The sequence below is a fragment of the Nelumbo lutea genome, chromosome 6 (assembly GCF_056320005.1).
Source record: "Nelumbo lutea isolate HS-2025 chromosome 6, American lotus-T2T, whole genome shotgun sequence".
Taxonomy (NCBI): domain Eukaryota; kingdom Viridiplantae; phylum Streptophyta; class Magnoliopsida; order Proteales; family Nelumbonaceae; genus Nelumbo; species Nelumbo lutea.
The window spans coordinates 9,581,170-9,699,042 of NC_142689.1; the positions used below are offsets into that span (position 1 = coordinate 9,581,170).

Here is a 117,873-nt window from a genome sequence, read left to right on the forward strand (position 1 = left end):
AGGCACAATGCGAGGCGCGTGCCTTTTTGAGGCAAGGCGCACAATTTAAAAAAAAAAAAAGCTAAAAAAATAAAAAAAAAAATGCAAACAATTCAAAAAAAATCAAAAAATTATAAAACATAATATTAATAAAAATATAAACTTAAGTTTTAAAATAAATGTTTTAAAAAACCTACTATCTAAAATTAAAGTACATAAATATAATATGTAAAGCATATTCAAATGAGAATTTGAAAATGAAATCACACATATAAAACATTTTCAAGCATATAAAACCCACAATCTCTTTTTTTTTTTCTCAATTGCATCAAGTAGCTAATGTGGACATATTACATTCCTAATTCTACAAGCCGCCTTTGTGCCATGCCCCTCGAGGCAAGCCCAAACAAGTCCATGTTAGGGTCTTAAATTCTTAATTTTCACACAAAAAATAATAATTTTATAGTTTTAATTGCTTTAAAGAAGATATTTTATTAGGATGAATGAATGGACAACACTACCAAATAGGGGATTCTCGAAGCTTCAGTGAGTGAGTGAATGAAAATTAAGAATTTAAGACCCTAACATGAACTTGTTTGGGCTGGCCTCAAGGGGCGTGGCATGGGGGTTCGAGGGCGGAGCCCCCAGTCCAGCTGCCAGACTTAAAAAAAAAGAAAAAAGCGGAAAATTTTCAAAGGGTGCATGCCTAGGCACACCAGGCATGTGCCTTTTGAATGGGCTACGCCTAGGACCTGGGTGAGGCACCAATCCTAAAATGTGCCTCGCCTGTGCGCCTCAGGCGCGCCTTTTTAAATCACTGTATGCACCTCATATAAAAAGACAAAAAAAAAAAGAAAAAAATGGATAGGATAGGATAGAAAAAGAAAAGAAAGGGAAGGGAAACAAAAAGAAAGAAAGAGAAGAAAACAAAGAGAAAAAGAAAGAAAGAGAAGAAAAGAAAAAGAAAAAGAAAGAAAAGAATAGGAAAGGGAAGGGAAGGGAAGAAAAGATAAGGGGAAAGACCCCATACCCCTCAGCCCCTTTTTCTATGCAGCCCAATTTGGTTTTTTTCTGTTGGGGGTGGGGGTGGGGGGTCTTGCTCTGCTTCAATAAGACCCCCCCCCCTTTCAACTAGTGCTCTAGTGCTATGCATCTTCATTCTTCTTAATATAAAAGTTTTTCTCATTCCACCTTCCTCTTCTTTCTCCTCTCCTTCCTCTTCATCCCCCTCCTCTTAAGGAGGCTTATGCCTCCTTGTGTTCGAGAGGCTTACGCCTCTTACGTTCTGAACTACGCATCACGCCTCTGCATTTTAAAACATTGAAGCAGAGACTATATCTGCTTCACACAACTTGCTGTTCATACCAATGTACATGAAATAGGAACCAGCATCTGTCTAAAACTCATCACCCACCGCTTCACCTTCCCTTCTTCCATCGTAGCTACTCTAGCAACAAAGAAGCACATTTTCAAAATCCAAATGCACACAGGTTCAACCCAAGAATCCAAATGCTCTAAGGATCAAAAGATTTTTTCTAACACCACATAAGGTGATTGCACAATATTTACCTTACCAGTAGACCGAAAAGCAGAGGTAGGCAGGTATATGCCGTCTTCATGGATTTCTAAGTTTATAACATAAACAACTCCAGGAAATTAGATTGTGAAGTTGCATGTAATGTTCATGGTCCCATCTCAAAAGGTTTTTCAGTCAGTATTCTATCTCCAAGATTTTATATTGCATGCTTTTAAAAGAATGAAGATCGACAACACTTAAAATTGCAGCATATGTACATCCTTCTCCAAACTGTCGCTAGTAATCCACATTAGAAGGCCAAACTAATCAGTCTGGGATCATCACAACTACATATACAGTTCATTTCTAAGCAATCCCTTAGCTCCTTTCCCTCTTAGATTCCCTTAATAAGCATTTTAAGTTTAAAATATGGCAATGAAAATTTAGGTTTGTTTGCATTGTTGTGCCATGGTGGTCTCCAGTCCTTGCTTGCTCGGAAGGAATGTGAAAGTCAAAGCTCCAAGCTCTACCACCCCAGCTGATTCCTTCCTTCCTCTAAACACCCCCCTTCCCAATATTTCTGGAAGACAATGAGGATCAAGATTGTTGAAACTCACACTAGTGCACAGAAGAGTTCTGGACCGTTCTACCACTGTTGCCACCAGAGCTGAAGAAGACATGTTTAGAGATGAAAACAGGGACTATATACCCCATAACACATTTGAATGAGACTTCTGGATGGTATTGAGAAATGAAGGATTATTTAGTGTTTCTGGATATCACTATCATTGTGGTGTACCTGGACAACATAATTATGATAAAAGCATACGAAACTTTGGATGAAATTGACGAGATTCTTACTGTATTATTTCAAGAAGGAAAATCATGCTTCACAGATCATTCATGCAATGAAACATTGGAATAAATCATCTATATATAGAAATTTTTCTATGATGAAAATCATGCTTCACATATCATTCCATGATATATTTTCCAAAATCAGTTATACGTTTATTATACTACCTTAAGCATCCTACTGCAGCACTATAGAGATGCTAAGGTACTCTTTTTTTTTTGATAAGTGACGTTAAGGTACTCAATTGGGTGTCAAGAATTTTACTAGATATATTAGACTTCCAATAATAGGGGCCATTACTTGGTGTAGTGGTAAAATCTCAGGCTGGCAAGCATGCAAATATGGGTTCAAGTCTGGGGGTAACCAATTTGTGTGAAAAAAATGCCAAAATTAGAACCATACCCAGTCTACCCTCCCAATACCCCAGTCCCCAGATAGCTGGGGCCAACATTGGGTAATGACCTTTTTTATTAGATTTCTAATGATAGAAAGACCAAATGTTCACTTAGCAATCAATTCTTGAACATGTGTAGGAAAGAGCATCATGGGTATGGATGTAAGACCAAATGCACCATTCAAGAATAGTTTCTGCAAGTTCAAGGTTTTAGAATGATAAAGGGTGTGCCAAAAGGAACCTAACTCCTAGTAACGAGGAAAATTTTATTATCCCGTTCTCTAACAAAAGATGTCATGGATAGATCAGAACTAAGTGATGGGAATTTTGTGGTCGCTTGTATGAATATAAAAATGCTAAATATTATCACTTTTTTATCATTAAGGGTCTAAAAATATCTGATCAGTTGGGCATATAAAATATAGCGATTTCCAGCAAATGAAATGTTAATCTGAAGCAAACCCAATAAATAGGTGTAATCATGATCTCTAAGACCGTTGCATTCGTTATTTCTTAAAAACAAGCAAAAAGCATTCACTTAATCGTAAATTAGAGAAAGGAAAGATGAGAGCTCAAACATAATGGTGATGGAGAGATCACATACCTTCATCATGGGCAGCTCACCCGCACGAAGAACAACAAACCCAACAACCATAATGTACATTCCTGCACCAAAAAATAATAATTAAAAGCAAAAAAATTAGCTAAATGCTCTGTTTCTGCAGAGAATAAAGAAAGAGAGAACACAAGAGAAAGGCTGTCATGGATTAGAGGACCTGTCTTCCATTCTGGGGGACGAAAATCGTTGCTGAGAGAAAGCTCGATAATGCCACTCCCATCATCTAGAACAAAACGCCCCTCCTCGGAGCCTGAGACCAAAACACCCTGCACTCGATATATGAACTAAACCCCAAGACAGAGAGGCGAAATGGAAAAATAGAAACTTGAAGGGGCATTTTGAAGAATAAAACCTGCAACCAAGCTCGTTGGAAGAGTATGCCGCCGATGGTCATGGCAGACGGCGATGAGGTCGGTTGAGCGTCCTTCAGCTGCCCACACAATAGCTTCAGTGCCGCTAGACTGTAATCCATCTCCCCGTTTCTCTGTAAACGTGCTTGTGTGTGTGGTGGGGTGGGGGGTTACAGAGAGAAAATGAACCTGCTGGTCCAGCTCAAGGGCATAACGGATCGGATCGGATCGGGTCGGATTTAGGTAGATCTAAGTTGGTTCGTTTATATTTGGGTTCGAAACTTCGAATTATTAAGGCTACATTGATTTTTTCTCAAGGCAGAGAAAAGAAAAAGGTTGTTGGTTCCTGGGTGGGAGCAACGTCGCCTTTACTCTTTCTCGCTTTGCTTTTATTTTACAAAGAAGAGTGGGGCTAAATTCAGGCCAGAGCACGTTATAATTTATTTTTATATTTTTATGTTAATAAAAATTATTCTTATTTGTCACATTTTTGTTTAATATGATTAATATAAAATATTATCATATTAGAGATGTGATCAAATGTCTTTTTTATATTTTTATTGTTATTTAATTATATCATCAAGGGTTGATATATTTTTTACCCAAAAGGTTGAATTGTTGATTCATCACTGAATAGAAAACATTCCCTTTTTTCAATTTTAAACTTGTATTTTATTTTTATGATCAACAAAAACAATTATTATTTGATATATTTAATTTTCTTTAATATGAATTAATTAATATAGGATTCAATGAAGGAATGGATGTTAATATTGTAAATATAATACTTAATAAGAATGGACTGACGAGGAAAAATGTAGTAATTCAAATGAAGAGAAGTTGCCCTAAATAAAAGGAGTTAAAACCTTTCTACCTCGCAAATAATCCTTACATGAAAAACCCGGAAAGCCAAACATAGGCTTAATCAGTCAACACAGTTTAATCAATGCAGAAGACCTCCCAAACTGGCCCTTAACTTTGGGCACAAAAACAACTAGAGCTACAACGTAATTAGATGTCCGAGACAAGAGAGAAGCTTGTAATAAATGGAAAGTAAAAAGAATTTACGAAGATCATAAGGAAGTGAATTATGAACAAAATAAAAAATAAAAGAAAGAAAAATGCTGTGACTATAAGGTGGTTTGTAGTAATAGCTTTATTTGCCCATTGCAATTAAACTATTTTTTTTTTTTCATTAGATGTATGGCCACAAGCACAAACGGTAGCTACTAGACAATATTTCTTTATCTCTTCCACACTTATAAATATACATGGTTTAGGCCTTGTTTCTTAGGCAAATTATTTGAATCCTCCTATGTATGCTTGGCACTTGAAGTTTAGGGTTCAACTATGATGCCGGAAAGAGATAATATATGAAAAAATTACAATCAGGTGGTTTTTCACCAAGATTTAGTGACATGTTGATGGGCCGGGTTTCAAGCTTGACTTACACTATGTCAAGCTCAGATTTTAGGTTGGATTTATTCACATTTTGGCAAAAATTAAGTTCGAGCCCAACTCATAAACAGGTCAATGATTCATGGGATTGTGATTGGTAAAACCATTTTAATATCATGTCTTTCTATTATCTTATATATTTCCCCTTAGCAAGGTTCAAAGTATCGATATGATACGAGTTTCGACTGTATCATATCAATACTTAGAAACGGCCAAAACTCTTTTTTTTTTCTTTAGTTTTTTTTCAAAGTTTGGTTTTTTGGAAAATTTATAACCTGTTTTTTATTATTAAAAAAAAAGTCAGGGTCCAAAACACCTGAAACACAAGCGTTTTGGACCATATCGTTTTCAAAAGATATAATACGATACGCCCTATACTCTGAACCTTGCCCTTTAGTTTATTTATCTTATTAATAATATGTAATTTTGATTATTTTGTTTTAATTTATCATTAATTTTTTAGAAAAAATCAATTTAATTTATTAATGCTATTCAATATATACTTTACAACATTTTGTATCCAATCCGATCCGAATATAAACGATTTAGATTCGGATCTACCTGCATTCAATCCGATCCGTATGCAGCCCACTTAGCCGTACCTATCACGATGAAGAATGATAAAGTACTATTACCGTATCATTACCGTTACTCCGTTAGCGTGGTTCAGGGAGCAGTGGGGAAAGCGTCCTCTTTAGGCTTCTACCGCTAGATGGTCCGAATGAGTACAGATCCAGTTACGATGAATAGTAGACGTCGTAGATTCTGTCACGGACGCTTGTCGTCATGAGGCTGTCATCTCTGTTCGAAAGGGATCGGTTCCGGGGAGGTCTACTTGGAGTCACATCGTAGGAATTGAAAGGGTGGTTGTTGGTTGGGTGATTTTTTTGCCCGTCGGCGAAGGTCTTGATTCCAGGATCCACCGGCGAAGGGTAAAGTGCAGTCAGACTCTGTTCGGATGGTTGGTCGGATTCCATGGATGAATCTCGCAAACAACAAGTACTTTCTCTCTCTCTTGGAAGATTTTTTTTTCTTTTTTTCCCCGATTTTTTTCGTCAAATTCTTCAGTTAAATTTCAAACTGATAGTTGCGCAATGTTGTAGATAGAGAAAAAGTTGTATGTGTTTCGAAATTTGTGGTTGATTATACTGTTTAATCGTTTATGCTTACTGGTTTTGGTTGTTTGCTTAGGTTTCGTTGAGGGGAGCGAGTGCCAAGGAGATCACAAGAAATGCCCTACTTGAGAAAGTCTCACATGAAAGAGAGCTCCGCAGTTATACCAGACGAGCTGCAGCTGCTGCTATCTTTATTCAGGTGCGTTTCGTAATTACAGATTCAAACTATAAATTCTGTACTTTTTTTTGGTAAAAAAAAAAGTCTGTCAAGCAGTGGATTTTCTTTTCCTAGTTTTTTTTCCCTTTTTCCTTTGATTTTAAACTGACCAACAAATTTACTGAATAAATTTTCTCTGTGAATCAAACATCTGTTGAAATGTTTTTAAAATGAGCAGTCTAAGGACTCTCCACTATCACCTTTTGTACTTAAGCTCGCTATCATTTTTTTTTGTTCATTTTAAAAATTTATTCATGGTTAATAGATGTGATTTAATACATCGTGTTTGTAGCTAGATTAATTCTCTTCATTTCACTTATTTGGTTTGAGATTCTACTGTGTTGATCTTTATATCCCTTAAAAGATGCTTTCTGGTAGTTAAACGCATGATTATAATGTAATAATAGATTATTTGCTTACAAACAATGTGGGAAAAAAATGATCTGGTCCTTCAATTTCTCAGAAAGTCTGGAGGCGCTACAATGTGACAAAGAAGGTGGCTGCAAAGCTCCAAGAAGAATGGAAAGCTTTAGTGAATCATCAGGATGTTTTGTTGAGCAGCAGATGGGTTTCCAGCAGTTTGTTAAGGCCTTTTCTTTTCTTTATTACTCATTCGGCAACTGTAAATCAGAAGCTAAGGGAAACAGATATTAAGTGCACACTGATTTGCTTCAAAATTCTATTACAAACCATAAATTCAACTGGTAATCTATATTCATCTCATTTATCTTTTTTTTTTGTTTGAATTATGTGTCATAGTCTGTTTATTTCATTTTAAAAGACATGGTCCTTGTGGTCGCTGATGGATTGCATGATATAATAATAGTGCTGCTTGATATTTGATTGCTTTTAGAACAAAGTATTTGAAGCGTAAACATTCATGGTGTTTTAGCCAAGTTAAGATACAATAGGAGTATAGGACCCATTGTTAGTAAGGCATGGTATGCAAAAAGACTGTGTGGAGGGAAGAAAAAACAATCAAAACAAAGCACAAGGTTAAAAGGGAAGAACTTTTGCTTTTAGGCATTGTTCGTTTTTCAGTAAATGGGGGCGGGTAAGTGAAGAATGGATGCCATCCAATGGTGCCAAGAGGGAGAATTGCAGTTCAAGACTTTTGTGATGTGCTGAATTCAAGTTCAGCATATCGGTTTAGGTTTTTTCAAACCGAAATTCACCCAAGATTGTTGGATTGACCTTTAAGATTTTCGTTAAGATTTCTCAGACCAAAAGTGAAGAACCTAAATTCCCATACCTGAAGTTTTGGCAGTCTGACAGTCCACAAGTGAAGATCGTCCAAATGTTAGTTCATGTTGGATCACCCTATTGCAGTCTCATTTATAGAATGTTTTTTTTTTTTTTTGATAATTGTCTCATTGATACAATGTTGGAGATGAAGATGACACACCTCCAAGATTGCTCCTTGATCCCTGATGAACCAGCAAGGATTTGCCTCTGAAATAACTTTGAAAGTTGGTCAATCCATGCCTTGATATTCTCCAAGAACAGGTCTGAATATTGTCCAAGATTGGGAGACAAAACCCTAATGGGGATTTTAGGTTTTCTTTAACTAGTGCTGAATTGTTTTCTCACAAATTTTCTCAAAAGAATAGTGTGCAAGAAGATGCATGATCTTGTTGACCCAAGGGTTTATATAAGCCTTAGAGTCCAAGAAATCTTGCCTAAACCCTCTCTTAATCTGATTAGGAAAGTCACAATCTAATTGGAGTTTCTAATTCAGCTAGGGCTTTGATTAGTCAAACTAGTTAGTTATGACTCTAACTAGAACTCTTTTTTATTAGAGCTTAACCTGCATTAGGTTACTTATAAATCTTATCAAGGATTAGGATCAGTGAGAAAAGGTGTCCATGTAGCATGGGACCGACAAGATCTTAGCCCAAGTTAATTATAAAAGAATGATCCACACTTCTCTTATGTGTAACCTACACATGGGCTGAATTTAGCTTGTCTATGCAAGTGAATTCACCCAAGTATGTTGGGCCCAATAATTGGCCCATTAAACCTTATACTTAAACTCGGGTCTCAGCCACCTTATGAGACCAAGATTATTAATTTGGGCTGAGTTAATGTCCACCAGGTATTTAAGGCCTAAGAAGACACTTGCATAAAATCTCTCGGCTAATAATATCACAACACTACCAATAGGGAAGGATCTCTTCCCTAATTGCCAAATGTAGAGCAGCACCCTCTATTCATAATGGGTCCCGGGATGAAAACCATTTGCAAACTCATTATCAAAATATACTATTTATAAATATAAATAGATTTTGCAAAACGATTTCATAACATGTTAAAATCTCATTGTTTGACAAAGTGGTTGAACCTATCACAATGACCACTCACTAAAATATCTTATTGCTTCAACAGGGTGGCTGAATCTATCATTGTCAAGTCAGGGGATTAAATGCAATCATAAAAAAAAAAGTCAGAGAATTAAATGAAACTTTCCACTTTTACTCATCTGTCTCCAAGGTCCAAGGTTAAATTGGAAATGGTCTCGTTCGGTGTTTCTCAAACACCCACTCATTGTACCCTAGGTCCGACTCGAGCAGTTGAGACAGACTGCTCCACCATTTCAACAGTAGAAGAGTGTCAGCCTTGGCATGATAAACTCCCAAGGTTTATCAATTGGCTGAGAACATTTTAAGCTAACATAAGTCTCATAAATGTCTAGGTTAAGGGGTATTACATAGAAACATACCATATACACATGAAATAATAATGAACTGAACTTATTGAATAACAAATATTAGTTTGCATCACTTTTGTTGGAGATGAGGGCATATACTGTCTAAAAGTAAGATGGTCAATGCGAGAGTTGACCAATTTATCCGCATTTCTTTTTCGGTATTAATGGGTCCCATAGAAAAGAACAGTTCCCAAGAGCAACAGTGACCTGGGTAAGTACCCTTCACCCACTTGGGTAAATAACTTTCCCGCCTGCTAGGAAAATTGCTAACATATGATGGGACAACATTATCCCTTCAATAATGACACTTTTATGGATAAAATGGTCATTGTTTAACTTCACCCTGGGAAACAAAAGAACATTGGTAAGTGCTTCCCAAGAAACATTGCCCAAGTAAGCACATTTACCCAGGTAAATGGCTTCTCAAATATTGGACAAGGCCTTAATGGCTCTTTCTTTGGGGCTTATAGCTCATGGTGATTCAACAAGGGTAGAATATTGGCAGTTTTACATTGTCTGAAATTAGGGAAACAATTAAACTACAAGGGATCATTGTGGAAGGGGATCCAAAGGTAGTGGTGGGATGGCTGAGAAGTAATGCACATGCAACATGGAAGCATAGATACATTTTAAGGGAAATCAGATCAATAGCAGAGGAATTATATGCTATTTTTCAGTGGGTTCCTAGAACTGCTAATAGTATGGCTGATGGATTAACAAACCAAGGGATAAATTGAATTGATTTGTATTGGGGGGAAATTCCAAGGGGAACCTGAGGTAAGATATGGTGGGGTAAATAGCTTAAGCTGGTCTACAATCTTTACATTATAGATTTGTACATTCTGGTTATATTAATATTTTTTGTTGTTTTTTTTTTTTTTTTGAGAAAAGGTAACAATCATAATCAAAAGGTGCCAAAAAGGGGGGGATGTAAATGAGAGGATGTACAAACAAAACATTAAGGAAGAACTTCCTTGATGTTACCAATAAAAAAAGGAAGAACTTCCCTGCTTGACTTTTGGGGTACCACAAACCCTTCCCTTTTGACTTTTTCTTTCTTTTCCTTTTTTTTTTCCTTTTCTTTTGTTGGGGAGGGGGAGTTGAAAAGAAGAGACTAAAAGCTTGTAACCTGTTGTCACTAAATGAAGATTGGAATAAATTTTATCCTCTTAAAGCTTCAATAATAGAAAAGAAACAGAAGAAACAGAGGGAAAAAGGACTCCTGACATCATAATAGATTAATTATATGCTTAGGCTATGAAAAAAAATGAATATGATATTATTTTTTCTGCACTTTAATGGCAGAAGAATACAACAAGACGTTAAACAACTTGTTTAGTGAGTTAAGAACTGTGGTTGCCTAATGAAAAAGAAGGCTACAAAGTGACTACCTACCAAACAACCTAGGAAGCCAACGTAATTGTTTTATCAAATTTCCCAAGCAAGTATTTCCTATTTCACTTGAGACTGCTGTTTACCTGGGGCATTGAGCCAAAACTGAGGTTATACTTTAAAATTGTGACAGAATCCGGTTTTGGTATTTAGCTTATGACTATACAATCATGGCAGAAATTAATTGAGCAAAGCTTGACATATCATGATGTTGCTATCACAGGGTGCTCAGTTGTATGGGCATTTTGTATATCGTGATAATTGATATAGAATTTTAGGGTGAAACCAGATACCATTCTTGAGCTCTGTAGACAAGAGGAGTCCTGCTGACAATATCACGTGTCATGTGGGAACTTCGCATTTTGTGCCAAAATTTTATACATGGCATACAATTGAAAAGCTCAGAAAAAGTTCATTTTTCTCAATAAAGTTTTTAGTACAATAATAAGATTTCAAAATTATTGTGTGACAATGCATAATATTTAATGGTTTTAATGCAACAAACATATTAAACAGAGTGTTACCGGTGCCAATCTTTTGTTTAACTGAAATTTTTGGCCTTATTTTGTTCTTGAAATAAATTGTGGATGAACTTCTCTTCTACATGTTTCTTCTGGATGCAAAAACTCCAAATTATAACTTAATAACTATGAATATAGAGCGAGTGGAAGCAAGCCTGGCATAAAATTTTTAGGGAATACGTATAGTAGGCGTTGAAGATGAAACAAGTTCCAAGCTGATGTTTTAACATCGTTATGATTTCATTGTCCACAAGAATATTTGAAAATATAATAAACAACATTAAGGACCACATGTATAAGGCATCTTAATGATTTGCAAACAATTAGTGTTATTTTGTTATGTACAAAATCAGAGGAAATATGTGAAAATTGGTATGATCTACATATATAGTGTTAGCTGGTGTTGGTGTGAAAATTTTAATAAATTCTCATGCAACATAATTCACTCAATCAAGTGATTGAGTTTTTATTATTTTGGGTAAGGCCCATTCAGGGAATCATACGGATTGTTCCCCTTAATTACATCTCCACAAGAAAGTAGAGAACACCTTTTGATTCTGACTTGGAGAAATGAATGCATAGAACAAAAGAAAAGAACAATAGGGTACTTAAAAAGAACTTTTCATTTGCGTTTCTTTTACATCAAGTGTACAAGAATGAGAAGAAAGAAAAAGAAAATACAATTGAGAAACTATATAACAATACATTTCTCTTTTCTTTTTGATACAAAGAAAATTTCCTTCTCACTCCTTTCTTCACAATAAGCTGTAGTGATCGGATGAAATTCTGACTGTAGATGGCCTTAATCCTTGGATTTTTGCATACAAAAAGGGAACCGTAGTCAATCAAACTGAATATTTGATTGTAGACGGTTTTTATCCCTCTGCTCTTCATTTTAATTTGAAGGGAACCATAATCAGCCCTTGAGAATTAGACTGTAGATGGTTTAGTCCCTAACTTTGTCTCGAAAGAGGGACCATAATCAACCAAGTAGAGGCACCTGGTTGTAGATGGTTTATTTCCCTCTATTTCCTTTCTCAAAAGTGAAAATAAAAGAGAGAAAGAAGGATACATAGCAGAAGACATATATAGGAAGTATTCACAGAGAGGATTTTCGTTTTTTTTACCTGTATTAGTGAGACTTTTCCTTCCCTGCCTTCCCTTGAGCACTTCTCCTTTCTTCTCTCTTTATCTTTGCTTTTCTTAAGGATCTCTCGAGATAATTTTCCCCGAAGAGTGTCTCCACTCCTAGCTTCCCCTTAAGGAGCTTAAATAGGGAGTGGGGTAGTTATGTAACTACCTCCTCCCCCTAGGTGAAGGACACCTGTCCCTCCCACTTAAAGAGAGGGAACTCCCATACGGGATACTTTTCTATAGTTTTGATGATTTAGCTATTAGACTAGCCAACCCACTTATTTGAGTTATAATTTATTTAAATATTATTTGGATTAAAAAAATGCCTTCAACAGCTGGTATTTGAACAATTGGGTGTGAGAGATGAATTTCCATTTACAGTACACCAGAGGTTGGCCTCTATCTTTTTTCCTTTGGCTCAGTTTGGAAGGAATACAAATACAAATATGTACAGTACAAATTCCTACAAAATATAAGGTTTTATGCTCTACATATTTGTATTTGTACTCCTTCCAAATGGAGCCTTTGTTATAGATGCCCAATTGTAATATGCACGACAAGGTCATTGATGTTGCTATTACATGACCCTGCAATGCTGTCTGAGAATTAATACTTTGATGCAAGTCAATGTTCTTTGAGGCCTTCTAGAAGACTGAATGATGTTGATGAAGGAGTCTAAAAAGGTTTAAAAGGACACATTCTTAAGTCTTAAATGAAAGATATGACTCATAGAATGGAATTGCAGAGTAAAATTCATATTGCTGATAGCTTATCCAAATAATTGACAAGGCACTGATAATTATAACAAAATTAAGACCTCTGTACATGCGATATAGTGATGGTTCGATGATATAATGTTAGCTTCAAAGATCTAGATAAATTTAACTTCATTGATGAACTAAAAATGTTAAGACTTAATCACTTGATGAGTTGATGTACATTTTATATCATGGAAGAACTACTTCAATGCCAAGGGAACAACAGAAGTTTAATGAGATAAAGTTAAAATTTTAGAACAAAATCCAGGAAGAATTACAGGGAGAATTGGACTAAACTTGTGTTGGAACTGCATCATGATACATGATTATCCTTGGATTCAAAATTCAGATGCAAAACAGGTAGTTGATTGAGTTTGAGGTCTTTCTTCACGAGGAAATCCATTGGACTTATTGGTCTGGCCCTGCTGTATGATTTGGTCATTTACTTATCTATTTATTAATAAATTTTCACATCATTTATAAAAGAACAAAAGGTTATAAATACTACCATTGATAGGTTTTAGATCCATGTTGCACGGGTAAGGAGTTTTGTGCTTGAAAAGGAAGTATTAGAAACATGCATTGCTCTATTTTAATGTTCAGATCTTAGGGTATTTCAGTGACTTGTATGTGCTGTATTTTTTTTTAATAATGCATAGTCTAATTTGCATTATTATTTTCTAGCCCTTGTGCTTATTATGCTAATTTTTTTACTTGTTAAGTATATCTAACATTGATCTTTATCATCTTTAACTTGTAGAACTTGAGTCATTCTTGTGTATTTATGGCATTTACTTGCATTTATCCATTTTAGTTTCTCTTCTTGGTAACAATTGCACTGATCTTTCCACTGTCCTTGATTTGTAGCATTAGAGAAAAACTTTTGTTCTCTGGCTTCTGGTACACATGAGGAAAGAAGGACATGGCTTTACCAAGCACAGAAGCTGATTTCAATATGTTTGTTCATTCTCGCTGAATATGATAACACCTGTTCAGGGAATCAAGACGGTATTCTTCTCACTACTTTAGCAATGCGCCTCGCTGTTGCTTTAACTGATCCAAAAGGATGGAAGAGTGCTAGTAATGAGAATCTCAGAGATACAGATAGTGCAGTAAGAGAGTTAATCAAATGCACTGTAACTGGAAAAAGCCAAGTGTACAATTCTATTAGAAGATACATTATTAGATTGGATGCTGGTTCTGCATCACGAAGGAATTGTGGTGTACAGACAGATGACCGTTTTTTGATTACTGCAAGTGCAATAACTTTAGCCTTGCGGCCTTTTCATGTTGTAAAATTAGATACAAATTATCCTTGCTTATTCGATGTTCAAGATGCTGCAGTGCAGTACTGTATACTTCTACTTACAATTCCTTGGCTTTCTCAACGCCTTTCACCAGTTCTCTTACCTGCTTTGAGACATAGGACCGTTCTCTCACCTTGCCTTAAAGTGCTACTGGTAAGGTTCATCAAGGCTGAGCAAAGTCATCTTAAAAACTTGCTCTTGATAAATGAGTTTCATACTAGTCTTTTCCCTTAATCTCTTTATGTTCAAAATAGATTTTAGGAACAGATTCTCCAAGTTACCAGAATGTTTGTTGTTTGCATATTTCATGGTTTGTTTTATCTTCTTTTGGTTTTTAAGTAACTGATATTTCTCTATGTTATTCTGAATCTAGTAGAGTAGAACAATTAATTATTACATTAAACTGAAATATTAGATCTGTTATTTTGGTTGAAGACCCTTCACATGTTTTTGTCTTATCTGTTAGTATGAAATATTACATCTTCTATTAATGGGAACCTTTGTTATTCTATATAAAATGTAATGTCTAATTTAATAAAATCCGGACCAGAAAAATTTACCTCGCTAGGGAATGGGTTTGTCTTGTCTTTTTGCACTAGTAGATCAAGGTGGTTTTACCTTGTGATCAGCTTGTGTTTTTCCTTTGAGTGGGGGGAAAGGGGTTTGAGTTTTTCATAAAGCATTAGTTAGGCTTCAGTTTTCTGATATTTAAAGCTTGTCTAGAATGGATAAGTAGGTTTGGTGGCAACATTTGGGCTAGGATCCCTTTCTATTCATGGTAATTCGTTTGATACCTTTCACATTTTTATTTCTTCTGTCCTGTTATATCACTGGTAAAGATGATACAAATTCAAAATTTAGATAGATGTTTGTAGAATGGGGATGGTGGAGGCATTTTTCAATTATGTTCCCTTTGCCTTTTGTAATAAATAAGTTTGCAATGTTCATGCATGCTTCCATATCCATATTGTCTTTATTCCTTGTGGTTTTTCTTATAATTTAGGTCCTGTGGTAATTTTAGGCATTTCTTCAAAATCGAGGGAAGCGGAATCCTTTAACTTGCAAAAACATAAATTACACACACACATATTACAGTGGAAATATTGGAACACGGATGTTAGCTCACTCAAAATGCCACTTGTGTTTTCATCTACAATGGCACCTTTTACTTCATAAGGTTTGAAAATAATACTTTCGAAGTGTAGAGCTTTCATAATTTCATAGTTTCAATCTATTCATCTCTATACAGATCTTTGTTGTAATGAGAGGTGTTGAGTTAAATAACCAATTTTGGACTGTGAGGTGGATAGGATAATTTGGCATCATGTTCTTAACCTCTTTGTGGTGTTTGAAATTCCTATTATATTTGCAACTTAATTGCCTAGCAGTCCATAATTTTCTCTTGTTTTGGTCACTTTGCTTATTTGGATGCCCGAGTTGGTCATGAATAATGATTGTCAGATATCTTGGATAAGTTGTGTTCATAGTGATTGTGCGCATTATGTCAACTTATCTCTTAACTCTTATCCATATACTTGAATAGGAATTAGGGAAAGTATTGCCAGGATATATTTTTGCTAGTGCAAAGGGGACTGGCATATATTAGAAAATTGTTTGTGGCTGTGTTTGTTTCATGTAAAAGGACCAAAATTATAATTGAAAATTTTCATATTGAAAAGTCTCCTCCTTTTACAGTGAAATGAACAGAACCTCTATGTAAAAACTCTTGAACAATGGGAGAATCTTCCCATGGGTTATAAATAAAAACATGCTTTGGCAATATTATTTCCATTTGGATATTCTTATATATTTTAATTATAATGTTTGTTGTTGATAAGAAAGAGAAGTTCAGAAGTTGCCTGGTGTCACTTCCACTGTTTCAATTTTCATAAGTGATTTCAACATTCAATTTCATTAACTTATTCAATGAAAAAATTCTATTTTTCTCTTTGATCTATGTTGCTATCTGTTTTATTACAATCACAAAAATGAGGGAACTGATCAAACTATGGCAGGTGGTGACAGATGTCAAAGGAGAAAATATTTTTGGAGATGCCAAAGTTAGATCTGTCAAAAATACCCGGTTGCTGTACTGAAGTGATTCCATGTGTAGGTTGGGCTCTTGCAAACACCATAAACCTGGCAACAGAAAGTGTGAATGACTCTGTTAATCCTGGACGGTTTGCACAAGACCTGAAGTGTACATTATATGTTCATGTTGTTAGCATCATTGCAGAAAATTTATTGGTTATGCTTGACAATGTTGGAAAAACAAGGAAGGAGAGCCATGAATATATTGATACTATTGATGATTCTACAGAAGCTGTTAACCCAGGAGATTTGGGAAATGAAATGAACAGGTCCTTGAAGATATCATACATAGACCTTCTTAAACCTGTCCATCAGCAGTGGCATCTTATGACACTTCTGGCAAAGATAAATAAGGACGTCTATATTCAGGGGATTGGTACCTCTTCACCAAACCAGAGCCCCTCATACCCTGGGAACTTGAGATTTCTTGATATTTCATATTTTTATTCTTACATGCTGAGAATATTTTCATCCTTAAATCCTATAGGTGGCTCCCTGCCTGTTTTGAACATGCTAGCTTTTACTCCTGGGTTTCTTCTAGATCTATGGGGAGCACTTGAAAATTCTATTTTTGTGGGAAAAAATCACATTTCTGTGGGTGATATGCCATTCAGAAGTGGAACATCTGGTAGTCAAAATGATGCAAGCTTTGAGAAGAAACAAAGAAAGATTCCAAAAGATACCGGAAATAAATGGGCTACCGTACTACAAAAAATCACTGGCAAGTCACCATTGGACATGGATCATACTCATTCAACTGATGGCCCACCTAAGCTTGATCAGCTCGATGATGATCCTTGTGACTCATGGGATATTGAGCCTCTGAGGCAGGGTCCACAAGGTATTTCAAAAGACATGGCTTGCCTGCTGCATCTGTTCTGTGCTACATATTCACATCTATTATTGATTCTTGATGACATAGACTTCTATGAGAAACAGGTAAAGCAATTTTAGTTTTCCCTTAAGTATTGGAAAATATTTATTTATGTCTGATTTCCTTTTTATCCTTATTCTGGCATGGGCAGGTTCCCTTCAAGCTGGAGCAACAGAGAAGAATTGCAGCAGTGCTCAATACATTAGTTTATAATTGCTTTTCTCATAGTAATGGCCTGCAAAATACACCATTGACGGAGGCTGCAGTGAGATGCCTCCATCTCCTCTATGAAAGGGATTGCAGGCATCAGTTCTGTCCTCCTGACTTGTGGCTTTCACCTGCTAGAAAGAGTCGGCCTCCAATTGCAGCAGCTGCCAGAGCTCATGAAGTGATATCTGCTAATCTGAGATCAGGGGATGCTTTAACTATTCCAAGCATGGGTTCTGTTATCACAACCACTCCACACGTATTTCCATTTGAAGAACGGTAAATTATTAGACAAATAGAATTTTCTGATATTTTCACAGGCATAGCAATTCAAATAGTATATTACTGAAATGAAGAAAAAGTAGTAGTACATCACAGGGACAATAGAGATAAGGAATTCTATTTGGCCAGGACTCTTTTCTCTACTCCAATGTCTGAGATTGTGCTCAATTCTGAATTCAACAAGAGTGGAAGTGGAGGGTGATTTAGAAGTGGTGAAGGGGTGAATGAGAGGAAGGGGACTTGCTCTTTGGACACTAAAACATTCACTCAGGGAGGCTAGATTTCTAGTTAGTAATCTGAACATCTCATTTAGATGGGTTAGAAGGATTGCTAATGTTCTAGCAGATTGGATTGCTAGAGAAGGGGTGAACTGGATGGACCTATTCTGCAGCCTGCATTTCCATTGCAGGTCAAGGGATTTTTTTTCTTTGATTGATATCAGGTGAATTTATTGTAACAACTAACATGGGATGAGTAAGACAGGAGGGGAACACTGTATCTCACTCATGCTACATCGCACATTGAGTATAGACATGAGAATAAGAGATAATGAAAATTTTGTAACAGGTTGGCCTTCTATTAATCCCCTCTCCCTATTGCCTATCTAGGAATTTGTCATAATGAGCTTGGCAACCAAAAAACAAGATGTTACCACAAACGCCATCTCTTGTTGTAGCCTGTAGGTGCTTTCATCTAAGGTCATGGCCTATGAATATTAAATGACTGTTCTGGAGAATGTTTATATATTCTCTAGCCTTTTTTTTTTTTTTTTATCAATAACAGTAACTTCCATTAATGGAGAATGAGCTTACAGAGGAGGAGAGCTAAAATATCTTTACTCTCCAAATATGCCAACATACAACCAAATTGAAAATGAACAATTACATCTGAGCCCAAAAAACAAAATTCCTATTCACCCCTTGCCTAGCTAATCCATCTGCAAATGAATTTGCACTTCTCTTTACCCAAGTGCATTGAACTTCAATGTCTTTAGTCAGCCATTTAAATTTCCTCTTTTCATTTCTGTAGTTCCAGAGCCTAGAGTTGTCTTCTTTTAATCAGCTCACTACATTTTCAGAGCCTATTTTCTAGTTTTTTTTAGTTGTTCATTAAACTCTGTCATAAATGTAGTTCATCTATGATTGTTCTTTTTACCAACACCCTTAGACGCTCTGGTTGAATTTGACAACTCATTGGCATTAATTGGTATAAATAATCTCAGTTTTCTATATAACCTTATTTTCTGAACCTTTCTTGCATTTTCTTACTTCTTGTTCATGAATTTCCTCGTATATCTAATTCCGAAAATTCTGGTAAAGGTGCAACTTTGAGAAAGAACTGAACAGAAATACTTTAATGTAACGTAGTGAAGGTTTAAAATGTTGGTATCAGTGGAAATATTGATCATCCAAATGTATCATTAGTCACTCTAGATTTCCTTAACTGGAAAAGCCTGAAAAGAATTGGGGGAGGAAGAAAGGACAAAAAAAAAGCGCAAGTGAACAAACTAGACAAGTTTGCAATCCAAGTTCTACAATCAGAATTTGAGTTATCAATGAAGACCCCTTATAAGGATTTCAGCAAATTCAATACTTCAAACACTTCAAAGTACCTCAAACCTCTCTCCTTAGACCAATATTGAGATCCAAACCGAAGTTGAACAAGCAAACACAATGGGGGATAGTTTTGTTCTTGTAGGAGATAGAAAAAATGTTTGTGAAAGCATCTTTCAAAGGCCTTCTCCCACCACCACCAAAGTGCTGGTTCCAACTTGTCCAAAAGAGTATTTTCTTCAATGTATTTCTGGGCTTTTTTTTGTTTAAAGTAATTGGTAAAGAGAACTTATTGGTGGATTATTTCAATGTGTACCATCAATTCTTGTGGTTAAACAGTTTGTCAGGCTATGATATTTTAAAATCGGCATAGGAATTTGGTTTTTTTTCCTATTACTGCTTGGAGTATGATATCATTTTGGGGTTGCCTTTCCTCAAGTTATTTTGCATCTGGTCCTCTTTTTGATTAGTAAGATTTGGCACCTTTTTAGGAGCTAGATGATTGTATGCTTCTCAATTTTGTATTAACAAAGATCTTTTATCTGGTTACTGATAAAAAAAGAAGCTGTTCTAAAAGTATCTATGAATGGTTTAAAAAATCTGACACTTTAGGTTGTAACTAGTAAGTAGTAAGAATTACCCTTGCAGCCTAAGTGGAGGGATGCTTGATACTTGATTGTAAATTGTAAAGATGATGGGCTGGGCTGCCCTTTTTCCCAATTATTGGGCCAGTTTTCTTTCTTTTTATTGTCCATAAGTACCCGCCTTATTGAGGGCACTCTTGTAATTGTATCTGATGGTTACAATCAGATTTATAAAAGCGATTAGGGGACTGAAAAGAGCATTGATACACTCTCTTCTTTCTTTCCTTCTCTTCTTCTTCTGAACTCTTTCTTCCTCCATCTTTCTCCTTCTTCGATTTTCTCTTTTAGGCCCATACACTGTGTATGGAGAACTGATTGGCTGATAGATTAACAGCTTACACAGCCCAGTTGGGGGAGGGTTTCAGAGAAGAATATAGTCTTTGTTTGAGCCCAAGACAGATTCTTGGAGAGTTTCCTGAAAAACCTATAAAACTAGAGAATTTGAATTAAGGGGGTCTAAAGATAGTTTTAAGCTGGCGCTTGGGGCTAGAAGAGAAGCTTCTTGATCAATATTGAAATTGATCCAGGTTGGGAAGATTTCTGGAGTTCCAGGTAGGAGTGGTTAGACTTTTTCTCTTCCTCCCAGGTTGTCATGTCCTATGAAACCCTAATTTTGGTGATTGGAGAGCACCTTTGACTTTAGGGAAATGATTCTGGGTTAGTAGCACCCGATTTTTTTTTTCATGTGTTTTCGTTTAGCCAGTGGAGAAAACTAGAGGTGAGGTCCCTGAATAGGTTTTAATTCTCCAACAGACTTTATTAAACCAGTAGAGAGAAAGGAGATTCAAGGGTATAGGTTCTTAATAAAGGGTACTCAAGATCCAACTTTTAAGCATGTCAGGAGAAGCAAATTAAATTACAGATGCAAAAAAGACTAGCCTCTACCCTGGTGCAGAGTTTCTCCAATATCACATAGCTTTCCCAGTAGCTCCTCTGGCTAGACTATTTTGTAAGGTGTGTCTTAATTCCAAGTTCCAACCAATAAACTCCACTGATGGTTACCTGAAAATCACCCTTCACTTGTTTCATCTGGAAGCCCAAAGATTAATCAACTTGAACCATTGTAGAAGCAACTGCAGTAGCACCTGATCCCATAAAAAATAGCATTGCCATCACTTTTTAAATATGCCAGAAGGATCACTTACCTTTGATCTTTGAAAGTGCCTCCAAACCCAAGGGACCTTGGTGGCTTGAATGAGGGTACTCATAGAGCTTTGTAGCTCTATGGGTATATGTGGAGAGGGTGAATAGGTGATAACTCCTGAACTATGACATGGGTCCGTATGTCTTTTTTCACCACTACAATCCTCATTTTGTGGTTGCTCAATGTCTAATTTGAACCTCAATTTTATCTTGAAATAGTCTCTGGTGCAGTAATTTGAGCCCGAAGCATGTAGCTAAATATCTTAATTGAATTTCTCTTGAGGCTACGCTACCCTTAGGTTCCTCAAATGCATATATTTCCAACCTTACAATTTAAACTTACTAGTATTTCCACATTTGCTCCAAAGCCCCGGGGCTAAGGTTTTGTGTCCATCTGCTTGAGTTGGTTCTGAATTATCAATTATTGGGACTTCAGCTGGAGTTCTATGGAAAATGATTTCTGATAGAGCTGATCCATTTGCAGGGTTCAGATGTTTAGAGAATTTATCAAGTTGGACAAAGCTTCTCGAAGAATGGCAGGTGAAGTGGCTCGACCGGGTCCAGGTTCAATAGAGATAGTAGTTCGCCGGAATCATATAGTTGAAGATGGATTTAGGCAGTTAAACACCCTTGGGTCAAAGCTAAAATCATCGATACATGTTTCATTTGTCAGTGAATGTGGCCTTCCAGAGGCTGGCCTGGACTATGGTGGTTTGTCCAAAGAGTTCTTGACTGATATCTCAAGAGCAGCTTTTGATCCTGAGTAAGTTTGAATAAATTTCTTCATTATAAGATTACAACTCTGTCATTCCATATCAAGAGTGTTCTTCCAATGTAACAGCCGAAATTCATCTTCACCTTTGTAGGCATGGATTGTTTTCTCAGACCTCAACTTCAGAAAGACTTTTAATTCCTAATACAGCAGCGAGGTTTATGGAGAATGGGATCCAGATGATTGAGTTCCTTGGGAGAGTTGTTGGGAAAGCACTTTATGAAGGGATATTATTAGATTATTATTTTTCACACGTTTTTGTACAAAAGCTTTTAGGCCGTTATAGTTTTCTTGATGAACTATCAACATTAGATTCAGAGCTGTACAGGAATCTTATGTATGTAAAGGTAAACTTTCTTGTTATATCAGAGGAAATTTTAAGCATAGAACATTTCATTTGTGTGTGCACAATATCCCTGACTTGTAGGATCTTTAGTAGAGTAGTAAATTATAGAAGTAGAATACTATATGAATAAACCCTGCATCGAATTTTGTATCATACTAGGTGTATTTGCCTGTTTTGGAGGCCATGTTGCAATTTCATTTCATTTAATCCTTAGGAATGTTAATGATTTAAATGTTTATTCACCTGCTCAAACACATGATTTCTTAATTTTCCAATTTGTTTTGACTTTTATTGGCTTTATTTCTACAGAATTATGATGGTGATGTGAAAGAACTCTCCTTAGATTTCACAGTTACTGAGGAAATACTAGGCAAACGGATTGTCACTGAGCTTAAACTTGGTGGAAAAGATGTTGCTGTCACAAATGAGAACAAATTGCAGTATATTCATGCCATTGCAGACTATAAACTTAACCGTCAGGTACAAAATGTAGTGCCAGATCTGCAAGATTTTGATCTTTTTTGTTTCAACGTAGTATATTTTTCCTTGCTTCTGGATGTTGGTTTGCAGATATTGCCTTTGGCAAATGCATTTTACAGAGGGTTGATTGATCTGATATCACCATCCTGGTTGAGCTTATTTAATGCAAGTGAATTTAATCAGGTGTGTCCTTTTCATACTTTCACTTCTTTTTATCCTCCTCCCTTTCCTCATAGGAATATCATTGGTATTTGTGTATGTTATTTTCTTCCTTGGAGTCCTTGGTAATTGGAATTGAAGTATGCTACAATTTTAAGTACTTTAGCTATACCTACCTCATGAGTCATGAATTATACAATTCATAGTCCGTTAGTCATAAGTGAAATTGTTAAGTTCTAAATTGGGTTAAAAGGAATTATTGGTTTCTTTTGGTCAATGGATGTGCAAGCCTACTTCATGTTGTAATAATTACCATTTGGAGGAGAGAAACACCAATATATCTGCATTACTACAAAGGAGAAATACTTGGAAGTTATGTCATTGCCTGTGCATTTTATGCAAGAAAAGTGGGGAGACTATTAATAATATTTTTATATTCCGGGCATTTGCAACTGATTTGGAAACGTTTCATGCTTCTATTTGGTGTCAGAGGCAGCCCCCTTCTGATATTTGTGTTAGAGGCAACCCTGGGGCCTTCCCCAAGAAATGAAAAACTATGTGGAGATGTGATCAATCTGTCAATTTGTTAGGAGAGAAACTCTAAGATATCTCCAATGAAATTTAGTGTCATGTGTTTGTTTCTAACTTGGTTGTAATTAGCATTGCCCGCTTGGTTAAAAGAGATGGTTTGGTGTATTGGTTATTGATTGATTTTCTTGTCAAATGAGAAAAAATAATAAAATCAAATCTGAATCAATAGGCTTGATGCAAAGTAAGAAGAGGAGAGAAGAGAAGAGAAGAGAAGAGAGAGAGAGAGGAATGTGGGGAAACAAAAAAAAATGCTGCCTCCCTCTTCACTTTCATTCATATCAATGGAATAAAAGAATGTATAATGACCAAACTACCCTGTCACCACATACAAGAATAAAGAACATATAAAGGAAATAAACTAAGACGTGTAACATAATGCATAACTCCTCAACATTCCCCCTCAATTTGGGAATAACTTGCATAAATCTGGTTCCAGCTTGGAATTAACAACAGCCTTGGAAAAGATGTTGGTCAATTGCATATCAGAAGAAACATAGTGCAAGTAGACTTCTCTAGATGCAATCCCCTCCCTAAGAAAATGCTGGTGAATCTAAATATTTTAGTTTTATTATGTTGTATTGGATTATGTGCAATGTTAGTAGCAGCTTGGTTGTTACAATATAACATCAACGGCTTCTCCAAGTCAATGCCAAACTCTCCAAGTTAGCCATGAGACACTTCAGACATACCATGAGCCATACTTCAGCATTGGAATGGGCAACATTATTTTGCTTTTTATACTTCCAAGACACCAAATTACCACTAGCACACACAATCACTTGACGTAGACCACCTATCATCACTACATCTAGCCTAACCTAAATCACTTTTAACTTCTATTTTCATGTGTCCATGTCTACTGTGTAAAATTCCTCTACTAGAATGCTTCTTCAGATAGGCCAGTATCCTATCAACAGTTGCAAGATGTGTGCTCCTTGGTTCATGCATGTATTGATTAACAACACTAATAGCATATGATCTGTTATTGATAAAAAGAAATAGCATATGATATGTTAGGTCTAGTCATAGCATATAATATGTAAGGCCTGGATTGATCCCCATCATCTCCCCTTGGCTTGAGAGAACTCAATCATGTTGAGTTAAAGGCATGATACTGTCTGAAAAGATGTGAATTAAGATGACACAAGTCTTCAACTGTAATCCATGTGCAATGATTTATTCTGAACGAAGTTGGTTCTTCCACTTCACAAGAAACTTCTGCCATCCCCCACTTGTTGTAGATATCAGTTTCTCATCAAGAATATCTTCAGGCACATTAGTACATGGAACCTAAAGCAGATTAGGCAATGAGACTGCAAGATAGTCAATATGACCATGGCAATCACATCATCACCATTAAAGATTGGACTGATTCCCATATCACTTGTCAGTTCTAGAACATAGGCATTGGAATTAACTTTCTTGGTGATCTTGTAGGGACCTGCATTTTTGGAGTAAAGCTTCTTATAAAGGCCCTTAGGAAAGCATTCAGGACGTATATGCACCATCATCACCCTCCTGAAAATCAGCTAGGCACCTATGTAAATCAGCCTTGGCTTTGTATGCATCATTTCCAAGAGCAATTTTGCATCTAACATCATCATGGATTTCTCTCATGTAGCAAGCAAAACCTTCAACCTCTATGCTAGTCCTGGCATTTGGTGGCAAAGATAATAAATCAATAGGCCTCTTACGTCGAATTCCAGTAACTATCTCAAAAGGACTTCTGCCAATTGACCTGTTAATTGAACTACTGTAAGCAAATTTAGGCATAGGTTGGATGAGATCCTACCTAGAAGTATGATCACTAACTAAGCAACACAGAAAATCAATGAGACTTATTAACTACTTCAGTTTGGTCATCAGCCTTAGGGTGGAAAGAAGATAAGAAATTCAGCTTTATACCGAGGAGTTTCCATATTGTCTTCTAAAAGTAACTCATGAAGTTCATATCTTGATCAGACATCTATTAAAAAAATATCTTGATCAGACATCTATTAAAAAAATAGTAACAGGAACACATGCAAACGGACTTCTCTAAAGAATACATTTGCCACATTCGAGGCATCTAATGTCTTACTACAAGGAATAAAGTGGGCCATTTTAAAGAAACTGTCTACCACATCCTAAATGGAATCATGACCCCTTGCTGTCTTGGGCAGACCTAGAACAAATTCAATAAAAAATTCTTGCCAAGACTCATGTGGAATTGATAAAGGAGTGTAGAACCCTGTATTCTTCTTTCTCCCCTTTCCCAGTTGACAAATACTGCACACAATCAACACCAGCCTTAAGGATTGGCCAATAGAAGTAATCTTTGACCATACCTGTGGCCTTGTCTTGACCAAATTGCCCAGCAATTCCATCTGTATGTAACTCCCATATAACATAATCATGTAGTGAAGTTTTAGGTAGACACAAACAAGTTTTCTTGAAGACTTGAACATCATGGATAGAAAAGCCAGGTTATTCAGTTTTCTGTCTAGCCTGTAAAGAACCATAAACTGATGCTGAAATCCTTGCAACCATGATAGTCTTGCTCTAGATGATTGAACCCCACAACCTGTAAAGACATAGAATGAAATATAAACACCACCTGCTAAGAATTCAGCCCATTTTTATGTTGACTACTAGATGCTTTATTTCTTTTAACTTTTTGCTGTGTTTGGATATTAATCTATGTTATATTACTCTGATTTGAAAGCTCAAAGTTTCTTTCATAGTTTTAGATACAGTTAAGTTTCTGAGGGAATGTGCTACTTGAATGTTCTGCCAAATTTTTTCATGTTATTAATTATCTACTTACTTTATCCATGATTTTCCATATGCAGTTACTTTCTGGTGGAAACCATGATATTGATATTGATGATTTAAGGAATAATACTCGATACACTGGTGGTTATTCTGAAGGGAGTCGGACAGTCAAACTCTTTTGGGAGGTATTGGGCCAACAAATGATTGCTTGATTAGTTGGGTATATATTTTACTTTTTATGAAAGTAGTAGAAATTTGCTGAATTAAAAAAATATGAAAGAAAGTAGTTTCTTGAAGAGAGAAGGAAGAGAGAAGGAGAAGAAGAGAAGAAGAGAAGTTGAAAGAAAAGAGAGCAATAATCTGGCCGACCCTTCACTTATTATTTATGCTAAAATTATAGAACAGTACAAAGACAACTATGCACTTATAGGGCAGCAAAACATAAAACAGCATATATATAATACTCAAAAAACATAATAAAATTTGGACTGACATAACTACTAAGGTCTCCACCTCCTATCTAACAACTAACATAAAACATCTACTCAGAAAAACATCATAAAACTAATTAATCTTCAACACTCCCCCTCAAGTTGGGAGTAAACGTCACACATTCCCAGTTTGCATAGATCATGTTCAAGCTTGTTCCTTGCCACCCCTTTAGTGAAAACATCAGCCAGCTGCAACTTTGAAGAGACATAAGGCAAACACACTTCTCTGGTTGTTACCCTTTCTCTTATAAAGTGTCTATCAACTTCAATGTGTTTTGTCCTATCATGCTGAATTGGATTGTGGGCAATATTGATTGCACCCTGATTGTCATAGTATAACATCATAGGTTCCTTTGCTTTCACCCCAATCTCACTCAAAAGAGATCTAACCCAAAGAAGTTCTGAGACACCATGAGCCATGGATCTATACTCTGCCTCTGCACTTGACCTTGCCACAACCGCTTGTTTCTTACTCTTCCAGGAAATCAAGTTTCCACCTATAAAGGTACACATTCCTGATGTAGACCTCATGTCATCTAAGCATCCTACCCAGTTTGCATCCGTAGAGGATTCTAGCTTCATATTCTCATGATTTGAGAAAAGAATGCCTCTGCCAGGGTGCTTTTTCGGATATGCAAATATTCTCTCAATAGCTTCCAAGTGTTGAACCCGAGGTGCATGCATGTACTGACTCACAACACTGACAACATAAGAAATATCTAGTCGTGTCGTACACAAATACAACAGTCGGCCCACCATTCTTTGATATCTCCCCACATCCTTTACCAATTCACCATCCACACCATTAATTCTGTGATTTGGATCAATAGGAGTGTCCGCTGGTTTGGTCCCCAGCTTCCCAGTCTCTCGCAGGTAGGTCAAGTACATACTTTCTCTGTGAAATAAAGATCCCATACTTTCTCTGTGAAATCCCTAAGAAGTATTTGAGCTCACCAAGATCTTTGATCTCAAATTCTTTCTACAATGATTTTTTGAAATCATCAATCTCCTCCAAATCATTTCCTGTCACCACTATATCATCCACATACACAATCAGAATTGACACCAAAGCATCTCTCCTCTTCACGAAGAGGGTGTGATCAGACTGTGTTTGTGTGTATCCAAAATGGATGAGTGCCCCTCTGAATCTGTCAAACCAATCCCTAGGTGACCGTTTCAGTCCATACAGAGATTTTTTGAGTCTACACACCTTTCCTTTACCAACATTTTCATAAAAGCCTGCTGGAATGTCCATATATACCTCCTCCTGTAAGTCACCATTGAGGAAAGCATTTTTGACATCAACCTAGAACAAGGGCCATGAATAGGTGGCTGCTAGAGATAAAAGAATACGAACTGATCTCATCTTAGCTATTGGTGCAAAGGTTTCCAGATAATCAACACCATAGGTCTATGTATACCCTTTTGCTACCAATCTTGCCTTGTACCTCTCTATCTTGCCATCGACCTTATACTTCACTGTGAATACCCATCAACATCCGACTGTCTCCTTGTCTGGGGGGAGATCAACTATTTTCCAAGTTTGGTTTTCGACCAAAGCATCCATCTCATCTTGCATTGTTGTTTTCTACTCAGGTTTGGAGAGAGCCTCAGTAACATTCTTGGGTATAGACAGAATCCAGGGAAGAAAGAAAAGCACGATAGGAGGGTGACAAGGCACTGTAGGAAAGATGGTGTGAAATGCAGTGAGTTGTACACTTTCTCTTCCCCTTACGAAGTGCAATGGGAAGATCAAGGTCAATGGGATCAGTTGCAACAATGGTGTTAGGGACAAAAACATTATCATCAAAAAACATAATAGGCTCAAGTGGTGTGGGCCAAGGATGTGTGGAGTCAACCATCATCTGCCGGCGTTGATATTGCAGTGAGGCTGCCCGTAGTGGCTCAAGTAATGAAATTGTGGGTGCAGGTGCTGGCTGAACTGATGTTGGCTGAACTGATGAAGGTACCACAGAAACAGGAAGAGGAACAGATTGTGAATTCTCCTCCCCAAAACTCTCTCCCTGAGGAGAACCACTCGAGAAGAAGAATGTGGATTCATAAAAGGTAACATCCATAGTGACAAATCTGCTCCTCGACACTGGGTCATAACAGCAATACCCCTTTTGGTTCTGAGCATACCCAAGAAAAACACATTTCTTGGCCTTAGAATCCAATTTCTTGCGATGAGGGCCAAGAATGTGAACAAAAGAAACACAACCAAAAACCCTCAGAAGTATATGAAATATCTCTCCATCTAGAAAAAGGAGGCTAAATGGCACCTTAAATGCCAAAGTCCGTGAAGGAACACAGTTAATCACATGTACAGCTGTAAGAACTGCATCTCCCCAGAACTGCATAGGAACTGAAGCACACACCATAAGACTCCTTGCCACCTCCACAATGTGTCTGTTTTTCCTCTCAGCAACTCCATTCTGTTGTGGTGTATATGCACAACTGCTATGATGAACTACACCATGTTCTAAGAGATACATGGTTAGGTCCTTCTCAAAGTACTCTCTAGCATTATCTGATCTAAAAACCTTAGTTCTCACTCCAAATTGTGTGAGAACCATCTAGTGGAATAGTTGTACTAAGTTAGGAACCTCATCACGTGATCTCATCAAATATATCCAATTATATCGTGTATAAGCATCCACAAACAAGAGAAAGTAACGGAATCCTCCCATGGAAGGGATTTGATATGGCCCCCCATACATCAGTGTGAACAATATTAAAAGCAGAAGTACTTATTTTATTACTTGGTTTAAAAGACTGTCTTACAATGCTTTCCTAACTGACAACTCTCACACTCCAAAGTAGATAATTGAACAAACTCAAACAATTTTGGGAAAAGACATTTCAAAGAACTAAAAGAAAGATGCCCCAAGCGGTTGTGCCAAAGCATAATCTGGTTTACTGACTCTGACCCACTACTACTGCTACTGCTAACATGATGGCCCTGATGTCTCGGAATCTCATCCAGAAGGTAGACTCCATTCACCTCACGACCACTCCCAATCATCTTCTTTAACTCCAGATCCTACAAAACACAATTACCAGGAAGAAAGGTCACAGAACAATTCAAATTTTTTGTCAAAGAACTAACAGATAGCAAGTTGGTATGAAGTTTAGGGACATGTAAAACAGAGGACAAAGTTATATCATTGGTCACTCTAACTATCCCCTTCCCAACAATGGGCATATGTGAACCATCTGCTGTAGAGACTCTATCTCTACCAGAGCACAACTGATAGGAACTGAAAATGGTAGGGGCATTAGTCATATGCTCAGATGCTCCTAAGTCTATAATCCAGGGAGATCCCTCCTTACCTGAAGTGGATGCAATATTTGCAGTTGCATATGAACTACCTGTATGTGTAAAGAAAGTGGTGTACTTGGCTCCTGCATTCTGCTGTCCATCTGGAATTTAGAACTGGGTGAACCTTTCTTACTTATAAGCTGTCCAAACCTCTCTAATTTTGTTCTCACTGCTGCTACTGTAATGGATTCCCAATCAATTTGGGAGAGGGGCTGAAGAGTCTCCTGTAGTGGCTACATTTGCATTTCCCTTCTTGTTTCTTATCCGAGCAAGCATAAGATTTGGATGAAGCTTCCAACAAGTGTCCCTGGTATGCTTAGGATTCTTGCAATAATCACACACCAAATCCTTCTTATCTTCCCTTCTAGTCTCACTACTCCCCCTGTCTCCATTCGGCTTAGGTTTTGTTGTACCAACCATAGCCGACTGGTCAATCCCAAGCTGTCTCAGCATTACATTCCTTCTACTCTCCTCTCCAGAGACAAAAGCATAGGCCTGAGAGAGTGTCACACCCTCCCTAGAAAGAATCTACTGCTTAGCAATGTCAAATTCAGGGTTCAGCCCTGCCAAGAATTCAAAAACCCTATTCCTCTCTATCAGTTTGTGATAAGTTGTTGCATCATTTACACTTTCCCATACCACGGTTTCTAAGTGATCTATTTCTTGCCATAGGGTTTTCAGCATGGAGAAATACACAACAAGAGGTTTTTCTCCCTATTTCATACTTATCACCCGATTTCTTAACTGATAGGCTCTGGCTTCATTTTGATTCTGAGAGTAGGTTTCAGTTACTCCATCCCAAATCTCCTTAGCAGTATTAGTCCATAGGAAATTTTTTGCAATATGAGGTAACATAGAATTACACAACCAAGACATTACCATGTAATCCTCTTGCACCCATCGGGAAGAGTCTGTATCAGGTTTCTTCTCCTCTCCAGTGAGATACCCTAATTTTCCACGGGCACCAGTAGACATCTTAGCTGATTGTGCCCACTCCAAATAATTTTTGCCATCAAGTTTTACTGTAGTAATGATCCTAGACCAAAAAATATCACTACTACCTCCAACACCCAGTCCCATAGTACGGTAGATTTCATCCCGATATTCCAACTCTCTGTTTTACTTCAAACAGTTCAACAGTAAGAAAAAAAAAAGATTGAAGACCTTCAAAAAATAATTTAATACCACACACACATAAACCAACCCTTTCGGAAGAAGAAAACCCTAGTTGGAGGGAAATCTCTCTCCTCCCCATGCCTCCCAATAGAGAGAAAAGTGAACCGATCACTCTGGGAGGCCTAGAAAATTTCAGAAACCAAACCGCCCTTTTCAGAAAATCAAAAGAAAACTAACAATACCTGGGCACCCAAGATCATATCAAAAACAAAGAGTCCAACTTTTCTGGGACTCTTCCCCGTACTCCAGTTCTTCCTGATTTTGATGTCAAACAGTAGATCACCTTCTTGATGTCTAGATCCCACCAAAAACTCCAAGAACTGGGCACGGGCTGCATGAGAATGCTTCAAGAAACCCTAGCCGATGCTCTGATACCAAGTAGAAATCTGTTGAATTAAAAAAATATGAAAGAAAGTAGTTTCTTGAAGAGAGAAGGAGAAGAAGAGAAGTTGAAAGAAAAGAGAGCAATAATCTGGCCGCCCCCTTCACTTATTATTTATACTAAAATAATAGAACAGTACAAAGACAACTATGCACTTATGGGCGGCAAAACATAAAACAGCATATATAACACTCAAAAAACATAATAAAATTTGGACTCGCATAACTACTGTGGTCCCCACCTCCTATCTAACAACTAACATAAAACATCTACTCAGAAAAGCATCATAAAACTCATTAATCTTCAATAAAAGTCGTCAACATGTATTCCTTTTCTCTGTTGTTCACACTGTAAACACTTTAAGTAACCATTTAAGCTTTAGTGAGAATAACTTCCCATATATTTTACTTATTTTTCTTACCAATGCTTTGTTTGATTTCTATGAACTTGAGGAAAACCATGGTTTGCATAGGCCTGTCAATGGGTCAGGTCTACCCGACAGACCCAAACCGTTCAAACTGTTTATATTGGTTCTGGTTCTATGAATCATTCCAATGGGTCGGTTCCGATTTTGATTTTTCTGTCCCGATTATTATTGGTTCGGGACCGGTTTTGGCTGTCCCAAAACGACTGGACCCAAACCGATTTTATATACCTATTATATTTTACATATTTTGTTATTTTACATGTAAGATAAGTATTTTGCACATCTAACATTGTAATTTTAGGCAGGTTTAAAACCTAAAACCCTTTCCATTTTCCGGTTCGTCACATTTACTGATAATAGGTTATTGAATATTTTTTTTTCTTATCAAAAAATATAGGTCTTAAGTATTAATAGGGTTTTTTAATCGGGTCCAATCGGGTTAGACCTGATTGTCCTGATTACTAAATGGTTCGGTACCGATTTTGAAATAATAGAGATGATCGGGTCTGGTTAGGTTCCGGTACTATTGGTTTTAACAATCGGTTTGGAAAGGTTCTGCCCTGTCCCAAACCAGACCCGGACCGTTGACAGCCCTAGGTTTGCTAGCAAACTAGCAATCAACTGAGGGCATAGGATGAAATGTTATGAACCATGGTTCCATTCTTGGATGGGAATCCACTTTTCTTCATGTAAGGATTGATTTTGCTAAATCAAGAGTACTGACATTTGTTCTGATAGTTTATAATCAATTATTAGGTCCAACCTCAAAGTCTTTAAGAATTGTTTATTAAGGAGAGAATACATTATTAGTATGAGGTGATTACAAGATACAAGCAAGGACAATTATCACCTCAAGAAAAACTTGGTCTTGTCGTACAAGAGCATCTACTAATTGACCATTAAGGCACTTGGGACCACCAACCAGTTGACCGACCTAGGTGTTTGGACCCTTACCAAGGAATTTTCTCTCCTTTGTACAGTGTACATAGATATTACTCCTCTATTGAGGAAATCATGAGAGAATTAGTTGACATAGTTTTTATATTTTCATTTACTCATTTTCTATTGCAGGTCATTTCTGGATTTGAACCAAAAGAATGTTGTATACTCATATCAATTAAGGAAATCATGAAAATTAGTTGATGTATAATGTTTATATTTTCATTTACTCCCTTTCTGTTGTAGGTCATTTCTGGATTTGAACCGAAAGAGCGTTGTATGCTTCTAAAGTTTGTAACTAGTTGTTCTCGAGCTCCACTACTTGGATTCAAGCACTTACAGCCAGCCTTCACTATTCACAAGGTGCATTGCTAGCCGTACATTATTGCAGGCAGATTCATTATTCACTACTCAGAAGCATAGATATTACTCTGAAAATTACTGGTGTTTAGTTTTACTTATTATATGTAGTGCTTGATGCTAAAGAAATTGCCTAATATAACTTGATGTTCATTATCAAGGGCGAACACTAATATGGTTCACAGTGAAATGATTTTAGTGTATTTATCTGGTATGGTGTATGGAATTTTGGAGGGAGAGAAGAAAAGAGAGCAAAGAAGAAGAGAAAAAAAATGAGAAAAGAGGAATTGAGGCCGTCAGCCCCCTTCTCTCAACATAGCATTTGCAGAAACTTACAAAAATTACAGATAGGACCTTAGGCAGTAAAGAATAACTAATGATTCCTGAAGACAAAATCTATTACAAAAAAGCCCTTTACAACAAGTTCTCACCTGTCTCCACCTTAGACAACACTTTTTTTATTCTTTTGTCTTAACCAAGGTTTTGTATCTTCTTGCAGCTGAATGATTCCTTCAGATCCAGACGTTCTAACTAACTAGCCAATGTGGCTTCCTTGTGTTGACAAACTGAATGGGAGGTGGGCTAGTAATAGCTGGGCTGGAAGCAATGGGTACCCTCCCATGGGTCTGTGGTGGGCTTGCATGGTTGGCTGTGAGGGAAACCTTAGGTTGGATTCTATCAGATAGTCTTTGTGCAGCCATCATCAGGCGGTTGAAGTCCATTTCCAAGCTCTTGCAATTATGGTTTAGGTTTAGGGATTAGAAACTCACAAAAGAAGGGTTATAGTAAAGTGAAGATAGTATAATAATAGAAGAATAGAATTAAAATAAAATGCAAATAATTCTTTAACAACTTAGAATTAAAAGTCTAAAATTGAAAGTGATCACTAAGAAAAAAAGGCCATTATCCAATGTTGGTCCCAGCTATCTGGGGTCTTGAGAGGGGTGGACTAGATATGGACCTAACTTTTAGCATCTTTTTTTTTTAATCTTTTTCTTAAGGTGTCCACTATCAGACTTGAACCAGTTCTCTCACACTTGTCAGCCTGAGATGTTTTCATTAGACCAACCAATGACCCCTAGAAAGTGATTATAATAGTATGGATACGTAGCAACTAATGCTATTCACTTACCATATAAAGAATGGCCATTATGTCTGATAAACTCATTATTATCAAACTCTCCCTATAATTATGGACCTAATTTTTAGCATCTTTTTTTTTTAAATCCTTTTCATAAGGTGTCCACTATCAGACTTGAACCAGTGCTCTCGCACTTGCCAGCCTGAGATTTTATCATTGGACCAACCAATGACCCCTAGAAAGTGATTATAATAGTATGAATACGTAGTAACCAAGGTTCAAAAAATCTTTACGTATCGGCCAGTATCGATTCTTTGAACCTTGGTAGTAACTAATGCTATTCACTTACCATATAAAAAATGGCCATTATGTCTGATAAACTCATTCTTATCAGACTCTCCCTGTAATTATGGAAATGCAACTGACTTGTGTGTGAGCATGTCGCAACCCAATGGGTGGTCCCAGATCCTAAGGTGTCCTTAACTTCCTATTTCCAAATCTGACCCACTAATAGAGCAACTCCTTAGAATTAGACCTAAGAAATAGGAAATTAATAATCAGGTTTGGATTGGATACCTACACCCGTACCAAGAACCCAGGCAGGTATGGTTGTTTCTTTTGAGGATCCTATTGATGGTTGGGAAAAAACATTAACAAGGAATGTGCTTCTGAACAATTTTCCCTATAATCTTGTGAATGTAAGTTCACATTCGAATCTTAATTCTGAATGGCTCTTCCTGCTGGATTCTTATTCATTTATTATGCAAGGGAGAACTGGAGGTCAGTTAAGAACATTTTTGCCTTCAGGTTGCATGCGATGTGCCTCTTTGGTCAGCAATTGGAGGGCAGGATGTGGATCGGCTTCCTTCAGCATCCACTTGCTATAATACACTCAAGGTAGTATTTACACTAATATCCTCTGCATCAATTCATTAGTCACAGGATAGATTCTTCAGTCTTCGTTATAGTTGACAGATACTATGTTGTTTCTTCCTAAAACTTCTATGCATTCATTGTTTCCGCTTGGGATTACAGCTTCCAACTTACAAACGACCCAGCACCTTGAGGGCAAAACTTCTCTATGCCATCAGTTCTAATGCAGGATTTGAACTTTCTTAGGAGAATCGGAACCCCAGTGCTGGTTCTGGTGATGAACTTTGGCTCTGTTTTCTGCCGTTTATCAGTCTCCTTGTATAATGAGAAATTGATATCTAGATTTTGCAATGTTGAACCACAGTTGTCTGTAAATGTCATAACATGGCAGTTTTCCTCTCAAGCTGGTGCTCAGATTGCCTATCTAGATTCCTCTCTCTCTCTCTCTCTGTGAAATCATGAATATGAACCATCCAACCATTGTTGTTTTTATCAAGGAAAAAGGGTTTATTACTATAAATTATAAATTCCAGATGCTCCAGGCGTGGTTACAAAACACACATGACATCATGAGACAACTAAACTCAACAACTAAATCACCAAGTCAAAACCTCTATATTTATCTGACAACACCCAAATGACGTTTATGTAGGCATGTATCTCTAAGAGTGAGCAAAGAAATCCTTAAATGTGATTGGTTTTTTGCTTATGATATAAGAGAGATGCCCTGGAGTAAAAGATCGTCGGCCAAGATCTTGTTAGCGGCCTCAGTTGGATGGAATCCATCCCAAAACACATATTCTGTGGCATTTATACATGTCCCAATTGATTGAGAGTTGCAGAGCAGTGATGTCTCTATCGTCCCGGTCCCGCAACAAGCTTTTCTTGCCTCGAAGAACCCTGTCACACAATATCAAGGTTATAGGGCTTGCACTGAGGACATTTGATGAAATCATCAGTCTCTGACAGATGTGATTCTTTAGGTACTTTTTAACATTTATCACCTTAGTTGGGCCATCAATAGGGTTTTAGATGACAACCGTATGGTTGATCAGCTTGTGATGGAGCCAATCAAAAGAGAGTTCGGCTTCGATCAGTGCAAGCCCGTGCTCAAACAGTTTGAATAGCCTCTTGCAACTTTGCATTAGGAATATCTCCTCATAAAATAAAGCATAGGGAGATATTCCTAATTCAAGGTTGTAAAGGCTGTTGCAACAGGCATTGCACTGACCAAGCCGAACTCATCAAAAAAAGGGATCCATTAATTTCTTAATGTCCCACATAGGCTAGTGGGCTGACTACCATAGTACCATTCTCAAATGTTTTTTTTTTTTTTTTGACTTGGGATGGAATCCTTGCCTGGACTGGGGTCTGGGGTTAGGGGAATGGGCTACCCTTATTGTGTGGCCCCATAAGGGGGCAAATTACCAATTACCACCTTGTACTTTGGTATAATGACTCTAAGCCCAACATTCACATTCCAAAACTTTGCCCTCTCGATTAATTGGATTGATGGGAGAAATTAATTTACTAAAATGCCCTTTTGGGATTGTTATGGGTAAAAGAATGACATTTTAAAATGACTAAAAAGAGCAGCGGAAAGCAAATCATCTCTTTCTCACCTACTTTGTATGAAAAAAGAAAAAAAATACATAAATAAAGGGTTTGTACAAATATATAAGAGAAAGGGCATAATGGTTCATAAATTAGGAAAAGTATAATTTAGAGATTTAAAATGTTTAAAAAACACATGACGGTCAGATAATAAGTTTTTTAAATTAATTGACAGAAATGCAAACGGGGGAGGGCAAAGTGCTGGAATCTGAAAGTTTAAAGTGTATCAAGAATAAAAGCTCGGGGGCTAAATAAGTAAATATCACTACCCAAAGTCCAGGGTAGAAATAGAACCCATCTTTTAATGGGCCCCGCATTGTAGAAAAGAGGTTGCAGAGACATTTATAGACATACCATTATCAGCAGGCTTGTTGATTATGTCTAAGAGAGGTTGGTAGATGTCAAAGACGACGATGTTGAGACCTGAGAGCCTCTTCTGCAAGCCTTGAGCTGTGGCGTTTAGCTTGTTATTGAATGACATAGCGTCTCTGTTTAACCTCGCCACACACCTGTTGCTCCCGGCGCCGAAGAGAGTGATTGTTGCCGGCAAGCATCCGACCGGTGGCAGCGTCGTCACTCCGATCTTCCTCGCTCCCAACCCATATAGATTCTGCCAGGCATCAATAAAGCGCACCAATAAGTTAAAAGCACGTACAAGCGACTGAGTCTGAGTGCAGCAATGCACATTTGCACAGTATGACATGGAAGAAGAGTATTAATGGAACTGTAATGGAGTAACAGTGAGGGTGAAATATATTATGAATGGGTGACTGCATTGAAGTATGGTGAGAATGGAGACCTGAATGAATGAAGAGAAGTATTGCATGAGTAAGTCTGAGAACTGATCGGGCATGTAGACTCTGTAGAGAAGAGGATTAATGTAGTAGTTCTGAACAAAGTCGCTGCTCCCAGCACTAACTAGGTAGATAGCACCAGAAAAAATGGAGGAAGCATTGGACTTCCCTGCAATGTTTGCTACTTTCTTTTGGTATTCCTTGTAGTACTCTAGCTGTTGGGTCAATGGAATGGCGTCCTGCCCAACAATATAATCCAAACAAATTATTAGTATCTTTCCATGAAATACAGAGGAGAGAGAGAGAGAGAGAGAGAGAGAGATACATATAACTGAGCTGTTCTATCATAATAACCAGAAGAAGCTGATGCAAAGTTTGCTCCAATTAAGAGGTGGTTCCCACGGGCTTCTGGGCTAAGGTAAGCAGGTGGATACGTAGTGAAGCCAAGATTTTCAGCTGTGTTTAGAAGTACCAAAACAACACAAGCCCTTCAGAGGAAAGGTGTAAAGAGCAGACGAATCAGAGAAAGAAAGGATGGTATTACCAGTGAAATCAGAGGCTAGCTTTCCATTACAGAACCTGCCAGTTGGTCTGTGTTTTGTGAAGTCCCTTCCATAAGGAGGGAAGTTCGCCTTCACCAGAGTGTAGAGATTGTTGTTGTTTCCCACATCAACGACAGAGTCTCCAAATATGCATAATGCAGGAACAAGAGGTTGCCCATGAACCACAGAGACCACCAGAACAAGAACAAGGAAGGAATAACCCAAGAGAGAACTCGAAAAACCCATACTCCTTTCCACTTCACCTACTAGAACAGAATGTTACTTGGTCCAGTTCGAGAGAGAGAGATTGAATGAGATTGAGGGACAGAGGACTGAGGTCTGAGGGACAGGCTGAGCTTGTTATTTGTAAGGTGCAATAACTAGAGATGAAGGGTAGGGTCCTAAGAAACCTGTTCATTTCCAGCTAAGAAGCATGTTTGGCACCCCTTTAAAGGCTAGTGATGAAGTGATATCTTACCTTTTTAAGTCTTCAAAAAGTTTTTCTATTTTGTCTAGTTTTGACCGAGTCTACTTGAAGAGCTGATGGGTGTTTGGTTGAGGAAAAGATTTCAAAGAAAATGCGAAAGAAAAAAGGGTGGCGGTTTCAAATTTCCAAATGACAAGTCACGCTATTACTTATCCTACCATAAGTGGCGTGTCTTGAATATTTGGATGAAGTATGTTTTGGGTTGTCGGGGATAATCTCTCTCTATATGTGTGATTGATACTGAAAGTTGGTACTAACCAGTGTTTGTTAATATAAAACTAAAATTCTAATTTTAGGGCTCTTTGGTTTTTCTTCTTTCTAGTTTTCCTGAATGCTAGTTCTGACAGTCAAAAGATGTATCGAAATTTTACATGAAAATCTGAGTTAGTTTTGTAGGTATATGTCTTTCGATGTGAAATTAAAACACCTGAAAAGCTTTATTTAAAACTTCTCAAAATCAATCTAAAATGGGCTTCTTACATCTTTTCAACAAAAACTCTCGCTTTTACTGATTAGATCGTTCACAAACCAAATAGAAATAGACCAAAAATTAATATGCCCAACTTATAATCAGCGGAAAAACCATGCAGAAAGACACACCAAACGAGCCTGTAGTATGTGGATGAGGATGTATTTGAGAGAAGATGGTATATGTGTTTTAAGTATTGATAAATGAAACCTACAATTACTATTGTTCAGGCCTTCAGGTTCAGACTATATTTAATTGGACTTTTGTTTGTATTCATGACCTTTTAAGCTTGCCGCTGCTGCTCATCCAGATCTTACTTGAAGGAGAAGAGATTTTGCATGATCTGAAAACTCATGTCTCTTTCTTCATCTCTTCTCTGACCTTCAACTCCTCTAATAGTTAATAAGTTACTGGGTTTCTTGTTTCTCTAAACCTATAGATTTGATAGGGCCCTGAAAATCCTGAAGTCATGAACCTCTACTACCAAATCCAGATGATGTTCTCTTTCTCCTAAATCGTAATTCAGTGTTGACCTTGGTTCGGATATCCAAGAACATGCTATTCTAGGTAAAGGAGTGTCCTTAACTCCTAGGTCAGATCCCACTGCACTATAGATGGGTCTGGGGCTCTGAGCTCTTCTGGGGCGCCCATAACTCACTGACTGTCCTGTTGTCCCATATTTAGTGGATCAAGACCAAACCATACTGGGCTCCTGACCCAACCCATCTAATTAATAGATTGATTATGGGGAGTGATTAACTGATTACTGATTATGGCAAGTCTCATTTTTGATAAACCAGGCACATTCTTAGTATCATAAAAGCCATAACATGGGGATGCTGTTGCTTTGATCAGGGGTGTGTGGCCCCATGTATGAAAAATGGGTTGAATGATTGTTCATTCTAAAACTCATCCCTCTTTGATCTTTAGCCACAGCGTGGATATGTATGATACATACTCTTGTAACAGAGATGAAATCATCAGCAGTGTAATCGGACTGGGACCCGATTGGAAGTTGGATTATCTGGATCTTCTGTCAAAATGGTTTTTGAGTTGTTGGGCTTTTCCAAATGTTGACTTGGCCAAACCTCTCTCAAATATGCCTAATAATAGATCATAACCATGGTACCTAAAAATTTCTATTATAACATATAACATTTACTGTTTTAAACTTATTTGATGTAAATAGCTTGGAAAGGCATTCTAAAATTATTTCTCTTTTTTTTTTCATTTTTTTATGTAGTATTCACACCCAATTTTTTAAGACTCAAACTGTTCATCATGGTTTTTAAATTCCCATTGATTTGGACAGTCGGACCATTTAGCTCAGGAATCGTTCAGGCAATCGATTCTGTTTTACTCCTGTGAATTTTGATGAATACCACTTGATTGATTACCTCTTTTATTGATCGGTTTTAAATCATTCCCTAATGCATTAGAGATTATTATATACAAGTAAGAAGACATAAGTTCAAATCTTATTGTTGTTATTTTATAATTTCAAATACATCGATGACCCGGGCTGGTCATTGAAAACCGGGTTGTAAAAACTTAAATGGTTTCTAACAATGCTCGTGGGTTTTTTGACAGGTTAGCTGGTTTGAAAACTGGATTCTAAAAAAACCGGAATGGCTGTTAGTTTCCAATCAGACCTTCCGGTCCAATCTGAGCCTTACGAGTACATTGCCTTCATTTAATTCCTCCATTACAACAATTTTTGTTACCAAAAAAATCTCTACTCAAGTATAAACTTTTACATTAAAAAAAAAAAAAAGATATGAAGTAAGAAACTTTCGCAAAATAACCAAGGATCAAAATTTCTGAACATATTAAGCGTACCATATCGTTTCGGCTACTACACCCCAATGTCCCGATACGCTAAATAGCAGATGCCTAGGGTTTTGGTCTTTTTTATATGTTCAGCGGCAGGCAAGGTTAAGACCAATCCCCTGTGAAATTTTGATAAGAAAAAGAAAAGGAAAAAAAAAAAAAAGAAAAACTAAAACTAAGGTAGAGCATATGATCCAAACACCCTGTTTAATGGTGAAGCATCTTGGAACCAACATATTGGCTGGCACTCAGCCAGTCAGGAAGTTGGAACCTCAACAACTTATTACCCAACCCACTATACTTAAGTAATGAAATTCCAGAACGTTCATCAAGCAAAGGGACCAGGTCGATAGGCCATCCATTCAATCCCATAGTCCATATCTACTCCATTGACAACCTTGTATTCAAGTTTTGCCTGACCCATGAAGGCTGTCAAAGTGTCAATACTTATTGGTTAAAGTCAAGGTTTAAAGTATACATGGGCATATTGTATCGTATCTTTAGGAGTTCTGATACACTTGTTGGAAATCTCTTGTATACACATATATACAAAATTAAATTTAAAAAAAAAAAAAAAGTAAAATAAACTTAAAAGATTATATATAGAAGTGTATCTTTTTGTGTTCAATATTTTAAACCTTGGTTTAAGGTTTTTTTTATAAGACTAGAAGGGGCTACACAAGACCGGGGGGGTAGCACGTCTCCACAAATCACTGGAACAAATAAAAGCAAAAGACCTAGGAAGCTTACAAAGGTTTAGAAAAACACAACCATTAATTGATGACTGGACTTCAACGCATGGTGAGCCAGCCACTCTGCAGCCTGGTTAGCCTCACGAAAGACATGTTTGTAGATGATTCCCTTCTCGCACCTCTCTTTCAGCTCCCAGCAGTTATGAATGATATTCTGTAGATTCCACGAGCAAGGCATTACCTTATTAAAGCAAGAGATCACGATCTTGGAGTCTCCCTCTAAAATGAGAGGAGGATAATTCTTGTAATTCATAGCTAGGTTATGGACTTCCCAAGCAGCCCATGTTTCAGTTTTATTAATAGAAGCAAGGTCCAAATTATATGCTTTAATATCCAGCACTTCAATGAGGTGGTTCCCAGCAAACGTAGCAATGGTGCACAAAGCACCTTCCAACCGCCAAGCATCAAAATTTATTTTAATCACACCTATCGGGGGGGTCCACCTTATATAGCTACAGTTCTTGATACTATTCTATCCCCTTGATATCGATCATGTTCTCTTGAAATTCAGCAAAGGAGACATAGGCTTTATCGATGACTTTAGTATGACGTATCGAATCCAAATGTTTTCAAAAACCCTCATATTTCTGCTTTTCCAGAGTTGTCATAAAAGGAAGCTGAATTTTTCCCTTGACCTTTCCTCCTCATTCGGTAAGTTTTCAAAAAGTTCTAACCACCAATCTCTAAAGGACACTTCTTGCTCCTTCAAACCTTGGATAGTTGGATAAATACTCAACCAACAGTTTTTCTCAAATGAGCAATTTCTGAAAATATGATTCGCATCCTCAACCTCTCCACAAACATTTCATCCTCCATCAATCTTAACTCCTCTACTTCTTAAAAGAGACTTAGTGGGCAGTCTATTATTTAGAAGAAGGAACACAAAAACTTGCAGCTTTGGAGGGCACTTGAGATTCCAAATAATCTTATTCCAATTGAAACCATTCACAAGATTCAATAAATGTAATGATTACATTCCAATCCATAGGCAGACTTAGAAGAGAATTTTCCATTAGAATTAAACCACCAAACCAATTTATTATCCTTTTGTTCAGAGGGGATGAATATATCCTTGATCTTCAACCAAACATTGTTTGGAACAGATTACAGATTTTCTTCATCTTCCATACTTTCCTTTCTTGATCAATCACATCACTAATTAAGAGTTCCTCATTAACAATGTTTTCTTGAGGAAACAAATCGACAATGGCCTTATCTCCAAACCATCTATCTTTATAGGAGTTCACTGATCTACTATTGCCAATCTCCCACCCCATACCATTGATTAGAAGATCTCTATCCTTTAGAATTCCTCTCCAAGCCCATGAAACACCTTTTTGATTTTAACATCCAAAAAATTATTACTTTTTAAGGTACTTACCTTTCACAACTTTCACTCAAAGGTTGCCTTCCTCTGTGAGAATTTTCCAACCCAGTATTGCAAGATTAGTTTCATTAACCCAAATAAGATTTTTGAGCCCTAAACCACCCTTGTTTTTTAGGAGTGCAAGCTCTCTCCCACTCCATTAGATGAATTTTTTGGTTCCTATCAACCTCCTCAATCACATTTTTTGGAATTAGGAAAGATCTCATAATAAAATGAGGGACCATACTTAAAGTAGAACTGACCAAGTGATTCTCTTCCCACCATAGAGAGGGTATTCTTCTTCCAATTGGCCAACTTACCAACAATTTTCTCATGGAGATCTTATAATGTATTTTTAGTCACCCTTCTATTGATGATAGGTGCCTCTAAGTAAGATTTGGAGTTCACTTCTAAAGGGATTTTCATAATTTTAGCTAAAATTTTCCTAAATCTTATGGGCATATTTTTTGAAAATATAACCGTAGGTTTGGCAAAGTTAGGACTTTGCCCTGAAAACTTAGCATAATCATCAAGAATTTCTTTGATTTTAAGACCTGTAGGGATAATGGTTTCAGCAAAAATAAGGCAATCATCTACAAATTGTAGAATAGGAATCTTTGGAGCATCCCTAGAAATTTTACAACCAATAGGGCTCCAAGTAACCTCAAATTCTTGCTCCACTTATCTTGCAAGGGTTTCAGCATAGAGAACAAAAATGTAAGGAGAAAGATGGTGCCCCTGTCTTATGCCTCTAGTGGGATAAGGTTTTGATTTTATGGACTAGAATTTTAGAAATAATTTTATAAATGACATTATAAAGACTGTCCACAGTTTCTGGGTTTTTCTCTTTTGGAATAAGAGAAATTTTTATTTAGTATCCTACATAACTTTCATGGGTGAAAAAATACTTTCACCACCTTGCAAACTGAATCCCTAACAATAGTCCAATAATTTTTCAAAAAGGAAAATAAAGCATTGAGACCATCAAGACCCAAACCTTTGAGGTCTTTCATTGAACGGAGGGCACTAAGAATCTCATCATCAGTAACATCTCTATTAACCTCATGATTTTGATCTTCACTTATACATGTCTCTGATACCACTAATGGCTTTTTCAATATTACTTGTATACCCATGATCATATTCCTAGCCCTTCTTATGGTATTGCAAAAAAGGTTTGAAATTTCATGTTGAACATTAATCAAATTTCCTTCATAATCTTTTATACCCATGATCATATTCCTAGCCCTTCTTATGGTGGCCATTGTGTAAAAAAAAAATGCTATGTTTATCTCCTAAATTGATCCAGTCAATTCTAGATTTCTAGGCCCAATAAGCCTCTTCTCTTTTGAGAATATTATTCAACTGTTTTTGGAGGACTCTTTCTAAACCGGACAGGAGGGATTATCATTAGCACCAATTTGCTGATTTTGCACCTACTCAAGCCTCTTGAAAATATCCGATTTCCTTTTGAATATGTTGCCAATTTTATTTCTGTTCCATTCTCTAAGAATATGGACTAAGTTATTTCTTTTCCTTACAAATTGCATGGCTCTAGAACCATTTGTTTCAAAGTTCCATGCAGGTTGGATTCTCTCTTCCAACTTTGGATCTAAACACCACATGGGTTCAAACCTAAAGGGTTTAGGCCCAAAGGAAAACATGGAATCTGTATTAAGTAAGGGGGGAGTGTGATCAGAAGCTAAGAAAGGAAGGTTCATAAGACAAGCATTAGGGAACATCTCCCTCCAAACCTCATTAACTAGGGCCCAATCTAAGCATTCCCAAGTGGTCTTATTTTTCCAAGTAAATTGAAGACCTTCTCAAAGTCCATAAGATCACGGTCACCAATTAGATCATTAAAATTCTGAGTTCGACTGGTGCAAACTTCTCTACCCCTTCTCTTATTCTCTTTTTTTTCTAAAAGAATTAAAATCGCCAATAACACGCCAAACTTCATTAATATTGTTTGAAATTTTCCTTAACCAGTTCCAAACATTTCTTTGAACAACCTTACTAGGAAGAGAATACACAAAGGTAAAGAAACAAGATTTGTTGGAGTCGATTTCAGTCACAAAAGCATGGATCATTCTTTCATTAACAAAGAATAACTTTGAGGTTACATATGTTTTTGTAACCTTCTTGGTTCAAGTATTTATGAAAGAGTATATCTTCAACGTGATAAGGCCTCTTTTGGCAGAAAACTTTTCCATTAATGGCGGGTATAGGAATGCATACTTGCAGAGACTGTTTTGAGCTCCAAACTAAAATTTCCAGGTGGAAGGTTCCTATATATGTGAAGACCCGACTAGCAAACCTGCTATATTAATTACACTCGTGTATCCCAATTCGCAATTCCAATTCAATGTTCTAGATTCAGGTTCTCACACTACCAACTAAACCTACTTATTTGCCCATAAAAGGTCAACTTTGATGGCTGGACAAGTTGGGTTTGACACAAGCACAAGTTTAAGAACTCCAGTGTGGCAGAGGACCCAATAATTATTACAGATAATGGATCCAATAATAATTATGGTACTTGGCTTAGATATTTAGAATCAGTAAGCAATTCCGTGGCCAAAGGTTAGTTAATTTACACAAAAATAAAATAAAAAATAAAAAAAGTTATAGTATAGCTACCTTCAACAGCAATCAAGGGTTACTTCAAGAACAACCCCCCCCCCCAAGAAAATTAAAAAAAGAAAAAGAAAAGAAAACAAGCAAACAAAATAAGGCTAGTACATAACTCCATGAAGAATGTTGTTTACTCTTCAGCTCCACTAAACTTAGCCATGAAGTCGATAGAGGGGGAAACTTCAATCACCAACCCAGCATTCAACTGAAATCTGGGAAGCAATAACTTACTGTGACTTACTGTGTCAGCAGTCGGAAGGCCTCGTTGCTTGTCTCGATCATGTAATCATATCCAAGAGTATTTGCACGATCCTTGAACTCTTCCATCTCATTGCTTGCAACTTGGATACCAACCAATACGTTAGCACCAGTCTCACCCTGTTGAGAAAAAAAAATGACATTAGGGAGAAACAGTGAAAGCAATAAAAGGCAATTCAAATGAAAGGGTAATATTTCTGATGCCAAATTAGAATGAATGGGTTAACAGTTAAACCCATATACCCTGCCTTGTGTTGTCATATCACAGATTTGACACCAATCCATTGGTAAAAGTTCTTGCCCTAATTTGTTATTGCAATGGCAAATATTTAAAAGAAATTTAAAAAGTGTACAGATGCCAACCTGTCCTCGGTAGTGGAACAAAGTTATGTTCCAATGTGGACTGAAGGTATGCAAGAAATTCATCAGGGTACCTGGTCTCTCTGGGAAGAAAAACCGACAAAGAAGTTCATTTTGAACATTTGATCGACCACCCATCTGAAGGAAATTCAGAACAATGTTGGATCAGAACCAAAACCAAGCATCATAATAGCAAACACATGATGGTCAATAAATATCACTTCAAACTACAAGAAAATAAACAACCATACCCATAGTAACACTGGTGGATAAGTTGTTATAACCCAACTCATCAAGAATTTTTAAGAGTGGCAGTACCCTAATTAACAAGATTTTGAGAGAAAAAGACAAAATGAAACCAAACCATAGCCATAGCATTGCACTCAATGAGCATTAGCATCAACCATCTAGTGTCAACAACTACAAGATGAGTTGTCTTAACCCAACTCATCAAGAATTTTTAATTGCAGCATTACCCTAATTAACAAGATTTTGAGAGAAAATAACATAACGAAACCATAGCAATAGCATTGCATTTAATGAGCAAATAGCACCAACCATCTAGTGTCAACAACTACAAGTCTACAGATACTGGTAAAACAATAGACGGGTTTCTCTTAAAATGGAGCCAACCACCATTAGCACTGAAAAGGCAACATTTCAAGCCACAACCACTTTTGATGATATGGAAGAAGCAAACACAGTGGTGGCCAATGGCACAAGATCTCAACTCAACTCAACTAAGCTTTGTTCCACATATGTGGACAGCTACATGAAATCCTACCTCTCCATTCCACACTGTTCAGTGCCATATAAGCACAAAATGACAATCCCGGATCCATGTTCACAAGAGTCATATCATGATAAGAGATCATGAATTGAACTTAACTGAAAAAGACAAGAAATAAGGATAACTATACAGGTCTGTAACAAACAAGTCTAATGTATATAGCTCCTAATGCAATTCAACCCAACCCCTCATAATGAAACACAACTCAACTCAGTCTGACACTTGTGACAAATAAAACCAACAAATGCTAATAATGAAGACAGGTCCTACAGTTATATTTATTCTGTAACTTTTTTTTCAAAATTTTCTGCTTTATGTTCATTATCATTTTTTATAATGCCAAAATTTGCAGTGATATTAGTAGAGTTCAATAAAGTTACAGTTAAGAAACAATATTGTTGGAAAAAAATCTGATTCCCCGGTATATTTCAATTACTTTGTTGGTAAGTTTGGGTCAACCATATGAACCTGCTTCTCGATATATGTTGTTTAAATAAATAAAAAATATAAAAGGGGTACAGTTTTGAGGAATATTACAGATTTACAGCTAAAATTAATTCAAGAGACTATACAGACAAACTAAAATGATAGAAATAGTGATGCCTTGGAACAGCAGCAATCTATTTACTCCATGCCCCCAACTCAATCTCAGATATCAATATCAATCATTCTCAACGCTCTCCCCCAAGTTAGTGAATTGACACATTAGCTATGCCAAGGACTTCTATGAAGATTTTGTAATTTCAGATTGCCAATCTTGCGTTACAAGTAGGGTTTTAAGTCGCAAGAGGATTTTCATAGAGAATAGCAAATCATTGATTACAGTTTAATACAGAAGAAATAATAAGTTGGGAGAGGAAAAAGAAGAAAAAGAGATCAGAAAAGATAAAAAGAACAGGAAAATACAAGGACAAAGGCTGTAACAAGAAATGAAAACCATAAAATCAGATTATACTTTATGAACTATATCATCAAAACCATCAATCTTAACCCAACTATCTTGGTCTGTATGCATGAACCCACTTCTTCCACTCTGTTATACTTAGGGCTGTATCTTCTAGTAAATAATAAAATTTTCATATATTTTTTAATGGTCAGTAGGGATGCAAACAGATCGGATCAGATTCGAATCAGGGTATATTCGAATCCGATCCAACACTGTTCATGTTGGATTCGATCCAATCGGATCTGATAGGACTCAATCTGAATTTGAATCCTAACGGATCTTTGGATCTGATTTGATCCGACTTGCTTTCTTTAAAAATTAATAAACTATTAAAAGAAAAAAAAATAAAATAAACCAATTTAAATAAAGAAAAAACAAAAAAATACAAGTATTTTTAAATTATTTTCATCATATATATACATGTTTTTTATAAAAAAAATAAATAATATAACAAATTTATAAAAATACAATATAAATAATATATTTATAAATAAACAAATAACACACATATATATGTATTATATATATATATATATTTATTTATTTATTTATAAATGTATAACACATCGGATTGGATCTTCTTGGATCGAATAGGGGGTGATCTGAATCCGATCCAATTTCTGATCGGATCATAGGATACAACCGGAAGATCCGACCAGGGGTGATCCGAGTTCAACCAAATAGGATCAGATCGGCTTGCTCTTTGAGACTTCTTGCACTAACATACTCCTGATGAGTGCAATCACCAGTCTTCTTCTATTATTATTATTATTATTATTATTTGGGGGTGGGGTAACTTGACTTGACAAAGGATGATGTGTAGATATAAGAACATACAATAATGCACAAGAACTATGAAAATATAACCCCAGCCACATCAACTACTCAAGCAAAAAGTTGCATATTAGGAAACCCCAACAAGCAACAAATAAAAACATGCATACAACCATTCTTTGATCCATCATACACATGTTCCAATCAGGTTTCATAAAGCTATAAAAACCCAAGTCAAACCTGATATAAATCAGGTTATCACATCCCAATATAGAGATCAACCTGATATTGCACAACCCAACATTAAAATAGAATTGGGTCTACCATGTCCAAGTTGTTCCAACCAAAGTCACATCACGAGGACAAAAGTAAATAAACATAATGTCCTTACCTTGGAGATTTCCAAGAAGAAATACCCATGTAGTGTTTATATGACTAGCTATTTTTAAAGCTCTATAATGATGTTAAATCCAAAACTTCTTAATACTCTTAATGAAACTTGACACTTAAACATACTGATCAAAAAAAAAAAAAAAACTTAACACTTAAACACAAAGCATTAAAAGTAAGCTCTAAAAGCCCCAAGCTGACAAGGTATTAAAATACTTATTCTATAATCTAACACCATGCCCACAAATGTTGATCAAATAGAACCCTATCCTACTGTTGGCATTATTTCTTAGGCTTCTGATTACAACAACAGCCATGTTTATATGAAATCTCACTTCTATAAAACTCTTCTTTATGGATGCATATTGACATTTTACTTGGTTCAATCTGAATAGAAGATGTTTGTGTATACACAGTGCACCAAACAAAAAAAAAATCATGTTTCTAGGTAGGATGACACCCAGATTCAAAGTATTAGAAATGCAGTGTATTGAAGGCAATTTTAAGCTTTGGACATGCATGGATACAGATGAAAAATTAAGATATATGTGGATATGCTAAGAAACTCAAATAAATCCTAAAAAATATATTAACAATAAATGCAAACTTCATATGACTATAAATAAGTTATTTAAACATAAAAATTCATACTTTAATGGTTTATATAAAGTGTGAGATACTGGGATACAATTGGTAACCATTGAAAAATGATGCAAGAACTAAAATATACATGCATATACCTTAACTTTCAGAAAATCAATATAATTTGTCTTTAATACTTATTAATATATAAATTTTAATAATCAATTTTAGCATTTATTGATGAACATCCACCAAGAAGAGAAAGTTACTTAAGAAAAAAAATGCATATAATTATGACAAGCAAATAGAATAGGCATAGTGGTGAGCTTGTGGTCATTACGAACTAGTGACCATGGTTCAAACCTTCCTATTGCCTATTTCTAGTTTTTATACCCAAAATTATAGGTTCTGGGATCAATGGCATGCCAAATTTGAATTTGAAAACTTGCCTTAAATATGTGAATAACAAGAATGATTATTGAGAGAGAAAGAGGAAGTAATTAATGAGAAAGATTAGGAATGAGACAAATTTGAATTTGAAGTCTTAAATATAGAAGTTATTAGAGAGAGAGAGAGAAAGAGAGAGAGAGAGAGAGAGAGAGAAAGAGAGAGAGGTAGAGGGAATGAGAGAGAGAGGGAAGGAGACATTTGAAATTAAAATGTCTTAAATATTAAGAGTTATTAGATAGAGAGAGAGGAGAGGAAATGGGGTTATTAATACCAAGGTTCAAAATTTCGCAACGTATTGGCCTGTACCGGATCCGCATAGTCTGATACAGATGCAAAACAAGTCGATATGTGCCTGTATCAGTCTAATACAGACGCAAAGGAATGGTAATAAAAGTTCCACGCATTCCATGTACTGAAACTTCATCAAAACGATGTGGACCAATATATTGTGAAATTTTGACCCTTGGATGATACAAACAATGAAAAACCAACAACTGGAACCAGTTTATTGCATCTATAATACATGAAACTGCCTAACATGAAAAACAAGGGACACCTCAATTTGGTCAAGATGATTACCAAATGTCGTAGATGATCCTTGACCAAGTCATTATTTGTTAAATTGATTGTCCGAAGTTGGGAAGACTCCATCCGATGCACCATTGCTTCAAGTTCAGAAACAGTATGGAGGCCAACACTGAAAACAACCAAAAGATAAAATCACAAACATCTGCTTCATTTTCATCATTTCATAAAGCTAGCATAGAAAATGTCCCTACCCTAAGGTTGATGGGAGACAGAACAATAAAAAAGAGGATATCTGTACAAGAGAAAGTTGCTTGAGAAATTTTGCATTTCTTTTCCTTTTATTCATACAGATTGAATGGTGCTTGCCTGTACAGAACAAGAGCATCTTCTCTGGAAGCATCGTATCTGTACTTGAATTCAGTGATATTCATTTGGCCCACCTTCCAATATGACGATGATAATTAGTTCAAAGACCAGGATGAAATGGAGCTGTTATTATGTTAAACATTGACAGGAAAAGTTCAATACCATACCAGTTCACAAAACTGTTTAAAACTCCCAGGTTCTTCATGCAAAAAGGTTGCAAGAACAGCCTCTCGTTGCCTACCAACATCAGCAAGTTCAGTGACCAACCTAAGCCTATCAAAATTCATGTTTGCCCCACTAGTTATTGCTACAACACTTTCACCCTTAAGGCCATGGTATTTGCAGTATGCTTCTGCTCCAGCCAAGGCCAAAGCCCCTGCTGGTTCTAGAATGCTCCTTTTCTCCTCAAACATGTTCTGCATAGTGAGTGATAAATTGATATTGTTATGATCCCTTAGAAATGTAAAATCCTAGAATGCATGGTCTTACACATCCGTTGCACTGGAAAGAGCTGATAACATAAATTTGGCATCCCGCATAACTGAAGAGAGTTGCTAAGACTTGAATAAGTTGCATTTGATTGGCAGGAACAGATTGCATTGCTCTATGCACGGCTTAAACGAGGTTTGATTGGTAGAGTTGTTTTTTTTTTAAATATGCATGCCAATGCTATTCGCTTGCAAACATCTAAGCACCAAGCTGCTTATGGTTACATAAAACAGAATTGAAACTTTCTCAGGCAAATGGAGTAACAACGCCAAAGGTTCAATTTGGAGGGAATGTATTTATTATCAAAAAATGGAGGCAATGTATAAGCCAGAATGCCAATAGTGATCAAAGATTTCACCATGTGCCAAACTTGTCAAGGACAAAGGTGAAGCATCAGGTGGAAGTAGCTTTTGCCTAATGTCTGCAAAATAGGCACAAGAAGACATTTCCAAGATAATCTGACGCAAATTTCTTTTTTTGCGTGTGTTTGTGTGTGTGTGTGTGTGTGTGTGTGTGTGTGTATTCTTTTTTTAATCAGCAGAAAAATGCATCAGCATAAAGGAAAAATAGATATTGCAATTCTCATGTCCAACAAAAGATTGAGTACTGACCTGCTAACTCCTAAGTCGATAAAAAAAAGCACATTTAGCCAATCACAAGATAACAATCTTGAGTGTTTTGAGGGACAAGTTGTTTTTCTATTGATAAATTCAATGTATTAATGGTCAAACAGGAATGTCCTGTTGCTAAGATCATGCAATACATGCTAAAACAAGTCTTTTTGGCTTGTCATTTGCTTGGGTTTTGCTTTGTTTTTTTTTTCTTTTTTTGATATCCCCAAGATCTTGTACTTGTTTTACATTTTTTCATCAACATTTTCTCATCCTTTACTTGATATGAAAAAATTTTGAAGGAACCTAACCTTGATTGATGCACAGATAGCATCACGACTCACAAGAACGATACCATCCACCAACTCCCTGCACAAGCGAAAAGTTTCTTCACCAACCACTTTAACAGCCACACCATCTGCAAAACCTCCAACCTGCTCCAACATGATTCTCTGCCCATGATGTAAAGATAGTGCCATTGCATTTGCATCAGAAGGCTCCACTCCAATGACCTTTACCTGCATAAAGTCAGGAAGCATAACGTTCATGATCATACTCCAAATATTCATGCATGAGTAATTGTGAGATAGCTTAAAGCTCTTAATAAGTCTGAACAAAACCCCAGGCACAATAAATAGACAACATCCCTCCTACAGCAAATGCTACAAATATTCAAACCCACTAGAGACACCCCCACCTGGAGATAGATAGATAGATAGATAGATAGAGAGAGAGAGAGAGAGAGAGAGAGAGAGAGACTGTCCCTTAGACCCATCAAATTACAGAAAAATACTTATCATGACTCTTTGCTTCTTCCCATCATTTTCTTGCCATTACCTAAAATCCTGGACACTGGACAGGGATACAGGTTGGCATCCAATGTAATGTAATTGCATCATGCTTCTACATATAGATTTTGAGCATAAGGCTCAGTTTGGAAAGAGTACAAATACATACAAAATGATACAAAATACAAGGCTTTGCACTCTACATATTTGTATTTGTACTCCTTCCAAACTGAGCCTAAATATCATTTCTGAAAACTTAATTTTTTGCCAAATTTAACTAAATTTGTAACATGTACAGATTTTGTTGTTAATTTGTTAGAACATAAGGGCCATTACCCAATGTTATTCCCAACAATCTAGGGTCTTGGGAGGTATGGAATGGATGCAGACCTAACCCTTGGTTTATTTTATTTTATGCACAAAGTGGCTTCTCTTGTACTCAATAACTCCAACCTAAATTCTCACACTTGTCAGACCAAGAGTTTACATTTATATCAAGCAATGGCCCTTATAATTTGTTAGAACATACCATTTTCCATACACTATAAGTTTTAGTGCTATAGAGTACATCTAGAAGTATCCTTGCAATATATAGTATTGTATCTAGTATCCCGTTTGACACTAGTACAATAAGCATGTACCAATATCTGGGTAACATAGATTCCTTCCTTCTGTCTCTGTTCTCCAACAGTTTATCGCCCCCTTAGGGTCTTCCAAAAAAACCCCCTAGCATCCACCCCAATCCAGCAAAAATGTTCATAAGCATGGTTTTGCTTATTCATTCCAACTTTACCTACTCATACTGTTCATCTACACCAAACCACTTTTTTGTCTAGTTGAGAATCAATCATCAGCAGGGACCTCCAATGACTTGCAACAAGTTTTCACCTTATACTCATCCTCAAAGACAGATCTGATCCTACACAGCCTTCTCCTCCTCCATCAGACTTCCCCCCTATACATGCCCTGTCTTCCCCTTCTCCTTACTGAAAAGTGGCCTGCATAAAACTCTTCACCCTCCTTGTACAAGTGCAGGAATCTGAAAACCCCTTCATTCGGATTCTTAATCACAACCTTTCCAGCCATCCTTCTACTTCAACTTCTCGACTCTCGAGACAAACTAAACTGCACTCCTGTTCCTTTTCAGGACCCCAGAATGTTGGGACAAGGTCTTCTTAAGTTGAGGAAAGTTTGAGCAATGACCAATGCAAATATTGAAGATAATATGAGGTGAATAAGAAAAAAATAATAATATTTTCAACTTTCTATTGAGGAGGAAAGTGTGCAATGACCTGACCAGTTTACTAAGTTTTCTTTACAGTTTATAAATCATCTTAAAAATAAGACAGAAGGGCGGGGGAGGAAGATTTCAAACAGTTTCCTGAAGAAGGTTGGTGTAGCATTGACTCACAAACCTCTGGGCGAACCCTCTTTACATAAGCAGCGATTCCTGCTATCAGCCCTCCACCACCAACAGGCACAAAGATCGCATGCAGTGGACCTTTCATTTGACGTATAACCTCCATCCCAATTGTTCCCTGCCCTACAATGACGTCGGGATGATCAAAGGGAGGTATGAACATTCGACCTTCCTCTTCCGCCCTCTTTTTCGCATAAGCTTGTGCTTCATCGTACGAGTCCCCTATACGGACAACCGTTGCACCTAACCTCTCGACCGACTTCCACTGCACAGATACGCAGTTTCAGAGCACAGAAAGAACCAAAATCAACCACATTATATGACATAACAAACAAAATCAAACCTTGATTATCACATAGGAGTAAATCAGACCTTGATTTCTGGCGTCGTAACAGGCATAACAATGAGAGCATCGCAACCCAGTCTCTGAGCAGCCAATGCTACCCCTTGAGCATGGTTTCCGGCAGATGAGCAGATAACACCCTTGTCCAACTGTTCCCTCGACAGCTTGACCATCATGTTATAAGCTCCACGCAGCTTGAATGAGAAAACCTACATATCCAACTGTCAACACTATCATCACAGACACAGAACTAATCTAACATTCCCATTTCCTATCTACACACAAAATTCTTATCCATTTCTCGGGTTTCCACAAAACACATCAACATTCTCTATTGTGTGTTTGAGTGTTGTGTGTGTGTATGTGAGAGAGAGAGAGAAGGAAAAAAAAAAACGATGAAAATTCTTCACATAACGCAACAATAACAGAAACTATGGACGTTCATTCCAAAAACACACACAAAACTAAAGAAATACCTCTCAAACTCAACAAAAGAGATCAAACTAAAAATCACATAAAAAGATAGAAACTTTAAAGAGAAATCAAATAAAAAACTCACAGGTTGCAAATCTTCCCTCTTAAGCCAAACATCGACGCCAAGCCTGTCCGAGAGCTTTTGCGCGTGCTGCAATGGCGACTCGATAGCCACATCGTAGACATTGGAAGACAGTATATCAGTCAAGTAAGTCATTGCGTCAGGAACTCCATCCGCGTCATCGGCCGTCAGCAACGACCTGTCCGGTACGCCGCCGAGGAAACCACTCTCGTACTGCAAAGAATCGGCCGATACCCTCCTTAAGGGAATAGCTGGAGAGCTCTGCAACGGCTTTTCCGTGGAAGTAACGGCGGAGGGTTTCCGAGGGACGTCTATTGTTTCTTTGGCAATCGTGGCGACGATGAAGTGATTCTTCCTGCAACTCTGCTGTTGCTTCGCCGTTAGGTAAGAGGGCAAGCTTGAATTCGCACGAGTTGAGCGTAGCAGAGGCACGTGCGAATGGGAAAGCCACAGAGCCTCCATTGGCGCGCAGGGAGATGGAGATAGAGAGGAAGCAAGTTGCAGAGAAAAGGAGGCAAACGCGTTGGGGTTTCTGTCTCCGTCTCCGTTTTGTACTGTTTTTCTCGCAACGTGCGAGAGAGAAAATGGGTTTTAATTTATATATTTTTTTAAAAAGCCGCCATCGCTGTCAATTTCATTTGTCACCGCTCACCATTTACCAGCGTTTTCTGTTTCTGTTTTTTTCGTCTTTCCTCCTGCAGTTATTTGAACACGTCCAATTTTTTTATAAAGGCACAAACTTGGCATGTGCTTTAACTGACGAAAATGCCCTTACGTTTCGTCTTTCTCTGTGCAGAATAGTCTTTTTGATTAAGGACAAAAAAGACTATTGACATCAACTTTTCACCATGAACAGAAAATGGTGTGGCCACACTACGCAGTTTTGCATATAGTTTTTCATACAACTTTTGATATCAAAATAACAATTGACCTAATTGTATAGCCACTCGCAACATAATGGAGTTGGTGCTGTGAATAGCGATGGTTAAATTACAATGATTATTATTTTTTTTTTTCATCATAAATAAAAATAATTTTTATTTTAACAAACTTTTATTTAAAATGATGAATATATAATATTAGAAATGTCTCAAAATGTTTTCAATAAAATTGTATTTTTTGTGTTTTATCTTTTTTTAAATATTTATTATTCAATTTTGATATCACCATGAGTTTATTTGAAAATTTGATCATTGACCCACTATTTAGATAGGAAAATAGTCTTTAAATGATATATTTCATCTACATTATATAAATAATGTTTGTTTTTCATACTTAATTTTTTATTTGATATAATTAAAATATAATATTAGAAATATGTCCAAACTTTTTATAATTTTTATATTTTTAATTCCTTGTACCTTTTATTTTTTTTAAATTATTATTTTACTATAACATCATTGGTAAATCCAGTTGACCCAAACCTCTAACCCACCACCAAAACCAATTATTGTTGCATTTCCATCATGATAAAATTTTGTATAATACTTATTTTTGTTCAATATGATGAATGTATAATATTATAGATGGGCCCAATATTTTATTTTTTTATAAACATATTACATCAAATATATGCCCAAAATTTTCTCTAATTTTTGTGATTTTTTTGTATTTTTATTTTAAAAATTTTATTATAAATATAAAAATTGTTCTCTAACTTTATAATACTTTTCTATGTATGTATGTATGTGTATGTTATGAACACACCACCCAGCAGCGCACTGCGGCGCAATCATAGGCAGCAACACGCACAGCAGCAGGCGCCACCCGACAGCGCAGCACAACAGCACACATGGCAGCACGCACAGCAGCACACACCGCCCGGCAGCGCGCAACACGCACCGCGCGGCAGCAGCACGCATCGCAAAACGCGCGCACCATCCGGCAGCAGCAGTATGGTGGGGCCCACATGATAGCTCATCAAGGTGGGTCCACACTTATCTTACCACATCAGCTATGCTCGCCAACTCGCCGCCAGCTGCACTATTCCTTATCCCTTATCCCTATCTTATTCCTTATCCCTTATCTTATCTTATCCTTATCCTTATCTTAAGTAAGAGTTGTGTTACCATTAGGAGTAGGTAATTGGGAGTTTGAGTTCAAGTTAGAGTTAGAGTTTAATTATGAATTTACTTCTGTAATAAAGGCATTCAGTTTTTTGTAAGGAGCTACGAATTGAAATAAAGGCATTCAGTTTTCTGGTCAAGAAAAGAGTAAGGAGAGTTCGGGTGGTCTCTTGGACAAATCACCCATTCAGTTTTCGCAATAGGGTCTGCACATGCGCGTACATGAGGTTCTCCCCGTGGACCAACCCGTGACGAGATCCTATTCGCGGGCCCTTAAAATTTGGTATCAGAGCCAAGCGTCACGGGCAATATGGAGCAGCTATCATCCAGGGTCAACGAACTAGAACATAGGCTAGCAGAAACCAGCATTGAGGTTCGTGAAGTAAAGGAAGATGTCCAGGAGCTGCGATGCCGCCTACTCTCTAACAAAGAAAGGAGTTTTGAGGGAATCACCAACTCAATCAGTTGTCGTCTAGACTAGGCAGAGGCATCCAGCGAACAACAGATCGCTGCCCCTACAGCCACAGTTATTACTAAGGATCAGCGCACAGAGGGTGAAACTGTAAGGTCTCCTCCTTTGGCCGAAGACAATGTCAAGAATATTATATTGGTACCTGTAGAAGCAGGAGTGTGCAAGAGATATAGGGTGGATGGGTAGGATATGGAGGTAACTTTCTTTCAAGCTTATATTGATGGCATGGATTTTGTGTTCATGGACAGCCCTATGTTTCGCAATATTGAGAAAATATATATATGGGGGAAGCCGAGAGGATATTTTAAAACACATGGTTCTCTTTGGTAAGGCTGCTCTTGAGGTTCTCTTCTGTAAGTGTACCCAGTGCGTTCTTGTGATCCACAACATGGCACTCCGGGGTTGTGGTCCAGTACGCGGTTTTCGTTATGTGGATCTTCCACAAAACTACTTCAAACTACATGACCCAGGAGGTGGGGAACACTTCAATGTCCTTGCAACTAGCCTGAAAGCAGCAGATCGGGGAATCACTGTAAGCCATGGTTATGCCTGGGAGCTGAAAACTAAAGAAGGTGACTGGGGTCTGCACCAAATAATAAATGAGTGTGGTTGGAAGCTGAAGGGCATTGTGAATGGGATTGATGCAAACGAAGGGAACCCACAGTTAAATGTTTACCTGGCGTCGGGTGGCTACACCAATTACTCTGCGGAGACTCCTCAAACTGGCAAGCCTCAATGCAAAGCAGCTCTACAAAGGGAGCTTGGTCTTCCTCTTCGAGAGAATGTTCCTCTGATTAGGTCCATTGGCAGGCTTGACCATCAGAAGGGTGTTGATCTCGTTGCTGAGTCCATTCCTTGGATGGTGGACCAGAATGTGCAACTAGTCATGTTAGTCACTGGGAGACCTGGCCGGGAACAGCTTCTCAAACATTCTAAGCATCAACACCATGACAAAGTCAGGGGTTGGGTTGGTTTCTCTGTGAAAATGGCCCATCGAATAACTGCTGGTGCAGACATCCTACTCATGCCTTCTAGATTTGAGCCATGTGGACTAAACCAGCTTTATGAACTGAGCTACGAGGCAGTCCCTGTTGTTCCTACTGTTGGTGGACTGAGAGATAGTGTGCAGCCGTTTGACCCATTGGCAGAGTTCCAAGCCACATTTTTGGAATTCGAGCTTGAGGACAAGCTCGTTGTCCAGGAGGGGTGTAATGTTATGAACACACCACCTGGCAGCGCACTATGGCGCAGTCATAGGCAGAAGCACACACAGCAGCAGGCACCGCCCGGCAGCGCAACACAATAACGCGCATGACAGCACACACAGCAGCGCGCACAACAACATGCACCGTCCAGTAGCAGCACCGCGAGACGCGCGCACCTGCCGACAGCAGCAGTAGGGCGTGGCCCACATGACAACTCATCAAGGTAGGTCCACACTTATCTTACCACATCAGCTATGCTCGCCAACTCGCCGCCAGCTACACTATTCCTTATCCCTTATCCCTATCTTATTCCTTATCCCTTATCTTATCTTATTCTTATCCTTATCTTATGTAAGAGTTGTGTTACCATTAGGAGTAGGTAATTGGGAGTTTGAGTTTAATTAGGAATTTCCTTCTGTAATCTCCTATTTAAAGAACTACGAATTGAAATAAAGGCATTCAGTTTTCCAATCAAGAAAAGAGTAAGGAGAGTTCGGGTGGTCTCTTGGACAAATCACCCATTCAGAGAGTTCGGTTGGTCTCTTGGACAAATCACCCATTCAGTTTTCACAATAGGGTCTGCATGCAAGGGAGAGCGCAAGGGAAAGCAGAGCTTTCTCCCCGTGGACCGACCCGTGACGAGATCCTACGTGCGGGACCATAACAGTGTATAACTTATTTAATATATTATACATTTAATATATATGGCAAATTTCTTAAACTACCCCTATTGTTTAGCTAATTGTCAAGATGTACTCTTACTGTTTATAAATTGTCTTGGAGCACCCCTACTATTTCTTACAATTGTCACAAACTTCCCCTATTATCAACCATCCGTAATGGGTCGTTGACATGTGACATCACAAGATGGGTATATAGTTAAAAAAATATTGAATTACCCTTTACCGGTCTAAAATGCACCTTTTCGATTTTGCCCATTTCAGTTTGGTCACAACAATCTGCTTTGAGCCACTTGCATCACACATATATCAACACGACAAGGACGAAGGTATTGTGTTCGGTTTGTTTGGGTAATACGACAATCCTCTGTGAGTGGAGGAAGGTACTGTCTTCGGTTTGGTTGGAGTCACAGTCATCACCTGTGCTATATTACAGCCACGAGACGGTTCTAGTGTTGTTGGTAATAATTGGGATAACTTCAAGTACAACTGGTCCGATGGAAGGTGAGCTCTGTCAGTCGATTGTGAATAGGTAAAACCATCATCGGATGAAAGAGTGGCATAGTGATGGAAACTTAGGGATGATGTAAACGCAGCATTTCATTGTGAATGGAGCATTTCACAATGGTTGTGAAAAAATACAGATTTTCGATGCCATCTATTTGAAGAAATTCCTGAAAGTTCCCCCTCACATGCCAACCCTTTGCTCGCTCACATACTCATACAGCTAGCCCCTAGCCCTCCCGCATCACCTGCTCGCATGCTTGCACACCCAACCCCCAACCCCCTGCCTGCCCGCCTCGTCATCTCGCATGCTCACCCCTACAGCTCACCTGCGTCACCCGCTCGTATGCCCAGCCCTGCCTACCCACTTCGCCCACTCGCTTGCCCACATGGATCCCAAACATGACACATAACCTTTCGGGGCAATGTTGAACCTCAAATATATGTAAATGGTCCACTAACCAAGATTGACTTTGGACCTTGGATCTCTGTAAATGGTCTCCCCAAAAGTAGAACTTTCACAATGATATGTCTAAAAAGCTGAATTCACTGAAAAAACACCTTGGTGATGGAAGATTCCAGGCAAACCAGTCAATAAAAAACTTTTTGTACAACATAACTCACTGCCAAAAAAAAGAGGGTTTTACTGTTCAGTCCACTTATGAAAATCCTAGCTCCACCATACAGTTGGGGGTGGGTGCCAGTTCGGATTGATGCCAATTCAAGGGCGGGTATGAGTGTTATAGGTGGAGCCAGTTCGGATTGTTGTAAGTCTACAGTTCAAATCTGTATTCTGAGGTGGGGTGCAGGATAAAAATCCCCCCAAAAAGAAAACGCATAAAATATTGGCAGTAAGACAACCATGTAAGACGAAAGGATTAGGGTTTAAAAACGATGACGTTTTTCTTCTACAGATTTGAGGTTTAAAAGCCATAAAACTATATGTCGTGTTAACATCATTTTCTTCAATCTTACCTATAGACAAAAGTTTACGGTCACTGGCCGGAATTTGCAGCGGTATTGGAGTGTTCATAACAAACAAGGAAGGGTTTGGCTTTCATGAATAATAGTTAACCATTGAGGGTTAATACAGTAATTTTCTTTTCGAGCAAATTCTGGTCCAACTTAATGGAAGGGCATAAACAACATTCCAATAAAAAATGTTACGATTTAACGATGTGACAATTGTCAAAAACAGTAAAGGTGCTATAAGACAATTTATAAATAGTAGAGGTACAATTTGACAATTAGCTAAATATTAGGGGTAGTTTAAGAAATTTGCCCTAATATATGACTTGAATGGAATCTGAACCAGTATAAGAGGATGAAACCAATTTCAAACTAATAATAATCAACACAATATATTAAAAACTAAAAGTGACCCATCAATACCAAAACCAGCCAAATCAATTTATGTCCATCAGGCCTATCGAATAGGATCAAGCCATTAACAGATATTTTGTACATAAAATTCATAGGCTTGGAAGGCGCAGGCCATGATGACTCTTAAATTTAGAGTGTTGATACCTCGAACCTTGCCAGTTGGAATGGTTATTCTTGATATCTATAATTATCTTTAAAATATTAATTTGGGTATTCATTTTTATAATATAATATTAATAAAGCAAGTTTCTTAACCAAAATTATCTTATATATCATCACTGAAATTTACCCTTTTAAATATAATTTAAATAAAATTAGGAAAATATATATACTTAATCCGGGTTTAATCGGTTGGGAACAGCAAAAACCGATCCCAACCTTATTATAACGAAACAAACCGAGGTAATTGGTTCAGGCGGTTCGGTTTTGTAGGGGAGATTTGTTTCTATTTGAACTTGGATGATCTAACATGTTAGTTTTTAGCTATAAATATTTCATGTAGCTTTCGTAGCTCAGTTGGTTAGAGCACCCGTTTAGTAAGCGGGAGGTCTTGAGTTCGATTCTCAACGAAAGCATTATTAAAATGTAAACCATAAATTTTTTAAATTTATTTTATCTCTACATTCACGTGAAGTGAACCGATGCCTGAGCTACATTCCTTTTAGGTGAAGTCCACGTGTCAGGATGAGATGATATAGCACGATTGGCTCAGACATCAGGTTCCAGTAAGATGAAGGATGACAGTTTTGGACTATATGTATAAATAAAAAATGTTTTTTTTTTCCTTTTCAAAACACGTTTTACACTTTGGGGAAACAAAACAACCGGCTTTGACAGTATAGTTCACATGGGTCGGCAGAGGAAGCTTCTGTCATCTTGTGGACATGTCATCTGCTGTGATCAAAATGTGAATTAGGCTAAGTAATCAATTATAAGTGAACACGTGTCCACTAGTGATTGGCTTTATAGTCTGCTTCATACACTTGATTTGCAGCAGCAGATTATTGCTCGTTTATGTGCCCATAAATTATTTGCACAGCTTTGCTTGTGCTCCGCATGTTCATCTATTTGTAGATTCTACGATCACGACAGTGGCTGACATCTGTGCGTGCAATGTGGAAATCGGATTCAGTCGGTGCAAAGCCCGTTCGAACCATCGTTATAGCTTTGCATTGTAATATCTCCCCATAAGTAAAGTATAAAAGTATGGAAATGTTCTTGATGCGAGTCTATAAAAGTGTCCCAACAAGCTTGACTGAATTCGATCTAGCTTGTGAGACAGTGAAGTTATACCAACCGGTCACACTGACTTTGCAGTGGCAGGGAAATCTCACCATGGATGACAATGAAGATATTTCCTATTCATCATCGCATATAGGTTGCTTGAGAACATCTTGCTGTGGAGGATAAGGGAGATGTTCAAAGCATCTTTGTGACCGGTTGTTGGGACATTTGTTGGACCTAGATCCAAATAGGGGTGTTTATGGTTTGTTTCGTTATAGTTAGACTTGTTCATGGGTCGGGTTTTTACTCTTTATTAATATAAAATTTTCATGCCTGAGCCCAAAGCCCGACCTAGGAGTCTGAGTATCGGTATTTGAGTTCATCGGTTCCTGGGAATGTGAGAGTGAGAAAGAAAACTAAGAAAGTGAGAAGATAGAAGATGAAAATGGTACCGGCTAGAGAGAGAGAGAGAGCTCACAACCAGAGAGAGACACGACCTAGTTCTGGTGGCACCAAGCACTGATGCTTGAGTTCGCATAGTGAAAACGATGCACTTGGGTTTGCTAGTTCTGAGAGTTTGAGAATGAAAAACTGAGAATGAGAAGAAAAGTGAGAAGATAGAAGATGAAAACGATGCAGAATAGAGAGAGAGAGAGAGAGAGAGAGAGAGAGGACCTAGTTCTGGTGACACCAACCTCCGGTAAATGAGTTCGTAGAATGAAAACGGTGCACCTAGGCTTGCCGATTCTAAGAGTTTGAGAGTGAGAAAATATAGACGATAAGAAAAGTGAGAAGAATTTAGGGTTAGGGTTAGGCGGTTTAGGAATTTAGGGTTTAAACTATATAAAACCCGGGTCGGGCTTTTTTGACAAATCCCAAGCCCGGCTTGAAAAAATCCATTTGGGCTTTCATTAGGCCCGAGGTCAAGCCCGCGAGCTAAAACTCATGTTCAAGCCCATCTGAGGGTTGGGCCGGGCCGGGCTGTCGTTCTAACCGGCCCATGAACGGGTCTAGTTGCAGTTTTCAGAATAAGCTAGGGGTGTCAATTGAACCGGATTTGGTCCAATCGGATCCAATTCAATGTGAGTCCATTACAAATGGACCAGGTTCAATCCAATCCAATGAATATTTTGGACCAGTCCAATTCAATGTGTGGACCATCCAATCTGTTCAAATCCGTTTTAATTTAGATTGGTTTTAATCCAAACCCAATCCATTGACACTTCTATGCTTTATCTTATATCAATGGACTAGATATTGGCCTAATCCAATCAAATAAATATTTTGGACCAGATTGGTCCAATCCAATATGTCTTATTGGTCCATCCAATCCGTCCAATTTGATTTTGGACTGGACGCGTCCAGTCCAAAATTGGTTCATTGACACCTTTAGGCCAAACCAGTAAATTACGTTTGAGAAACTTCTCAAACCACATCAAACTTTTTTGGCATAAAAAACAAACCAGACCAAACTGTTTTTTAAAACGGTTTAGAAAACTTTTGACCATTTTTTTTTTCTATTGGGCTTTAACCCAATTAAAAAGCGCAAATAGCACCCCTAGAAATTAACTTAAAAGTTTAAACTTTTATTTAATTATAAAATAAAAGACATTATTACATACTTATAATTTTATAGTTTGGTTTATATATATAATATTTAACAAAATTGCAATTTAGCAAAATATGAATCTGAACCTCACCGTTTTCAGGTGCAGACCGAACCAAAACCACAAATTTGGTTTGATTTAGTTTGGTTTTGCGCTTTGAACCAAACAATGAACACCCCTAGATCCAGCCTTAACCTTATCTACCTAGGGCCTGTTTGGGAGGGCTGAATTGAAGATTCAGCTAAAGTGGTTCAACTATTTTGAAACACTTAAGATAAGCTATTCAAAGAGATTGAAGTGGACAACCCTTTAAATAACCGGGATTATATGGGTGGACCAGATTTTTTTAAGAGGGACCAAAAGCTATTAAACATAGATAAGGGGGTCCAAAAGTTAATAAATATGGATTGGAGCCATAATATAAGTGTGATTCAAATGGGGATTGTGGGGATTTTTATGGCATGGGGGTTATGGCAAGGGACGCCAACGGTATTCGAAAATCCAATTTTGAATTCGAGACTCGACATAATCAAATTTGGATAGTTCAAATATATAATCGGTCAAATTCAGATATCCTATTCATATCGAATAGTTAATCAGATTTGAATTCGAATATGACCTGATTCAATTTGATAAATATTCAAATTTGACCAATTATTTAATTCTTATATATAATATATAAACTATTTAAATGTTTTATATAATTTATATATAATATTTAAAATATTTTATTTTAATTACCTGAAATAATTAATTGATTTAATTCGAATTGAATCAAATATTCGAATATTTAATTGGATTCGAATTCGGATATTAATTTTCAATAACCATTGGATATCGAATCGAAATCGGGTGTCAGGTTTTCTAGTTAGATTCGAATTTGAATGTTGTCTCGTTTAATTCGAATTCGATCCATTTACACCCCTAATTATGGCTCCCCTCCGCCCCTTAGCTCTACTCTTAGTTGATTTGACTCTTTAAAATTTTCACCAAATATAGTTTATAAATTGTTCATGTGGGATCCACCTCAGAAGCCACTTAACTTCAACCCTCCCAAATAGGTTCTATGACCTAGATATAAAGATTCGATTGCTTTAAAGCATTTCGGATAGGCTATTCAAGGTGCTGAAATAGATAGCCCTTCTAATGGCTAACTGATAGCCAATTTGGGATCTTCGGATTTTTCACCGATAAAAAATTACAAATCGCCCATGTGGGCCAACCCCAGAAAAGTAGATGCCATTGCCTAGATTTGTAAAGGTTTTTTTGCCTTTCCCTTCTTTTTCCTACTATTTCCTTCAAACCAAATACAACCTAAAAGAAACTTCAACGTAAATTCTTTCTTTAATTGAATGATAGCAAATTTAGGCTTTTCCGGATTTTCACCAAACATTGCTTATAGGCTATTTGTGTGGGCCTACCTCGCAAACCCAAAAGCCAAGATGCTTAGCTTTGTCTAAGATCATGCAACATGTGAGGTTGTCCCATCTCATAACAGCTGAATTGGTTGAACCAAATGACTTGATTATGTTTTGTCTTTTACATAAAACAATTAAATAACAAAAATCTTTTAAGTGTACTAATTAATTCAATTTTAGTTTCAGTTATGACATATTTGGTTCACTACTTCGAGCCTCGTTTTTTCAATTTTTACTTATTATGGACAAGAATGAATATAGCATTAGAGTGTTTGGTTACAAAATTCTTGTCATGGGTCTTATTCAATTTTTAAATGAGAAATCAATCAATGACACTAAAATTGAAGTAACTTGCAACATGAAAAATAAATACCATGTTACATGTTATTCATGACTAGTGTTGATGTTGTCATGAAAACTTATATCGACGGACAATTGACCCCAAACCATCTAATGATAGACATTTATGTTGGTGGTTTTAAAGACCTAGGCTAGTGGTTTATGACCCCACAAAGTTTTTTTTTCCAAAAATGAAAATGAGTAATATGGGACATGATTATACAATGTTTTATTATATTTTATAACTTTCTTAGTATGTTATGTTTATTAAATATATCAATTTGGTGAGATTGTTAGACATCTTCATATTATCATTTTATTTTTTATTTTATAATTTTTCATATTTTGCATTATTGATACGGGGGCTGTATGAGGTTGATTTATGTTTTGTTGGTGTAGGTCTTGCATGTTTCCACTTTATATATACTAATTGGTATTGTGTGTATAACTATATTATTATTTAGGTTGATGAAAAAATGAATAAAATTGAAATTTATAATCAAATGAGTTCAAAATTTATTCTCATCCTTTATCACGAAAAGATTTCATTTCTTTTGGAAAAAGCATTTTGTCCTTAGCGTCATTTTTCATTCTACCAATTTTTGTCCACTAAAAATTTTCATTATTATAAAGAATGCAAAAATGAGAATTGAACCACACACACACACATACACACACACACACACGCACACACACACACACACACACACATATATATACTATAAAAGGTACACAAACGGTCTAACATTTCTGGATTTTTTCTAGACTAAAATACCCCTTTTTTGAAATAGGGTCCATATCCATTATGAGGGCAGAAAATATAATTTGAATATTATTATTCATTGCATTCAATTCTCACTCATTAAATTCCATTTAAGGTATTAATTCTCATTCATCCCTCATTTAACCATAAATTTAAGGCATTTTTGTTTATTTTAATTACTAAATTCCATTAATTAAATCCATACATAAATAACTCTAATGACATAAAAAATAAACAATTTTGAGTCAAATAGGCCAACCCATGTTGCATTGTTGCCACAATTAAATAATAAAAAAATTTTAACTTGATACATAAATAACTCTAATGACATAAAAAATAAACAATTTTGAGTCAAATAGGCCAACCCATGTTGCATTGTTGCCACAATTAAATAATAAAAAAATTTTAACTTGATACATAAATAACTCTAATGACATAAAAAATAAACAATTTTGAGTCAAATAGGCCAACCCATGTTGCATTGTTGCCACAATTAAATAATAAAAAAATTTTAACTTGATAAAATGCAAGAAATATGAAATTAAAGAAAATTTTTGGAACATCTTTAATATCATATATTCATCATATTAGACAATAATAATTATGATAAATAAAAAATACTTTTATTAATGATGGAAATTGAATATAAAATTTAAAACCATTTGGAAATAAAATTATTTTCTTATTCTCTCTCATTAAGTCTCATATCTAAGGTATATTCTCTCATTAAATCCTATATTTGAGATATATTTTTCTCATAATTTAAATTATATTAATTAAATCCACAACATTGATTTTAAAAGTATAAAAATAAATATTTTAACAAATAATTTGAAAATAAAACCATTTTCTTCCCCTTTGGTGGTGGGTAAGCAATTTAACCATTTGGGTCAAATGGATTAACCAATAATGTCATAATTAAATAATAATAAATCAAAATAAATTATATATAAAAATGCAAAAAGGAATTGGGCATATCTCTAATATTATATATTCATTATACTAAATAAAATTAAGTACAAAATGTAAGAAATATTTTTATTAATGATGACAATGGAATTACAGGTCTAAAATAAACCTGGAAATTAAATTACACAATGTCATAGTCAAATAATGAAATTATAAAAATACAAAACAATCACAAAAATAAAGAAAAAAATTAGAGAACGATTTGGGAATATATTTGATGTAATATATTTATAAAAAAAATAAAATATTGGGTCCACCTATAATATTATACATTCATTGTATTGAACAAAAATAAGTATTATACATTATTTTATCAATGATGGAAATGCAATAATAAATGGTTTGGGTGGTGGGTTAGTGGTTTGGGTCAAATGGATTAACCAATGATGTTATAGTAAAATAATACATTTTTAAAAAATAAAAAGGTACAAGGAATTTAAAATATAAAAATTATAAAAAAAATTGGACATATTTCTAATATTATGTTTTAATTATATCAAATAAAAGTTAAGTATGATAAACAAACATTATTTATATAATGTATATGAAATATATAATTTAAAATTGATCTGAAAGCAAGGCTATTTTTCTATCTAGATGGTGGGCTAATGATCAAACTTTTCAAATAAACTCATGGTGATGTCAAAATTGAATAATAAATATTAAGAAAAGATAGAATACAAAAAATGCAATTTTGTCAAAAACATTTGGGGACATTTATAATGTTATATATTCATCATATTAAATAAAAAATTGTTAAAATAAAAAATATTTTTATTTATGATAAAAATAAAATAATATATATAAAAGAAAGAGTTTATGCTCTCTACCACCGCTATTCACAACACCAACTCCATTACGTTGCGATTGGCTATACAAATAGGTTAATTGGTATCAAAAGTTGTATTGAAAATGCATGGAATCAGTAGATTGGTTAGTCCACGCCACACTTGTCCTTAGTACAAATCATATGCAAAACAGTGTAGTGTGGACCAATCCACACCATCCAATATTTCATCCACGTTATAGAATGCTTGTTTTTTTTTTTTTTTTGGCAAAGAAAGATCCTTCATTCATATCATATAGAAAAACTTACATGATTAGGATCTAAGGTACTATAATGTATACTTAGTTGGCCCTTACAAGATATATAAGCAAAAAAGTGGGTTGTTTGATTGTAATATCTAGGTATATGTACAAAAGATATAGTTTAAAAAGAGGATATTAGTCTTCTAAGAAGGCTTCTACATAGTTGCTGGATCCATTGACTTACTTGATTTGTATTCACGCTATGATATATGTATACATCGAAAGATGTGATATTCCTTTCGTGGAGGCCACATGAAATCCTCTTAACAGGGCTCGTATTTCAACATCATACCTGTTGAGGGCCCAACAGGGTTTGCCTTTTGCATCGATGGACTGTTCATGAAGTATAATTGAAGTGATTTTGAGCTTTTTGGGTTTTCACGAAGTATAATTTCTAGGTTTTTCATATGGGGCCTACCTTACAAAGCTAGAAACTGTTGTATGAAAGCCCTACCAAATGGGTGCTTAGTGCTTACTATGGGTTGGGCCTGAATTTCACCTTAAATCCGGTTCAACCCGTCCAAGACAGTATTAGATTATCCCATTCCAAATTCGATATCCAACCTAATTGAATCAAATTCGAATGCTTAGATAAATTTAACGGTCGATTAGTTTATTGAATTTGAATTCAAATTCGCCTTGATCCAATTCGATTAAAATTTAAATTTGATTAATTATATACATTAATATATATTAATAACAATTGTATACATTTAAAGACTTAAAAGAGGGGTCATGTCCTCATAAAAAAAAAGCTAACATGCAATGATGTCAATTATACCTAACCTACTTAAGTGACCCTTCCCCTCCCCTCTCGGGCCCCTCCCCCCCCTCTCCCTCTCTCTCTCTCTCTTCTCGATATTGTTTCCCCTCCCATCTCACCCTCTGGGCCTATCCCCCCTCTCTCTCTCGTCCTTTCATCTCCCTTTTTTTTAAGTTTTAATTTCATTCTTTTTCCTCCTCTTCTAGTCTTTTCTCTCCCCCTGTTTTTTCTATTCGCATTCATCTTTTCTTTCTCTCTCTTCCTTTCTTTTTTATTCTCAATATTTACAATCTATGAGCATTGATGGCAGTATCTACATGAAAGGATGAGAGATTCATCATATGGATGGCCGAACCTTATAAGAAGGTTGGGCAAAATTTTAAAAAATTTTTTATTTTTATTCGAGAATCTTATTCCCAATTTAGAAAACTGCATTTTAAAGGTTTGTTCTTTTAATCAAATCGGACCAAATCTGAAACTAAATTAAGAGAGGGATATACTTGATACGGAATCCATGCAAGAATGCTCATCCCAACGTAGGTGTTCACGCCCAAAGAGAGTACCAAATCTTCCCTCCACTGAAGATGACACAACTTAGGATGAGACAGGATCAATAGATAGTTCTTCATCAAGAACTAGTGATTCTTCAACAAGAATCGAATGGGACAGTGAGCACAACTTCCAAATTATTTCTTTTGAAAAGAAACAATATCAAGATCGAATCTTGATCCAGTCCAATAACTGGAGATCGAACAAGGTAGGGCGGCAAGAGCAGGAAGAAAAAGAGCAGAAGGCAAGAGCAGTCTATTTGTGTTATCTTCTCTCTGTATTCAGTGAATGTCCCTGGAAGTTCGCCCTGCTCTCTTATTTATAGCTTTAAAGAGGCAATTTCCTAATCTCATTAGGAGTTTTTTTATCCAAATCTTTTATTTGGATCTGGACTCTTTAAATGATAAGGATAATTCCTTATCTTATCTGTAGATAAAAGATCAACCTTCCTAACCAAATCAGGAGTCCCGTTAATCCAAATCTTTATTTGGATCTGAACTCTTTAAGTGGATAAGGATAATCCCTTATCTTATCTGCTGATCCAAATCCCAGATCCACTCTTATTTAATTAATCTAATTAACCCAGTTCAAAATGGGCTTTTAGGCCTATTAAGCTTTCTGGCTCATTTCTACTTTAATGCTGGCTAGTTTGGCTCTTTTTATATGGTGTGGGACCCTATCATTGATCTACACATCAACCACATGGGTTCAACCTAACTTCTATTATAAGGCTTGGTCGAATTCACTACTGAATACAGTGAACCCCTGAGTTCATCATTATGGGCTCTTAATGGGCCCAACATTTACACTAAATGGTCATTGGGTCCAGCCATCTTATGAAGGCCCAAAGACTGGGCAGATGCAAGATTAGCCTATCAGGTATAACCCTCAATGGCCTTATACCTAACCTCAGCCCATAATGATAAAAAACTGATCGACAAGAGATGATCTCTCATTCGACTGCAAGGTACAGTGTTGCACTCTCTATTCACATGGATTATGGGAATTAAAACCTTTTGCAAATATTTTGAAACCATAATATATATATATATATATATATATATATATATATATATATATATATATATATATATATATATATATAATATTTTGCAAAAACAAATTTCAACGGTTGAAATCAACTGCCGTCAGTTTAGGTTTCCATCAGAGAGAGTGCATCCCCGATCATTCACTTTGTCCGATAAAGGGGCTGATCCTATCACTATGATCATCCACTCAGATGAATTCTCGGATTGTCCCAACATACCCAGATTTTGACCCCTTCTAATGATCTCACTGATTGGCATATCAAAGACAACCCAATTCGACACCTGATGCAGTATCATAATCGAGTCTAAGGGTCAGGCGTAACATTCTAGTTTTGCCCATCTATCTCCAAGGTCCAGGGCAATATTGGAATTTTGGTCCAATTCAGGGTTTCAAAAAAAAAAAACCACACTGCATGTACCTCAGGTCTCACCCTCGAAGCTATGACAAGCCACCCCAACCAACTTGGTGGCACATCAGTGTCAGCCTTGGCAGGATAAATCTCCCTAAATCTATCCAATGGTTGTGAAAATTCTAAACTAACACAAGTCTCATATGTGTCTAGTTTAAAGGTATTACATAGAAACACACCATAATAACAAGAATCAAGTATGTACTTTATTCATTTACAATAAATGTTATAATGTATATTATGTTGATTGAGCTAAGGGCATATACTGTCTAACACTATGATAGCCGTTGAGCATCGGCCACCGGCCACAACCATCTCCTTCGCCACTGCTCAAACTCAAACTCAAACTCAAACTCGATGCCTCAAGGCCCTCAACTGTCTCGCATCACCGGTCATTGTGTTGCAATAGTCCAGCATCACCAGCCAACACTGCTTACTACCATCACATTTGCACCATTGGGAACCCACGACTGCCACCGCCACACACTCACACTTGGCCCACCGCCGGGAACCCACGACTGCTGCCGTCAATCCCCTACCTCTTTTCTCAAACTAATCACTTGCTTTTCTTTGAAAACTCAGACATTTAAGATTCCAGACCTCATGCTGGTCGAATTCGAATCGATTTGAATATTCAATTTAATAATCGAATTCGAATTGAAACATTCAATATCCGTCGAATATCGAATCGAATTCGAATATTGTTTTTTATAATCAATTTAAAATTCGAATCTAGACTGATTCGATTCGAATTCAATTCATTTACAGGCCTACGGAGAGGAGAAACTTGCTTTCCCTCTCGCCAACATATCTTAAAGACAAAAACCTCTCACTTGGAAAACCCAATTCCTAGGCGCCTCTCTCTTTCTCTCTCTCTCCCTCCGTGGTTTATGTCTAGGGATGGCAACGGGCGGGTATGGGGCAGGGCACCCCCTCCCCATCCCCGGACCCATTAGGGATGGGGAATCCCCGATATGTACCCACCCCGCAAAGACCAAGAGGACATTGAGAGAAGGCTCAGAGATGCGAGTTTGTACAAGGCCTACTGTTGTGACAGAAGCGTCCAACCATCACCTCCTATATCCATTAAAGAGTGAAGATTGAAGAACGAAGGGAAGACTGGGAAGCCTATTGCTATGGCGGTGGCAGCGCCCGGCGGTCGGCAGACGGACGAAGAGCAAATGGAGAGATGAAGAACTAGGCTGTTAGGTTTGTTACAAACGGAGAGATGAAGAACTCGGTGGTTCCTCTGTGCTACGGCCGTGCCAGCACCCGACGATCGATGGTTGTGCAAAGGTTGAAGGAAGACTCAGTGTCTTTGTATGTGCGAACTGCGGAGGTTGAAGGAAGACGAAAGTCACAAAACAGTAGTCAGTAGGGAAACAAATAGGTGGCTAACTCCTAAACCTAATGCGTAATAGGTAATACCTTAACACATTATATATATGGGTTATTTGTAATTTACAACCGGGGTCGGGGCCAGCTCGGGGATTTATAAGCAGACCCATCCTTGCCCTGTCTCCGTTCCAGAGCAAAAAAAAATTCCCCGAACCCGACCCATATGCATTTGTGATCGGGGAAATTTTGCCCCATTCGGGGTGGGTCAGATCGGAAACCCAGTTTTGTCGATAAAATTTCCATCCCTCTCTCAAACTAATCACTTGGTTTGGTTGTAGCAAACAAATACTAATTTTGGGCGTCAAAAGCCATAGGCTGGTGAGTTTTCTCCCAGACTTGGAGTTTGATTAACATGAAACTTGTCCGTTTGTTTATTCTTCAAACAACTTTTGCTTGAAATCTCTTTTCTTTGTTCAAAATAATAAACTAGACTAGACATTAGAGGTTAGAACAAGGGTAAATTACAAAGACCCCCTTGACTGTAAAGTCAGATGATGGAATGCGTTAAATTACTAAAATACCCCATTAAACCTTTTCTATTTTCTTATTTTTTGCCCTTTTTCTCTCGTTTTCCCTTTCTTCTCTTCTTTCCCCCTACCCTCACCGTCCTCTCTCATTTTTTCTCTCTCCCAATTCTTCGAAATGAAAGACATAATTCTCATAGCTACCGAGGGCCTCTTCGCAGTTTCGCTTTTGTTGTGTTGTATTATGCTCTACTTTTTTATTAGGAAAAGAGCTACTCCATATGGGGTCTCCCAGGAGCCTCCGTTCTCCTTGAAGAAGGTGTTGGTGAAAGGGTGACTAGTCGTAGTTGGGGGCATCATGGGGACCTGAGAGGCCCCAGAAGGGGTTTCCGGTTTCTTGGGCATGTTCTTGTAGATGCTTTAGCATGTTTTTGTTGTAGCTCTGGAATTCTCCTACTCCTATAACCTTGCCACCTCTCGTTGACGGCCGAGAAGGGTACCGAAGCTCTCCATCCGGTCCCAGGCCCACTGAAACATCTTGAGGAGATCACAGAAAAAGCAACCATTGATAAGAACTGGTTCTAACAAATAAATAAATGAGATGGGTTGAGACTTGAGAATGAAGATTTGAAGCTTACCACGATTGTAGAGCCCATGAGGTTTGAGAATGAAGATTTGAAGCTCTACAGGTAAACCTGAACTAGAGTCTTCCCGTAGAGGACAGGAAAATCGTCCACCGCCAGTGATAGACACTCTGTGTAGCGCCGTCTCGACCTGTCAGTGAAGAAGATGTCTGGTTGTGCTTCACCAATCTTTGACACCCAATCAGGGAGTTCAATTTTGGCTTGTTTGGCAACATGGAAGCAGAGAGACACGTGAAGCTTGAGACCCGCATCTCGGACCATCTCTACAAGCTCAAGATATCCCGACCAGTCGTACTTTCCTCTGGCTTCCTTCTCGGCTATCCCCCACTAGATGGGAAATTCGACCCCTTCTACCCCCAAAAGCTTTAGAGCTTTCAACCCTGCCCCGATTGCTCTTACATGGTTCAGTGTGTTGCCGTGGGAAACAACATCCAGAGGAAGTCCAACAAATAAGCTTAATCCATCCTCCTGCATAAAAATAATAATTAATTTTGATAGATGAATTAAAGTCGAGACCCTAGTTTCTGCAATTCAAAACAAACAGAAGGAAAGAAAAAATAACAGTTACTAGCTTTGATCCTTTCGGCATCGCCCTCTCTCTGGCAATTTTCTCCGATGTGCTGAAGCAGCTCGACAGTTTTGATCCTTCAAAACAAACGAGGTGAGCGCAGTTCGGTGTCACCTGCTGATGTGCTGAAGCAGCTCGACCGTTGCCCGGACGAGTCTGTGCTTTACGCTTGTTTTGGTAGTCAGGTGCTGCCGCCGAAACGACAGCTGAGGCCTTGGGAGTCGGGCTGGAACGAAGTGGGGTCAGATTTATTTTGACCGTTAAAGATGACGATGTCGAGACAGGAAGCGGACGATAGCGAGGTTATCATTAAGGAGATCGAAGATCGGGTGGCGGGGAGTGGTTTGATCATAAGGGGATGGGCCCCACAAGTCCCAATACTGAACCATGGAGCCATGGGCGGGTTCCTGACTCACTGAGGGTGGAACTCGGTGATGGAAGGGATTACAGTTAGGGTGCTGTTGCTAACTTGGCCGAGAGAGGCTGACCAGTTCGTGAATGCCGAGTTGCTAATGATCGAGAGGTTTAAGTTGCAAATCCTTTTCTTGTCTTCCTTTTCTGTCTTTTCTCAGGAGAGAGAAGATCAAAGAAAGTCTGAAGAAAGGGGAAAGGGAAGAAGAGAGATCCGGAGAGAGGGAGAGACAGAGAGATGTGAAGGAATACCGCTGCTGCTATTCTTGTATCCTGAGGTTGGGGAAGACAAATAGTGCTTTCTTTTCGTAGTATGAGAAATAAAAAATATTATAATGATGAAGTTTAACAAAAAGCTAACGGAAAGGAGTCTTTATCTTACAGTCAAGTACAAAGAGGTCTTTGTGGCAAAACAAAATACGGGGGTATTTGTCACATATCTCATAATAAGGGGGTATTTATAATTTATCCTAATTATTATAAATTTGATGAAGCGCCCACTAAATCAAACAATTAACAAGTTGAGTCTTCAAAATTAAAAGACAAGTTGAAATACCCGTCAAATCAATTATCATAAGCAGGTGGGTGAAATACCCATTAAATCAAACAATCAACGAGTTGGACCGCTTATTTAAAAATTCATTGTATCAATTTGATATTTAAAAATCCAACATCAGTTTTTTTTTTGACAATAAAAAAATCAAAATATTTAAATGGAGGAAGATTTAATGTTTCCGAATAATATAATTTGTCTTTTAAAAGAAATTGGAACTGGGTTGGTAGTAGCTGATAGTGGCTACTGGTGTGGTGGCGGAGGCCAAGTGGTGATGGTGGACAGGAAATATCTTTTCTGGTGGTGGGTGCATTAGGCGGCAGCACTGTGGTCTCGTGAGAAACGCCAGCTTAGTTTTCACTACAGCAGTGGTTTTTTAAAACCGCCGTCTTTGATCATTTTTCTTGTAGTGATAAACAGCTGTGCGGCCAGCAATGCTGGCAGTAGGGCAGTGCTCATTACTGATTGAAGAGGAGAGAAAAGTTGAAGAGATGTTTTAGGGCCAACTGAGTGGTGGCTCAGTAATTGGATTGTTCTAACAGAGATGTAGATTTGAGTTCCGGCTATCACCAACTTTGGACGTGATTTAGTAGACTGTTGCTACAATTGCTGTGCTATAAAGTGAATTATGGCCCCTATGGGGGACATAGAGGTACCATTCAATACAGAAAAAAAAAAAAAAAAAAAAGAGATGATTTAGGGTATAGGGGTTTTTCTTTTCACTTTCCTTCATTTTGGGACAGGTAAGGTTGGGCTTAGAAAACTATGCACAAGCCTGGCCCATAAATTCCTGGGCTTAGTGCAGGCCTAAGCATGAAAACTTGGCGTCGTATCCGAAAATTTGTGGGTTGGACCAGGTCGGGCTAAGAATGATCAACCCTATGCAAGATATTAGGTGGGGGAAGGGAGATGATGGCGAAGCAACTAGTTCAGTAATCTGGGGCTAGGTTATTCAATGTTCTTTGATTGCTTTGGAGTTTGCTTAGTTTTCTTGTGTTGTTGTTGGATTGGGCAATTATAAACAATTTTCTAATATTTTCCTACTTGAAATAACTCATTACATTTATGTTGCATTTCTTACTTTTCCATATTCCTAATTGAAATAACTAATCACAAACAAATTTTTCTTGTTGCAGGGAATAAAAATTCAGTTAGCTTTGCTTCTCATCTTATGGATCTTAGAAGCAAGAATGTTTAACCGTCATGGTGAAAAACTTCTAGAATCAGTGGAGAAATTGTTGGAACTTATTCAACAACCAGGCGTCAATGATTGCATGGAGTCTTATAGAGTCTTCAGTGACGATTGGGATCATAGGAAGGTATGGATGAGCTTCTGTAATGGAGCAAGTTACACTGCCAAATTGAATTGGTTGGAAACTGCTACAGAGAGGTTCTTTAGTTAGGTTGCAATTCGATAAAGAGGGTGTGTTTTGTTTGTGGTTGTTGAACCTTATACTGCTATAAAGAAACAGGTTATGATGCGAGAGTGAAGTGGTTGAAAACTTGAGCACACAGGTTCTTTAGTTAGGTTGCAAGGGAATAGAGAGTGGTTCTTTTTGGCATGGTTTTCAAAATTGGATCAGACCGGACGGTCAGACTGGAAAAATCGGGATTCGATCAAGTGACTGGTTCATTTTCCCCAAAAATCAGATTTCCCCCAAAACCGTTGATTTTGATCAAAGAACCGTTGAACCGAGATGTTAACTGTTCGAACGCTTTTGACCACTATTTATTTTTTGTCAGAACGGTCCAAGTGTTCAGTTCGAACGGTCGGACCGTTCAACCTGGTAACCGGACCCCTGACTGGCCTGGTCCAGTGAACTCCCACTGACCAGTGGGAGGAAGGGTTGGAGATCCAGTGGGCTCCCCCTCCTGAGCCTGCCTGTAGAAGCCGAGCTTGATTGCTCCGGAGAACAGGGCCCCTTGCGTTGCCTTTGCTCGAGGAAGGTCGGCCATTCTGCAACTGGGCTTGTTCTAAAGATTGGAATTGGAGTGGTTTCCTTTGTTGTAATGGCCATGCATAATCATGTGTGCCATTGCACTAGGCAAATTGTCCAACCAGTCAAAGCTCAGAAAGGCGAGAGAAGACATGCTTGCTGAAAGCAAACAATGGAGGAAAGTCTGCAACTGCAAGGATGTACAGTTTGAAAGAGATAAAGAAGGCAACAGCTAGCTGGGTTTTCTAATTAAAGACAGGATTTTGGGGAGCGGAGGCTTTGGAGAAGTCTACAAAGGTGAGCTTCAAGATGGCACTCAGGGTAGCATCAAGAGCACAAAACAGGTACTCAATGAAGTTGGAATTCTATCTCATCAGGTGAACCACAAGAAGCCGATCGAGCAGCCATTGATGATTTACGACGAGTACATACTGAATGGAGCCCCCTGCATGATCATCTACATGGCAAGCGTGGCTCATTTCTGGATTGGAAAACAAGGCTCAACATTGCTTGCGCTTGCCTGTTTGAGGGAGAAGAAAGTAGAAAGGCCTAACATGAAGGATGTAGTTCAAGAGCTTCATTGCATGATAGAGATTCTACATCAAGAAGAGGTTCCAAGTGAATATATCTATTTTAATACTTCAAATTCTATAATGTTTGGTTCTATGGGAGTTTATTGAAATGATGCCGCCACATCAGCATCACATAGGCATTGGTGTTTATTGTGCATAGAACCACTGTTTGGTTTCAACTTCTATCAAATAAATACAAATGCTTGGACTTATGTGCATGAATCATAAGGGGAAACCTTAAACTCTTGTTTCTCCTAATGTTCGTGCCCGGCATTTCTTGAAATGAAATGCTCATGTGTCATATTTTATGGGGTATTAATCTGAGGTGGAAAATAAGAAACATTTAAAGTAATGACCAATCAAACAAAAAAGCAAGAAAACGTTAAAAGTAGAGATTTTTTTTTCAAATAAATGTTTAAAGCAATAAATACCAAAAAAAACCTATAAACACCCAAAAAACCAAACACCTACAAAAGATTTTATGATGTCAAGGACCTAAATCTTGAGTATGGAGTAGCCCAGAAGAGCTGAAGTGATGTGTATGTCTCCATTAGTGACTATGACAAAAGTGGTCCAAGTGCATCATTAATATTGACCCTGATCTATCAATTGATTTATTAATTAATGTTTGATGATAAAATGCCTCGATTCATTTATTTTTCTTATTTTATCTAATTCTCTCATTTCACAACGCATGACATTAACAACTCGCTTCACCTTCTCATTTCCTTATCAGGCAAAACGGGTTATAATCTTTGGCCTTCATCTCTAGATCAAGCAAATGGTCACAGGTATTTAGAGATGAACAGAGGGGTATTATGTATGATAATCTTGTAAAAAATTGTTTTAATAGAAAATATCTGACAAAGGATTATTGGAGGGAGATTGCATTTTCTGCAGCTACAGATGTCCGTATTTGTTTGAAATAAAGGAAAGGAATATTGGAGGGAGATTGCGTTTTGAATGAGAATAGCAGGCATTTGAGAATATGAAGCCCTCTGTAGTTACTCTCTCTCTCTCGACCCACAAATACACGGAAAAAATTTGGTTATGGCCTATCCAATGTTTAGGTGTTTATTCGAGTGTTGCATGAAGACCTTCGTGACCTGACCTCTAAGAAACTCCATTCGAATGGTGTCTCAATTCGTTATCAGCAGCCTAAGTTAACTGTTAACTTCAAAAATATTAAAAAAGGGGTAAATTATAAAGACACCCCCGTACTATAGGGTCTGTAACAAAGATCCCCTGTTTTTTGTTTTGCGACAAAGATCCTCCTATAACCGTTTGACAAAAACCCCTTTCTGTTAGTTTTCGGTTGAAACCTGCAGTTGCAATATTTTTTAATTCCCATACTATTCTAATAGACAATTGAAAGAAAAATACTCTTCATCTTCCCAACCTCACGGCAGTCCCTTTCTGCAATTGTGAATAAACAGCCACCCCCTGTTCCAGATCAATCTGTAATTTCCCCAAGTCCCATGAAACCCCAAAAGTTTGTGAATGAAGATAAGAAGATTGCACAGGTCAATGAAACACCAAAACCCATCTCCCCAGTTCAGAATAAAAAGTCATCACCTGTTGCAGACCACTCCCTAGTTGCTCATAAATTTGCAAAGCTGAAAAGAGCCATGGATGAAGAAAGCAAGCTTCAACAGGGCCATGATAAACCGGCACCTATCTCTCCAAATGTGAATATGCAGCGACGCTCTGTTTTTGTTCATCCTGTAATGATCAATCACCTCCAAGTCAGTCATTTCCGGTTTTGGTGATATTAGTTCCTGGTTTCAGGTGCTATTTTTCTTTTTGTTTATCTCACTTCTTCAAATTTGTTGGCCTTTCATGAATGAAGTTTCAGAAGTAAACGGTAAACCAGAAACCCATGAAAAATTATAAAGCATTGGTAAGTCTCTCTTCTGATTCGTTTAGTAAAATCCTCTTTATTTTTTATTTTTTTCATTTTTCTACTTGATTTTCTTTTGAAAAATTCAGTCGATTTAGTCATGTGGAGAGACGTATCGAGATCATCATTTGTGTTTGGAATCGGGACATTTTTCCTACTTTCATCCTCCTTCACTAAAGACCTTAATTTCAGGTAGTCTAATAAAATGAGAAGTGACATTTCTCCCCCATTAATCCCCATCATAACTGAATTTTCTTGTCTTTTCACTTTCGACGGCTTAATTTCTACGCCTTATATGGGCTCATCTATCTTGCTTTAATTTTTGTCCACAAATCAATTATCTGCAGGTAAATCTCCCAAACCCACTAAATTTACTTAAATAAAGAAGTTAGATATGTTTCTTAATTCTCACTTATTTTCTTTTTCAAAAATTACAAGGGAGCTATAGATATAGATGATTCAAACCAGACACATATAGTGGGGGAAGAAGAGGCAATTTGGTTAATAAAACTAATTCTTCCTTACTTAAACGAGTTTCTGTTAAAGCTCAGAAGCTTGTTCTCTGGAGACCCTTCTACCACCATGAAGGTAACTCTCTCTCTCTCTCTCTCTCTCTCTCTCTCTCTCTCTCTCTCTCTCTCCATTAAATTACTAAGAAACAGGAATTGTGAGAATGGCAGTTGGCAATTTTGCTGCTTGTTTTAGCCCGGTGTGGAAGCTCCATATAGCCGGAAGAGCAACTGGATCACCGGTCACATGTCAAGAGCAACCAGTAGTTCTCTTCCGGAGACTCGACAACGAAGCGAACACCAATGCCAAGAGGAAAACCTTCTTGGGTTAGAGTAGAAAGGGTACCTACAAAGGTTAGCTCCATTATTGTCCGAGAAACTTCAGCTGGAGATGGCTTTTTCTGCAAATCCTTCTGGATGGGCTCTGAAACTACGGAAAGCGAGCATTTCAGAGGCTGATACGAGGAAGTGAGAAATGGATTTTTCTCTGTAAGACTCAAAGTGGACCTCCTAATGGGTTCAATTGAAGAGAAAGTAGAAAAGAAAGAGATATTTCTGCAGAAGAGAGAAGTAGGGAGATGGAGGGAAGTGAATTTAGTGTGAGAGTTTGCGTGTGAAGCACCATCTGGCGACACCAAAACGAAATGAGTTTCACTAGACTTTTTTTTTTAAAATTGCTTACAAATATTTGAAGAACCAGAGCTTAGCTTCTGACAGAAAATAAATTTAGAATCAGATAATAATTAGAAGCTGGATCTTGAATATGTTCTTCATCACGAAGCAATTCCCACTGGTGGTTCTCAAGGAGAGGATGAAGCAGAGCTTCTTCCAGGATGTGTTGAAGAGAGGAAAATGGAAGTGGCCCAAAGATTTGCAGAGGATTGTTTTGTACGACACCCTGGTGGAATCCCATTTGCAGAGGTAGAGAACAGCAGCAGTAATCCCTGATCCCTTTTTTCTCCACTTATCGCCGCTGTTGTTCGTGTATATTGAAGTTAGGGAAGATGAACAGTGTTTTTCTTATTATAAGTGTAATATGGGGATTTAAAATTATTGTAACGGCGGATTTTAACGAAAAGTTAACGGAAGGGGTTTTTTTGTCTCACGGTCATAGTACAGAGGGACTTTTGTCGCAAAATAAAATACAGGAGGGTCTTTGTAATTTACCAAAAAAAGTAAAATAAAGAAAATCAAAATAAATAACTATTAAGTTGAGCTTGAAAAGAATACAAATGAAAATATTTACTGTGAAAATAGAATTTGTTCCAAACTGAGCATTAGGCTATGTTTGGTTTGAAGGAAAAAATAGGGAAATATAGGTATACAAGGTTTGTAAAAGTTTTCTTTCCTTTTTCTTCTTTTCCGTACTTTTCCCTTCAAACCAAAACCATCACAATCCGATAGAATCTCAATGTAAATGAATAGATGCACCGAAATATCCAATATGCAATTGCGGTAGTTGGCCATATGAGATATAATTAAATATTATTAATATAATAAAAGCTTTTATAATGTCTGGGGATGTAGTTCAGATGGTAGAACGCTCGCTTAGCATGCGAGAGGTACGGGGATCGATACCCCGCATCTCCACCTTTTACCTTTTTCACATTTTATCGATTGGATAGAAAAAAAGTTACCTAAGTAGAAAAAATTATAAAAACACTGAAAAATAAAAAATAAAAGCAGGAGGAAGTGGCATTCTCTGGCTAACCCGAGTTAGTCCATTTTAGCGCATGTTCTGTTTAGGCTAAAATGAAAACTTTGGGTTAGGTTCCGATTGAATGGAGGTTGAGATGGAATTTGATTGATAAGTACTTTTAGGTTTCGAACCAAACCTAATCCAATCTGCCCAAACCCACACAAAGATGAACCTTTAATGCCATAGCCCGTAAAATCTCTAACACTATTTAACTAATCAAAAGTGTTCAGCTTCTACTTTCTAGGCCTCATCTTGAGAATTTCAAAGACCAAAATAATCAGATTGTAGTCAATCTTTTCATTTCAAGTACTGACTTGCAATTGATTTATGGTTTAGGCTGAAAATTTTTCCACTAGTCGTTCGAGATAAACAAGGTGTTATCAAGTACTGACTTGCAGTATTACCATGGCTATTAAGGCCATGTTTGGGAGTGCTTGTATTAAAAATAAGTGCTTAAAAAAGTGTTTATTCAAATAAGCACTTATTTGTATTTGACACTCAACACTTATTTCATATCGGGCATTTTGTAGTCTTTTTCTCCAATAAGCACTTAAAATACATTTTTATGAAAGTACTTTTATAAAAATACTTATGAAAGCACTTTTGTGAAAATACTTTTACAAGAAAGCACTTTTATGAAAGATACTTTTAACAAAAGTACTTTTACGAAAGCACTTTTATAAAATTCACTTAGGGATATTTTTATAATTGGTATTTTAAAATTCAACTAGGGATAATTTTGGAAGAAAGAAATGAATATGTGTTTATTGTAGAAACAGTTAAAAAAATCTGGAAATTTGGGCTTAAAAAATAAGCCCTTATTTCCCAAACACCAATAAGTGCTTAATGGTGCGGTCTGGCCCAAATAAATCCTTACTTTTAAGCACTCCCAAACATGTCCTAAATGTTTCCTCACAACGAAATCAACCATGGATAGTGATTGTAGGGCTGCAAACGAAAATGGTATTTGCTTATCCGACTTCAAACTTGAGTTGGTTAAGGGAGCTCAAATTTGCACCCCACGAGGGTTGCCCCACAACATCATTGGAAAATGTTCTCAATACACGTTGTGGATGTGCTGTGGGACATTGTGGAGGCGCAGATCTAAACTCTTGTTAAGGATGATCCGAATTTGATCTGGTTTATAATTGGATTGAATATGGATTCATCCCTATCCTATTTGGTACACTTAGAATTTATATTCTATCTAATAATAAAGTTAGTTTGAATTTATAGTTAGAATTCATCCCTATCCTATTTGGTGTACTTACAGTATTAAAATCATTTTCAACTCATTCTATTAATAATATATAACATTTTGGTCATTTTTAGTTTCACTTATAGATGCTATTCAATATCCAATCACAATTGGATCCATTTTACAAGTGCGGCAGTCCTAAGGTGATACCTCCCCCTTCTCATGGCACCTATATGAAAACCCTAGATCTGTCCTGATTCATTTGAGGCATGATCAACTGGACTTCAAAGTTTAAACAGGGGTGGATTCACAAGTTTAGAAGTAATAGCATTTAAAATTTATAGGGATGTAGCTTAGATGGTAGAGCGCTCGCTTGGCATGCGGGAGGTACGGGGATCGATACCCCGCATCTCCATTTTCGTTTTATCTTTTTCACATTTTATCCATTGGATAAAAAAAAAAGAAAACAAGTTGGCCCAATGGGCCCTAATTTCCAATCAAAATGGTCTGCGCTCTTTAACGAAAGGCCATTAACTGTGGACCCAGTCCCGTCCCAGAGTTGAAATTTGCAGGCAAAGCCCACCCGATGGTGGGTTGGGCTCATGTATCACATAACATGCGGCCAATAAAAACATTGTTAGGATATGCAATATTAATGGATTATTATGTTTCCAAAAATTGTATTAAAGAAAGCTGCAGCATTGAATAGAATGCTGTTTGAAGACCAATGGAAAGATTGTTATTGACTTAAAAAAAAAATAATAATAATAATAAAAGGAGGAGGAAGTGGCATCTCTGGTTTAGATATCTAGAGAGTAACACAGCCGTTTGAAGGCATCTAAGTTGTCTTGGAACAGAGAGATGAAGGCATCAATGCTTCCATCTCCAATGAAGGAAGGGAGCAGAAAGATCAAGCCCTCTATTGGGAAATAAGATGGCATGAATATATAAGGGGTGCAGCTCCCACCAAAATCCAGCTTGTGGAATGGAATTCTTAGCCAGCTGTCCACCTCCAAATTGGGGCAATGAAACGATTTCTCCATATCGGCTGTTTGAACGAGACCCTCCTCCTTCACCCTGTAGTTTGCAAAGTCGATGAACGATTTGAAGTAACTGTCGTTCACCTCTGCAATTGCTTCGTGGATGATCCTGGCCGCAAAGGCCAGAGGCTCATCCAGCAGGTCCTTCACCTTGGCACTCGGAAATGCCCAGAGCACCAGATTGCCGAAGTACTCGTTGGGTATGCGAGGCCTCAGCCTCGACCGACCATCTACTGAGATTCTGATTTTTGTCACCGTCTCCAACCCCTTCAGCCCACGAGCCCTCGTTATGGCTCTCCATAGATGAGCTATCAGGGTTTCGAACGTACTGTAAGGCGGCCTGTTATCAGCGTTTTCCGACGAAGCCGTGGCTTTGAGCTTGACCAGAAACTCCGACGGAAAGTGAGCTTTGTGCACGAGGATGTCATCTGCAGCTGGGGTTATTTCAAAGGGTGGATGTGGATTCACTTGGTTTGGATTCTTGTGCATATACTCCATTCCTCTGTGTTCGAACTGGATCAATGGAGGATCGCGAGGGACAAAGATGGCACGGTTGTGCATGGGACGAGGGCTTATCTCAAGGCCGCGACAAGCTTGTCCCCATGCAACCAGGAAGTTGCTGGCGGAATGGCCGTCGGCGACCAGGTGGTGGGCCGTGAACCCCAGCGCCAAGTACCCACAAGTGAACCTCGTGAGCTGAACTTGCACCAAGGCTTCTGCACCCTTGAGACTAGGGTGAAGGCTGAGCAACGCCGGCGATGGGCTAAGCGGCATGGCCTGGTGGAGCGTGCAGTCGGCCGATGCTTCGACGAAGTATACACCTGAATCGTTGAACAGAATGACAGGGTCGCCACTCTCATCTTCACCCAATCTGCCAGCCCACTCCCTGTACTCCGATAGAGCCTTTCGAAGCCCAAGCTCTATGGTTGCGTTGGGAGGGATTGGTGGTCGATATGCATAGATCCCGGCCATGTGGTTGTTGAATGCGGCCTTATCGAAGACGCTAAGAGGAATGCAGTAACCAGTGTTTAAACTTGAAGGAGGATCTCCTTCAAAGAGTGGCTTTACAAACTTGGAGCTCACCTTCCGCACCTTCATGGCTTTGGGCTTTGTCTGGGTTTGAGTTGATCTGATCAAGGGTCGGATCCATTTATATACCTACGAAGAAAGGTATGTCACGTCAGCATGACCTCTAGATTAGGACACATTATACACATGCATTGGTTATTGGGCAGAGTGCAAGGCATTTTGGTTTCCAATGACAATTGCTCATGTCCCTTTCAACCATTAGAGAGAGAGAGAGAGAGCATTTAACATTGGGCATCATGAATTTATGATCTTACAACCATATTCCAAAACTTACCCCCTAGCCTATTTTTTGTGTGTTTAAGGTGGGATCTAATAAAATTAGTTGAGTATAATAAAAATCTGTTTACTTATTTAAATTGATAAAATCAACATATTAAAATCCATTTAGAATTAATTACAATTAATGAAAATTTATAAAGTTAATAAAAATATTTAAAACAATATTTTTTTTATTTATCAATTATTAGAATTAATAAAAATTACAAATTATTAACTAAAAATGATTAATAAAAAGTATAAATTATTAATTGAAATAAAAATAATCCATTTGCAACCCATATAAAATCAACAAAGATAATAATGGCTCAATTAGAATTGTCATAAGGCTCCTTTCACTTAGAGATGGTCATTTATCACCTGCCAAGTTTGCAAACTTTTTGAACATAGTTAAAATGACAATTCCTTTTTTTCTATTTAAATTATAAGTAATAACTAATATAAATTAAATAGTATTTAGTAAATAAATATAATTTAAATTCTAAAAAAATAAAAAAAATTATTTAAAATAATTACTAAAAATAACTTGGTAAATAATAAAAATAGTAAAGAATAAATAATCATTATCAAAATTCTATTTATATAAATTATTAATAACTTATTAAGTAACAATAAGTAATAACTAGTTGATAAATAAAAATAAGAAATCATAAAAAAATAAAATACTATTACATAATATAAATATATGATTTAAAAATGATAAATAATAAAAAATAATAATTACCAAAGATAATTTTGCAAAAACTAGAAAGTAGATAATAAAAATCATAAATAACAAAAAATAATATGAATTTAAAAAAGTATTATTATTTCCAAGAATACGTAATTGGGTTACATAAATTTGAAATACATTATTGTTGCTTTACATAAATTTATTATTTTTTTGTTGTTTTTTCCAAAGACAAATGATGTAAGATTTACATTTCATTTTAACCCATTTTATTATTATATTAAAAATTGGGTTTTTCCATACATTGCATGGGCCCCACTAGTATGTACCAGGACCCCCACTAGTATATAACTAACCATATACCAAAACTCTGCTACCAACCAAACTTTAGTCAGGCCTGACACAAGATTTTCACATCAAATTAGAGATGGAAAGAAAGAGACAAAGAAACAAAGAAATGATCATGGTTACGTTGTTCCTGCTCTTATTCTTGTGCCAATGAACGCCTCATGCTAAAGCTGTTATTTTTGCTACATAGTTTGCGCTACATGTAGTGCAGCTGGTGCACTTGCATTGAGTCTGTGAACCGTCATAGTTGTCCCACTACATAGGGGGAATTACCGAATTAGTAGTAGATTTACCTTTAAAATATGTTGCTTTATTAATTAATTAATAAAAAAGGGATATGCTTAAAAATAGTGATTAAGTACAAAATAACAAAAAGCTATCTATTCATTAAAATTCAAATTCAAGCGTTTCTTAACATAAGTTGAGTAGTTAGATCGGCCAAATGGTCAACTGCATGGGTTTGAAAAAGATGGGCCACGGTAGGGGTGTTTCACGTGGAAAGAAGAAAGCCCAATCCGTTTAAAATGAAAATGGGCCCTTAAATGCCCATTAAGAATTCATATAATTTTTTCTACCTGCCCAGGGCAATTTCAACGGTACCTGGAGGGTATTCGTCTGGATTTTTTTTTTGGTTGAAGGACAAATTTTGGAGCAGCTGGGCTGGGAATGGTTCTAGGATACTACAATATATACAGGTACAAGTACGGGCAAGGTACGGTACTAGGTTAAACCTGACCTCCCTCACCCATATATTATTGAAAAGTACATGAACTTTATGCATTAGGTATTGAATTTAATAATTTTTTGAATTTTATGTGAAGAATAATTGATAATTTATGTATTTTTTATATAGTTTGATCAAACAATTGAACAATTTTCTGTTTTTATGCTATTTTACTTATTTATGGCTTATATATTGTAAAATATAATAGGAAATTAGTTGAAGGCTCTAAACCCAATCCACCTTACATAGAGGAGGGTTTTGCATTTTCATGTGTGAGGAGTGTTTGGATTCTCAAAATCGAACTTGCTATGGGTTTTGGAGCAAATATGGGTTGGGAGGTTTCGGGAGGCAAATAGGGTCTAAAATTTACAAAACCCTCTCCGAACCTATCTCATTGCGATCCCTACCTGCCAAAGATTAAAAAATTTCAATAAAGTACTCATGAAAAGCAGCATTTGTTAATTTGAATTGTTGATGATACTTTATGTATGTAGTTATTTTTCAAATTTAGGCTCAGTTTGGGAAGAATACAAATACGATATTTCTAAACCTTGTATTTACATTGTACATATTTGTATTCACACTCCTCCCAAGATCTTTACTACTAGTTGGACAAAATAATTCTTAAAGCAATATTTTAAAAATTGATCCAGAACTAAAACCACTTTAGTCATCGGTTTCAAGATGTAAGGTCGTGAGTGTGAAGTGGCATTTACCACAAGGTATAAGGAATTGACTGAACCGGAATGGAAAAAAGTGAGAAATAAGCAAATGGCTGGACCTCGAATGCTGCTTTTGGGTGTACGTTCCAAAAGGTTATGAAATTTATGTTTTTCCTATTTTACTCTCTTACTTCACAATTCACAATGTTCTATTTACACATTTAAAACATGTGATTAATTGTCTTTCTAAAATTATCTTGTTTACAGTTTTTATCCTTTTTGTCACATTTATGTATAGAATGTTCCCATGCTCGTTCCTTATTTAATTAAGAATTATCTTTTAGTTTCTAGAATATTCATTAAATGTTATTCAATACTTATATTTAATGAACCGAATTCACCCAATCTTCGGTTGGTCTTAAAAACCATTGTCTAGGTTGAAGATGCAATGCTTTGACCACGAGGTTAGTGGGTTAATAACCAATTCAACAATTTTTTTTGAGAAAATAGCAGTTCAAGAGTGAAACAAAACCACTGCCGTGAATGATTTCTAGGCCAAACGGTACAAAGTCCTTAAATATGTAACTTGCATTGGTTAGTGTTCTTAATTAATGATACTTTAGGTAAGGTAGGTGGTTCTCAAATTCAATACTTGTTCAACAAAGTTTGTAGCACGCTTCAAACTTTACATTTGTATATTTAAAACAAAAAACAATTTGGGTTTTCAAAAAGAAAAAAAAATTCAACTTTGAATTCCTTTTTTGGTTTTGATGCTAATAATCCTTCATCATCATGCTTGTATAATTTGTTTTCTCCTTTCACAAAGGGCAAATTTAGGGAGACCCATCAAGCAATGTTTTAAAAACTAACCTAGAGGCTGAATCGTTTTTGTCTCTAGTTCAAATTGTGTCACATTATTGTGTGTGTATATATATATATATATATATATATATATATATATATATATATATATATTATTTTATATTTAATATTAGCAATAAATAATATATAAATATGTTTTAGATATGTTATATGTATTATTTTATATTTAATTTATGTTTTTAATTCAGTTTTCTAATTTTTTATTTATAAAAAAAATTAAAAATTGCAATTTAAAGCTAAAAAAGGGTTATTTTCACAAAAATAGTGGGGGCAAGACGCCTATGACATCTTGGGACACATAGATCTTGAAAAGTTACTCAAAATAAAAAACACCCCAATCGGACATCGAATACAAAGTTATGGCCTCCAAAAGTTTGCATGTATTCAATATGCAACCTGCGACTTGGTCAATGATCAAATCAGTCGGATTAAATGGTTCTTTACCAAGTCCACAGTTTTTTACCTTTGGCGGGTCTTGATTGAAACTGACCCAAAATCAGACTAAGTAATAATTCGAACAATTCAACCAACCGGGTCAACAATGGGTTAAAAACATTGCTATCAACATTATCTTATCTTTGCATTTCTTTTGACTTTTCTTCTTGGAAGTGAATATGTTAAATGGAAATTTGCTCTTGATCTAGCTCTTTATTTATTTTTTAAGCTTTTGGGTATATTAGTCCATTTAAATGGGATCAAGGACTGCCCCTAAAAAATGATTCTGACATGTAAAAGATGATGAATTCAAAATAAATTTAATTACTTCTCTACTCTTAGATCAACAATCTAATCTTTTATTTTCTTGCCAAATGGTATGTTTCTTTTTAAACTATACATTCACCAATTCAACTATCCTCAGTGTTTGATTTAATTTCTAATATGGATGAGTTGGCTTCTCCTTAAAAATAGACATGAAAATTTAGGTTTTTATTAGAAGGGTTTGAATATAATGCCAGAAATACATGAAAATGGTAACCAATCAGAAGGGTTTTCATCAAAATTTATAGGGAGTTTGATTGGTGAAAGCCTTTATATCTTTCCGTCATGATGGATTTTTCCATATTTGAAACTTCCCTCACTTTACTGAGATTCTTTATTCTTTTAAACATATCCTGACTTTTGGATACTTCTAGAGACCCATGTCAGACACTTTATTTAGTGCCAAAATCAACCATACTGACTAACCCATCAACGTTACCAACTATTTTTATTTTTCCTAAAAAAATATCCCTATTTAATTTCTTTGCCTTATTTTATGGTCTTCACTCACTTCACAATACATCAATGCTTCACATCACCTTCTCATTTGTTTCTCATATGAGATGGGTTTTAGCCTTTGACCTTCGCCTCTAGATCAAGCAAATGATGGGTATTTTGGTTTAAATGATAGAAATGAAGATAGGGATATTATGATGAACTTTTTTGCAATAAAAAAAACCAAGTTTGATAAATTGATAATTTTACTTATATTTTAGAAATAATAATAAATTGAGTGAGTGGAAGAAAACATGAAGTTTTTAGGACAAAATTACCTTTTTTTTTTAAATAGAATCCACCAAATTCAAAAAAGCATTCATGTTTCGTTCGTCTCCTCCAAGTTTGAATTTGACTCCATCCATTCAGCTAAAAGCATCTCCAAGTTTGAATTAGACTCCATCCATTCAAACTTCAGATGGCTAGAGGTAGAGATTTCAGATTGGGAAGCATTGACTCCATCTGGCTGGGAAGCATAAACTCGATCGATTTAAACTGTGGCTGGCTAGGAAGCATCGACTCTATCCATTCAAACGACTTCAAATTGGGAAGCGCCGACTCCATCTGGTTGGAAAGCATCAACTCCACCAATTCAAATTACGGCTGGCTGGAAAGCATCGACTCCATCTTCAAAGCAAGCGTACTAGAGGAAGGTGGTGAATGATAATGCCAGATTGGATAAAATAGCAGGACAGTTGAATAAAACTCATAATGCTTATCTCTGTGATTAATTCCTAAACTACATATTTACTTATATGATCAATAACAAGAACAAATTTTGTGCCTAGACTATCTTGTATGGAGCAATTTGGGTGGTGTTTAACAGATTTAGGCACTTTCCAGCATGGGGAAGATTAGATGGTTTATTACAGAGTTAGAAATCATCTGACATTACAAAAATCGGATGGTTTATTATAGAGTTGGAAACCATCCGACATCACACAGACCAGATAGTGTTTTTATAGAGTTGAAAACCATCTGGCATTACACAAATCGGATAGTGTTTTACAGATTTGGAAACCATTCGACATTACATAGACTAGATAATTTATTGCAGTTTTGAATCTTGAATTGTTATTGTAAATTTCAGTCCCTCATGTTATAAAATAGTATTTGCATGGTTTTGACACATATATAGAAAGCATGGTTTTGAATACCGTACTGGACTGGATGGTTGGACCGGTTGACCTAGGAATTGGTCAGGCAACTGGTTCCGTTTGACCCTAAAATCCATTGACTTGGTCGACAATCCGTTGACCCTGTCAATTGAATTGTTGACCCAGGCAATAGTTTTTTGCCATTTTATTTTAATTATTTTTTAATTTTTATTTTTTTTAAATCATAATGGGCCATCCATTCGAACTAGACACCTGGACCAGTTGACCTGGGAACCGGTCATTCAACTTGTTCCATTTCACCCTAAAATCGTTCCTATGCCAAAACCATTGACTTGGTCAGCGACCCACTGACCCGAGCGATCGAACTGTCGACCCAAACAACAATTTCTAGCCATTTTTCACTTTAATTATTTTTTAATTTTTTTTAAATCAGAATGAATCGTTCCTTCCTACCACACAATTAGACCGTTTGAAGTGAGAACCAGTGGCCAAAATGGTTGTGTCTAGTCCGGTAATTAGAATTTTAAGACAAGGAGTATGACTTGCTAATACCAGCCCCTTGTAAAATTTTGAAATAAAAAACTAAAAAAATATGAACTATTAGTCAAACACTTGATATGCAGGTTCCGATGTATTGAGGTGTATATGTATGTTTGTTATATCATCAAAGCTAATGATATAACGTTAAGGCCCAACTCAACAGTAAGATCTGTTTGCTTTACGGGAATGGGTTTGGATTGGAATCCGAATGGACCATTTTGATTGTGACTGTTTTATTGATTGGAATCAGAATTTGATTTCTAATATTCTTGATGGAATGGTATTCTCTCATTTGAGGGAATGGCCAATAAGAATCCATTTAAGTTAATTCTACTTATAATTCCAATTCCAATTTCATCTCAAACCAAATAAGGAGAGGGGAATAGATCAATCTAGAGAAAATTAATATTCGAAATTGAATCCAATTAAATATTTGAATATTTGATTCGATCTGAATTCAACTAATTAATTATTTTAGATAATTAATAAATATTATATATATAAAGTATATAAATATATAAATTGTTTATATAATTTAATTATTATATATAAATTATATAAGACATTTAAACATTTTATATATTATATATAAGAATTAAATAATAGATCAAATTGGGATATTTATCTAATCGAATCAGGTCATAGCCGAATTTGACCGATTAAATATTCAAATTATTAAAATTTGATTCGATTATATCAAATCTCAAATTAAAAAAAAAGATTTTCAAACCATTTACACCCCTAATTCTAGATTTTCTAATTAAGACGAGGGATGCTAACTAGCTAGTCAAGCGTCGTGCATGCTAGAAACTGAGCAATGCTCCTGCCTAGGAATAGGGATGGATGCAACTCAGCCCAACTGACCCGATGTGGTAAAACCTAAAACCTAGGGTACGTTTTGAGCCAAGTGAGCGGGCCAGGGCCAAGTATTGGATTGGCTCGATTAACAAGTGAAAAAATGGAGCTGAGCCTTGACTCACGTCTATGGTCAACTACGTTCTCACTGACTAGTAGAACCAATGGTCATGAGGTCAATGAAAGCGTGTGAGATGAATCCCAGACATGAGTTGGTTAGGACTAATTAGAACCCGTCTCTAACCCAAACAAAAAGCAAGTTGGAAGCCAGGTCGAAGTCAAGAATTAATTCACGTTTCACAAGTCTAACAGTTGATGGTTTTATGCAGAAGAAGGAGCCATTTTCTTCGATTCTTCTTCACTGTTTTCTACTCTGATGCTTTATCACTCTCTCTAGCTATAGTCTCTTCAAATAGATTGAATGAGACAGGAAAGTCAATTTAGAGGACTCATTATTCTTACATGGGTCCCAGTTAAAGAGCTGCTCCAGCTCCACACGTATTCTGAGTAGTCCGAGGTCTAATCTGGCCGGCAGAGCGGCAGCTCCTATTGTCTACACCATCCGAAGTTGCCCCGGCAAACAACCTCACAAAGAGGATATATATAGCTCTATTGCATTTTAGCAATTTTCTTTCTTTTTTGAGAGAGAGATCCAGAGAGACACTGTTGAAACACTGAAAAGAGTGAGCCTGACGTGGTATTTGGCTGTCATGGCGTTTTTGGCAGCTTCAAAATAGAAGCTTCTTGGATGGAGAATGTAGGTATTTCTAGTAGCATTAAAACTGTTTTTCAAGGGTAGTCCATGCCAGCATCATCTCTATTAAGCGTCTGTTTGATTTGCGGTTGGAATTGGAATTGAAATAGGAATTAAAATCACCTATTCTTCCACCTGTTTGGTTCAGATGGGAATCGGATCGAATTGGATTTCATAAGATATGCATAATTCCCAACTCCCAAGGAGGATTGGGGTTGGGTAAACTAGAATGAGACACTGTTTGGTTTGTAGGAATAGGGCTCTGGATTCAGAATTGGAATCGGAATCGAAATTGGAATGTGCTATTCCGATTCCAACTGTTTGGTTGGGTAGAATCGAGATTCCATTCCCATGGCATTCCCCCATTTGAGGAAATGGCCATTCCCTGCCCCTCCTTTGAGAATGAAATCGATCTCATTCCTGTCTGAACCAAACAGATATGGGAATAGACTATTCCAATTCAGAGTCTGAATGATTTTGATTCCAATTTCAATTGTGAACCAAATGGATAGTGTAAATCAGGTCAGGCCGCCTATGGCCCGACACGACGGTCCACAGGCCATGCCAGGCCTGACACGATCGTGCAGGCCGTGCTAGCTAGGCCTGGGTTTTAGGTCCATGAGATGGGCTGGCATGGCCCATATATATTTTATATACATTTATATAATATTATATAATAATGTATAGTATATAATATATTAATAAAATAAATAATTTTTAAAATTTTATTATACTAATTTATTTAATTATTGTATATATAAGCAATTTTATACATCAAAATTCATATAAAATTTTAATTTTAAGTTTTTTTGTCAATTTTTTTTTTAAATAAATAGCTTTGGCCCGATGCATGGGCCGACCCCCAAGTTATCTCTAGGGGGCGGTATAGCCCAAGACGGCCCGCGGACCGGCACAACACGGCCCACACTTTGTACGGACTGCCCAGAGCATGACCCGTTTTACACCTCTACAAATGGACCCTGAGATTCTCATCCCAATGACAATGGGGAGGTAAGAATGGACATTCCCTCAAATGTGGGGAAATGCCATTTTGCCAGAAATGGGAATCGGAATCCCATTCTACCCAACCAAACAACTATAAATGAAATAAGTCATTCTGTAATTACGGACCTCTATTGCCACAAACCAAACAGACCCCAAAAGGTGAGACACCGAAAATCACCCAAAGCCTTATAAAAAGGACACGAGGAAGCTGCTAGGGAGACCTACGAGGCTAAGACCCAACACCACTGACAACAAATGCACTCCAAGAGCTAAAAAGTGCTCAAATTTCAAAACAGAACCCTTGCACCGCTTATTGTGTTAGTCCAGTCCCAAGTTCACACACATTTTATGACGTCTTTGCTGTTTTTGGTTTCTGGCTTTCTGCGGTTGGTGGTGACTGGTGACTCTTCTTCATCCTCCGTCATCCCGTTTTCAGATTTGTTTCTTAGGCTGTGTTTGATTGCAATACAAATAAAATTGTATTGATGCAAAATTATAACGATGCAAATGATTTAAATGTAAATCCCAACCTATTTTTGTTTCAAAATTTAGATTATTTTACTTGATTCTAGTGCAAATAAGTAAATTAAGACATGAAACAGAATAATTAAAGTAAAACCTAAAATAAAATTAAACAAGAATTTACATTTTTGTATTTGTACTTCCATACATTTGTACTAATACAAATAAAATTACATTGCAACCAAACACAGTCTTAACACAAGAATAATTAAGTAGGAATCACTGAGTAGGTCAAGCAACCTAATCAGTTGACTTGGTGGAATTGGGTTTGGTTTCGATTTGGACAGGATGTGAAAGATTCGTTTGCTCACCAAAGTTGAAATTAAAACGCTATCAACTTGCCGCCTCCCACACTCATTTTCAGTTCTAGTATTGACCCCCTTGTTAACAACTACTTGCTTATCTCTATCAACTATATCATATAATAATGTAAGTTGTAGTTTCAATTTCAATACCTCTAAGGGGCTTTTTTTATCTGAAACTTCCCTCATGCGCGATTTTCCGGGATTCTCTTAAATTTTTAATACCTCTAAGAGACCTATCAGATATTAATTTTTATTATAAGACAAACAATCTTTACACTATCATAATAGGACTTTTTGAAAAAAAAAGTATCAAGTTTGGTGATTGACAATTTCAGTTATGTTTTAAAAATAATAGCAAATTGAGTGAGTGGGAGAAAACATAAAGTTTTTAGGACAAATTACCCTTTTGTTAAAAACAGAATCCACCGAATCCAAAGAGTATTCATCTTTTGTTTGTTCGACTCCATCTATTTAAATTGCGGCTGGTTGGAAGCATTTCCAAGTTCAAGTTTGACTCCGACCATTCAAACTGTGGTTGACTAGAAGCAACAACTCCATCCATTCAAACGACTTCAGATTGGGAAGCATCGATTCCATCTGGCCAGGAAGCATCAACTCAATTGATTCAAATTGTGGCTGGCTGGGAAAACTCCATCTTAAAAGCAATATCCCTCCTAGTTCGAGTTCGAGTGGTTTGGGGTCCCATTCTTCATACAAGTTCGATTTCAAGCGATTTGGGATCCCATTCTCCGCCCAAGTTCAAGTTCAAAATTACTGTTTGATTGTTTATCTTCTCGCAAGCTTCAAAGTTAGCAGGAAGGGGTTTCTTCTACTAATTTTGATTTGGGGTCCCATTCCCTTTATTTTTTCCTTGTTTCTTGTTTCTCCAACTCTTTTTAACTGGCTCGAGAGATTTTACATATTTTATTTTTTTGTTTGTTGTTTCTTTTTATTTGTATTTCATTGTTTAAGTAATTGATGTGATTCAAAACTATAATTGAAGATTTACAACTGCAATTGAAGATTCAAAATTGTCATAAACCATCCAGTCTGTAATGCCGGATGGTTTCCAGCTCTGTAAATCACTACCCGGTCTATGTAATGCTAGATGATTTCCAATTCTATAATAAACCATATGGTCTTCTCTATAATTGAAAATTCTAGCACCAGCCATAGGAGAGAAACATTAATTGTTAACTCTAATGGATTGGCAATCAAACTATTCATAGAAACTTCATCGGCATGAATATCCAAGATGCATGTATCGTGTATGTTGGAATAACAAGGTTGATACCTACATATCCACGTACAATAGAACGTATCTTCTGTTATTTTCGTTGAATATTGGCATAAAAATACCATTTTCAACATCAATAAACCACCAAAACCTGGTATTGATTATTAGACTTCCATCAACAAACACAATGTTACCGATCAACTCAAGCAATTAATACTAGGAGTATTGCAATTTGCAAGTCAGGTCAGGTTAGGTAGCAACACTAGGAGTGGTGGGGTAACTGAGGTCATCCCTGACCCAACCTGATCAGTTGTTGAACACTCAATATCCAACTCAATACTATTGTTGTTTTTTTTTTCCCTCTAAAAAATGTTCTACGTACTTCTTAGATTCAAGATCAGCCAATAAGGGTTAGTTAGCCTACCAAGTATTGGATTCTCTTAAATATCTAGAAATATGGATGATGATAACAAGCATGCATGCTGCAATTTGGGCAGGTCCAACTATGCTTTTGTAATTTTTTTTTTTTTTTTTTATTCTTTTGTTCTACACGTTGGGCTGGGATTTTAGGGCTCCTATATGACCTGGGGATGAGAAGGGGACCATTCTAAGACCTTTGCACCCATACCAACCTGATCCTGGTCCAAGACCCGTAAATAATACATACTCTCTCTCTCTCTCTCTCTCTCTCCAGTCCTTGGTCTGGGGAGAGGGTCGGTTAGGCCAGGATTGTCCCTAACTAGGCCTAATCTTACACCCCAAACGCTGTCTGCTGAGATCTCGCGAGTTTTAATCCAAGGGTGCTTAGTTTTTACTTTGTTCTTTTGGTCAGCAGATTAATCTGTCTTTGGGTTGCATGCAGTGTACATATCTAGTATTTGTTTTTTCAGTGGTGGTTGTCTTTGTTTGTATTCTGAGCACTTTTCAATCAAACTTTGCCTTTGAGACAAGGGAAAAAAACATGATCACAGAGAGAAGAAGAAGAATATATAACTGTTTGAACTTTGAACTTAACTAAGGAAGAAAATTAGTTTTTAACATCTTTAAGAGGCGGTGTATTAAGTTGCTTGAGAGTATAAGCGAGACTGATCATGGGCTACTAATGTAGACAGTAGCATAACTGTTTGAAGTAACCCAAGTTGTCTCTGAACAAAGAAAGAAACACGTCAATGCTTCCATCTCCCGTGAAGGAAGGGACAAGAAAGATCTCTCCTTCTACAGGGAAATAAGATGGCAGGAAAAGGCAAGGACCCCCTTCACCGAAATCCAGGTCGTAGAATGGAAACCTTAGCCAACTATGCACCTCCAAATTGGGGCACATAACCAATTCATCGGCGTCTGCGTTTGGAACCAGACCCTCCTCCTCCGCCCTGTTGCTTGATGCAAAGTCGATGAATGATTTGAAATAACTGTCGTTCACCTTGCCAACTGCATCGTGGATCAGCTTTGTTGCGAAGGACAAAGGCTCGCGCAGCAGGTCCTTCACCCTAGCACTTGGCAATGCCCAGAGCACCAAATTCCCGAAGTACTCATTGGGAACAGGCGGCCTCAGCCTTGCTCGACCATTCACTGAGATCTTAATCTGTGTCCTCTCAAACCCACTAATCCCACGAACCTTCGTTACAGTCCTCCAAAGATGAGCAACCGAGCTTTCGAACATGCTGTAAGGCTTACCACCGCCGTTTGCCAAAGAAGAAGAAGCTTCAGCCTTGAGCTTGTCTAAAAACTCCAGTGTTAGATGAGCCTTGTGCATGATGAGATCTCCGGCTAAAGCTTTAGATAGAGGAGGATATGCTTTGTTGTTGATCAGTGTCGTGTCAGTGAACTCAACCCCTCTGTGCTCGAACTGGAACAGGGGGGCTCTCGAGGAACAAAGATGGCTCGGTTGTGCAATGGGCGTGGGCTCATCTCGGCGCCTCGGCAAGCTTGCCCCCAGGCTACCAAGAAGTTGCTCGTCCCTTGGCCGTCTGCAACTTGGTGGTGGGATGTAAGCCCCACCACCAACGACCCACAAGCGAACTTCGTGAGTTGAACTTGCAGCAAAGCATCTACCCCCTCCACGCTAGGATGAAGGCTTAGTAGCGTCGATGGGCTAAGTGGGGTTTTCTCATCAAGGGTGCACTCCACCCATACTTCAATGAAGTTTATGCCTCCATCGTTGAGCAGAATGACACGGTCGCCATTGTCGCCGGTACCCAACCGGCCGGCAAACTCACGGTACTCCGTTAGGGCCTTCTGGAGCCCTTGTTGTATCGTTGCATTTGGTGGGGTTGGTGGGCGATACACATAGATTACAGCTATATTCATGTTGTATGTAGCCCTGTCGAAGGCACTGAGTGGAATGTAGTGAACGTTTGAGGGAGGAATATTACTCTCATAGATTGGCTTTAGAAGCTTGGAGCTTCTCGTCTGCACTTTCATGGCTTTGTGCGAGGAGGGAGCTAGACAAAGTTGAGGTGTTTTGGGTTGAATTGATATGAATTGAAGGGTTCGATGTGGATTAAATACATATTGATGATGCCCCTAATAGTACAACTACCTGGATCACTTTCATGCTTGATCAATTTGCCACGTAGGAATTTGGAGGAGATGACTTTTCTAGGAAACAACCAAGGCCGAGGGTGTGAACTGTGAAGGACCCATTTTATTTCTCAAAACCACGTCTAACACTTTTTGTCAAATAAATCAAGCCAACCTTTCATTTAAATCAAATTTCAAGGATGAAAAGGGAAACTTATTAAGATTCGGGTCTGAATAAATTTTATAATATGCACATTGATTATATACTTAATTACATGGCCATTTACTAAAACACCCTTTTAACACTAGTTTTGTGGGTTTATAAAAACCTACTTTTATAGTTTGCGTTTTGTGGATTTAACACCCCAATTTACTTAACTGACCTTTCATCTATATAGAAGTGGAAAATGACAGTTTTGACCTTAACATCCCTTCATACAATTTTAAATTTACTGTACAGAAAATAAAAATAAAAATGTCATTCTTGTCCCTAGTACAATACGGGCAACAACAACTCTCTTCCATTATTCTCTCTTTTCATTTTGTTGAAGCCACACATTTTTTTGATAGCTCTGAAAAATCAAACCTAATTTCTTTCTAAAAGCTTGATATAAAGTTTTAGGGGTACTTCTAGAATAAAAAAACACCCTTAAACATTTTCTACACTCCTATTTATATGCTCATGTTACAATCTTTAGACAGAAATACGAAGGATTCTCAATAGAAGATCGATTGGTTGTAAGCTATAGGGGGTTGTTTTAGTAAAATATGAGTTATAGGATAGGTTTTAGTAAATTCATAAAATTATAAGGGGTATTTTAGTAAATGATCCTTGTATATATATATATATATACACGTGCACATATACATACATAATGTATAAATAATTATATGGAGTTTATGATTAATAAATTTAGTTTTTAAAATTATTAGTTAAATGCAATTAACTTGAGTGTTGATTTGCTACCCAAAATTAGTAGATTCAAGCTCGATTAACTTGCTTTTCAAAAAATTAAATAAAAGTAATTATTAATTTTTAATTTTTAACATTTTCTTTAAAAATAATATACTCAAATTACAACCCAAGTTTCAATAGGATCCAAATCAGATCTAAAACCCCTAGATTAGATTCAGTTTTCTTTTGACACACTGAGAAAAATCATCACCAGGAAGGGAGGGCCCTGCCAACAGCATCAAGGAACACTAATAAACTAAGTGTCCGTTCGGTTCGGAGCTGGAATCGGAATCAAAATCGGAATGGTCTATTCTCATAATCTGTTTGGTTCAGACAGGAATGAGAATGATAATTGAAATCAGCAGGAATGAGAGGGGTAGAGAATGGTTATTCTAACAGGAATGAGAATGGGATTCCGATTCCGATTCCGCCCAACCAAACAGTTGGAATAGGAATAGCCCATTCCAATTCCGATTCCAGACCCCTATTCCAGCAAACCAAATGGGGCCTAAAATCCCATGGGCTCTATGGTGATGGACGAACGGCTTACATGCATATTGAGTTTGTGGACCTAAAGAGTGGCCCACATTTCAGCCACCGATATAGATGTGATTCCAATTCTGCCCAGATCGATTTAAGTTTTAAATAAGCAGATCTGATTCGAACATGGCTGAATATTGCTCAAATTTGACCCAATTACAGCCCGAATAGTGAATACATGAATTTTCATCCTTTCTCCACCGGCATATGTCCATCTATATGCTATAATCTAATTAATGGGTTTAATAATAATTTATTTGATGTGTTCTAATAAAATTTTCTTCTCACACCCATCTCATAGCATGTTGCAATCACGCATTAGGAACATTTCTCATATTTGTATGTTTTCATTTATTGGGAGATGTTCTCAATGCACAGTTGCAAGTATTTTGAGATGGGTATGAGGAGGAAATCTGGATTTTTATTTTGGGGTTTAGTCTAATGTCTACATTATTCAAATTTGCTCTTGCGACTTCTTTCTCTCCACTCCCATTGTTCTAAATTTCATTTCCTAGTTGTTTCGGGGAGAAAAAATCAAATTGCCAAAAACCAGTGCAAGAGGAAGTGATTTCAGCCAAATGACGCCCGAGCTGAGTTGGGTCCAAAGCTTTCCATTGTTAAACTGTGAGTGATCAAGTAATTTCTCATCATGACTTTTCAATCCATATCAATTTTGGTCTGCCCCTGACTGTTATAGATCCTTCAACTTGTAACTGGTTACTTTCTCATTGGTGCTCACCAAATCTTCTTAGTCTATTTTTCTTCATTTTATAACATATATATCTGAGCCGCTATGTAGAATCAATTATTTGAGCCAATACTCCTAAGTTCTCATATTATATTTTTAGTTTTGTTGCACGTATTTCTTGACTATTCAACACTGAGTTCTGACTGGTCTCATTGTTTTCTAAGATTTTTCTTTTTGCTGTGTTTCCTAACTTTGGATGCATTCCCTTTAATTTTGTATCCTAGGTGATACACTTTCAATTAATCTCTTGCCATGGATTCATTATTAAAATAATTAAATAAGGAAAGATTCTATATTGAGATAATCTTTTGATCCCTAATCTTCAATGCCCCTCGGTTTCCATCTCTATTATTATTAAATTCATCATATGTATTCAACCTCAACCAGAATTCTGGATTTAATACAAAAAAGGAGGAGGGATGGATATTGAAAAAATTAATGGTGTTAGTCATATCACTAGGACTAACATCTTGGACCTGCTCACCAACCTTTACCATTACTGTCTTTTCTACTGACAACCTTTTAGTTGTTGGAAGGAGATGGCTAGGTGAATAAAGTTGATGTTAACATCTTAATTTCTTGAGACGATCTGTTCAATATTATTATGACAAGTTTCATATATAATGAATGGGATTAGAACTTAAGAAGACCATGCATGTCCCTTATTTTCCGCTTTTGGACTCATTGGATGGACTCACAATCACTCTATTTGCAAGAAATGTGGTAGCCAAATCCACTTTTCCAAACGTCTCTGTGATGTCGACTCTGCAGCCGCCTATATATAGACTTCATGTCATCAGTGTTTTCAATCTGTCATTAACCCAACTCATTAGATCAGTTATAGCTATCTTTTAATTCATTATGTAACAAAAACTCATTATTTGGTCAATGAACAATCAACCCAAATGAACCGGATGGTTGAACCATTGACACAGAGGGAAAAACAGTTCATCATCCGGGTCAGGTTACATGTGCGGTGTGCCAGAGGAATCATCTAGTGTTATTTCCTTCTCCCTTCTGTCTGTTCTTAATTTGGACTAAAACAGCATAAAATGAGAAAATAGAGAGGAGGACCTAGTCAAGCTGGCAAATTTTGATATTCTTTACCATATACCATCATCACACCCTTTATTTCCTAGACACTTCAGTAAGGAATTTTTTCCAGCTCTACTCGAGAGAAAGGAGCATAACCACCCCCAATATCCTTTATGTTGAGTTATATATCTCAGGTATCGTTCTATCAAAAATAAATGAAGAAGATGGTAGATAAGGCCAGAAGGTGCAAGTCTAGTGATTGGAGAATAATCAAACTGACTAACAAAAGTTGGTGCGACTAGAAGAAATGACAAATATCACGTTTTGTTAGGCAGACTAGTACTTACTTTTTAATGAGAGAATAAAAAAGAAGAAAAACAAATAGAGAAGGAAGGGGAAGAATTCTTGGAGCTAGCCTCATTGTGAGATGTAAGAAAATGTAGCCAAAGTGGAAAGAAATTATCTGAGGACTTGCACTTTGATAGAAAACATGACTCTCTCTTGATAACGAGACAGGCTAAATAACCCCACCCCCAAATATAAGGGATCAATGTTGATTTTTTGTTTGTTTGTTGGGCTCACACAGTTCATATGATGAGAAAGGCCATTCAAATCATGGTTTTCAAACTGCTATTGATTCCGACGATTGGATCGTTTGGCTTGGGAGTTTCGTTTTACCCCAAACACGGTTCTTGGCTAAAAACTATTGAATCAGCCAATGACCCGTTAACCTGGGCGGTCTACCCATTCAACGGTTTTTGATCGTTTTTTATTTTTAATTATTTTTTATTTTTTATAATTTTTATTAGAACAGGCCGTCTATTCGAATCATCGACTTGAAAACCAATTGCCAAAACAATTCCATTTCCGTGTCATTTTTTAAAACCATGATTCAAACTATATTATAAAGTGTCAAGTAATAGTAAAGATTGCTAATTCTTATATTATAATTTTAATTGCACATAAAACATTACGGTTATCAATAACGCAAACCATTTGAACAGTTCATTTTGTATATTGAAATTAAGAGTGGATATTAACTCAACTTTTCACAAACTATTCAAGTTTGGTTCATCAAAAGCTCAATTCGGTTTTGATGTAAATCGAGCTTTGAACTAAGCTTAACTCCAATAAACTTTGGAAGCCTAACTGAACTTATATTATATATAACATTTTTCATTTTTATAAGTATAATAATAAATATTTTTTATACATGCATACCTATATATAATCATCCACCAATTTCCTTCCTCTCTTCCCCTTTCCTATCTACAACATTGGTGGGAATAAGGAAATTTTGGCTTTAAACCATTAATCCATTTGCAGCTGATAATTTAAACCCCAAACCCACCCACGCCCGAAAAATAAAAGAATTAATTTCGATCGTTTTGAACAATGCTTAATACTAGATTCTACAGTGCTATCCATCTTTACATTGGAATCTAATTGCTTAGGCACAATAAGTATCCATGTCAGGTGGATAATTCATATGGTTTTTAATAAAAGTCAGGTTGCCTAGCTTATTGGGCCTTTGGACCTAGACAACTCTGAATTTCTGATGGGATTTTAGATATAAGCCCAACTGATTGATCTGGGCTAGAATCGATGGGCTTGATGGTATAGGCGTATGGGCGGTCCAGATCCTTTGCAATCCCACGATGACCTACTGTCTGTCAATGAACTCACCTATCTGTAAGGACCTGTGGGAAATAGCAAAATGAATACTGTTTTTCAAAAATTTGTGTTGTCAAATTCTACAACGTTGATTTTTTCTTTTTTTTCTTTTCTTTTAGGCTCCGTTTGTTTTGTGAGAAGATTTAGGTGGGATGGGATGGGAAAGTGTAAAAATTTACTCTTCCATTGTTTGGTATTATATATGAGAAAATAATAAGAAAACACTATTTCAAGGAGAAGAGAAAGATAAGGTGAGGGAGAAGAAAACATTGCGTTTGCGACTGTATCTACAAACCCAAAAGAAGAAAGAGAAGAAGAGAGGAGAGAGGGAGGAAGGGAGTGCCTTCGATCTGTGTCTGCGAACCCAAATCTAAGTTCTACCATGGCAGAACTTAGATCTGTGTCTACGAACCCAGATCTGTATCTGCGATTGTATCTGTGAACCCAGAAGAAGAAAGAGAAGAAGAGAGGAGAGAGGGATGAAGGGAGTGTCTCCGATCTGTGTCTGCGAACCTAGATCTGAGTTCTACCACGGCAGAACTTAGATTTGTGTCTGCAAACCCAGAAGAAGAAAGAGAAGAAGAGAGGAGAGAAGGAGGAAGGGAGTGGCTGAGAGGGGGTGCCGCCGCCGCTGCTCTGTTTCTAGGTTCGAATGGGGAAGGGTGCCATCGTCACTAGTTTCGCCAAAAGAGAGAATGAATAGTGGTTTCTTACATTTTTCCTCATGCGACCCCAAATCCATGATTTTGGGATCTAACATCTCACACTTTTCTCACCCCATCCCCCTCTTTCCCTCAAACCAAATATGAGAAAAGGGAATTTTTTGGAATATTCCCTTTTTCTCATCCCCATCCCACAAGCCAAACAGAGCCTTAGGGTAAATCCCTTAAACTATCCCTACTATTCACGAAATTAACAAACTGTACCCTTATTGTTTAGATATTGTCTTGCGGTACCCTTAAGTTTTATGACAATTGTCATCGTCATTAAATCAGGATGAAAAAGTTAATTTTACATTTTTACCCTTCTATTAAGTCTCACTTAGATCGAACCCATTTTTCAAATTACTTTCTTACCCTTCCTTAATGAGGTATTGATTAAAGGCACAAATCGATATTATTCTCTCACCCAAAAGCTATTTATCGTCGTTCGAGTGGAGAAGGATCCACAATCATCTTTCATGACTTTTATTGCAAACTCCGACAGGTGGTACGATAGGTTTGTATGGAAAAGCCTACGTTTTCGTCATATTTTTTTTCGGTGGAAGGACGACATTTGTCTTCTCTCTGAGCTTTTTCTTAGAGTTTTTTCTTACAACTGATTCACTGTATTGCAGTGGGATTCCAAAAGGATTTGCTTAAAAACTTGCGTTTTTTGTCATTACAGAGGTGTGGTCCAACTTTTTATGTGTTTCTTAGCTAGGTTTTGGGGGACCACTCACAAATTTGGGTATATGTGGTGTATTGGGGCCCATGTGTCTGCTTTAATTGATACACATGGGATTCACACATGGGTCCAGTTGCTTGACAAAATGTCTGAAACATTGTTTCCACATGAAACTACCAATACCCGTAAATAAATGTAGGGCCCATGATTGAAATGTTATAGATGGGGAATTTAGCTTATGTTTTAGCTTGCGTATGCTTATAGTATAGTTAGTGTAGCTTAAAATGTAGCTTATATAGCTTACAGTGTAATATGTTATAATGTGGCTAATAGTCTAGCTCATAGTGTAGCTTATGGTGTAGCTTATAGTGTAGCTTATGGTGTTGGTTATAGTGTAACTTATGTTGTATACAGACGAACAATGTATATAATCATGTGGAAACAATAGCTTATAATCAGCATATTGTGTAGCTTATAATCAATTATAGTGTAGCTTATATACTACAATAATTGTAGCTTATAATCAGCATATGATAATTATATTTGTCCATATCTATGATGTAGGTGATGGATGGGAGTAGATACATGTTCATCATTAATTATGGTGGTCATTGGAAGACCACAGATGGGAAATTATCATACGTAAATGATCAGATTGGATATGTGGATAATGTGGACAGTGACAAAATATGCTATCTAGACATCTTGAATGACTTCTGTTCATTGGTTGGTGTACCTCTTGGAAGCATGGTGACTATCAACTACAAGATACTAGGATGGGAGTTAGATGAGCATTTAAGTGTTCTTGGTTGTGAGAATGATGTGATGGTAATGTTTAACACACATGGAGACCTCCTTGGGATAATGTTCTACATTACTTATACAGAAGCCAAGTGTGTTAGTATGGATGATGGGTGTAGTGGCAAGGGAAAGGACCAATTGCAAAATGATGATGATGATGATGACTGTTATGTAGTTGATGTTGAATGAGGTGTAGCTGATGATAGCCATTGCTACAATGAGGGGATGGAATGTGATGATGATGTTGATGATGTATATGATCATCATGATGTTGATGATGGGGAATTTGAGGGTTTGTATGGTGATGGTGAGGATTATGAAGATGATGATGGTGGGGATCATGAGGGTTTGAATGATGATGGTGGGGATCATGAGGGTGTGGACCATGCAGGTGGGGATAATTAAGGTGTTGGCAATAAGGGTGTACATAATGGTGGTGGTGCTGATTTGTTTGACTATGAGCCTATCAATGAGTATAACAGTCCAAGGTACTGTGGCAATACAAGGGATTTTGACTTTTTCGATCGAAGATTCCAGGTTGGTATGGTGTTTGCCACTACGAAAGAGTTTAGGCAAGCATTGAGGTAGTATTGTGTGGTGGAGGGTATAGAGATCAAAAGAAAGAAAAATGAGAAGAATAGGTTTACTAGGTTTTGTTCTATAGTTGATTGTGGCTGGAGGATTCATGCATCCCTTAGCCATGATGGAGGCAACTTTATAGTGAAGACCCTCAATAATACACATAGTTGTTTGAGGGTGACTACAAATAGGGAGGCAACAAATACATGGCTGTCAACAAAGATTTAAGGGCTGGTAAGTGCTGATCCTAACATGTCAATCCATGTGCTTAGGTCTGAAATCAAGATGATGTATGTGATAGATGTCTCCTAGAGGAAAATACATAGAGATAAGCTTAAAGTTGTTGATAGGATCAGGGGGTCATTGGCTGAATCATACGCAGTACTCCCTCAATATTGTACAACCTTGCTTGCAAGCAACCTTTGGTCTGTTGTGAAGTTACAAGCCCCATTTGCCTCAAAAGAATACACATTTGGGGTTTTAAAGAGAGTCTTCATATGCCTTGCAGGTCCAAGGAATGGGTTATTGGATGGTTGTAGAAAGATTATTGGATCAGATGGTTACCACAACAAGACTGGTGCAATGGGGGGTATAATACTCACAATTGTAGGGATTGATGGCAATAATGGCATCTTTCCTATTGCATATTCTGTGGTGAAAGCTGAAAGCAGGGATAGTTGGATATGGTTTTTGGTTGAGTTAAGAAATGATCTAGGTATTGATGACCCACATAGGTGGACATTTATGTTGGACAAGCAAAAGGAATGTACATATTTGTTTGTAGTTAATGCTTACTTTCCTTTGTTTTGAGTACAACTAGCACTAATAAATGTGATGCTTGTTTACAGGGCATTGTTGAACCAATATTGTGTTGCATGCCTGGTGCAAATAACAAGTTCTGTCTATGTCATCTATATAGAAATTTCAAAAAAATCTTTAAAGAGAAGGCATTGAAGGATGCCATGTGGGTTGTTGGAAATCATATACTCATACTGACTTTATTCATAAATGGAAGTAATCAGCATATCTAGAGATGCACATGAATGGCTTAGTAGAATTCCCCCTAACACATGGTCCAAGCATGGGTTTGACCCAGTAGTTAAGTCTAATGACATAATAAACAACTAGATAGAGTTAATTAATGCATGGATTAGGGAGCCCAGATCAATGACTATTATTGAGGTGTTGGAGGACATAAGGAAAAGATGGATGCAAAAGATATATTATAGACATAGGGCATCCATTGCTCCTAGGTTTGATATGTTGTTAAAGGTGCAAGCAATTATTGACAAGAGAAGAAGGGAAGCTAAGTGATGTTTATTGCCCATGTACTTTATATCCATTATGTTGTGTGTTGTTGGCTTGAGCAGTTCATTGTACATGTACTTATTGTATAATGCATTAACAGGTCTGTTAGGGTTTTTCAATTAGGATAATATGAGTATCAAACATTAGGAACTAACTTGGTTGACAGTGTCGCCAAAATGGATGTAATGCCATGCACATGTAAGGTTTGGGATATAAGTGGCCTACCTTGTGCTCATGCACTTGCAATGCTTACTTATACAAGAGGTAGGGGTGGAGGACTTATGCGACAAGGCCTTCCACAAGGCAACCTATGCAAAGGTGTGCAGTCATTTTATTCATGCTATCCCAGAGCAGAAATATTGGCAACAAGTGCAACACCACCTAGTTAGACCTCCCATAGTGAAGAGGAGGCCAGGTCGACCCCTAACCAGAAGAAGATGAGAAGAGGATGAAGCAACACCATTATATCGTGCCCCACTGGAACATACGACAGTCAGGTGTTCAATTTGTGATATATTAGGGCACAATAGAAGGAATTGCAGAGCCCCTCCTCTAAATATGAATATAGAGACTCTAGAGGTAAAATCACACAAGCCTCAACACAAATGAACTTATTACCATCTTTTTTTTTTTTGTACTGTGTACTAAGTAGAGTATCTGAATTGTAGGTATAGAGGCTTGTTGTTGATCATGATCCTACCCAGACTACAAGAAAGAAATTCTTACCACCCAAGAGAGGGGTTATATCTACAAAAGTTGTTGCTGACTCATACATGCCCCATCAAATTCCAACAATTTATGAAGTTGGGTCATCATCAGGATCAACAGTTGGTAGTACAAGTGGAGATCTGGTAGGGGTGATAGAATAAAGAGGAGGGGGAGGTCTGTTAGGGGTGGTAGAGTTGGCATGGGGAACCTGCAACATCCAGACATTGCTTCAACAGGAAGACAGGTGAGGTCACTTATTTTAGTTATCATAACAGTTTTTGAATTCAGTTGAAGTTTGTATTGACCTTCATTCCAATTGGTGTGTGTAGGCAGAGGAACAAAGTAGTTAGGATTTGAGATACTCCTAGCTATGAAAGCCCATATGATGACATGAGTTATTTCAGACATTTAACTTATAGTTGTATTATTCTTTGAACTTTGATATATTTTGACACACCCATGTTAGTTTTTGAACTTTTATGTATTTTGATCTTTGATATATTTTCGCTCACCCATGGGTAGACTTAAATATGAAAGTGGAAAGCCAGTTGAATTGGGTGGAAGACAATGGAAGTAGAAGACACACTCAGTTAGGGTTGTGTTATTTATGATGATGTCTATTTAAACTTATACTTAGATGTGATGCCTTAGTGGATATTGACAAACAAAATCTCTCTCTCTCTCTCTCTCTCTCTCTCTCTCTCTCTTTCTTTCTTTCTCTCTCTCTCTCTATAAGACCAATATTATCACCAATAAAATACCTTCCTCATTTGCGGATGCTATTGAACTATCAACTTTATCATTCTAAAATACTGTAATTTCTCTATACTTTTTAATGGTTGTGTTATTATTCTATTCAATTTTAATTGTCTTCCTTGTAATGTGCCCAACTACCTATTCTTCAGATTTTCATAAGTATCTCTTCTCTCCTTTTCTTAAAAAAAATTTGTACTTACTTTCATGGATTTGTTCTAGTCCTTCTAGTATTGATTATTTGATTTAAAAGGCCTGGACCTATACTAATCCTTCTAGTATTAATCCTTAAAAGCAACAGAAGGAAAGATTGATCTTTGTTTGAAAAATGGATTTCAAACAAATCCATGTTTGGATTTCTCTTGGGTTTACCCTTTGATGGACTGAATTTAAGATTGGAAAAGAAAGAATTCAATTCATTTTAGGTCATGGTGATGCTGATTCGGCAAATACACTACATGAGACAACTGGTTCAGAATGCTAATTGGACAATAATAATACTATAGTATTGTAGTATTGGACTTAACAATATGAAAGTGGTTCACAACTATTCAATCAAACATAGGAGAGAGATAGAGAGATAGAGAGAGAGGTATGAGAGTCATCCCTACATATTAAACAATCACCTTCAAACACTAATGCAAAAGTAGAAAGCCACATCATGCATCTTTTAGGCATAAATCCTTGATACACTTCAATAATTTATCACAAAAATTTGGTATAGAGATAGAGAGATAGAGAGAGAGGTATGAGAGTCATCCCTACATATTAAACAATCACCTTCAAACACTAATGCAATAGTAGAAAGCCACATCATGCATCTTTTAGGCATAAATCCTTGATACACTTCAATAATTTATCACAAAAATTTGGTATAGAGATAGAGAGATAGAGAGAGGTATGAGAGTCATCCCTACATATTAAACAATCACCTTCAAACATTAATGCAAAAGTAGAAAGCCACATCATGCATCTTTTAGGCATAAATCCTTGATACACTTCAATAATTTATCACAAAAATTTGGCATTCTGTCCAAACTATCATTCTCAGATTGTACAACTGCTATAACTTCGTCCAATGTGTCCCTAGATGACTTTTCATTGATTCCTGAAGGTCCTGAATCATCATCTGCTTTCATGGTTATACTATCCACCAGTGTTATCCTTGAAAAGAATTTACATCCACCTACATCCTACAAAAATAATTGAATTTTCACAAGTCATTGAATAAAACAATTATGGATTAACAATTTTTTTTTTCTTTCCCAAGGCTTTGTGGACACCCAAAACCGTTTCCCTTGGTTGATAGGATTTTTTGATGTGAACACTTGGCATAGCCTAATGCCACAGGGACACATCCTTGATTCATCTTTCCATAAGAAGAAGTTGCATCGTTTATTGGGGGCAAACTACAACAAGTACACGTCGGTTATTTAATATAGAACATGTATATAAAAAATTACATAGCCATTGACCTACATAGTAGTGGCATCCATAGACCTGTTGGCCAACGTTCTCAAACTATCCATGCCTCGCCACAACAATGACACACTCTCCACCGCATGAACACACCACATTCATGGTGACAGATCGGTTGGTGTACCTAAACTCATTATTAGATCAAATTAAACATCACTTGAGGGTGACTAGGCATACGAGGTGGAGGCGGTGGGGGCTGAGTGTGTGTGTGTGGGGTGGGGGGCTGGGTGTGCAGGCAAAGGGATGATGGGGGGGGGGGTGTGCGACAAGAGGGGTAGTGTATGGTGGGGGTGGGGGTGGGGGTTTAGGCATGCAGGCAGAGTGGTGGTGTGGGGGTATGGGGGCTGTGTGCGGTTGGATTGCTAGGCATTTCATCGAACAGATGCTAGTCAATGACTGCATCTATTCAAACCACAAACCTCAATGCCATGGGTCACCGCCATTCTCCTCTCTCCCCTCCACATTGCAGTGCCATGGGTCACCATCAATTCTCCTGTATCCTCCCCCACACCACAGTTCCAAAACCCACCACCGGTTACAAATTGGTCACCAACGACTATGCTGACACTACAAGATACAATGGCACCGACGTCATTCTGTAAGAGGACGTCAGTGACAAGCCCTACTTTAAGGAAACGTCCAGTGCAGACCGACAATGCCGATGCTGACAAACAATGGTCCAGTGCTGGTGATGAGCAAGAGGACGCCAATGAGCCCTACACCACAATTCTAGTGTTGGTGGCAAGTAACGGTCTAGTTTGACCGATCCAATGAGCCTAAACTAAAACTAAAAGGGCATTTTTTATCGTAAAAGGGTATTTTAGGAATTATGGACAACATTATCAATCACGTGGTGTCACATGCAAACGGGACCCGACAGTCGACTAATGGTAGGGGAGGATTTTGACAATTGTCAGAAAACTTAAGGGTACCGCAAGACAATATCTAAATAGTAAGGGTACAATTTGTCAATTTCGTGAATAATACGGGCCGATACATAACGATACTTTCAACCTTGCTCACATGTACCCACTTAACACTATAGCTTGTACATTGGGAACATCTCCCCATGAATGATAACATATAAATACTGAAGATAGGGGTGCTCACTGTTCGGTTTTTTGGTTTTTTTGCTCACCCATAACTGAAGATGTCCTCAATGTAGAGCTGTAGTGTTAGGTGTATAGATGTGAATAAGATTCTTGTGGGTAGGAGATCCGAGCTCCAATACTCACCCCTCTCTTGACAGTTTGAGAAGGGTGAGTACACAAACTATAGGATTCGAGCTCCAACACAAGAATCCGAGCTCTAAACAATTGGATTCTTGTAAATAGGGGTGTCAATTGGACTGGATTTGGTTCTATACGATCCAGTCCAATGTGAATCCATTATAAATGGACCAGATCCAATCCAATCCAATGAATGTTTTAGACCACTTTGAACTGGTCCAATTCAATGTTTGGGACGTCCAATCTGTTCAAATTCATTTTGATTTAAATTGGTTTCAACCCAAACCCGATCCATTGACACATATATTCTTATCTTATATCAATGGATCAGATATTGGCTTAATCCAACCCAATCCAATATAAATTTGTTATGAACGGGCCAGGTCCAATGCAATCTAATAAATATTTTGGACCAAACTGGTCCAATTCAATATGTCTTGTTGGTCCATCCAATCTGTCCAAATTGATTTTGGATTGGACACCCTTACTTATACATTGATTGTTTGTACACAAACTATAGGATTCTTGTGTAAGGTGTGCAAACTATAAGGACTGTTTATATGACCAATACCATACAAATAATAAAACACCTCTAGTATTTAAAAAATCAAAGCATATTAGTTAGTACACACTAATACATTGCAATATTTTGAACCTTCACTCAAAGCCCATCTTAACTGGCAGAATTTTGCAATGTTTTCAAAACTGGATTGGACCAAACGATCGGAAACCATTGATTTGGCCAGTAAACCGCTGATTCAGGGGTCAAACTGTTGAATCGTTTGACATGGAATGATTTTTGGTCTTTTTTTTTTTAATTTCATTATTTAATTTTTTTTTGTGAAAACAGGCCATTTGTTCGAATCAGGCAATCGAATCGTTCAATCTGGGAACCAGACCCATAACAATTCCCTGTCCGATCCAATTTTAAAAACCTATTTTGTGATCGGCAACTAAGGAAGAATCACCCCTCACTCTATTTGCAAATATAAGGTAAAGGAAGCAGTTAGATAGTCATGTCACCAATAGAATCATTGAGACATGGATATATTGCTGATTTGAAATGATATCTTTACAAAAGCATTGGCGAGAATATTTGATAGGCTTAAATTAAGGTTTATAAAGATTATAAACGCATCACCTTCCTTTACCTTGATTCTTCTGATCATTAGACATGTTTAGTTGAGAAGCCTTCAAAGTATCCAAGGTTAACCCTCTTTTTAGCTCGTTAGAAGGTTAATATATATATATATATATAATATCATATCATCATATAAATTTGGGTCATTTATTAAAATACTTTTATAGTTTATTAGATTTATTAAAACCTATCCTTATAGTTTGTATTTTATTAAAACACCCCTTATAATTTGTAATTGGAATACTTAATCGACCTTCCGTTAGATTGAAGTGGAAAATGACAATTTTGACCTCAGCATTTGTTTGGACCAGTTTAATCTACAAAAAAATATAAATGAAAATATCATTCATGCCCCTACTAAAACATAGACAACAACTTTTTTCCCTTATTTGAAGAATGGAGACATGTTATAGAAAATTAATAACTTGGGATGCAGTGTTCTCTCCATTTGAAACCAAACATTGTGTGGTAGATCTGAAAACCAAAGAATAATTCATTTTAAAAGCCCCATATGAAGTGCTATGGGTATTTTTTGAATAAAATGCCATAGACCCATGCCCTTAAGCATTTTCCACTCAGTATAGGTGGTCAAGTTACTTTTTATCAGACAGCAATAAAAAAAAGATTATTAATAGAAGGTCGATTAAGTAAATCAGTTGCAAACTATACTGAGGATTTTAGTAAAACATAAACTATAAGATAGTGAAATTATATGGGGTGATTTAATAAATAACCCTATAAATTTAATACACATCTCTTTACTCTTTTATCTTGCACCAAGTACCCTTACACTAACATATAATGATGGTACCACTGAATTAACCTCAAGGTCCTCAACCCTTAAATCTAAGAAATAAGAGCATTTAACAAGAAAAGAAAAAAGAGAGAAAATCAAGCCAACCCAACATGGTCCCTACCCCCGAAGACTTTAGGTTGGGTTAGGGTTTGTGTTGGGGTCCAATAGCTCAGGGTAGATTAGAATTGACCTCAAACCAACCTAAATTGGCCCAACTTGCACCCTACTTATTTGAACCACACTTTAATAAAAGAAATAGCAACATTTCTTTACAATTTATCCATGTTTTTTCGCTTATTAGTCAGCGACCCAATGCTCGAAAAAACACAGGATTATTTTGGTGATTTTGTTCTCTTTGGGCAAAAGTCTGTTTGGTGCTTATTTTTAAGGTTCGATGGTGTCCCGTATTCACATAAAAGTGCTCGTTTGGTGCGACTTCCACATAACCGCTTCTGGCTTTACAAGGTGAGCCCCACCTGGAATAAACAATGTTCGGTAAAAATTCAAAATATTATTAAATTCAATGCTTAATACATAAACTTTATATGTTTTCCAATAATATAAATGTTGGGTTTGGTCAGGTTGTAGAATCCCAAAACCGGTCCTGCCTTCAAACCCATCCTTGAGTTCAAGCAAAAATAACCCACCCAGTGGAGTGATCATTTTCAACATAACCAGCTAACCCTTAAAGCTCAGCCTAGGGCCCAAAAATTTCAAGATTAGGCCTAGGTTTTGTGTTTAGGGCCAGACCCACAAATTTTAGGGTTGAGCCTGGGCCTACTTCACACTCGAGCCGGTCCAGCCATGGTCACCCTTATCTATAAGCTATAATTAGTAAAAACCCTATGGCTGCATTTGGAAGCGATGCAAATCAAGAATGATGTAAAAGTTTACACCAATTCGGTTCTTGTCAACGTTTGAGTGGAGTGTAAATGAAAATCTATGTAAAACTCCACTCTAGTTTAGAATTGTCAGCGTTTGGATGAAGTAGAGCTTTACAACATGAAGCAATGTAAAACCTTATCAAGCGTTAAGTCTTACATTGAATACTTCCTCATCGATGTTAAACTTTACACTTTTCAAAGTGTAATAGTACCTTCCTCACGGTCCGGTGTAAAGCGTCATCAATATATATTTACAAGGGTAATGTTTTACAAGAATTCCAAACACAACCTATAGAACCAAAAAACATGGCTTCCCACTAAAACTTCTTGTAATAACTTCTCCAAAACTGATCAATGAAAGCAGAGCAGCTCAACCAACTTTTAAACGGGTGGCTTTTCCAAAGCCGCTCCATCCCTAAAAGTCCTTGGTCTTCATGTAGCTGTAGGCGCCCAACAGACGCTTTTACTTGGAAAAGTAGAGCGCATCAATGCTGAGTTGTAACCCTAAATGGCTAAATCCATTATACCGACTTTTGACTAAGGGTGTCAATGAACTGGTTTTGGATCCGACCCCATTCAGTCCAAAATCAATTTAGACGGATTGGACGGACCAACAAAACATATTGGATTAGATTTATCCAATCTAAAATATTTATTAGATTGGACTGGAAATAAATTTATATTGGATTCAGTTGAATTAAGCCAATATCCGGTCCATTGATCTATGATAAGAATACAGGTGTCAATTGGTTGGATTTGGGTTGAAATCAATCTAAATTTAAATTTAAATGAATTTGAACAAATTAAACGATCCAAACATTGAATTGAATCGGTCTAAAGTGGTCCAAAATATTCATTAAATTGAACTGGACCTGGTCCATTATAAATGGACTCACATTGAACCGGATCGGATTGAACCAAATCCAGTCCAATACACCCCTACTTTTGAGGGTTATATTTAAGGGGAATGTACTGCTCAGGCCAGTGTAAAGTGTGAAGTGTGAAGTGTGAACGCTTCAAAAAGATAGATTCTGAAGAACAGATTCCATGCCCTTTCACCCTGACAGCCTGAGTTATCATCGTTGCGAGGGTTTGGTATCTGCCCTTCAACCAATCAACCCAACCCCACTCCTTTATCGAAACTTCTTGGCTGTGCCCTCTTGTTGCTTTTTGGTCTCTGCCTTTTAATCTCTCCAATCGGATTTCAAGCTTTTTTCTCCCTTCTTCTGTACGAGGAAAATATATATAGTTCATCATCTCAATCCAGCGCCCCCGAGAACATTCCTCTTTTCTTAACGAGGCTGTATTTCCATGCACTCTCTCCAAGAATCGGGTCCCACAGGCATGTAAGAGATAATGAGCAAATCTGCCGCCTGGGGACTGGGACCTTATTCCTTCAAGGCTAAGGAAACGATTTCAAACCATGGAAGTTCTCGTACAATGTGGGGCTATTTTTGTCAACATGCACAAAATTTCAATTTTAGCCTTGCATGCGTGCCAGATAGGCAGATAATAAAGGGTAAACAGTAAACTCGGTTTATTCGAGTATCGGTTTGGTTCTCTTTTTTTTTTTTAATCGATTTATTCAGTTTTATTGAGATTTTCAACGGAATTAAATCGAAAATCGAATTAATATTTTAAATCATTATTATTTTTCCCAATAATTAATTTGACATTTCACTGTTGGGCCTTGGCCTATTCAAACTTTTAATTACTATTAATTAATTAATTAAATATAAAATAATTATTTTTTTATTACTACAAAATATATTTTCTGTAAAAATAAAACTATAAGTGTCAAAAAAGTGTTACTAAAACAATAGAAGCCCTTTAAAAAAAGGGAAGAAGGCCAAAAATGTGAATTGCTTTTCTTTCTTATTTAAAACTAAAAAAGGTGAATTATTTGAGAAAGAGTAAAGATACAGAAAAGTATAAAGCGGGTTTGGACTTTGGATATTACCACAACTCCGTTTTATCTTTCATGTAAGTAGTGGACGTTAGACGTAGGAAGACGTACGGTACCATATCTGCATCTCTCAATTAATTGCAGTCGGCAAAAGTATATTGGTTAAGTACACTGCACTGCAGAATTCTGAATTATAAATCGCATCTTATCTGTGAATTTGACATCAATACACGGTTAGGATTCATCAATCCGTAGATTTTCCAAGAAAATCAAACCCGGAATCCCGGATGAATCGACTCTGTTCCCAGGTGATGATGGATGGCGGCATTCACTCTGAGACCCGTCGACTATTGACGGTTCCGGTCTGCCCGTAAATGGAATAGACCCAAGAAAGGAAT

General features: G+C 37.1%; 5 protein-coding genes, 1 long non-coding RNA gene, 2 other non-coding genes and 3 pseudogenes across 13 annotated transcripts in view; 5 read left to right on the plus strand and 6 right to left on the minus strand.

Annotated features, from left to right (window-relative positions):
- LOC148847232 (recQ-mediated instability-like protein) overlaps positions 1-4,075 on the minus strand; it is a 5,297-nt gene extending 1,222 nt beyond the window's left edge. Inside the window, exons 1-3 of one of the 2 annotated variants that reach the window (XM_088948028.1) lie at positions 3,717-4,075; positions 3,522-3,630; positions 3,350-3,411 (exon numbers count right to left, since the gene is read on the minus strand). In XM_088948028.1, the coding sequence (XP_088804154.1) occupies positions 3,350-3,411; positions 3,522-3,630; positions 3,717-3,836 (291 nt within the window). In that variant the 5' untranslated portion in view covers positions 3,837-4,075. The remainder of the gene's footprint in view (positions 1-3,349; positions 3,412-3,521; positions 3,631-3,716) is intronic. The other variant, XM_088948029.1, reaches the window with a different exon arrangement.
- A 1,751-nt stretch (positions 4,076-5,826) lies between these two features.
- Positions 5,827-35,697, plus strand: UPL7 (ubiquitin-protein ligase 7). Of its 2 annotated transcripts, XM_088949934.1 has the most exons (14): positions 5,827-6,171; positions 6,364-6,486; positions 6,968-7,208; positions 13,884-14,476; positions 16,349-17,353; positions 17,440-17,774; positions 21,602-21,880; positions 21,984-22,236; positions 22,545-22,715; positions 22,806-22,898; positions 26,297-26,404; positions 33,203-33,319; positions 35,205-35,294; positions 35,433-35,697. In XM_088949934.1, the coding sequence occupies exons 1-14, from the start codon at positions 6,148-6,150 to the stop codon at positions 35,514-35,516; spliced, it is 3,516 nt and encodes a 1,171-aa protein (XP_088806060.1). In that variant the 5' UTR covers positions 5,827-6,147; the 3' UTR covers positions 35,517-35,697. The 2 variants fall into 2 exon arrangements, with proteins under 2 accessions (XP_088806060.1, XP_088806061.1); XM_088949935.1 differs by lacking the exons at positions 33,203-33,319; positions 35,205-35,294; positions 35,433-35,697 and adding an exon at positions 33,089-33,190.
- Positions 35,698-35,756: 59 nt separating this feature from the next.
- LOC148847234 (GDSL esterase/lipase At5g22810-like) lies at positions 35,757-38,642 on the minus strand. The gene is made up of 5 exons (XM_088949936.1): positions 38,223-38,642; positions 38,004-38,134; positions 37,684-37,917; positions 37,239-37,494; positions 35,757-36,170 (listed from the first exon to the last, which is right to left on the minus strand). Exons 1-5 carry the CDS (start codon positions 38,464-38,466, stop codon positions 35,977-35,979), a joined length of 1,059 nt encoding a protein of 352 aa, XP_088806062.1. The 5' UTR covers positions 38,467-38,642; the 3' UTR covers positions 35,757-35,976.
- Positions 38,643-45,639: 6,997 nt separating this feature from the next.
- Positions 45,640-56,108, minus strand: OMR1 (L-O-methylthreonine resistant 1). The gene is made up of 9 exons (XM_088948773.1): positions 55,413-56,108; positions 54,883-55,062; positions 54,506-54,775; positions 52,614-52,820; positions 51,370-51,618; positions 51,203-51,276; positions 50,888-51,005; positions 46,380-46,514; positions 45,640-46,136 (listed from the first exon to the last, which is right to left on the minus strand). The coding sequence occupies exons 1-9, from the start codon at positions 55,869-55,871 to the stop codon at positions 45,996-45,998; spliced, it is 1,833 nt and encodes a 610-aa protein (XP_088804899.1). The 5' UTR covers positions 55,872-56,108; the 3' UTR covers positions 45,640-45,995.
- Positions 56,109-57,785: 1,677 nt separating this feature from the next.
- Positions 57,786-59,253, plus strand: LOC148847236 (granule-bound starch synthase 2, chloroplastic/amyloplastic pseudogene; annotated as a pseudogene).
- Positions 59,254-62,220: 2,967 nt separating this feature from the next.
- On the plus strand, positions 62,221-62,294 carry TRNAT-AGU (transfer RNA threonine (anticodon AGU)). The gene has a single exon. It is a non-coding gene; the product is annotated as a tRNA-Thr (tRNA).
- An 11,295-nt stretch (positions 62,295-73,589) lies between these two features.
- LOC148847238 (inactive beta-amylase 9-like) lies at positions 73,590-75,280 on the minus strand (annotated as a pseudogene). The gene is made up of 3 exons (XR_016100799.1): positions 74,974-75,280; positions 74,396-74,873; positions 73,590-74,298 (listed from the first exon to the last, which is right to left on the minus strand). The product of XR_016100799.1 is annotated as an inactive beta-amylase 9-like (transcript).
- Positions 75,281-79,837: 4,557 nt separating this feature from the next.
- On the plus strand, positions 79,838-82,062 carry LOC148847239 (uncharacterized). 3 transcript variants are annotated; one of them, XR_016101242.1, is made up of 4 exons: positions 79,838-80,170; positions 80,296-80,346; positions 80,436-80,934; positions 81,027-82,062. It is a non-coding gene; the product is annotated as an uncharacterized LOC148847239 (long non-coding RNA). The 3 variants fall into 3 exon arrangements; XR_016101240.1 differs by having other exon boundaries at positions 79,838-80,346; XR_016101241.1 differs by having other exon boundaries at positions 80,296-80,934.
- A 310-nt stretch (positions 82,063-82,372) lies between these two features.
- TRNAA-AGC (transfer RNA alanine (anticodon AGC)) lies at positions 82,373-82,445 on the plus strand. The gene has a single exon. It is a non-coding gene; the product is annotated as a tRNA-Ala (tRNA).
- A 2,023-nt stretch (positions 82,446-84,468) lies between these two features.
- On the minus strand, positions 84,469-85,913 carry LOC148847241 (agmatine hydroxycinnamoyltransferase 1-like). The gene has a single exon (XM_088949938.1). It carries the CDS (start codon positions 85,888-85,890, stop codon positions 84,553-84,555), a length of 1,338 nt encoding a protein of 445 aa, XP_088806064.1. The 5' UTR covers positions 85,891-85,913; the 3' UTR covers positions 84,469-84,552.
- Positions 85,914-98,023: 12,110 nt separating this feature from the next.
- Positions 98,024-99,489, minus strand: LOC148847242 (agmatine hydroxycinnamoyltransferase 1-like; annotated as a pseudogene).
- Positions 99,490-117,873: the final 18,384 nt, after the last annotated feature.

Bases quoted from the DNA above. Each gene is read 5' to 3' on its own strand.
- UPL7 (XM_088949934.1), top strand. From the start codon at position 6,148: ATGGATGAATCTCGCAAACAACAA. The intron at 6,172-6,363 runs GTACTTTCTCTC...TTGTTTGCTTAG, and splicing joins ATGAATCTCGCAAACAACAA to GTTTCGTTGAGGGGAGCGAG. The intron at 22,237-22,544 runs GTAAACTTTCTT...TTATTTCTACAG, and splicing joins GGAATCTTATGTATGTAAAG to AATTATGATGGTGATGTGAA.
- LOC148847234 (XM_088949936.1), bottom strand. From the start codon at position 38,466: ATGGGTTTTTCGAGTTCTCTCTTGGGTTATTCCTTCCTTGTTCTTGTT. The intron at 37,495-37,683 runs GTCTCCATTCTC...GATGCCTGGCAG, and splicing joins ACTTCTCTTCATTCATTCAG to AATCTATATGGGTTGGGAGC. The intron at 36,171-37,238 runs GTATGTCTATAA...ATTGTGTGACAG, and splicing joins CAACAAGCCTGCTGATAATG to GGTTCTTCGAGGCAAGAAAA.
- OMR1 (XM_088948773.1), bottom strand. From the start codon at position 55,871: ATGGAGGCTCTGTGGCTTTCCCATTCGCACGTGCCTCTGCTACGCTCA. The intron at 52,821-54,505 runs GTTTGTGAGTCA...GACTTTATGCAG, and splicing joins TAAAGAGGGTTCGCCCAGAG to GTAAAGGTCATTGGAGTGGA. The intron at 46,515-50,887 runs GTAATCATCTTG...AATTTCCTTCAG, and splicing joins AGGATCATCTACGACATTTG to ATGGGTGGTCGATCAAATGT.
- LOC148847241 (XM_088949938.1), bottom strand. From the start codon at position 85,890: ATGAAGGTGCGGAAGGTGAGCTCCAAGTTTGTAAAGCCACTCTTTGAA.